At 33.6% G+C, this 124298-nt stretch overlaps 16 protein-coding genes and 1 long non-coding RNA gene across 32 annotated transcripts; 8 read left to right on the top strand and 9 right to left on the bottom strand.

The window, feature by feature from the left end:
• The first annotated feature begins 15448 nt into the window (after positions 1 to 15448).
• On the top strand, positions 15449 to 18802 carry LOC112702184 (UDP-glycosyltransferase 92A1). Of its 2 annotated transcripts, XM_025753118.2 has the most exons (3): positions 15449 to 15537; positions 16340 to 17172; positions 18000 to 18802. In XM_025753118.2, exons 2-3 carry the CDS (start codon positions 16383 to 16385, stop codon positions 18674 to 18676), a joined length of 1467 nt encoding a protein of 488 aa, XP_025608903.1. In that variant the 5' UTR covers positions 15449 to 15537; positions 16340 to 16382; the 3' UTR covers positions 18677 to 18802. The 2 variants fall into 2 exon arrangements, with proteins under 2 accessions (XP_025608903.1, XP_072055111.1); XM_072199010.1 differs by lacking the exon at positions 15449 to 15537 and having other exon boundaries at positions 15690 to 17172.
• An 807-nt stretch (positions 18803 to 19609) lies between these two features.
• LOC112702183 (UDP-glycosyltransferase 92A1) lies at positions 19610 to 21506 on the top strand. The gene is made up of 2 exons (XM_025753117.3): positions 19610 to 20361; positions 20465 to 21506. Exons 1-2 carry the CDS (start codon positions 19775 to 19777, stop codon positions 21372 to 21374), a joined length of 1497 nt encoding a protein of 498 aa, XP_025608902.1. The 5' UTR covers positions 19610 to 19774; the 3' UTR covers positions 21375 to 21506.
• Positions 21507 to 21579: 73 nt separating this feature from the next.
• On the bottom strand, positions 21580 to 26830 carry LOC112702182 (protein FAR1-RELATED SEQUENCE 3). Its single transcript, XM_025753116.3, has 6 exons — positions 26475 to 26830; positions 23349 to 25940; positions 23148 to 23237; positions 22873 to 23022; positions 22132 to 22248; positions 21580 to 21966 (listed from the first exon to the last, which is right to left on the bottom strand). The coding sequence occupies exons 2-6, from the start codon at positions 25704 to 25706 to the stop codon at positions 21916 to 21918; spliced, it is 2766 nt and encodes a 921-aa protein (XP_025608901.1). The 5' UTR covers positions 25707 to 25940; positions 26475 to 26830; the 3' UTR covers positions 21580 to 21915.
• An 8833-nt stretch (positions 26831 to 35663) lies between these two features.
• Positions 35664 to 36970, bottom strand: LOC112702181 (uncharacterized). Its single transcript, XM_025753115.3, has one exon. It carries the CDS (start codon positions 36824 to 36826, stop codon positions 35708 to 35710), a length of 1119 nt encoding a protein of 372 aa, XP_025608900.1. The 5' UTR covers positions 36827 to 36970; the 3' UTR covers positions 35664 to 35707.
• A 5626-nt stretch (positions 36971 to 42596) lies between these two features.
• LOC140174263 (protein MAIN-LIKE 2-like) lies at positions 42597 to 43145 on the bottom strand. The gene is made up of 2 exons (XM_072198654.1): positions 42990 to 43145; positions 42597 to 42929 (listed from the first exon to the last, which is right to left on the bottom strand). The coding sequence occupies exons 1-2, from the start codon at positions 43143 to 43145 to the stop codon at positions 42597 to 42599; spliced, it is 489 nt and encodes a 162-aa protein (XP_072054755.1).
• Positions 43146 to 45248: 2103 nt separating this feature from the next.
• Positions 45249 to 47966, top strand: LOC112702175 (F-box/WD-40 repeat-containing protein At5g21040). Its single transcript, XM_025753110.3, has 2 exons — positions 45249 to 45514; positions 45680 to 47966. The coding sequence occupies exon 2, from the start codon at positions 45912 to 45914 to the stop codon at positions 47625 to 47627; it is 1716 nt and encodes a 571-aa protein (XP_025608895.1). The 5' UTR covers positions 45249 to 45514; positions 45680 to 45911; the 3' UTR covers positions 47628 to 47966.
• A 496-nt stretch (positions 47967 to 48462) lies between these two features.
• LOC112702180 (GDSL esterase/lipase 7) lies at positions 48463 to 50836 on the top strand. Its single transcript, XM_025753114.3, has 3 exons — positions 48463 to 48873; positions 48959 to 49576; positions 50426 to 50836. Exons 1-3 carry the CDS (start codon positions 48600 to 48602, stop codon positions 50656 to 50658), a joined length of 1125 nt encoding a protein of 374 aa, XP_025608899.1. The 5' UTR covers positions 48463 to 48599; the 3' UTR covers positions 50659 to 50836.
• LOC112702176 (geranylgeranyl diphosphate reductase, chloroplastic) lies at positions 50818 to 52586 on the top strand. Its single transcript, XM_025753111.3, has one exon. It carries the CDS (start codon positions 51140 to 51142, stop codon positions 52499 to 52501), a length of 1362 nt encoding a protein of 453 aa, XP_025608896.1. The 5' UTR covers positions 50818 to 51139; the 3' UTR covers positions 52502 to 52586.
• A 31-nt stretch (positions 52587 to 52617) lies between these two features.
• On the bottom strand, positions 52618 to 64880 carry LOC112702177 (alcohol dehydrogenase-like 7). Its single transcript, XM_025753112.3, has 11 exons — positions 64768 to 64880; positions 55418 to 55498; positions 55191 to 55327; positions 55037 to 55083; positions 54160 to 54485; positions 53838 to 53920; positions 53660 to 53735; positions 53474 to 53538; positions 53287 to 53382; positions 53051 to 53215; positions 52618 to 52960 (listed from the first exon to the last, which is right to left on the bottom strand). Exons 1-11 carry the CDS (start codon positions 64784 to 64786, stop codon positions 52844 to 52846), a joined length of 1212 nt encoding a protein of 403 aa, XP_025608897.2. The 5' UTR covers positions 64787 to 64880; the 3' UTR covers positions 52618 to 52843.
• LOC112702174 (uncharacterized) lies at positions 56614 to 63433 on the top strand. 10 transcript variants are annotated; one of them, XM_072199930.1, is made up of 12 exons: positions 56869 to 56902; positions 57355 to 57460; positions 58399 to 58936; positions 59546 to 59647; positions 59761 to 59801; positions 59997 to 60042; positions 60203 to 60278; positions 60510 to 60873; positions 61383 to 61632; positions 61932 to 62174; positions 62250 to 62369; positions 62695 to 63433. In XM_072199930.1, exons 6-12 carry the CDS (start codon positions 60036 to 60038, stop codon positions 63138 to 63140), a joined length of 1506 nt encoding a protein of 501 aa, XP_072056031.1. In that variant the 5' UTR covers positions 56869 to 56902; positions 57355 to 57460; positions 58399 to 58936; positions 59546 to 59647; positions 59761 to 59801; positions 59997 to 60035; the 3' UTR covers positions 63141 to 63433. The 10 variants fall into 10 exon arrangements, with proteins under 10 accessions (XP_025608892.1, XP_072056032.1, XP_072056034.1 ...); XM_025753107.2 differs by lacking the exon at positions 57355 to 57460 and having other exon boundaries at positions 56614 to 56902; positions 60515 to 60873; XM_072199931.1 differs by lacking the exon at positions 57355 to 57460 and having other exon boundaries at positions 56614 to 56902.
• Positions 57089 to 70944, bottom strand: LOC112702179 (alcohol dehydrogenase-like 7). Of its 5 annotated transcripts, none has more exons than XR_011864260.1 (10): positions 70703 to 70866; positions 70464 to 70600; positions 70330 to 70376; positions 69529 to 69854; positions 68790 to 68872; positions 68561 to 68636; positions 68364 to 68422; positions 68000 to 68095; positions 67561 to 67737; positions 57089 to 57486 (listed from the first exon to the last, which is right to left on the bottom strand). XR_011864260.1 is itself a non-coding variant. In XM_072199937.1 (10 exons), exons 1-10 carry the CDS (start codon positions 70752 to 70754, stop codon positions 57481 to 57483), a joined length of 1047 nt encoding a protein of 348 aa, XP_072056038.1. In that variant the 5' UTR covers positions 70755 to 70866; the 3' UTR covers positions 57089 to 57480. The 5 variants fall into 5 exon arrangements, 3 of the variants coding, with proteins under 3 accessions (XP_072056038.1, XP_072056037.1, XP_025608898.1); XM_072199937.1 differs by having other exon boundaries at positions 67561 to 67725; XM_072199936.1 differs by lacking the exon at positions 57089 to 57486 and adding an exon at positions 64791 to 64885 and having other exon boundaries at positions 67561 to 67725.
• Positions 70945 to 83023: 12079 nt separating this feature from the next.
• Positions 83024 to 83983, bottom strand: LOC112701031 (uncharacterized). Its single transcript, XM_025751834.2, has one exon. The coding sequence runs from the start codon at positions 83981 to 83983 to the stop codon at positions 83024 to 83026; it is 960 nt and encodes a 319-aa protein (XP_025607619.2).
• Positions 83984 to 93444: 9461 nt separating this feature from the next.
• LOC140174262 (uncharacterized) lies at positions 93445 to 94332 on the top strand. Its single transcript, XM_072198653.1, has 3 exons — positions 93445 to 93553; positions 93673 to 93911; positions 93997 to 94332. The coding sequence occupies exons 1-3, from the start codon at positions 93445 to 93447 to the stop codon at positions 94330 to 94332; spliced, it is 684 nt and encodes a 227-aa protein (XP_072054754.1).
• Positions 94333 to 95784: 1452 nt separating this feature from the next.
• Positions 95785 to 96383, bottom strand: LOC140174545 (uncharacterized). Its single transcript, XR_011864259.1, has 2 exons — positions 96248 to 96383; positions 95785 to 96139 (listed from the first exon to the last, which is right to left on the bottom strand). It is a non-coding gene; the product is annotated as an uncharacterized lncRNA (long non-coding RNA).
• A 1002-nt stretch (positions 96384 to 97385) lies between these two features.
• On the bottom strand, positions 97386 to 100402 carry LOC112702173 (uncharacterized). The gene is made up of 3 exons (XM_025753100.3): positions 100006 to 100402; positions 98398 to 98725; positions 97386 to 97785 (listed from the first exon to the last, which is right to left on the bottom strand). Exons 1-3 carry the CDS (start codon positions 100151 to 100153, stop codon positions 97572 to 97574), a joined length of 690 nt encoding a protein of 229 aa, XP_025608885.1. The 5' UTR covers positions 100154 to 100402; the 3' UTR covers positions 97386 to 97571.
• A 15079-nt stretch (positions 100403 to 115481) lies between these two features.
• On the top strand, positions 115482 to 120857 carry LOC112702172 (uncharacterized). 2 transcript variants are annotated; one of them, XM_025753099.3, is made up of 7 exons: positions 115495 to 115685; positions 115949 to 116036; positions 116328 to 117489; positions 117756 to 117827; positions 118139 to 118353; positions 118563 to 118786; positions 119425 to 120857. In XM_025753099.3, exons 3-7 carry the CDS (start codon positions 116358 to 116360, stop codon positions 120173 to 120175), a joined length of 2394 nt encoding a protein of 797 aa, XP_025608884.1. In that variant the 5' UTR covers positions 115495 to 115685; positions 115949 to 116036; positions 116328 to 116357; the 3' UTR covers positions 120176 to 120857. The 2 variants fall into 2 exon arrangements, with proteins under 2 accessions (XP_025608883.1, XP_025608884.1); XM_025753098.3 differs by lacking the exon at positions 115949 to 116036 and having other exon boundaries at positions 115482 to 115685.
• A 1916-nt stretch (positions 120858 to 122773) lies between these two features.
• On the bottom strand, positions 122774 to 124006 carry LOC112702171 (NDR1/HIN1-like protein 13). The gene has a single exon (XM_025753097.2). The coding sequence runs from the start codon at positions 123948 to 123950 to the stop codon at positions 122916 to 122918; it is 1035 nt and encodes a 344-aa protein (XP_025608882.1). The 5' UTR covers positions 123951 to 124006; the 3' UTR covers positions 122774 to 122915.
• Positions 124007 to 124298: the final 292 nt, after the last annotated feature.

The raw sequence follows: 124298 nt of genomic DNA, 5'->3' as shown, positions 1-124298 counted from the left end.
TACGGATTTTGACTTGAGCGTCGAAGTCCCTTTTGCAGGTGGTCCCTCCCCCCCCCCCCCCCCCCTCATCGCTCCAACAACCTGGGAGGCCGTAAAGCTCCATTCCTCATTCTCCAACACTAGCCCGGGAGACCCACTTACACACCAGTGACCCAGGTCCAGGTCCCCTCCAACTACCACACACTCATAGCACCTCCGACCTGTTTAGGAACTGACGTCCCAAACATTGGCGCCGTTTGTGGTGACCCCCTGGCCTGAATGGATTTTTTGTTGGGTCCAGTAGAAGGAGAGGATGGAGGCAAGCCACATGTAGAGGAAATGGCTCACCTAACCAGTAGGGTGTGGCCTCCTTAGCTTTTTCCCGCAAACGCACAAGATCCCCCCCCCCCCCCCGCAGTGGGATGAGCTTCCTTCTCGTTCCCAGGAAAGGCGTCCCTTTGGAGGAATGGGGAGCGACAGCACGAGAATAATGCAGGAGCTGCGCCACAGGGTGCAAAACCTTGAGAGGGAGCTGGCAACCAGGGAGCGCTACCAGCCCGGTACGAGTCAACCTCATTCTCGGTCTCCTCAGAGGAGAGGGAAAACTCAAGGAAGAAGCCCCCGGAGAAACCGCTCCAAACGTACACCGACCTCCTGATCCCCCCCCCGACACGCCTGGAGATAGAGGACCAGGGGAAAAGCAGAGAAGTACCGTGGAGACGGCAAGACCCCATAATCTACATTCGACCCCAACGAGACATGTCGAGGAGGAAAACCGAGAAGATAGCAAGGAGAGACCAAGAAGGTGACGACACCCAGTAATCATGGGGGCAACCCCTTTTCATCACTCCATTCTCGAGGTCCGGCTGCCGAAACATTTCGACAAGCCAACGGACATGAGATACGACGGAACCCAGGACCCCAGGAACATCTAACGGCCTTTGAGGCCAGGATGAACTTGGAAGGTGTGGACGATAAGGTGAGATGTCACGCCTTCCCTGTTACCATGGCGGGACCGGTAATCCGCTGGTTCAATGCCCTCCCTCAAGGCTCCGTGACGACTTTTGCGGACATAACTCGCGCTTTTCTAGCTCAGTTCACTACGTCCATTGCTAAAGCCAAACACCCGATCAACTTGCTAGGGGTGACACAAAGAAGCGAGGAATCGACTAGGAAGTATCTGGACACGTTCAATGACGAATGCATAGAGATTGACGGCCTGACGAATGGGCTGTTGAATTAAGACTTCAGGAAACACCTCACCACCAAACCGCTGTGGACATTGCAAGAAATTCAGAAAGTGGCGAGAGAGTACATCAACGACGAGGAGGTCAGCCAAGTGGTGGCAGCCAATAAGCGGCAGCCCGCCTATCATCCTACTCGTCAACCCGGGGGCGGGGAAAGGCCTAAGGAGCACTCTAAGGACGGAGGGCTAATTAAACCCTTCAAGCCGTTCCCCCGGTTAGGAAAGTTTATTAACTACATCCCTCTAACGGCTCTAATCGTTGAGGTGTACCAACAGATAGCCGACAAAGGCATCTTGTCGAAGCCTCGCCAGTTCAAAGACAGAACCGAAGGAAACAAGAACCTCTACTGTGACTACCACAAGGGTTTCGGCCATAATACCCAAGATTGCTTCGACTTGAAGGACGCTCTGGAACAGGCGATCCGTGAAGGCAAGCTAGCGGAGCTCTCGCAGTTCATAAGAGAATCCAGAAGGCGAGAGCACGACCGATTTGACGACGACAGAAGCCATGCCATGAAACCAAGACAAGAGCCCAAAGAGGACAACGACCTCGGTCTCACCATCGTGAATGTCGTAATCGGAAGGGACGCCACACGAGATCCAAGTCGACAACAAGAAAAGACACTAAGGTCCTGGCCGTGTCATCAGCTAGTCATGGCCCCACCCCCAAGAAAGTCCCAATGATATTGTTCAGACCGGAGGATCAGTGGTTCCACGACGTACCGGAGAACCCTCCCATGGTAATCATAGCAAGAGTGGAAACTGGTCTGGTCAAGCGAATTCTCGTTGACACTGGAGCCGACTCAAACATCATGTTCCGAAATGTGTTTGATGCTCTGGGCCTCCGAGAAGCCGACTTAAAAAATCACCAGCACGGGGTGGTTGGCTTAGGGGATAATTTTATCAAGCCTGATGGAATAATCTCCCTTCCGGTCTCCATAGGGGGAGGTCAAGGAAAGAGGTCACTAATGACGGAGTTTTTTGTTCTGAGGGACTCCACGGCTTACAACCTTATCTTGGGGAGGAAAACAATCAACGAGTTTAGGGCGGTAATATATACCAAGCTGCTGATAATGAAGTTTGTAGCCGACAATGGGTCGGTGGGATCCATTAGGGGAGATCTGGAAACAGCGGTCGCGTGCGACAATGCCAGCCTCTCCCTAAGGAAGAAGTCGAAGGAGGCATTTGGGGTTTTCCTAGCCGATATGGACGCTAGGATTAACGACAAACCAAGACTAGAGCCTAAAAGAGACCTAGAAAAGTTTAGGGTCGGCGACTCGGAAGACAAGTTCACCTTTGTGAACAGAAACCTCCCCCACAACATGAAAGAATCTTTGATAGAGATGATTCGAGAAAACAGTGACTTGTTTGCCTGGACACCAGTCGACATGTCGGGGATCGACCCTCAGTTCATGTCGCATCACCTGGCCGTAAAGGCGGATACCAATCCCGTGGCCCAAAGACGAAGGAAGATGTCCTAGGAGAGAGCCAATGAGGTGGCCAAGCAGACGGCCAACTTGTTGGAAGCAGGATTCATCTGGGAACTATACTACTCGACCAGGCTGTCAAACGTAGTCCTAGTCAAAAAGGCCAATAGAAAATGGAAGATGTGTGTAGACTACTCGAACCTCAACAAGGCATTCCCCAAGGACTCTTTCCTCCTCCTCAACATTGATGCTTTAGTAGGCGCAGCCGCGGTATATCGCTTTCTAAGTTTCATGGACGCGTACTCTGGCTACAACCAGATTCCGATGCACCGGCCTGACGAAGAGAAAATGGCGTTTATAATGCTAGGTGGCACCTACTGCTACAGGGTAATGCCGTTCGGATTAAAGAATGCGGGAGCAACTTATCAAATGCTGATGAGCAAAGTCTTCGGCAAACTTATCGGGAAGTCGGTATACGTGTACGTGGACGACATCCTGGTAAAGACCAACCAATTGAAAGACCTAGTTGGTGGCCTAAAGACCGTGTTCACGTCCCTCCGACAACACAACATGAGGCTTAATCCCCTCAAGTGTGCCTTTGCCATGGAGGCCAGAAAGTTCCTAGGTTTCCTGATAACCCAGAGGGGAGTTGAAGTCAACCCTGAGAAGTGTGAAGCAATTGTGTGAATGACGAGCCCATAATCCATTAAGGAGGTGTAGAGGCTGGCCGGAAGGCTCACGGCCCTATCCCACTTCCTCGGCGCGTCGGCGGCCAAAGCCCTTCCATTTTTTAACTTGATGAAAAAAGGAATAGCTTTTGAGTGGACCCTAACATGTGAAGAGGCGTTCAACCACTTCAAGAGCATACTCTCGGCACCCCCAAGCCAAGGACGGTGAGACGCTGTATCTGTACTTGGCAGTAACCGATGAAGCCTTCGCAGCCGTTTTGGTGCGAGAGGAGGGGAAAACCCAACAACCGGTCTACTTTGTTAGCAAAGCATTGCAGGGGGCAGGATTAAGATATAGTAAACTGAAAAAGCTAGTGTATGCACTCTTAACTTCATCCCGAAGGTTGCGACAATACTTCCAAGGTCATCGTGTGATCGTCGAACGGGTCAAGTGATACGCCAGGTCTTGCAAAAATCTGACCTCGTGGGACGGATGATGACCTGGGCAATTGAGCTATCTCAATATGACCTACAATATGAGCCCAGACATGCAATCAAAGCTCAAGCCATGGCCGATTTCCTGGTGGAAGTAACTGGAGGCCCTCACAAGATCCCAAACACGTGATGGAAACTCCATGTGGACGGAGCTTCCAACCAAACGTTTGGGGGAGCAGGGATAATCCTAGAAAGCCCGACCGGAATGGTATACGAGTAGTCCATTAAGTTCGAGTTCCCGGTGTCTAATAACCAAGCAGAGTATGAAGCCCTTATTGGTGGCTTGCTCTTAGCAAAGGAAGTTGGGGCAACAAGGGTGGAAGTGTGCAGCGACTCCCAGCCATGTCCACTGCAATACATACAACAACTCGTTAGCTCGTTTAAAAAAAAAAAGAAGAAGGAAAGGGCAACGCTACAACCAGCCGACCACTCACCTATATAACTCCTATCCATCTCCCAGTCACCCATTAAAAGATGAAGGTTAATGTTATTTTTGTTAAAAATAGCCAGCAACACGTCAACGATGTTCTTATCCCGCTGAGTCAGGCCTTTGTATGTTACCTTCGTGAAAGCATTGGACCCGGCCCCAAAGCTCCAGTAGGTCGGAATCCGCCGCTCCCCTCCAAGGTTAACCAGAAAGGATGTTGGCCCTCGGCAGGTCGGACCTTAAAAAACTTATCCCTGAAACCATGAAATGAAACCATAAAAACACCTCCACAGAGGCCAGCAAGTCTAGGTACTCACAAACCATCTCAAAACACCGGATGGCGACCCAACTGTTCGGGTGTAGCTGCGACGGAGCCACATCGCACCGATTAAGAAATACCATTTGAAAAGGGAAGAAGGGGATGCGAACACCCAGGACGGTAAACATTGCCTTGTACATCTAAATCTAGTCGGCAACCCGGGGGGTGTTTAGGTTAAGCTGGCATATATGTTCGTGGTCCGCGGGAACGAACACCTCGTAACGTCCTTCCTCGGGACCTCCCCTGCACAGTTGGTTGCGAAGACGGAACTCTGTGAGCTCCTCTAGGGTTATTTGGGAAGGTGTATCCTTCACATCTGAGGTGACCCACGCGTATCTGTCAACACGGGGCCTCGGAAGGGGAAGTTGCGCCATACCTACAGTCAAGGCACCACTCAAAGTCAGACTACAAGGTCGGGAAGCCGGAAAAACTGGAACTAAGACCAAATACCACAGGGGACTAACACTATATGCCGTAGTTACTCTATCTACAATTAAACGAAGGCTAAGTACCAAAAATCTAGATGGTAACCCCCTCTAAAGCCTAACTAGCAGTAACAAGACTCAGACAACACACATGCATAACTTAGAAACCACAAAAATGCAAAGAGATGGCAACAGTAGCAGTAACGAAGGCAAGATACTTACCAGGAAGATTGCTATCAAAGGGAGATTGGAAAGAACTACGGGATTATAGTTGTAATTGAATTAGAAATGGATCAAGGCAGTAAAACCCAGAAAGCTCGAAGAGAAATAGAAGAAGTAGCACAGGAATGATTTAAAAATGAGCAAAGCAAACGCGAAAGCAAGGGAGAAAAGCTAGAAAGAAAGAATAACTGCCATAGAGAAGCACGAAGGTCAGGGGTAAAATGGACTTTTTCCCAAGTTTTCAAATCAGTAATAATGGCATTTAATAACAGACGCGAAGAACGAGGCGACGAATGACATTCCCCGAAATGGTGAAACTCATTCACGCGTAGGGGTCATGCCCTTATTATGAGCAATCGACCCAGTGACGATACGACCGAAGATGACCAGAATGCACCAACAACGGCGCTCACGACCATAGCTGGCGCGTTGGGGGCACTGTTCCAGCCTGACCCAGCTGGCACAATGCCCCGCCTCTGACGGCCGACCCGACAGGAGTGTGACACTCGAACCGGGAGAAAAACCCGGACATCGCCTCTCTTCCAGCGAGGTACGTGACAGTTGGGAAAGAAAGTTTTCTGGAAGGCAGGCTACTCCTGTGGGACCCGCCCTAGGTATAGAGTATATAAGGGGAGGGTCCTACCCCTCCCCCAAAGTACATAACCATACCCTCACCTTTACTGCCACCTTGTACGGATTCTGACTTGAGCGTCGGAGTCCCTTTTGCAGGTAATTCCCCCCTCATTGCTCCAACAACCCAGGAGGCCATGAAACTTCATTCCTCACTCTCCAACACCAGCGTGGGAGACCCACTTACACACCAACGACCCAGGTCTAAGTCCCCTCTAACCACCACACATTCATATCACTTCCGACCTGTTAAGAAACTGACGTCCTGAACAATATATATTATATTAAATAATTTAATTAAATATATTAAATTATCTAATTATTTTAATTATGATTTTTACTTAAATATATTTTCATATGAATAGTAATCAGTTTGCAATCATGTATATATTTTTCTCAATTTTTTTTTGTCAGAAGAATGTTATATGCACTGCTTTTATGTATGCTTTTTAATTTTGGTATAAAAGATAAGAGTTTAATTTTTGATGTATTCATAGTATAAAACGTTTTATACAGTTGTGTAATTATATTTATTTTTTTTGGATGATTATTCATGCCGTAAATATGAAATATAATTATTTTTGCTGATATGACATTACGTAATTAGATGCACATGTATCAAAATTAAATTCTAAAAAGTAATTGATAAGAAGTGAGAAGAGATAAAATAATTTATTTTTAAATTTAATTTTGATATATAAAGTAACGAGGAGGAATGCTAGGGTCAGCAAGTTTTGTGATTTATAACCATCAATTAGTCATTATTAATATTTTTAATGGTGTGAGATTACTCATTTTTCTTTTGTTGGTTAAGTGCTGGCCAAATTTTAATGGTGTGAGATTTTAATTTTACACGTACATCCAATCAATCACATAACGATAAAAATAAGAAAAAATTCCACTCCTTCCTCTCAGAGGTGCTAAAATGACACTTCCCTCTATTTGTAAAATATACATTCTCTCCCTTTATAATTTTTAAAAAACCTCATTTTTAAATCCAATTTAAATTTTCTGTGTTAACTAATTTTAACTTTATTCATTTAAAAAGAAATAAATTATTTTTTACAAAAATACTCTTTTAACAAAAATTTTATTTTTTTTGTCATTAAATTTTTTTTATCAAAATATTTTTTAATAAATTATTTTTTATTGATTAAATTGTATTTTTATCAAAATATTTTTAAAAAATTTAATAATTAAATTCTTTTTCTAAGATACTTTTCAATACTTTTTTAATTATTAAATTGTAATTTTTATCAAAATTTTTGTTAACAATTATTTTTATATTTTATTATTAATTTTTTGATATCATATATATTATTTTAATATTAAATAAAAAAAATTTACCACTGTTAATATTAATATGTATAATTTGTTATGTAATTTGAACCCAACAAAATACTATAGTATAGGATATGCAACTACGAATTGTTATTTCTAATGCCCAAGCATGCATATTATAAGATAGAATAAGATTATATTTTCAAAGACTTAATAATAATACATGATCTGAAAGTTTTTAATGTAATTAAATAATTACTAAACTTTGTAATTTTCATTTTTCTAAGGAAAATTTTACAAAGTTATAAATTTATTCAATAATTATAATGATATCCATATAAAATGCGTATTTTTTAAATGAACATTTTTATTAACTAGTGATTTGATTTTTAATTTTAGCGTAGTTTGTAATTACAAATTCGTGAGTACCATTGTTCAGATTTTACAGGCAATTTTTGTCAATTGTATAGATCTCCAAACAAATTTTGGTAACTTATATCATATGCATTCATCTTAATGTTTCTGTTAAGTAATTTTTTATTCAAATTTTTTTTAATATGTAACATAATTGGTCTAATAATTAACTCACTAAATGATCATTTAAAATGACAAATATAATTATAATTATGTGTAAGAGGTTCAGAAAAAAACAAACAATTATTTGTATGGTCATGATAGTTGATGTTTATAAGGACATTACATGCATTCATATTTATTATGTAACTTGTATCAGATGGAATACTATACTCTAAGATATGTAACTATGAATCGTTATTTCCAATGCACAAGCATGCATATTATAAGATAAAATACAGATTATATTTCCAAAGACTTAATAATAATAATGCATTATGTGAAAGTTTTTAATGTAATTAAATAACTAAGTAAAGTTTTATAATTTTTATTTTTTTAAGAGAAATTTTATAAAATTATAAATTTATTCAGTAATTATAATAATATTCACATAAAGTACGTATTTTTTAAATGAGCATTTTTACTAATTAATGATTGAGTTTTTAAATATAGCATAGTTTACTATTATTTTTGCAGCTACGACAAATTCATGAGTATCATTGTCTAGATTCTACAGGCAATTTTTGTCAGTTGTATAAATCTCAAAACAAATTTTATTAGGTTATATCACATGCATTCATCTTATTATTTTTTTAAAGTAATTTTTTATTCAAAATTTTTTTAATATGTAACATAATTAGTCTAATATTTAGCTCACTAAATAATTATTTAAAATAACAAATATAATTATAATTACGTGTGAATTAAAATTAATTCTTTTATCTTTTATAGTAAAAAAAGTGTAAAAGAGGTTTAGAAAAAAAGACAAATAATTATTTTTTTGGCCATGATAATTGATGTTTATATGTGCATTACATGCATTCATATTTGTTATGTAACTTGTATCAAAGCGAATACTAAATACTCTACGAATCGTTATTTCCAATGCACAAGCATGCACATTATAAGATAGAATACATATTATATTTTCAAAGACTTAATAATAATGTATTGTGTGAAAATTTTTAATGTAATCAAATAATTAAGTTTTATAATTTTTATTTTTTTAAGAAAAATTTTATAAAGTTATAAATTTATTCAGTAATTACAATGATATACAAATAAAGTGCGTATTTTTTAAATGAACATTCTTATTGATTAATGATTGATTTTTTAATTGTAGCATAGTTTATAACTATTTTTGTAGCTACGACAAATTTATGAGTACTATCGTCCAGATTCTACTGACAATTTTTGTCAGTTAGTTATATAAATTTCCAAACAAACTTTGGTAGCTTATATCACATGCATTCAATTTATTGTTTTTGTTAAGTAATTTTTTATTCAGAATTTTTTTGAATATGTAACATAATTGATTTAATATTTAGCTCACTAAATGATCATTTAAAATTAAATGACAAATATAATTATAATTATGTGTGAATTAAAATTAATTTTTTTATTTTTTATAGTAAAAAAAGTTTAAAAGAGGTTTAGAAAAAAAAACAATTATTTTTTGTCTATGATAGTTGATGTTTATATGTGCATTACATGCATTTATATTTGTTATGTAACTTGTATCTAAGAGAGTACTATAGTTTAAGATATGCAACTACGAATTTATTATTTTCAATGCACAGGTATGTATATTATAAGATGAAATACAGATTATATTTCTAAAGATTTAATAATAATGTAGTGTGGAAAAGTTTTTAATGTAATCAAATAACTAAGCTTTGTAATTTTTATTTTTTTAAGAGAAATTTTACAAAGTTATAAATTTATTCAGTAATTATAATAATATTCACGTAAAGTGGGTATCTTTTAAATGAACATTTTTACTGATTAGTGATTGAATTTTTAATTATAGCGTAATTTACAATTATTTTTCCAGTTATAACATGATTCATGAGTACCATTGTCTAGATTCTACAGTCAATTTTGGTCGGTTGTATAAATTTCCAAATAAATTTTAGTAGCTTGTATAAATCTCCAAACAAATTTTAGTAGTTTATATCACATGCATTCATCTTATTATTTTTGTTAAGTAATTTTTTATTCAGAATTTTTTTTTAATACGTAACATAATTAGTCTAATATTTAACTCACTAAATAATTATTTAAAATGACAAATATAATTATAATTACGTGTGAATTAAAATTAATTTTTTTATCTTTTATAATAAAAAAGTATAAAAGAGGTTCAGAAGAAAAGACAAACAATTATTTGTTTGGTCATGATAGTTGATGTTTATAAGGACATTACATGCATTCATATTTATTATGTAACTTATATCAGATGGAATACTATACTCTAAGATATGCAACTATCAATCGTTATTTTCAATGCACAAGTATGCATATTATAAGATGAAATATAGATTATATTTCCAAAGACTTAATAATAATAATGCATTATGTGAAAGTTTTTAATGTAATCAAATAACTAAGTTTTATAATTTTTATTTTTTTAAGAGAAATTTTATAAAATTATAAATTTATTCCGTAATTATAATAATATTCACATAAAATACGTATTTTTTAAATGAGCATTTTTACTGATTAATGATTGAGTTTTTAATTATAGCATAATTTACAATTATTTTTGCAGCTACGACAAATTCATGAGTATTATTGTCTAGATTCTACAGGCAATTTTTGTCAGTTATATAAATTTCCAAACAAATTTTATTAGCTTATATCACATGCATTCATCTTATTATTTTTGTTAAGTAATTTTTTATTCATAATTTTTTTAATATGTAACATAATTAGTCTAATATTTAGCTCACTAAATGATCATTTAAAATAACAAATATAATTATAATTACGTATGAATTAAAATTAATTCTTTTATCTTTTATAGTAAAAAAAGTGTAAAAGAGGTTTAGAAAAAAAGACAAATAATTATTTTTTTGGCCATGATAATTGATGTTTATATGTGCATTACATGTATTCATATTTGTTATGTAACTTGTATCAAACCGAATACTAAATACTCTAAGATATGCCACTACGAATCGTTATTTCCAATGCACAAACATGCACGTTATAAAATAGAATACAAATTATATTTTCAAAAACTTAATAATAATGTATCGTGTGAAAGTTTTTAATGTAATCAAATAATTAAGTTTTATAATTTTTATTTTTTTAAAAAAAATTTATAAAGTTATAAATTTATTCAGTAATTACAATGATATACACATAAAATGCGTATTTTTTAAATGAACATTCTTATTGATTAATGATTGAGTTTTTAATTGTAGCATAGTTTATAACTATTTTTGTAGCTACCACAAATTTATGAGTACTATCGTACAGATTCTACTGGCAATTTTTGTCAGTTAGTTATATAAATTTCCAAATAAATTTTGGTAGCTTATATCACATGCATTCAATTTATCGTTTTTGTTAAGTAATTTTTTATTCAGAATTTTTTTGAATATGTAACATAATTGATTTAATATTTAGCTCACTAAATGATCATTTAAAATTAAATGACAAATATAATTATAATTATGTGTGAATTAAAATTAATTTTTTTATTTTTTATAGTAAAAAAAAAGTTTAAAAGAGGTTTAGAAAAAAAAAAACAATTATTTTTTGTCTATGGTAGTTGATGTTTATATGTGCATTACATGCATTTATATTTGTTATATAACTTGTATCTAAGAGAGTATTATAGTTTAAGATATGCAACTACGAATTTATTATTTTCAATGCACAGGTATGTATATTATAAGATGAAATACAAATTATATTTCTAAAGATTTAATAATAATGTAGTGTGGAAAAGTTTTTAATGTAATCAAATAACTAAGCTTTGTAATTTTTATTTTTTTAAGAGAAATTTTACAAAGTTATAAATTTATTCAGTAATTATAATAATATCCACGTAAAGTGCGTATCTTTTAAATGAACATTTTTACTGATTAGTGATTGAATTTTTAATTATAGCGTAATTTACAATTATTTTTCCAGTTACAATATGATTCATGAGTACCATTGTCTAGATTCTACCGTCAATTTTTGTCGGTTGTATAAATCTCCAAATAAATTTTAGTAGCTTGTATAAATCTCCAAACAAATTTTAGTAGTTTATATTACATGCATTCATCTTATTATTTTTGTTAAGTAATTTTTTATTCAGAATTTTTTTTAATATGTAACATAATTAGTCTAATATTTAGCTCACTAAATAATTATTTAAAATGACAAATATAATTATAATTACGTGTGAATTAAAATTAATTTTTTTATCTTTTATAATAAAAAAAAATACAAAAGAGGTTCAGAAGAAAAGACAAACAATTATTTGTTTGGTCATGATAGTTGATGTTTATAAGGACATTACATGCATTCATATTTATTATATAATTTGTATCGGATGGAATACTATACTCTAAGATATGCAACTATGAATCGTTATTTTCAATGCACAAGCATGCATATTATAAGATGAAATACAGATTATATTTCCAAAGACTTAATAATAATAATGCATTATGTGAAAGTTTTTAATGTAATCAAATAACTAAGTTTTATAATTATTTTTAAGAGAAATTTTACAAAGTTATAAATTTATTCAATAATTGTAATGATATTCACATAAAGTACATATTTTTTAAATGAGCATTTTTATTGATTAATGATTGAGTATTTAATTATAGTATAGTTTATAATTATTTTTGTAGCTACGACAAATTCATGAGTACCATTGTCCAGATTATATAGTCAATTTTTAGCAGTTGTATAAATTTTTAAATAAATTTTGGTAGTTTATATCACATGCATTCATTTTATTGTTTTTGTTAAGTAATTTGTTATTCAAAATTTTTTTTAATATGTAACATAATTGATCTAACAAATATAATTATAACTATGTGTGAATTAAAATTAATTTTTTTATCTTTTATAGTAAAAAAAAAGTGTAAAAGAGGTTAAAAAAAAGAAAACAAACAACTTCTTTTTGTCCATAGTAGTTGATGTTTACATGTACATTGCATGCATTTATATTTATTATGTAACTTGTATTTAAGAGAGTACTGTAGTCTAAGATATACAACTACGAATTCGTTATTTTTAAGCACAAGCATGTATATTATAAAATGAAATACATATTATATTTCTAAAGAGTTAATAATGATGTAATGTGAGAAGGTTTTTAATATAATTAAATAACTAAGCTTTGTAATTTTTATTTTTCTAAGAAAAATTTTACAAAATTATAAATTTATTCAGTAATTATAATAATATCCACGTAAAGTGCGTATTTTTTAAATGAGCATTTTTATTGATTAGTGATTGAATTTTTAATTATAGCGTAATTTATAATTATTTTTGCAGTTATTACAAATTCATGAGTACCATAAATCTACATATAATTTTTGTCTGTTGTATAAATCTTGTACCTAGCGGAGTACTATAATCTAAGATATGCAACTACGAATTATTATTTTTAATGGACAAGCAAGCATTACTAGCCTACTAGGGACGGATCTAGAGGGGCGAGTCGTCCCCTCTCCCAATATTTTAAGAAATTATATTTATATATGGGATATGTGTTTAAAAAATATTATGTAATTTAATAGTTTTATATGTATTATTTTTTATTATGTGATAGATTTATGTCTTAATTATTTAATTTACTAATATTTTTTACTTAACTAATTTAGTATCATGCTCTCAAATTTTTATACTTTTCAAATTAGTTTTTATATAATAATCTCTATATTTATTTTTAAAAAATATTTATTTTTTATATTAATATATTTAGTATTTATATTATTATATTAATAATGACTTACGTAACTATATTTTGGTAATCACATTATATACTTTAGATATTATTTTCTTGTAAAAAATACTCATTTTTCTTCTAAATTTACGTTATTAAAAAAATTATAAAGATATCTTATATCTTGTATTTTATAAGGGTACTGTGTGCCGTGTCTTTCAAATAATTACAAATTTATAATTTATTTTTAAATTTTTTAAAATTTTTAAAAGAATTAAATTTAATTAATAAACTATGTGATCATTTTTAACTAAACATATTATAAATTATTAGTATTTTATAATTTTATAATATATTATTGATATTGTTATATTTTTTTTATGTAATTATCATATTAAAAATAAAATTGTAAAAAAATTATAATTATATATATATATATATATATATTTTTATGAATCTCTTAAAAAACTAACTCTAATAATTATGTGTTAATTATTTTTATGGAATGAAAAAAATTATCTAACATTCAGTTCGCTCCATATTAAAATTTTTGGAACCATCATGCATATTAAAAGATGGAATACAGATTATATTTCGAAGGACTTAATAATAATGCATTGTCCGAAAGTTTTTTAACGTAATCAAATAACTAAGTTTTGTAATTTTTATTTTTCTAAGAGAAATTTTACAAAATTATAAATTTATTCAATAATTGTAATTATATCCACATAAAATGCTTATTTTTTAAATGAGCATTTTTACTGATTAGTGATTGGATTTTTAATTCTAGCGTAATTTATAATTATTTTTGCAGTTACGACAAATTCATGAATACTATCGTCCAGAATTTACATACAATTTTTGTCAGTTATATAAATCTCCAAGCAAATTTTAGTAGTCTATATCATATGCATTTATCTTACTATTTCTGTTAAGTAACTTTTTATTCAGAATTTTTTTTATTATGTAACATAATTCGTCTAATATTTAACTCAGTAAATAGTTATCCAAAATAAAAAATATAATTATAATTGTGTGCGAATTAAAATTAATTTTTTTATCTTTTATAGTAAAATGAAAAGTGTAAAAGAGGTTTAAAAAAAAACACAAACAATTATTTTTTAGGTCATGCTAGTTGATGTTTATATGTGCATTACATGCATTTATATTTGTCATGTAACTGGTATATTAGTCTAAGATATGCAATTACGAATGGTTATTTCCAATGCACAAGCATACATATTACAAGATGAAATACAGATTATATTTTCAAAGACTTAATAATAAAGTATTGTCTGAAAGTTTTTAATGTAATCAAATAATTAAACTTTGTAATTTTTATTTTTTTAAGAGAAATTTTATAAAATTATAAATTTATTCATTAATTGTAATGATATTCACATAATAAAATGCTTATCTTTGAAATGAGTATTTTTACTAATTAGTGATTGAGTTTTTAATTTGAGTGTAATTTACAAATTATAATTATTTTTGTAGTTAAGACAAATTCATGAGTATTATCACCCAAATTCTACATGCAATTTTTGTCAGTTGTATAAATTTCTAAATAAATTTTGATAGCTTATATCACATGCATTCATTTTATTATTTCTGTTAAATAACTTTTTACTCAAATTTTTTTTAACATGTAATATAATTGCTCTAATATTTAATTCACTAATTTATTTAAATAAAATATCGAATATGTCTAGGTAACATATCATCATGATAGTAGGAGTACTTGTCATGCAAAGTATATTGTCTATTTTAAAAAATTTTTAGATCAGTAATTTTTAAAAATTTTGGTAAGTATTTAGATAGCATAAATATCAAATTATATTCATAAACAAATTTTATTAATTTATGTGTACAAATTTTAATAAATGTGAGTATAAATTATATTAATTTATATATGTAAATTCTAAAGAATATTAGCACAAATTATAGATTTTTTGTGTGCAAATTTTTTATAAATATTAGTATAAATTATTACTAATAAAATATTAATCTAAAAACTAAAATAATAATATTTGTCGCCTACGTCAAATTTCTGATGCCTATTTATTCCCTAACTTAGAGAGCGATAAGGGCAACCAAGCTATCACACCCTTAAAACTCCAATGGCAGTGTATTCAAAGAAAGATGGCAATGAAAATGTCCACATTGTAAGGCTAACTTTCTTAGTACAAGGTCATCTCATCCCATTCCTAGCATTAGCAAAACAAATCCAACAAACAACTTTCAAAATTATCATTGCCCCACTCCCTTAAACATTCAACACATCAATGGGGAGAGTTATTTTCAAGGCACAAGCATGCATATTACAAAATAGAATACCAATTATATTTCTAAAGACTTAATAATAATGCAATTTTTTGAAAGTTTTTAATGAATCAAATAACTAAGTTTTATAATTTTTATTTCTAAGAGAAATTTTATAACGTTATAAATTTATTCAGTAATTATAATGATATCCCGTAAAGTGCGTATTTCTGAAATGAGCATTCTTATTGATTAGTGATTGAGTTTTAATTCTAGCGTAGTTTGCAATTATCTTTTGTAGTTACGACAAATTCATGAATATCATCACTCAGATTTTATATGCAATTTTTGTCAGTTGTATAAATCTTCACGTAAATATCATCGTTCTTCACGTAAATATCATCGTTCAGATTCTACCTACAATTTTTGTCAGTTGTATAAATCTTCACGTAAATATCATCGCCTCAGATTCTACCTGCAATTTTTGTCAGTTGTATGAAGGCAAATTTTGGTAGCTTATATCACATGCATTCATCTGTTTCTGTTAAGTAATTTTTTACTCAGAATCTTTTTTTTTAACATGTAACATAGTTGTTCTAATATTTTTTGTTGTGTGCAAATTTCTTGCAAATGTTAGTGTAAATATTGCTAGTAAAATACTAATCTAGAATAATAATACTGATGCCTATTTATTCCCTAACTTAGAGAGCAATAAGAGCAACCAAGCTATCACATCCTTGAAACTCCAATGGCAGAGTATTCAAAGAAAGATGGCAATGAAAATGTTCACATTGTAATGCTACCTTTCTTAGCACAAGGTCATCTCATCCCATTCCTAGCATTAGCAAAACAAATCCAACAAACAACTTCTTTCAAAATCACCATTGTCACCACTCCCTCAAACATTCAACACATCAAACATTATTATTATGATCATAACCATATCCACCTTGCTGAGCTACCTTTCAATCCTACAGAACATGGTCTACCACCAAATTCAGACAACACTAAGAATCTCTCTTCTTTAGATGCAATGCTCAAACTAACCATGGCATCTTTGAGCCTTGAGGACCCCTTTCGCTCTTTGATTTCGAAAATCAAAGAAGAAGAGGGCCACTCTCTTCTCTGCATAATATCTGATGTGTTTGTTGGTTGGGCTAACAATGTTGCAAAGAGTTTTGGAATCAAGAACATAACATTCACAACTTGTGGTGCTTATGGAACTCTGGCTTATATATCTATCTGGTCCAATCTTCCCCACATAAACTCTGATTCAGACGAGTTTTCGATTCCGGGGTTCCCTCAGAACTACAAGTTCCACCGCTCTCACATGCATAGAACCTTGAGAGAAACTGATGGAAGTTGTGATTGGTCAAAATTCATCCTTTCCCAGGTTCAACTGTCCATGAAATCTGATGGGTGGATTTGTAACACTGCTGAGGAGATTGAGAATTTGGGTTTGGAACTTCTCAGAAAGTATTTCATTAATCTTCCTGTATGGAGTGTTGGTCCTCTTCTTCAACCACTTGCACTTCAAGGTATAGTTCAAAACAATTTGCACCTTATATATACAAGGAGTGTAAAATATAATTAAAAAAAAAAAAAAAACTGATGTGAAGATGATTAGAGATGTCTTCACATGAAGATGTAAGTTCAATGAGACACATTATATTGCAGTCCACCAAAATGTCAAATAATTATAACTTCTTGCATCTAAATTGCTATGTTATTGGTTTTGGGCGAGTTTTTACATTGGTTTTTGAAAAAAAAAATCTATTTTTTTAATAAATAAAAACTATTTCACATTTCAATAGTTTTTAAAAAAAATTAAATATTAAAAACGTCTTTTATTTTTATTTTTTTTAAATTAAAGTATTGTTAGTTTTTTTAAAAAATATTTTTTTTAATTTAAGTATTTTCTAAAAGAATATATCCAAATATGTTTAAAATTGAATAAAAATATTTTTTTAACTCAAAAAAAGTCAATTTAAACTAATACTTAAATTTGGTTTGATAAAATTTTTATTTTTTAAAAGTAGTTTATAAAAATTATAAATTAAATTAAAATTAGTTTGTAATAAGCACAAACAAGTGTGTTTAGTAAAATAGTTTTTAATATTTAAAAATATTATAATAAATAAAAATTAAATTTAAATATTAATTAATATATGAGATTATATTAAATTTTTTTATTTTAATAAGTATAAACTAACTTTAAAATGCTCACTCTCCAGAGTTTTCAAGAATATTCTTAACTTTTAAAAGTTGCATCAACAAACACATGAGAAATGGGGGAGAAACAATCAGTTTGTTGTTTAGGGTTCTTGTTATTTATCGAATTCAATATTCGTATTTGTATGTGCAGGTAAAGAGCATGGCAAGGGTCTTGAACCCTGCATTGAGTGGTTAGATTTGAAGGATGAAAGATCTGTTCTTTACATATCTTTTGGATCACAGAACACAATCAGTGCTTCCCAAATGATGGCATTGGCTGAAGGGTTGGAACAAAGTGGGAGAAGTTTTATTTGGGTTATAAGGCCACCATTTGGTTTTGACATCAATGCAGAGTTCAATGGTGATGAATGGTTACCAAAAGGGTTTGAAGAGAGAATGAAGAACACTCAAAAGGGTTTGTTGGTGCATCAATGGGGACCCCAAATGGATATTCTTTCACATAAGTCAATAGCAGCATTTCTTAGTCACTGTGGGTGGAATTCAGTGTTGGAGAGTCTAAGTTATGGTGTTCCATTCATTGGGTGGCCATTGGCAGCAGAACAAGTTTACAATGCTAAGATGTTGGAGGAAGAATTGGGTGTTAGTGTTATGCTCACAGCAACAGTTGAAAGTGTGATTTCAGGGGAGGAAGTGAAGAATGTGATTGACATGGTTATGGATCAACAAAGTGGGAAGGGAAAAGAGATGAAGGTGAAGGCTGAAGAGATTGCAGTTCTTATGAGAGAAGCAACAACACAGAATGGTGAAGTTAAAGGCTCTTCAATCAGAGCAATAGATGATTTTGTGAAAGTCATCTTACAAAACTAAAACTTTGTTAAGATGTGATATCAAATGTTAATGTTTTTTTCCCCATTAATGTTGCTTGTTTTAATTAGAAGAGAAGTATGGCTTAATCATTTTCTAATAATGCATTAACTTCTCTCCTTGGATTCACTTGCCTTTGATTACTGCTGTTAGAATTCAGAAGAGAGGACTAAAAATTACTATGTATGTTTTCATTTAAAAATTAAAAAAATACTTTATATATTTTTGTCTATTGTCCCATACAATATATGGATACATATGCTAGTTAATTTAAAAAGAAAGAAGTATTAATATATTTAGAAAGAATCCATTCATAATAAATGTACTTTTTTTTTCTCCATATTGGATTTTGATATTGCCATTTTTAAGTTTAAAAGATAGCAATAAAAGTATTATTATATGAAAATGTTTTTATCAAACTTTCTTATTGTCAATTTTTATTATTTTTTTAATTCGAATAGGTCATCATCTATATGATTCTTTCTTAATGTAATAGTTAAAACATGACACAGAATATAAAAAAGTGTGTTCCTATAATGCCTAATTTAAAAATAAATAAATAAAAAATAATTTCTTAACATATACTTCTCTCTTGTATTTATTTCTAATTCTAAATACATTACATCAACAACTACTAAAAAAATACCTACCAAAAAAGAGAGATATCTTTGCATATATTTGCACCTGCATATTTCCTTCCTTTTTTAAGTTGTCTACATAGTTTCTTATGGTAGTAAATTATCATTTACAACTATAAAAAATTGTCAAATAAATTCAATTAATATAGATACCAAGTTAGGTTTATATCTTTAACTCTAATTGTCTTGAGTTAAGAATCATTGTTATTTCCAAATCAGTTGTCCCATGATAGTGAAAGTGATACTACATTCCACCAAAATTCTGGTCAAGTGAAGTATGAAATTATGAATATAACTTGTTTGCTTTCATTCATACCAAAAAATACAAAAATATACGTGGACTAATCTGATTCACATGTTTCTTTTTCTTTTGTACACTTTTTTCTTATAAGAAAGACTAAAAAGGAAGAATGAATGAAAGAAAGAGATTAGAAAGTTCTCTAATCATCCTCCTCCTTCTCCAATGGCACAAGATCCTTCAAAGAACAACAAACATGGCCACATAGTAATGATACCTTTCATGGCACATGGCCATCTAATTCCATTCCTAGCACTAGCAAAACACATTCTACAAAGAACTAACAATAACTTCACAATCACCATAGCCACTACTCCCCTTAACATTCAATACCTCAGATCAGCACTTTCCTCCTCCTCTTCTTCCACAACAATTCATGATCATCTTCAACTTTCTGAGCTACCCTTCAATGGAATCCAACATGGTCTACCACCAAACATAGAGAACACAGAGAAGCTTCCCTTAACTTCCATCATCAAGCTCTTCAATGCTTCTACAAGCCTTGATGACCCTCTTCGTTCTTTGATATTGAAGATCACTGAAGAAGAGGGTCACCCTCCACTTTGTGTAATCTCTGATGTGTTTCTTGGTTGGGTCACCAATGTTGCAAAAAGTTGTGGCACCAAGAACATTTCCTTCTCAACTTGTGGTGCTTATGGAACTTTGGCTTACATCTCTATCTGGACACATTTTCCTCACAGGAAAACAGATTCTGAAGAGTTTTGGACACCTGGGTTCCCTGAAAATTATAGGTTCAGATTTTGGAATATGAATTTTTACATATCTGGTTTTTAGTATATTATATTTTATTTTGTTCGATACTAAAATTTTCTGGATCCGTCGCTCCTGCTGCAGGTTCAAGCGCTCTCACATGCATAGGATGATAAGGCTAGCTGATGGGAATGATGATTGGTCCAAATTCTTCCCTCCACAGATTGCACTTTCTATGAAATCTGATGGGTGGATTTGCTACACAATTGAGGAGCTTGAGCCTTTTGCCTTGGATCTTCTGAGGAAGTATCTTAACCTTCCTGTTTGGAGTGTTTGTCCTCTTCAGATAAAGGATTCAAATTCGAAACGAGCAGGGAAAGTTTCTGGCATAGCTCTTGAAGAATGCATTGAGTGGCTGAATTCCAAGGATCAAAGTTCTGTTCTTTACATATCTTTTGGATCACAGAACACAATCAGTGCTTCCCAGATGATGGCGTTAGCTGAGGGGTTGGAAAAGAGTGGGAAGCCGTTTATTTGGGTTATCCGGCCACCTTTCGGGTATGACATGAATGGAGAGTTCGGTGCTCAATGGTTGCCAGAAGGGTTTGAAGAGAGGATGAAGGAGAGCAAGAGAGGCTTGTTGGTGCATAAATGGGGACCCCAATTGGAGATTCTATCACATAGTTCAACAGGAGCCTTTTTAAGCCATTGTGGGCAGAATTCAATGTTGGAGAGCCTAAGTTATGGGGTTCCAATAATTGGGTGGCCATTGGCAGCAGAACAAGCTTACAACGCTAAGATGTTAGAGGAAGAATTGGGCGTGGGTGTTATACTCACAGCAACAGTTGAAAGTGTTATTTCAGGGGAGGAAGTGAAGAATGTGATTGAAACAGTTATGGATCAAGGAGGGAAGGGAAAAGAGATGAAAGCGAAAGCGAAAGAGATTGCAGTGCTTATGAGAGAAGCAACAACAGAGAATGGAGAAGTGAAAGGTTCTTCACTGAGATCATTGGATGATTTTATAACAACTATTTTGTCATCCAAGTCTCTGTGAAATTTGAATTTGAACAGATTATTTACATGGAACATTTCTAGTTTTGCATTGCTGTATTCTTTTTGGGGCAGGAACATTATGATTATGGTCTTTGAGTGTGAATATTATTACTCTGAAATATTTACAAACAAATATTGTTGATTTGCCATTGGAGTTCGATGTCGCGTCTTTTCTAAAATTTTCATAAAAGATAACCACCACGAAATAATCTAAGAATAACTCCTAGTCATTATATTACTTTGTGAATATTGATGACTCAAAGTGATTTTGTGACCAGCCTGGGATATAGTTCCTAAAATGACACTAAAGCATTACTTATGCAGAATGGCATGACAAAAGGCTTCCTATATAAACAACGTGCTGCCTACGATATGATACATATACAAATATGTTAGACAAACTTACATAGAAAAAGAGACTAACTAAAACAAAAGAAACACTAGATTTTCTAAGCCATTGGGGTATCCATTGCCATTGTCACCAATCTGCCAGAAATAAGATTAACACACCCCACCTGGGCACAAAAATAAAAATCTATGCTTCACTTCTTCTGCCTTTTTGTTACAGAGATAGGATCTGACTGCACATAGCCCTGCCAAATTTCACCACATAAATGCATTAATATCCCCCTAGAGAACACACTCAATGGTGGCATAAAACTAGGGACACCTGAATCAACAGATTTTAACAGGATTCTTAAGCCTTTAGTAATTAGCTCTCTTGAAATTTGCACGATGACAACAGAGAGATAACTTACATCAGAAGAAAGTTGCTCACGGATATAGGACATTGATCGTTGCATAGCACCCAATGTGTCCCTGGAAACCTGAAACTTGACTTCAGACTCGCCAGAAATTGTGTCGGAGTCTTGAAGCTGAAACAATTTAAAGAATTTTAACAATCCAAACACCGATCAAAGGTATAGAGACAGAGAATCAAATCAAAGAAAAAAATTTATTAGAAACCAGACTGTCCATACAATTAAAACTAAAATAAAAAGAAACATCAAGTATTGCCCAAAAATGAAGAAATGTGATATTGTGGGAGGGTGGAGATATAGGTCATCAAGAGGACAAATAAAGGCACACTCTTCTGCCTAGTGCCAAAAATAAACAGGTCTCAAATGATTTCTACAAAAATTTCATGAATGAAATTATTGCACCACATAGAAGCTGGTTGTATCAAAATATGGCTTCAATTTTGCCAATTACAGTTAGTTTTGAGATACTAGGCCTGTCATGAAGAGTTTATTAGTTCCCTTCCCTTTTTATATCCAGAAAGAGTGAAAGACTAATTACAATTATCTTCCTTCACAAGCCTATCAATAACAAGTATTTCTCGTGAATTCAAATCAACAACAACATTTATATATCCCGAGTCCCGATTCCCCCCTACAAAAGAAGGAATAAAAGAAAACATAGCATGGTACAACAAAGTGGTGTGTTTTAAAAATATTCTTATGGAAAAACAAAACAGCAGTGATCATTAATCAACACACCTTCAGATTTATTACAGCAACCTTATTAGCTGGTGTAGAAAGTTGTTCACTGATGCCGGCCATAGACTTCAACATTGGTTCCAAAGAAACTCTAGAGAGCTGAAACTTAACCTCCGTTTCTGCTGATGGAACCTTGGTATAATCTTGTAACTGCAATTGAAATATGCAAGGAACTTGAGCTCCTAACCAGTTGTTATTTGTTAAAATGTGCAAGTTAAAAGCAAAGAATTATGCTACTGCCTCTTTCTCACTATTTTAGATTACTATGACCATACCTTCAGATTGATAACAGCTACTTTATTCCCCGGAGTTGAGCTTCTATTTTCCATTACCCATGTCATTGATTTCATACAGGGAAGAACAACCTACATGAATGAACCCAAAGACCAGTTCAACACCATCCAGTCCTATTCCAATCGCAGAAACACAGTAAATAAACAAACTAAACAAAACCAAAAAAGTTCTCATTCATTTACCATGTTTTCATCTTGACCATCATCTCGCTGGACAGATACTGGAGCCATTCTAGGGAAGTTTAGATCACCAAATGACTGTTGAACAGGTGCACCAGCATCATTAAGATTAAACCTCCTTGTTGTTTCATCATGCCGTGGCCACAAAAGAGGGGGTGTATCTGATCTTGAAGTCTGGTTTTTCTTGTCATCATGAGCATTGCTGATACTCCTACTACTAGCCGGTGCAACTTTTGCAAAATTTCGCTTTGCGGCAGCAACTTTCTTTCCTACATCTCTAAGAGCACCCATTGCAGCACTATAAGTTTCCACAGATATTGCCCCATCCTCCGCATATTTTATGGCTTCTCGACACAGAGTGCCATAACGAGATGTCATAGAATCCAGTCCATGTGATTCACTGGCATGTTCATCCAATCCAACATAACTTTTTGCATTCCTTGTCCACCGTTTCAAGATGTAATGGGATGGTAAAGTAAGTACATTAGTAACAGTGAAAACAGTTAGGACATGCCTACACAGAATGCCTGAATACTCAAACATTTGACAACTACACTCAGCCTTCAACTCGGAATGGTTTAATGTGACAATATATGCCTTTTGGTCATCCTCAAATTTAGCAACCCTGAATATGCTATTTGCCCCTTCTTCTTCAATTCTGTTTGCAGTATAAACAAAAGTTTCAACTAGTTCCTCTTGAAACTTTGAAAATACTTTTCGTGTATAAAGATTAGCAGTCTGTTTCTCCATTGGTGAAGGTGTCTTCAAAACAGGTTGGCTGCAAATTGTCTCAGAATCTAATTCTATTTCCCTTTCAAACCACATCTCCATAGCTTGTTCATACTGCCTAAAGAAAATTGGTAATGTTGTTTGCGGGTTAACAAAACCATCGAAAAAAGAGCTATCAAATCCATGATTAGGAGATATTGCAGCAAAAAATGAATCACGGAAATATGCTGGGACCCACTGAGCACGAGCATTGTACAATGACTGAAGCCATTCATTTCTTCCAAGTTCATACTTTTCCATAATAGAATTCCAAGATGAATCAAACTCTTCAATCGTTTCAGTCAGGTTAATACAATTATAAAGTTCACCCTGAAAATTTGGATGCATGTGACATACATGAGCCAACCTTTCCTGACCTTCTCTCAAGACATCCCACTTGTTTAGACAGTGCCGTGCATGGGGGAAAACTTGTGAAACTGCACTCTGAATGGCTCTATCTTGACCAGTAGTGATAGAAATGGGGTGGCGGTCATTCATTGCTGTCAGAAATGTCTTGAGAAGCCACACAAAAGAATCTTCAGAATCATCCAAAAGGAGTGCAGAACCAAATAAAATTGTCTGGCCATGATGGTTTACCCCGGTGAATGGTACAAATGGTACTTTGTATTGATACACTTTGAATGTTGTGTCCAGATTAATTGCATCACCAAAATGATTGTAAGCACTCCTTGATCTTGCATCTGCCCAAAACACATTAGACATATGGTTATCTTCATCAAGTTGTATAGCATAGAAGAAACCAGGGTTTTCCGCCTGCATTCTCTTAAAATACTCCAGCAGGTTCTGACAATCCCTCCCAAGTGTCTTCTTCTGAACAGGCTGTTTAACAGTATAATTCATTGATGAAGAATTTTTTATTTGGTGATTAGTCTTCGCAACAACTGCAGGAACTTGGTGATTAGACTTAGCAGCAACTGCAGGAACTTGGTGATTAGTCTTGGTAACAACTGCAGAAACTTGGTGATTAGTCTTAGCACCAACTGCAGGAAAATTCCTACTACCATGAATGTTCTCAGTGGAATTGCGATTCCCAGGAGCCCTATCCATAGATATATACATGACACCGCTGGGAACAAGCCCCACTCCTTGGTAAGTTTCAGGCATTGTTCTTCCAACGCTAGAAAAGTGCCTACGTGGCTGAAGACTGTGCACTTCACCGGAACTTGACGTGGAATGACTATGCTCCTTCACAAATTTTGTAACAAACCACTTATGTTGACCCTTTCGCTCTATCCTAATCATTGCATTACAAGTTTCATTAGGCTTTCTTTTTAAACCATCGCCACCACAAACAAATTCCCGATACGCATTTGCCCCATCAGGTTTCGAACGACTCTGAGGGCTAGCTTTGGGGTTGAAACCCAAACGTCGGGCATACTCGTTATAGAAATTCTTTGCAGCATCTTCAGATTCAAACCCCATACCAAGATGTGGCTCGGAAGCCCCATCCTCAACATGAGAACCAGAGTTTTCAGCATTATTAACTTCCCCATCACTAGGTTCAGCAGCTCCATCATCTGTAGCAGATAGATGGCCACTTCTTTCCCCCATGTTTAAGTACCACTTGAACATCCACCTTCAACAATTTATGCTGCAAAATTACTCAGCAACTATTTCGTGGGTAACACCATGCAGCAAGAACCAATGCCTTCAATCATATCAAACAGAAATACCATCTAAGTTGCCAAGGTTACAAGTAAATGCAAAACTACACAATGCAGCTCCTGAAGTTTTGGAAATTGATCTTCTTCAACCACCACCCTGGACTTCTTTAAACAAAATGCCGCTATCATGTCCTCTTCACAGCTGTTAAATCAATTCCACCTCCAATGTTCTCAATAATGAAATGAAGCTTAACAAAGGTAAAGAATAACACAAGCGAGCTTTTTGGAATTTTCTTTTGAAAATTAAGGAAACATGATAGATGTTACTAAAACATACCAAATGAAGCTAACAATTTGTGACAAACAAACTATTTATGATAAAGACAAAGTCTTGTTTAAAGTGTACGTTATCAATTCAAAACTGACAAAATTCACCAGAAATCTCATATATCAAAACTATGCTAACAAAACAAAAAGTTCATTTAAGTAGGGTGACATCATAGGTACATGACACAATTTAAATCCTCAATTTTAAAAAATAACAAAAAATTCTGATTCCAGGTCAAAACTACAAAAGTGTAAAATTTATAGTGAAATTCACATAAGGAACGGAAGGAAAGAAAAATCATCTATAGACAGTAGCTGTTGCAGAAATCATTACGGAAAATTAGGAACCCTAACTTACAGTAACAAAAGGCTAAGTATAGGTATGATAAATTAATTCGAAAAAAAAAACCTTTAAATTTCGGCGTTGAAGAACCTCAACTCGCGTCAACAACGAGATTGAGGGGACAAAAGAACCGTGTTAGGGTTTTCTGAAGCTCCGGGCGATTTCAGAGTAGGGAGAGAGAAGGAAGACGGTGTGTGAGAGAGAGAAAGAAGAGTGAGAGAGTGGATGTCGCGTGGGTTTCGGTTGCATATGACATAAGTACACACGCGCCTTGTCAACCGTTGGATTTGCATCGTACGGCTAGTGTTTGTTGAGAACGAACTCGGTTCGCTGTTATCAAAGTCGAAAGTTGATTTAATTTTCTGTGTTTCTGTTTGTAGTGCGCGGGATCTCTCACGTGCACGGCGCATGACTGTGGGCTCGCCATAGTGCACCACTACACTGGGAATATAATAGAAAAGTAAAAGTATTTCTTAATTATTTATTTTTAAATAAGATCACTCAAATTTTCACCTTTCCTCGTTTGAGATTACAATTTTGATGCAAGTAAACATTTTTTATACGGCATAGTTTTAGTTTTGATTATAAATTATAAATTATAAATAAATGCATAATAATTAAACTTCAAAATATAGAAAACCCACGATACACACAACGAGCTGCTACTATGTATGATTAAATCAAGGGATGCTATGGTGAAGTTGTCAATTTCATCTTTTTATAAAGACATTTTTTATTTTGTGGTTGATATTGATTTAAAAGCGTATTATTAAAAGTGTTGCTTAAAGAGAAAGTGTTATTCTTGATCGTTAACTTGGCTCTGATACCAATATTTCAATTTCGACTTTTCTTTTAATTCTTCTTTCGAAATTTCTATTATCTTTTCATCTTTTGCTTCGAATAAATTTATAATTTGTATAGATTCAATTAGTGGTGCTTTATTTAAAGGATTTTTATAAAAATAATTTGCAACTTCATAATCTAAAGTATTAACGATTTCTGTAATTTCTCTTATATTTGTTAAATAATTATTTATTACTAGTCCTTGATGTATATTTATAATTCTGATTTCATATTTATAGTTTTTTAACTCTGTTCTAATTTCTATCATAATTATAATATTCTTTTTTACATGGATTATTATAAAATCTTTTATCTGTTTATAATTTCTTAAATCTTCAAAAACTTCTTTTATTTCTACACTTTCTCTTATTTCTAATTATCTTTCTAGTTTTTCAATTTCATTCTCCTTTTTTTTTCTTTCAACAGTTTTAATTCTTTTAAATCGTAATATGATTTTTCAGACATTTATAAATTTCCTAGATTTAATTTTAACTTGTTTATATTTATTCTTATATCTATCCTTTTTATTATAAGGTCATCAATTTCGATCTGAAGATTATTTAATTCTCTTTTATACTCCTCTATTTTATTTTTTATTTTTTCGCTCTTTTCCTTTTTATTTTATTTTCTGGTTTTTCAATCTTTTTATGCCTCATAAATTAGGTAATCTTATTATAATTCCTAAAATAGTTTTGTTTATCATTATTTATTTTAGAATTTCTGCAAACTCTATCATTGATTCATCACTATTTTTTAGAGATTCTATTAATTTTTCTAACTCTTCAACTTCTCTTTTTAACTTGTTATAGATTATTTTTAGAGCTTTAAATGCTCTTTAATTTATTTCAGAAAACTGCAAATATTTCAAACGATTCTCTCTTTCAAAGAGCTCTTGTTTCTTATCTTGATAAGTTACATATATTTCTTCCTTATTTATTGTCATAATTTAGTATTTAGGGTTTCATTTAATTTTTCGACCTTTTTTGTTAATTCTTTTATTTCATAGTTTTCTTCTTTAATTTTTAATTTAGATAAACTTAAAGGATTATTGATTTTAGATTCTCTTATTTGAAAATTCGATGGAACCGATCTTTTGATCGTTCTTTTAACAATAGAACTGGTTTTCAATAGCTTTGTATTTTGGTATTTCTGTTTTTATAATTTTCTGAAATAATTCATCAACATAAATTCTTTCTCTATCTTTAAATATTATACTATGATGGCTATTTGTTAAAGCATAATTTATTGCATATGTAATTGAAAATGGTTCATCATCTTGTTCCATTAAACTTTTTCTATGAAATTTATAAGCTAAACTTATAGATCTACCAAGATTTTCAGTTGATAAAGGTATAGCATATCCAAGATGGGCATCAAATTTAACATTTACGTTTGCCAAATTTCCATGAACAATTCCAATTATTTGATCTATTGGGTCATCAGTAATTCTTTTGTCACAGATTGCTAAGCTTATTGGTGAATTAATTCTTTTCATATATGTAGATTTGATTAAAACTTGTATAGTACTAATATGAATCCATCCAATTTTAGATCTTTTCTGTTGATCCTTAATTTTCTCAATCTGTTTACTTAATTCTTCATCATTTATCAAAGCTATTTCAAGTTTTCCATTAGCAGATTTTATTTTTACAGGGGCTTCAAGTTGAATTTTTTCATAGTATATTATATTTTTTCTATTAAAAACTTCTTTTAAAAGACTTTGTTTATTAAAATTTTCATTTGATTTGAGATTTAGTTCTGTTTTTAGAACAGCCTGTTTTTCATTATCTAATAAAGCAGTTAATCTATAATAATCAGATTCTTTCGTTAATTCTAAGCTTTCTAAATAATTCATAACTAAGAGATTAGGACAAAGACGTACCTTTATGGAGAAAAACTTTCTTTATTTAGTATATTTTACATAAGGTGTTTTTATCTCCAGAGGAGAGATTGTAGATATTAACTCCAGAGGGGAGTTTAAAACTATTTTTTCCTAAGAAAATTCTTTTGTCAGACTACAGAATCGCCTCGACAGCTTCCTCCTTGCTTTCCTAGCATGTGAGTACTCTTAGCCTTCTACTTTCTGTTTTCTGATGCCTTCTACAATTGCCTAAGAAATCTATTTATAATGGTTGGGTCTGATGGACAATTCCTATCCTTACCCTTCTTAAGACGTCATTGCTTACGTCATTGTTTATTATCTTGCACCAGTTACATTGTTGGTGCTCTATGACCTAAGCGCTTACGTCATTATGCAATAATATTGAGGGATGCTTCAGATGCATTGTCCTCTTCTTTTATCATGTGGGTGGATGCACTGTCCTCTTCTTTCATCATGTGGGTGGATTTCATTTCATTATTGCTTCCTTCAGATATTTTCGAGACACATAGCTGGCACTTGTGGTCTTCTCTGTCTTTTATCAAATAGCAGAGATTCCTTTTTATCCCTTCAGGGAGCTTTTCTAAGAGTCCGGATAGATTATAGAATGCAGATTCAAATTCCACCAAGAGTCTCATCTCTCTTTCTTCAATTTCATTTCTTTTACTGGACACAAGCAGAGTATTTCTGCTTTTATAATTAATTTTTGTGTGAGATTCCCTTGTTATTTTTTGAGTTCTTTCAAAAATTCTTGCTAATGTGCTGGCTAGTCTTTCTTCATGACTGTAGATTGTTAAATCTTGAATTTGATCAATTGGTTGAAAGTTTTCTAGGAAGACGGACATGAATATTACTTGGTGTGCTGGAACTAAGCATTCTTCTTCTTCATTAAAAATAGGTTGACTATTTGTAAATTTTAGGGATATATCCCTTGGATTTACATTGTTAATCATATTTTTAAATCTCTTTACTGCATCAACGAATCCTGCAGGAAACTCACTAATAAGTTTTAGATCATTAAAAATTAAAATTGTATCAATTAATCCATACTGAAAAAATTGATAAGTGTCAGATGGGGAAGCCTCTAGAAAAATAACCAGCTTTGTTAGCTGTTCTTTGGCAATAGGATAGTATCACAAACTTGCCCTTTTTTCTTCAGTCCAATTCAGGACTATATTAAGGGTTTCTCTGAGATTTGATCTACAGACCCTTTTTTTTTCCCTGATTTCAGCCCTTGTAAGAATGTTTCTCATTATTCCCTCTGGACTTGAATCGGAGATTTATTTGCTCTTTTTAAGGTTTGTTCTGGATGAAGAGCTTCATATTCCCTGAAGGATTCCTTTGCCTCTTCTAGTGTTGAAAATCCTCCTTTATGAACTATCTTTGATTGATGTGTGAATGGTGCTATTTTTTCCCAGGCATCATATACTCCTTTCATGGGGCCATTATAAATCACATAATGTTTTTTGTCTTGTGTGGATTTTTTAATAATTTCAGCAATTGTTTTATTTTCTGAAATTTTTTCTTCACCTGGTTTGTCCACCATGCTTAGTTGGTTGAACTCTGATGGTTTTGCTTGTTGTGTTGATTTCATTGTTTCAATGGCCTTCTTGAGGGATTGGATCTGTGTCCTTATTTGCTGACAATGGTTGCATTCTTCGAGTTCTTGCTGATATTTTTGAATTTATTGATTTAATGCGTTGTACACGAAATCCATTCTCTTGTTAATGTATCTGCAATAATATTTTTGTCACCCTTAATATATTCAATTTTTATTGGATATTGTAACAAAAATAATTGTCATCTTACCAATCACCCATGATTATAATCAACTTTTAAATTGTATCGAATGAAACCTGTTAGGTAACTTGAATCTGTCTTTAATGTAAATTCTTTGGGTAGTAAGTCAATTTTCCATTTTTTAAGAGATTTAATTGCTGCTAGAGTTTCCTTTTCATGAGTAGTGTATCTCTGTTCTATTGGAGTAAAAATCCCTAAAATATACCTGCAAAGTAATTCCTTTGGGGAATATTTAGAATCTAGTGATTCTTTTTCTTGTTTCAAACTTTTTATAGCTTTCTTAGCTTTTAGACATCCTGACCAGGTTATGTCTGAAGCATCTGTTTCTACTATTAAGTAGTCATTTTCTACTGGAATATAAAGTTCCAGAAGCTTTTCACATAATACTTTGATTCTTTGAATTTGCATACTATATTTTTCTTTCCATTTCTATTCTTTTTTAGTACTTATTTTTGGAAATAAGTTTTTAGTGTATTCTGTTATATTCTTTAAAAAAATCCTTGATCAGAAATATAATTTATACACCCTAAAAAATTTTGTAATTGTTTTCTATCTTCTATTTTATTAGGGAATAAATTTACCTTTTCTAAAATATTTGGTTGAAGTTTTAGTTTTCCTTGAGTGGATAAAATTAACTCAAGAAATTCTATTTCTTGTCTTGCAATTTTTTCTTTCTTTTTGCTAAGAACTAATCCTTTTTCTTTACATCTTTCTAAAACTATTAATAATTTTTGAAGATGATCTTCTTTATCTTGTTTTGTAAAAATTAATATACCATCAATGTAAACTAAAATAAATTCATTTAACTCTTTTAGATTTTTTTCCATAAATCTTTGATAGATACATGGGGCTTGTTTTAATCCGAATGGTAAAACATTCCATTCATAGAGCAACACACTTGTTGATTCTTTTGTTGGGCAAGTAAAAGCAGTTAATTTCTTTGTTTATTCGTCTAAACGAAGTTGCCAATATCCTGATTTTACATCAAGAGATGAAAACCAAATTGCTCCTTTGATTTTTTCCAAAATAGAATCTTTTTTTGGAGGTTTATGAGCATCACCAACAGTTGCTTCATTCATTTTCTTATAATTAATTACCATTCTTCGTTTTCCCCTTTTAATTTCATTATTGTTTTCGACATAAAAGGCTGGAGCCGCATGAGGACTTTTGCTTAATCTTATAATTCCTTTTTCCAAAAGATCTTTACATTCTAATGAGAACTCTTCTCTATCTCTTGCGGAATAAGGAATTTTATTTGGAACATTTATTTCTTTTGTAGGATCTTTTAATTTAATGCTTACTAATTCTTTATTTGTATTTTTAACATCTAAAGGATTTTCAGGGCAAGTTTCATCCAAAAGTTCTTTTATTTTTATTTCAAGATTATTTTTTGGGATATTTATCTGAAAATATAAATTTAAATAACATGTTTCTAATATAGAAAATTTTTAAATTTTAAAATCTTATCTATGGTAGTAGTTGGTATCTTTATACGTTTTGATTTTTTATTTATTGAAGAATCGTGTGGAGCTTTTAAAACTATATATGTTAATTCTTGAATGAATGGATGATATAGTTTTAAGAAGTTGTTTCCTATGATAAAATCCATTCCAAAATCTAACATATATATGGATGGAACAATGAACCTATAATTTTGAATAAATATTTCAGTCATTTCTACTTTTTGGTCAATTTTATGTATTGATTTGTCAGCTATTCTAACTCTTAATGGTTTCTTTAATTTTTTCCAATCAAGTTTTATATTTGTACTGGCAAAGTATTGTGTTGCTCCAGTATCTATGAAAGCATTTATAAACTTTTCTGTTATTTTTATAGTAATAAATGTGGCATTATTGCTCAGTCTTTGAGTTTGTCTCTGAGACATATTCAAAAATATAGTCTAAATTATCATCTGATTCTTCTAATGGTTCCATGAAATAAGACTTAGCAATTTCTAATTGTTTGGTAAGATCTTTTTTATCCTTCTTTTTTGGACATTTATTTGCATAGTGTCCTTCTTCTTGGCAATACCAACACTTACAATTTTCTTTTTTTATTTGGGCAATAGTCATTTTTTTGTTTTTTGTTTTTATTGTTACTTCTTTTTCTAAAATACCTCTTTTTTCTTCAATTTTGATAGTATTTTCTTTTTCTAAATTGATATTTTCTTTTTCTTTGAAAATTTTTATTAAGACCATATTTTTGAGGTATTTCTTCGTTATCCTGACAGCAAATTATAATTATATTTTCAAATTTTTTTTGAGTTGCTTCTTGCATACAACGTTCTTTTATTTCCTCTCTTATTGCAGAGGTTGTTCCCCCCAAAATTATTTTCAATTGTTCCTCTATTTATTTCTCTTATAAATCTTCCCATTATAAATTCATTAGCAGGGTATGGAAATTTTGTTATATACATACTAAGATAATGGTTTTTATCTTCTTCTTTTAGTTTATAATAATGTATTCTATATTCACATATGTAAGATTCCACATTACATAAATCATATATTTGAATATTAGCTAAATGGTTTTTCGCTTCTTGATATTCTTTATTATAGACTTCTTGTCTATGATCTATAATATTTTTTCCAAAAAATTCTTTATATAGAATCATCATTATATGTAATATCTTATTGTAAACTGTTGTTTTTGTTGTTAATTCTTCTATTATTTAGTTTTCTATTGATGTCATATAATCTCTTACAGTTCCTTTAGTATAAAACCCTATATAATTCCAGATATCTCCTCCAGACAATTCACTAAGTTTTGGATTAGTAAAAGCTTCTAATAAGAAGGAATTCAACCAGTTCTCGAAAATTTCTTTTTCATTCTTTTTACAGTCTAAATCGAGCATTCTTTCTCCTTCCGTTTCCTGGATTTTAGGAACGTATTTGATGGTATTTTTGTATATTTTGAATTTTTATTTATAAATCCCTTTTTAAAAGCATAATTTTCAAAACCTGTTTCCCATTTAAATTGAGATTGATTATCCTTAGATGTTCCAGCTTCATTTTTTACTTGTATTGGAATTGCTGGATCTTCATCACTTGAATAATCTAGGATGTGTTCTTCATTTTCTATATTTTCAGAATTTACTAATTCTTCTTCTATTTGAAATTCTTGTTCCATAATATTATTTTCTTGAGCCATTTTTAATTGTTTAAAAAGCATTGTAACTTCTTCTAATTTTTCTTCAATATTCATAATTTCAATGGTGGTTTTACTTTTAGTTTTATTATGTTGGCTATATTTTGAATTTTTTCTTCTTTGTGATTCTCTTTCTGAAAATATTTATTTAATATTTGTTTAATTTCGTTTATATTAGGTTCCTCTTTTTCCTTATTTCTTTGAAAATTTATGGATACTAATATTTCTTCAAGCATATCTACTATAGAATTTAATTGTAGGTTAAACGTATGATAGAGATGTGGGGAATCATTTTCATGGTAGCATTTTTTAGAAATTTCATGTGAAATATAAGTTTTTTTCAGGTTTTTGAAGTCCTTCGAAAAAACTTATAGTAAAATAAAGATTTTGAGAAAAATCATTTTGTATTGATTTTAAGAATTTGGTATCATTATAATTAACATTAGTTAAAATCATTAGTTTTTGATCTATTAATTTTGATAATTTAATTATTTCTTCTCTTAAATCTTCTAATTTACTTTTTTCCATTAGGTGACGCTTTTCTCATAAAATGCTATGATTTTAAGTGTTATGTAGTTAAAAGTGTGGCTTTAAAATGTATGGTTTAGGTTTTGCCACGTGACGTTTTAGAAAAAGTTGCTTTGGAATCTTTATTTGAGTTGGTGCCTTTAAATCAAATATATATTGCCACAATAATAAAATTTGTTAATCTCAAACCTTTAAAAAAATGAAAAAAAATTAAAGTGTCGAATACAAAATTTTTTATTGCAACGGAAAACAATAAATTATAAAATAAAAAAAATTCACATATTGGTTTCACATAAATTTAATAGTTAAAACTATTAAATAATAATTTAACCAATTATAACAAAATATCTAATAATTTTAAACTGTTGATTTATATTAAAATAATTGTGAGTGAGTTTTGTTTCGAAATTAAAGGGATAATAACTCCCTTCTGTAATCACTGGGAGGATTATCAACAAATGGAATCAAGAATTAACTTTGAAACTCTCCTCAGTCCTTCCCTACATGTGTGTTGAACTCTAACATTCCAACAGCATAAACAACATAACTCTATTGATAACTTTGTGTACAATATTTTCAAGTTTTGTTGTCTCTAGTCTAATTCGTCTTATTTGAGTTCTCTCACGTATAATAATCTTTACCATTTACGTATTACTTTAGTTTCCAGCATTACAATTAAGCATCGATCATCTATCCTTGAACCCGATGGTTACAAGGGAGTGAATTGTTTCCGGTGAAAAAAAATTGGATGCTATTCGATGTATAATTTAATTTTTTATTTTTTTTATTTAATTTTGATCACATTTAAAGAATTAAAAATAAAAGATAACATTTTATTTTCTCAAGTGTTTTTTTTTCCTAGAGAGGATCTATTTCCTGGTTACAAGGCACGTTGAGGTAATACAAAATTTTGTGTGTTCATTGATCTCGAGTTAAGTTATTCAAACCAATAAATTGTACTGTTTACCAGCTATAACTACAATTTTTCACATGAAACTAGTTAACCTCTTCCTGCTTCAAAAAGAACAGATAAAACAAATTTGATTAGAAGATATTGCTAAGCCAAAAATAATATGTTAAAAATTCATATAAAAAAAACAATCTAAAGGGTAATAATATCAGTTACAGGTAACTCAGTTGGATCAAAGTCATCATCAAGAGTCTTAGAAAGCCTCAACAAGCTCCTCATGGCCAATATAGCCATGGGGTTCACATCATGCATGGACCGTGCAAACAAGCACCGGCAAGCCTCATTCGCCGCCGCAAACACCGCCTCATTTTTATTACTCCCCGGTCCCATCAAACAATGCGCCAGAATCCTCACCACAGGCTGCATCAGCTCCCACGGCATCGGTATCCTCCCTTCTGCCGCCGCCGTCTCTTCCACCGCCTTTCCACCACCTTTACCTTTACCCTTACCTTTCTCTTTCTCTTTCTCTTTCTTTTTCACGTCGATTTTGATTTCTGTTATTCCTTCTTCCTCGAAATGTTTATACATGCTACCGTCTTGTCCCGCCCAAATCTTACAAAACTCGCAGAAATCCACCTTCGACTCTGTCGGCATGGAAGATATCTTGCTGTAGAAGAGTTCTAACGCTACGCCGACGATTCTTGCTCTTCTCGTTGACCTAACAGTTCCGTGAGGCTCGAGCGTTGGGGAAACAACGGCGATGTTGAGATCCGTGGCGGAGTTTTTCGAAGGCGGTGGAGTTTTTGACTCGTGGTAGAGGCTAGGGTGGGAGAGATCAGGGAGCGTGGCGGTTACGGGCTGTCCGGCGCGTGAGGTTGTTTCGTGCGCGTAGAATGCTAACAGAACGGCTTCAAAACCGGCTTGAGGCTTTCGGTTATGGATTCGAGAGAGGTAGAGACCGGTGATGAGAGGGAGGAAGCGGAGGACGAGGAGTTGGAGGTCGGGGACGGAGGATTGGAAGGTATCGTATAGCCAGCGGCAGAGGTTGTTGTCGCCGGTGCCGGAGTTTGGGCGGCGGAGGAGGGCGGAGATGGGAGGGTAGAGGGCGGAGGGGTCGTGTGAGGAGAGCGGGGATGAGAGGATTGAAGAGAGGGATTGCATTGCGGATTTGATCTTGTCTTGGTGGGCGGGGTTGGTGGTGGCGGTGTTTGCTGGTGCGGTGGTGGGAGCGGTGGCAGGTGCGGTGGTGGGGGAGGTTTCCTCTTCTTCCGACGAGGAGGAGGAGGACGAGGAGGACGAGGACGACGTCATGTTTTTGTTGTAACTGTTTTAGTTGTGACGTGTGAGAGGGGACAGAAGAGAATGAAATGGCAGAAGATTTGTTTGAGAAAGAAAGAAAGAGAGAGAGAGAGGCGTAATCGAGGGAGAAAAAATAGGATCTTATTCTTATAACTGTTCTTGTGGATTATGATGATAACAATACCATGTGATCATGTTTTGTGCAACTCTAATTAACTAGATGAAATTCTCTTATAATTTCAAAATAATTATACGTAACTAGATTCTACTATGATTATGATATAGTAATTATAGTGATTATTTTAAAATAAACCATACATGAGTAAATTTTAGTATGATTATATTATAATAATTTAAAGCATAATTTTTATATTTTAGTAATATTTTATAATAATATTTAATAAAAAAATATTTTTTAATTTTAGTAATATTTTTTTATAATTAATGTAATCTCTAAAAAATTATTTGTTTTTTAAATTAATTTTTAAAATATTTTTTAATCAAATTCATTCTTTCAAAATTTTAAACTAATCATGCTAGGTTTTTAGTTACTTTCTTTGTTAATATAGTGTAAAAATTTATTAATGTACTATATTAAGTAATATCTCAATACACAATTAAAATTTTTAATTGATTATTAATATAAAAGGTTATGCTAGCCTACTAAGTAATTAATTGACTTTTTTGAATAATATAAATAACTATCAATTAAATAAAAATATATTATATCTTTAAATTATTTAACTAAATTTTAATATTAGAATAATTATCTGCACACTTTATTTACATTGTTTACTTATATTTTCCTTAATATAAAAATTATGTAGAGAATGACAGTAGATATTGGCGATGATAGTAACAAAAATAGTGATATTTTGTCTTTTTTAATAATTCTTTGACCGTGTCGAATTAATGTTATATTTGAGTAAATTATGTAAGTTTTAAATAAAGACAATAGTAGAAAGGATAAAATATCCGATAGAATTAATAGTTAAAAACCATAATGTCATTTTTTTTAATGAGAAATCGAATGAGAGTTAGCAAAATGATAAAGGGACGGTTGGGAAATGTTTCAAAATTAAAAAAGATGCTGCTGTGCATGCACGTTTCATATCAACACCTTATTCACGTTTTCCGGATAAAATAAAATATAGTAAGTCTAGAATAACTACAAGATGAATTCATAAATTTTAGGGTAAAATGTATATTTAAACTAAGATGAAATTAAAATTATACAATTCACTCAAAATAAAAAATGTTATATGAATTTTTTAATTGAACGTTTTTATGTAAATTGAATGAGGCATGTTGGAACTATACAATCCAACACTAATTTGAATAAGAGCAATTTAAATTATAGAAAAAATATAAATCGAATATGACAAATTTGATTTATACATGAACAAAATCTTGTATTAAATTGTAGGGGTGACCTCATATTAAATCAGATCGGATATGGCCAAAATTTTTATCAAAATCGTACTAAAATTATCGGATCAGATTTGATCCAATATCCGCAATTTTTAAACTTAGATTCGATCCGATCTGATCCGCACATTTATGGATCGGATCGGATATCGGATATCGAATATATCCACAAAATACAAAACTATTTTTATTATAAAATATCAATAAAATTAATTTTTTCTATTTTTTTAAAATATGTTTATTATTAAAATAATATTAAACATACTTTTCTTAAATAATAAATTAAAATAATACAACATATATGATAATTATTAGTTGAAATAAAACATATAAAGAATATTTACTTATTTATTTCCTTATTTTTGCGGATATGCAGATTGGATATGCAGATATCTACACAAAATTCGTAATCCAATCCTATTAGTGTGCGGATTGGATCGGATCCATATCCGCAATTTTCGTATCGGATTCGGATAAACACCGCGAATGTGCGGATCGGATCCGATCCATTAACACCCATATTGAATCGAATAAGATTGATTTGAATTATGCATGCACGTGAACACCTCACTAATTCGGATGACACCAATTCGAATAACACATCGTAATTTCCTTATATAATTCGAACTTGACTGATTCGAATTACCATGAACATATAAATCAAAGAAGGTAAATTCGATTTACTGTGACGCCAACATATATAAACATGATGTGAATGTAAATTCCTGCCATTAGAGTGAAAGACAATGGCTAATGAGGATAGTTTTCTAGTGTTGGTGCACTATAGAAGGTTGATTAAGAAAAAAAATACGCTCTGAAATTAAGTTTACTAAAAAGGATCCTCTCAGTGTTTTTCTAAAATCTACAACGAGCTTTGCTGAGTTCTTGAATTCTATAATCCAAAAACTGGGGTTGCAAGGCGTGAAACGGTTGAGAAGCTATTATATCGAATTCCGACTACAATTTTGCGAGATGATGTAAAATACGATTCGTTTGTCATATGCAGTGATGAGGATTTTGAGGTTTTGTTCCATTGTCGTCGATAGTTTCCCAAGGTCAGGACCCCTAAGCTTTTGGCAAAGCTTGTCGATGTGGTCTCTAGTTTAGGAGGTTCAAACCAGAATTCTCCAGCTCCAGCAATGCCAGCCTGTTCTAGTTAGAGGTCTGTTGGTGCCCCGTCATCTGTGCCTGTGATTGCACCTGAGGCAATGGTGATTGTCTCCCCGTCCATCGCAACTGACATACACCACAGTGGTGATAGAGGAGTTGGTATTACTGATGCAGCACCGGTTTCATTAGACGGTGGCACACCGGATGGTATAGATGATTTACTGCGGGATGATGATGACAATGATGACGTGGATCCGAACATCATTGCCGATGATAACGGTGGTGACATAGTAGCGAGTAATCCAGCTGGGGCTGGCGGAGCGTCTAGCTCAGGGACCCAACAGTACCCCCTGTATTTTTCAACTTTGGATTGGGATGCCATGAGACAGCAAAGGGTTCCCAGCAAATCTGTTGGATTTGGTGTCAGAGATACACAGAGTACTAGAAGTCTAGCGGAGTTTCAGGTTGGTCAGCAGTTTAAGGATAAAGAGGAGGCCGTGTTAAGCGTGAAGAACTATAGCATTCGACACGGGGTTCAGTATAAAGTAGTAAAGTCCGATTATCGCAAGTACTTTGGAAAGTGTAAGGAATTTGGCAACGGTGCACATGGTTGATTCAAATCAGTCTCCGCTACCGTAAAGGTATTTGGGAGATAAAACAATACAATGGACGTCATACTTATCTTGCCACCTCGATATCGAGTGACCACATGAGTCTTTGATTATCATGTGATCTCGGCATTCATACTGCCAATGGTTAGAGCTGATGCAGCCGTGTGTATCAAGGTACTGCCGAATGTGACAAAAGCACATTCCGATTTTAGACCGACTTACAAGAGAGTTTGGTTGGTTAAGTAGAAGGTCGTGGCACAGATTTACAGAGATTAGAACGTGTCATATAATGAGTTGCCGCAATGGGTCCTAGGTGTACAAATGACGATGCCTAGTACTGTTGTAGTATTGAGGACGAGTCTTGTGCGAGTGGGTGGGCAAGTGGATCAGGAGCAGGCCTATTGTCACCGAAATTTTTGGACATTCCCACTATGTATTGAGGCCTTCCGGCATCGCAAGCCATTGGTCAGTATTGACGGGACCCACCTATATAGAAAATATGATGGTACATTGCTCGTTGCGATTGCCCAGGACAGAAACTCTAACGTTCTGCCCGTTGCATTCGCACTTGTGGAGGGTGAGAATGCTAAGTCATGGTCGGTTTTTTCCATCCCACCTTCGCCAGCACGTGACTCCGCAATCGGGTGTTCTAGTGATATCAGATCGGCACAACGGTATCAAGGCAGCACTTAAGGCTCCCGACGGAGGTTGGCTACTACCTGCTGCATACAGTGCATTCTGTATTCGACATGTGGTCGCAAATTTTGCCCTGACTTTTAAGGGCAAGGATGCGCATAGTCTTCTGGTGAACGCGACATATGTCAAGATTGAGGTTGAATTTGATTACTGGTTTGATATCCTACGAAATGAAAACTCTGCCATGTATGACTAGGCTAACAGGATTGAGTATTCGATGTGGACTCAGCATCGGAATAAGGGTAGGAGATTCGGACATATGACGACGAATACCTCCGAGTGTGTGAATTCAATATTAAAGGGAGTGAGGAACCTTCCAATTTGTTCACTGGTGAAATCCATGTACGGGAGGTTGGCCGAGCTATTTGTTCGCAAGGGGAAAGAGGCTGAGGCCTAGTTGGAAACCGGACACCAGTTTAGTCGGCATCTAATGAAGTCTATAAAGGCTAATCTGAAGAAGTCACGATGTTTCATAGTGACTTTGTATGATAGGGATAATTCTAAGTTCACTGTTGCCGAGACCACGCCTACTAGGTCGTTCTCACTTGGTAGTTACTGAGTATCACTCGGGGATCAGACATGTGATTGCGGATATTTTCAGGCACTTCATTATCCATGTTGTCATGCCTTAGCTTGTTGTGCGTATTCATGTATGACTTGGTAGCCCTGTGTGCAAAGGTGTATCGCCATAGCTCGGTTTTCAGCATGTATTGGATGGGGAAGTGTAATCCTCCAAAGTCCGTATCAAGACCTTCACTGGTTAGCAGGTTTGATAGAAGCTGACCTAGACTAACCCATGTATGACTCTCATCTATAGCCTGGTCATCACTGGAGACACCGACAAAGTAATCACCGAATGGCCCTCCGCCATCTCCCCCGCCGCCCTCCTCCAAATCATCACCCACACTAGAACCATACCAGTCTCCACCATGGGATACTCTACCACCGTCACCGTGCGCACCTCTTCCAAACCACTCCCCATCTCACCATCACCTTCGCCATAATGCCCGCCATCATGCCCACCATCAACCCCATCATGATCCCCACCATCACCATCCTCGTCAAGACTGTCATCATCATCATGTCCACCTCTCCCCTATCTCCAGCACTAACTCGACGACCACCCCTCCCAGTCTGTCCAGCACGACCCGTACCTCATCCACCACCTCTACCCCTGTCCTCACCTCCCGCCGTCGCATGCTCGAGGCACCGCCACTCACGCTGGTTCCTACGTGTCTCAACATGAGCTCTTCGCTCAACTCGACACCTATTTGGAACATTATCCACCCGATCCTTGTCAGGAACTCGACATGGACCTCGCTGAGTCACCTCGACCGGAATAAGAATGGCCCTGTGGTAAACGAGGAAGAGATTAGGTGTTAGGTGATAGGAATCTCCTGCCATGCTGGCTCCACCAATCCAGAAACTCATGCGACGGACTTGGGTATGGCTCAACATCAAACTGAATCCCATAATCTATCTGGTTGTCTCAATGGAGGTGCCAAAACTGCAAGCTGTGTGGGAACCATCGATCACCGCCTTTACCATCCTTTGACATGAAGAAGTCGATATCTATTGATGCTTGGGGTCAAGGTTGTACTCCACCAAACTGTGGTAGCACCCGATCTAAACTACATCATGAGAGCTATACGACATCTAAATGAACTGTGAATAGAAATAGTTATGACACGTCATCGTTAAATATATAGTTTTGCCAATTCAAGAGAGATTTTAACTATATAGAGTGGTTGAAATACTCACATTTTCAGCCTGTAAGATATCTATCCTGAGCCTCCAACTCGCAACTCGAGGTCCTTCTCGCTCGCCGTAGGGTTATGACCTGACCATCTGCAACCCAAACCCAAGTTATCACTAAATGAAGCTAACAACAAATAATTGTGACAAATAATGCATTTGAATAGAATAACACCTCGAGGCTAAAGGCCAACCGAACGTATCATGTCTAGTGGGTCTAATTCAGGGAACTGCCAGAAGATCCATGACTGAAGCAGCTGTAATTGTCCAGCTAACTTCACAACGTGCCTGTTCCCCACGCGGAACATGCACCGGTATAACCATGAGAGAGAAACTGATCCCCAATTGTACCCATCCATGTCCTCAAGTCTGCCTACGTATGGCAGCCATCTAATGTAAATGCGAGTACTGGACTTGTTGACAAATAGCTGAGTCCCCAACATCATCATGATATAGGCCCAGGCATACCTCCTAACAGTGGCCTCATCGGCACCATCAGGAAGCTCTCTGAATGTCTACTGAAACCAATTGCATTTCATTGCGAACTTGTCTATGCAGTTCGCAGGAGGCGATACATCCAGCAACTCCTTGAACGACGCCCATGCTGGACAACCACCCTCGATGTATGTCTCAAAATCTGTCAGGCAACCACTGATATAATGTCCATTGATCGGTAGCCGTAACTGGTACGCCACGTCTTGCAGTGTAATCGCGCACTCCCCGAACGGCATATGAAACGTATGCGTCTCTGGACGCTATCGCTCCACGAATGCACTAACTAGCGGTTCATCCAACCTAAATCAAGCTCGTTCAACCTTACAAGATGGTATAAACCGGCCATCTGCAAGTACGGAACGATCCTCTCGTCCAAGCGCATACCCTGCTGTCGTCGCATGCTCGTGTTACATCAGTGGGGCTGCATAAAAAATGTATCAAATTGTGTTTGATCTCGGAACAATACAACATTATTAACTAATACATATATCCAAAGAATACAACTTGTACGCAACCAAATAATGTTACGCGTTCAAATATGTTATATATGCATCAAATTGGGTCTAATAAAAAATAGTATAACATTAACAAAAAAATTGACTTTAACGACTGAGTTTAATGTTAATAAAAAAAATCTGACTCTAAATAAGTTGCACCCCCATTATCCTTACTACTCATATTCTTTTACTTATTTGTAATCACTATCCAAATTAAAATTTGCTTCGTCGAACCTCTAAAAACTAATAGATCATTAATACAACAACTCTATCTAACTTAACAATTCTAAATAATGACTAGCGTTATAAGAAAAAAAAGTAACACAAGAATTCCTATTTTAGAAAAAAATGTGCGCACTAACCTCTTCATTTATAACACCAGTTATATGAGCAAATCCATCCAAACGATAAAGCTGGTTTGGGTTATTTTCCATCAGTGGAATATCCGAATGTTGAACACGGAGTTTTAGGATAGAATTTTTTCTGGAATTTGGTGGGGCAGGGGTTTGAAATTATAGTTCGAATGAGCTCAAGTCGAACTATATTTATAGGATAGACATTGGTAATTTGAATGAGTCCAATTCAAATGACCTTGGGCTGCTTCTTGGTGGTAATTCGAATCAATCCACGTCGAAATTAGTTACTATGGACAAATCGAAACAACTTGTTTTAAATTACAATGTGCGCAAAACTGCTTGTAATTTGAATTGGTGTCATTCGAATTAGTGGGGATGTTCACGTGCATGCATAATTCAAATCAATGTGATTCGATTTAATACAAGATTTCGTCCATGTATAAATCAAATTGGTCAGATTCGATTTGTATTTTCTTTGATAATTCGAACTGCCTTGATTTGAATTGGTGTTGATTATATAATTTAAATGAGTCTCATTTGATTTATATAAAAACGTCCGGTTGAGAGATCCACGTAACATTTTTTATTTTGGGTGAATGGTATAATTTTGGTTTTATTTTAGTTTAAATATGTATTTTATCTTAAATTTTAAAAAATAATTTTTTCGAAAGAATTTATGATAAATTTATAAGTTATAAATTACCGAAAAAAATCAAATAAGAAATTGAAATCTTAGATTTATAGTATTTTTTTGTGTGTCTACTTATTAGTATTTAGAAAATTATAATACTTGACATAATTTATTTTTCTGATTTTTTATCTTCTTTCTTTATGACTTATAAATATATCGTCACAATTTTAGGAAAACTTACTCCCTATTATTTATAGTATTGCTAAAAAAATAATGAATAGACCACAAAAATTATCCTTCAATTAATTATTGAAAAAATACTCGTCAAATTATTTAACCATAAAATACTATTAAAATATTTTAAAATACATAAAATATTATTAAAATATTATATATATATTTTAAATTATTTTTGATTATTAATAAAAATAAAAAATATTATTTAATATAAAATTATTAAATTTTAACGATAAAAGTTTTTGTTTTTTTAATCAGATTTTTTTAGTAACTAAAAAAAATTTGATTAGAAAAACAAAAAAATCGTCAAACTTACAAAAATTATCGTCAAAATCCAATAATTAAATTCTTCGAAGAATGTATATTTTATAGTTAGATATTTGAGGAAGTTTAAAATATTTGTATTGTTAATAAATTTAAAAAGTATTTTCATTAATAATTTAATTATTTAGGGCATTTGTAGTAAAATAATTAAGAAGAATACTAGTGAACAATAATTATTTTAAACATCATAAATAACTACCAATTAAATATAAGTATATTATACCTTAATTTGATACTATTTATTAAATTTATTTTTTTAAACCTATTAATTTACATTATTCACACATTATTCAAGAATGTTATTAGTTATCTATACTTTTTCAATAATTAATTATGAAAACAAGAAGGATAGAAGCGTGAATTCGCGGATTGATTAGTGTTCTCTTCAAAGTTCACGGTGACCACCGAACACTGAGGGTGAAATTTGGGGATCTGATTACTTCATCGTTCTAACTTGTAACCCTAACCACATAACGCCTCTTAGCTTCATTCAATTCACACCTTCACCTTTTTCTCTCTGCTTCTTCTCCGCTTCCACGCTTTTCTTTCTTCCCCTCAAGGTAATTCTTCTTTCCATTCTCAATCGGAATATCTTTTTGTTCAATTTCCCCATTTTGCATTTGTTTTTCGTGTGTGTGGGGTTCTTTTTCTATTTTCTGTTAGCTCGTCATCCTTGAATTTCTCTTAATTTCGTTTTTTAATATATATTTTTTATTCTTTTGCAGAAAATTGAGGATTTCTCTATCGTTTTATTTGGCTACCGATTCTTTCTAAGCTGATTTTTGGCCTTACCTTGGTTATCTTATTCGTAGGAAGCTTCAATTAGGGTTTCAGCTTCCCCCCCCAAATTCGAATTTTGTTGGCTTAGGTATTTGGATAATTTGTTAGAATTTGTGTGCCACTGGAGGGTTTGAATTTTCAACCCTATTGTTTTGGAGTATAGCATCCCATTCTTTTATGGCATTTAGGTGCCCAAGGAGTACTACTGAGGTTTCTGAAAAATTGGTAGATTTTGTAGCAAATCCAGGCATAGGCATAGTTGAACCAACTCTAGTTAGTCACAAACCCAATAGTGAAGGAATTTCAATCTCTGATATTGTTCCGAGTACAAAGGGTGAGTATAGGAAGGGTGACAGTTTGAAGGGAGCATCAAAGTTTAATTCCAAGAAAGGAATCAAAGCCTCTGGCAGTGGTTTGAATCAATCATCATTGACTGCTGAAGTGGTTTATGATTGCCGTCGGTCCATCACCGACCTTCCTCCGGCAATAATTTCCGAGATTCTGAATTGCCTTGACCCCAAAGACCTTGGCATTGTTTCGTGTGTCTCCACGATTCTCCATAGGCTTGCGTCCGAGCACCATGCTTGGAAGGAGTTCTATGCTGAAAGGTGGGAACTTCCAGCAGTTCCTGTGGCCCTGGAATTAGATGTTGCTGATGAGAAGTCATGGAAGGAGCTATTTGTGGAGAGGGAGTTTAGGAGTAAGACTTTCATGGGACGTTACACTATGGATGTATTGTATGGCCATACTGAAGCAGTTCGGACCGTTTTCCTGTTGGCCTCTGCAAAGCTTATATTTACCTCTGGGTATGACTCTGTTGTGAGGATGTGGGACATGGAGGACGGGTTATCAATCGCATCGTCACGGCCCCTTGGCTGCACCATTCGTGCTGTTGCAGCAGATAGAAGACTGCTGGTTGCTGGTGGTACTGATGGATTTATTCATTGTTGGAGGGCTGTGGAAGGACTACCCCATCTGTTTGACCTTAGAGGGTCTCAAGACCAGAATACTGAGGTTAGACTTTGGGGACATGAGGGTCCAGTGACATCACTTGCTTTAGATTTAACAAGGATTTACAGTGGTTCGTGGGACACGACTGTTCGAGTGTGGGACCGTCATTCAATGAAGTGCATTGAGGTGCTAAGGCACAGCGATTGGGTTTACGGACTTGTTCCTCATGATACTACAGTTGCCAGCATATCAGGTTCAGATGTGTACATTTGGGATACCAATAGTGGGAGTTTGTTGACTATCATTTTCAGTGCTCATGTTGGCAACACTTATGCTTTGGCAAGAAGCCATACAGGGGATTTCCTTTTCACTGGAGGTGAAGATGGTTCAATACACATGTATGAGATCATAGACGACGGCTGTGAGGCCAAAGCTTGGCAAGTTGCTGCTTGGATTCCTCACACAGGTCCTGTGTATTCACTTGCCTTTGAGTTTCCATGGCTTGTGTCAGCATCAAGTGATGGCAAGCTTGCTCTAATTGATGTGCGAAAGCTGCTGAGGACTAGCAGGCATGCTCTGAGGAAGAGGAGTTCAAAGGTGAAGTATTTTGATGCTGGTGCAATAGAGCCCCCACAGAGGATGTTGCATGGATTTAAGAGCAATCTCTTTGCTGTAGATATAGGAGCTGATCGGATTGTCTGTGGTGGGGAAGAGGGTGTTGTCAGGATCTGGGATTTCTCTCATGCTTTAGAAATTGAGCGTAGAGCCCGGGCACTTAGAGGGATGCGGTTAGAGCACCGGATGAGGCGGCGTAAGCTCCAAACGGAGCTGAGCAGCAGCAAAGGTGGCCGTAGTGATCAATGTTCAGTTGCGGCCAAGAAGAGTTCAGTGAATTGTATCTGGCCCAACAAACGTGGGTTAAGTGGAAAGGTGAAGGCATAGTTATGGTCCCTGTTGTTTGCTTCGATGCACAATTGTCTATTTCTGTTCTTACATAATTGATGTATACGGTATTTGGATTTAGTTTCTCTCTTATATTAGCATGATTTAATCAGGCATATTTTTAGTAATTGGATCAAAGAAGACTCCAGGTTTAGAAAGTAAAGTGTTGTTTATGTCCATTGCCTACTGAATTTTGATGTGAAATTCAGTGGAAACTTTATTCCCATAACTAGGGATTTGGGTGACAGGAGTCACAGGACCATGACTTATTAAGACAGTAGGTGAAAATGTCACTTAGTTAAACATTAATTTTCAATGATGGATTGATTAAAAGAAAAATTATCAATTAACTATGAACATTGCGCTGTATTACCCGAAACTCTGATTAACTTGACCCAACTCACGGAAATTTCATGAAAGGGGTAGGAATCTTCGAGCAAAGTAAAATTTAATACTATAATTATAATCGAAATCATATACAAATACAACATAATTTAACAATTAAACATCAATCTCTAGTTAATATAAGTGATTCAACACACACCCACCTTTAAGTTAATTCATATTTTCTTTCATTCCAAACTTCATGTACTATCAAAGTTCGTTAGTCTGGCTAGACATATATATCCATGTCTTAATCTTAAAACTTAGATGGATAAGGTTGTTGCCAGAAATTGGCCATTCTAATTTCTTCCTCTTGTTTTTACAATTTATTTACTTTTTTATTTCTTAGATAGGAAAAACAAATGAATGAAATAATAAATTTTTCTGACAATGAGGTTGTTGAGAAATGCTAAACACATGACCGTTCCCTTGTCTTCTCAAATGTAAACTGAAAAACAGAAATACACACTTTGTCCTGTTTTAAGTTCATCTACAACCAAATGGGAAAACTATTGAAGAGAAACCATTAAAATAGCTACACTTATTGGAATGATTTAGTAGCAAAATCAGTTTTATAGAGCCAAGGCTATGCATATCAATATGAAAATAAGAGGTTTTGATGTTCAACTTATTGTTATGCTAATGAGCATGTTAAGCTTAGTTTATTGTCAAAACAAAGAGGTAGTCAGTACCACTAACATTGATGGTGGTAGAATTGGTTCACATTCATATGCATTTTATGTGTTAGGTGATTCCTCAGTTGATTGTGGAGACAACACTCTCTTCTACCCTCTCCTTCATGGTCATTTCTCTTTGTATCCATGTAATGGCTCTGATTCCACACTTCTTCCTCAACTTCTTGGTATGATCTCTTTTCTCTTTACTCTTATCTTTCTGTGCTTGCTCTCAAATACATTAGGATTGTTGAACTGAAATTGTTGTTGTAGCTGAAAAGATTGGACTGAAATCAATGAGACCATTCTATGGTCAAAATGGATCTGTAGAGGAGATCTTTGGGGGTCTCAACTTTGGATCAACACAAGCTACAATCATGAACCAGGGAAGCCAAAGCCACCAATCACTCAACCAACAACTCCGGCAAGTTTCCGAGACCATGCAGCTGTTGCAGCTGCATCTGGCCACGGACATTGCTCTCCAATTCACAAGATCCTCCATCTTTGCTCTCTCATTCGGCAAAGACGATTACATTGATCTCTTCCTTCAGAACTCTACCAACCAAATATCCAACCACACTTTTGCCACCATTCTTGTGGATCAAATGACAAATGCAGTGAGGTACCTCTATGATGCAAATGCAAGGAAGATCATATGCTTCGGAATCCTTCCTTTGGGGTGCACTCCACGCGTGGCGTGGGAGATGAATCGCACGTCAGATTACAATGGAAGTGGTTGTGAGGAGCAAGTGAATGATTTGGTCATGGAATACAATAACTTGCTAGAGGAACATATGGCCAAGCTTAACACTGAACTCCCTGAAATTCATGTGGTGTTCTGTGATGTATACCATGGAATGATGGAGATTATCAACCAACCTTGGCTTTTTGGTATGTTAATTTCTCCCTTCTTAAACTTCAAGATTATAATAACAAAAAAAAATTGACCAAAATTATAGATGCTTTGGATTGTGTTTTATACATTTGTATTTTGTATAGTACATACAAGTATTTATTAAGAAATACTGATATGTTCTACGAATGAATGAAGTACGATCTATTTAAATACTCAAGGAGCATATAATAAGGTTTTTTAAAAAATATTTATAGACATTTCACGTTGTATTGTATATTGAATCGATTCATGTCTACACCACCATTTGGTGTGTTGCTACTCCAATTGGGAGTGGCATCTCATCTAATAATAATAAGAAGAATAAATGTCTTTTTCGGTCCCTTATTATTGACTCGAATGATATAGTGCCATTTACAATTCGAATCTTTAAACAGTTTCTAATTATTCAAGTAATTAGTCTAAACAGCTCTTATAAACATTGATTTTTCAAGAACTACTTAAGACTAATTATTTAAATGGTTAGAAATTAATCATGGATTTTTAAATTATGATATGATATTTTGTCATTTAAAAAAAGGAGAATGCTAGGGGGACAATGATTTTATTGAACAATATGAACAACCACCAATCAAATAAAAACACACTACACCTCCAAATTAATCTTCTAAATTTTAATATTAAAATAACCATCCGTACACTAATAAAATGAACATCCACATTGTTTAATATTTTCATTGTTCACCTATACTTTTCCTTAAAAAAATTATCACCGAAAAGAATATTTAACATAACTCAGTCTGGAGATAATATCCAAAATGAATAGCCAACACCTTTTTCAATTGTGAAACATGAAAGTGAACATGATTTGGTTTGTGAATGTACAGGTTTTGTAGACACAAAGACGGCATGTTGTGGACTAGGCTTGAATGGTGCAATGATAGGATGCATGTCCATGGACATAGCATGCAACGAACCTTCAAAACACCTATGGTGGGATCTATTGAACCCTACACAAGCAGTAAACTCAATCCTAGCTGATGCAGCGTGGTCTGGCTCACTAATCTCAAATCTTTGCCATCCTATCACCATCCATGAATTGGTCAACATCAAAGTGTAGAAGAAACAACCACCACCATTTTTCTTGATTGATCATATCTTTTTACCCTATATGTTAGCTTTGAAGATGTTACAAAACACAAGTTCTTAAGTCTAGCTTACTCCATTTGCTTTTAGTATTTAATACACCATAAAGAACGGTTGTTAAGTGTGATCTTATAAGTATAATTATGATTTACTAAAATGGGTATTTGATTCTGACATCATTTGTCTTTATGCTATGTAATAAATTCAAGTCATGCATAGTTCTGACTCTGACACCATTTGTCTGTGTCAACATTCAAGTCATGTACATCGAAGTTCAAAAAAGATGCCCAACGTTACTTTAAAAATGTAAAATATTTTTATGTTGCTTACTAACTCTCTCATCTAGTTTCAAGATCTAGAGCTCAGATTTATAACAAAATAAACCCTAAATACTTGCATTTTTTCAAAAAAAAAAAAAAAAAACAAACCCCAATTCTCATTCTCCATCTTCATCAATGGCGGCAAAAATTCCAACTTTTTCACCATTTTCACTGAACACAAAAACCAAAAGCTCAAAATCCAAATTGCATGTTAACAAACTCACCATCATAGCCTCCAAATCTACTCACCCGTCCATCGCCGGCAGGAAGCTCCGCGCGGCGGTGATCGGTGGCGGCCCAGCCGGATCCTCCGCCGCGGAGGCCCTGGCAGCTGGAGGCGTCGAGACATTTCTCTTCGAGCGCAACCCGCCGTCCGCGGCCAAACCCTGCGGCGGCGCAATCCCTCTCTGCATGCTCGACGAGTTCTCCATCCCTCTCCACCTGGTCGACCGCCACGTCACACGCATGCGCATCTTCTCTCCTTCCAACATCGCCGTCGATTTCGGCAAAACCCTAAAATCCAACGAGTTCATCGCCATGCTCCGCCGCGAGGTCCTCGACTCTTTCCTCCGTTCACGCGCCGCATCCGCCGGTGCCACCGTCATCTCCGCCCTCGTCACGGCCGTCGACCTACCTCCATCGCCGACCGCTCCCTACACCATACACTACACCGTACAGAACACCTACCGGCGGAGGCTTGCCGTCGACGTCGTGATCGGCGCCGACGGAGCAAACAGCCGCGTCGCAAAATCAATCGGCGCCGGGGACTACACCTGCGCAATCGCGTTCCAGGAGAGGATCAGATTGCCGGACGAGAAAATGGCGCATTATGAAAATCTCGCCGAGATGTACGTAGGCAACGACGTATCTCCCGATTTCTACGGTTGGGTGTTTCCCAAATGTGACCACGTGGCAGTGGGCACTGGTACTGTGCGCTCGAAGCAGGGTATTAAGTTGCTCCAGAGAGGGATCAGGGATAGAGTCCGTGACAAGATCAACGGTGGAAAATTGATCAAGGTAGAGGCGCACCCTATTCCAGAGCACCCACGTCCAGTGAGAGTCAGAGGACGCGTGGCACTCGTTGGTGACGCAGCAGGCTACGTCACCAAGTGTTCCGGCGAAGGAATATACTTCGCCGCGAAATCGGGCCGAGTTTGCGGAAACGCCGTGGTTAAGGCATCAGAGGGGGGTCTTAAAATGATCGACGAACATGATCTAAGAAGGGAGTATCTGAAAATTTGGGATGGGGAATATACTAGTATGTTCCGGTTTTTGGATCTGTTGCAGAGGGTTTTCTACGGTAGTAACGCTGCTAAGGAGGCATTGGTGGAGCTTTGTGGGGATGAGTATGTTCAAAGAATGACTTTTGAGAGTTACTTGTATAAGAAGTTAGCTAAAGGGAGAGTTTTGGATGATGCTAAGATGGTTATGAACACTATTGGGAGTTTGGTGAAGTGTAACATTTTAGGGAGAAAAATGGAAGGTTTGATAATATAGATGATGATAACCATGTAACAACTTTGGTTTTGTTTCATGAATCTCTTTGTTAGTATTTTATCTATATCTTCTTGATTTTTGGGAATTATTATATGTTGAAAAGGAATAGTATGACATAACTTTAGAAAGTCTAAGAGACCAGCATTTTTATTAAAATTTGATTCGCACTTAACCATCAAAAGAAAAATGAGTAATCTTATACCATTAAATATCATCTCACACCATTAAAAATACTGATGATGGCTAATTGATGGCTACTCATCACAAATTCTGCTATCCCTACCACTTCTCTAATTTTACTTCAATCAAATACAAGAATCAAAGGCACACAAAAGAATGAAGTCATTTGTCCATCCAAACTACACATCTCAGACACTCTCCTTTCATCAGTAAATCAAAAGCTTTGTTGATGTCTTTGAATTTCAACTCATGAGTGACAAATTCATCCAACTTTAGTTCCTGTTAATAATTTTGCCATCAGTAATAGAGGAACAAAAAGAGGTCTAAACCCTAAACAATTACCATAGAATTTGCATAATGTTAAGGTACCTTGTCCATGTAACGTTTAAGGAGAACAGGGACATGAGATTTGGGTTTGAGTCCTCCAAATAAGCATCCAATTAGGCTCTTCCCATTGAAGAGGATCTCTCTAGTGTTAAGACTCAACTTGGATTCTGGCTTGTCCACTCCTAAAACAATTGTTTTTCCCCAACCCTGAATCCAGAAAACAACTAATGATTTCATCAACTATGGTTAGAGAGAGAAAGAGAGAGAGAGAGAGAGACCTTTCTACAAGAAGCATATGCTTCATGAACTGATGATATTAAACCAACACATTCAAAGCAGTAATCTGCTCCACCACCAGTCATATCTATAATTATCTGCTTCAAAACCACACAGTCATAACTATAATCAATCTCATTCTTATGTCCTTTAAGTTAAAACAAAGGTCATTGGAGCTTTATAGAGTACCTGGCTTAGAGATTTGTCTCCACATTCTCCAGCATTAACAAAATCAGTAACTCCAAACTTTTTTGCTGTGTGTATATGAACAACAATTTCATAATGTAAGCATCATAATGGTAAGTAACATAAAGAAGAAGCATACCTAGAATTTGATGAGTCTATGTTATGTTATTAAACAGAAAGTGAAATTACCAATTTCAAATTTTTCTGGCTTAACATCCACACCAATAATCCTAGTTGCTCCACAAAATCTAGCTCCTTCAGCAACCTTTCAAAACCAACCAATTTCAATGATCATGTTGTACATAAAACCCCTCAAAAACATAGAAATCATACAGATTGAAATTTATATTATATTAAAAGTTCATACTGCTAATCCAATGCTTCCCAACCCAAAAATAGCAACAGTTGAACCTGGCTCTACATTTGCTAATCTCCAAGCAGCACCTAGCCCTAAAGATAAAAATTTAATCAACATATTGAATTTGATGAATATTGTTGACTTATGAATAAGATATTAAGAGTAATCTTGTATTTATTCATGACCATATTAAACTAATCTTATAGAGTATCTTATTTTTTGCTTATACATAATATGGTTGATAAATTTAACATATCAAACTCGTCTGTGAAAAATACTCGAATCGAACAAAACAAACTCTAATGTTTATGCTTCGCGATAGAAAAATTACCAGCTGAGATACCACAACTAAGGAGGCATGCCTTGTTTGGAGGAACAAGTGGATCAATCTTGGTTAGATTGGCAATGTCAATGACAGTGTACTCAGTAAAACTTGAAACAGAAAGGAAATGGTGTATGATGTTTCCATTGAGATCAGTGAATCTGCTACTATCATATCGTGGCATCCATGGAGATACTTTGAATGGGAATTTTGAACACAAGTTGCTCTTTTCTGATTTGCAATCCACACACTCTCCACAATCTGGTAAGAAAATTGTCATAACTACATCTCCTTTTGCAATTTCAGTTACATTCTCTCCTATGCTTTCCACAACCCTGCATTACATAAAGAACACAAATAGTATGAATTTAATTTTGATGTATTGACATCGTCTAATTATAATTTTTTTTTTTTTTCAATGTGAAATTGGTTATTTTTTAGTTGCCTATGATATCCTCAACCCGACAAGCCAATGATTAATTCGTCACGTACCGTGCATGCAGCAGAATTCGAACTTTGGACACTAGCGGACAAATGAGCTGACCATTCGACCAACTCAAATTAATTAAATGTAGTTATTTTTACTGATATAATATATACGCGTACAATTGAGAAATAATCTATATATAGTAAATAGTGAAATTCATTTTAGATAATAAATTAAATCAAATTAAATTCATAAAAGAAAAAACAGAGAATATATATCTATTTGATTTGTGTTTTTATTTTTATTTTTATTTTTAATATTTTTTTAAATTATAAAAAATGCAAGCAGGACATAAGAATAGAAAATAGAATTTTACCAAAAAAAACTTTAAATAAAAACAAAAACAGAAAATAAATAAATAAATAAAAGAAACCGACCATATTTGGCAAATTCTCTTACCCAATTGCCTCATGACCCAGAATTCTTGGCCAAATTGAAGCAGGGTCCTTCAAAACACACAAAAAGACATGTTTAAAAACATGAATACACATTGATAATGAAATCATTAATTTGAAATGAAAGAAGAAAATGACGATAATTTGTAAGCAATAACCTTAGTGTTCCAAAAAGTGAGATCAACGTGACAAAGAGTGGTGCATATAACTTTAATCCTTGCTTCACGAGCCATTGGTGGTGCCACAATGATCTTTTCAATGCTCAATGCCTCACCTTGTTTGCGACTAACCGCAGCTACATACATTATCACATGGCTTCCAATTAAAACTAACATATCAACTTCAAATTAGAACTTCCATTTTCATGGAATTATGGAACACGCACCTTTACATCTTATGGGTTGAGCTTCACTTGTTCTTGCTACTTTGTTTTCCATGGTGATCCAATAACTGAGTCTCTTCAATTCTGTGTGTTAGTTATGTACAAAGGGTGTCGGTTGCTGAGCTTATAATAAGTCTTAGAGTAAATATGTGTCAAATGATAATGTTACGTTACAATAATGTGTGTGGTCCATATTATTTGGGAATGGAGCCTAAGCTTTGAAGTTTTACCTTCAATTTTGTAAGGCAATCATACCATAAAAAAAATATGCATCTAGCAAAAACATTATTAATGTGACAAGAAGAATCTTAATACATAAAGAAGAGAGCGATGCAGATTTAGGAATTAGAAAATCTTTTTAATATAAAGTAATGTTAGAAGTTTTGGACGATATAGTACATTATTGAAATGAGAAGCAGCAGCTTAATTTTGGTGATTGATAATAAACATTTTTGGTGTCAATTTTCTGAAGTCTTTCTCTTTTAGATAGGGTTTAGGGCTTGTTTGGGTGAGCTTCTAAGAAAAGATTTTTTTTCGAGTTATCTTTTTTTAAAAGATCTTATAGAGAAGTAAAAGTAATTTTATGTTTGGATATCTCATGTAAAAAGGTCTTTTTATCTATCAATTATGTTTGGGTATAACAATATAAAAGTACTTTTTTGTTTATTTATTACATGAAAAACATCTTTTTTTTAAGGAAAAAAGATCTTTTAAAAAAAGATGTAAATTACAGCTTCTCAGAAAAGATCTTTTTTTTATTTTACTAGTGCTTTTACTTTTACTACTAGAAATTTGCCAAACACGTTAAAAAATAAAAAAAGATCTTTTTTCAATGAAAAAAGATCTTTTTTTAACAAAATAATGGCACCCAAACATACACTTAATAATTTTGTTAGTTTCTATAATTTGATAAACTTTCAATTAAATTTTTATATTATTTTTTTTGGTTAACTCTTTCATAATATAAATAATATTAGAGTTAATTGAATATTTTTTTCGTAAATCGAAAATATTTATAACTGAATATTCGAACTAGTTTGTCGAACCGATCTAACCGGAAACCGGTAATAAAAGCAGTCCGATTCGCTACTAATCTTTCATAAAAAATCGTTGAATCGGCTGGGAACCGGGCGGTTGGACTACCGGCCTATTCTTGATAAACGGTGCCGTTTTAAATAAAAACCCAACGTTCAGCCTTCACTCACTCACCCTCCTTCCCCCAAAACCCCCCTCCCATCACTATCCCTCTCAACTCTGAAGCAAAGTTCAAAATCACCCAACCAAAACCCTAGGTTCTCCCTGCAACGGTTCTGTCGCAGTGCCGCTGCCGTCCGTGCTGTCGGCCCCTCCGCGTCCTCTCTTGTAGCTCGGCGTCCTCCTTACCCCGTCTCCGTCCTCCCTGGCTTCTCTGTTCGAGGTTGGAGCAGCTCGCCGCCGTGTCGCCGCTTCCCGTCGTCTCGCCGGTCGCCGTCCGTGTCTCCGTCGAAGGTTAGTGGCACTGCTTTCACTTCTTCGGTTCTTCTCTTCCTTTTGTGCTCTGTTTGCTGATTTTTGAATGTGAAATAGTGAATGGATTACTGGAAAATCAAATAATTGATTTTGTGCTGCTGCTCATTTTTTAATTCCTGAAATTTTTGTTGAAATTTTCTGCTGCTAAAAATGGAAATCAAATCATTATTGAAATTTTTGTTTAGCTTTATTAATTTGAGGTTTAGTGATTAGGGATTACTTGTTGCTGTTTTGTAATGTTTGTTGCTGAATGCTAAAAATGGAAATCAAATCAAAGCTGTTTGTTGCTGAATGTTGTTGGTAGTATTAATTTTGTGCTGCTATTAATTTTCTGGCTGTGCTGCTGCTGTGAGTTCTGGATTCTGGTGTGCTGTTGTGTGTTTTGTGGCTCTGGTTGATCATCTTTCTCAATTGTCAATGTTCTTTATCAGAACTGAGAAGGAAAATGGCAATCTGAACCAGCAAAAGGATTTCCACAGTGTCAGCGCCTGCCCACACTTGCAGGAACAAGAAAACTAACTCTTTTTCTGCCCTCTGGTGCCTCTTCATCTTTCCTTCTATTTCTGCACTTGTTCATTGTATAATAAGTCAACTCTTTGGATTACTGGCGTAATTGAATTGGAGATTCAAGAGACACAGTTGATTTCTTAATACTGAAAATTCACCCTTAGTTTTGATCTAATTGTTTTGTTTAGTAGGAACTAATAGAATCTCTTCATGGCTTTATCATTGTTGTTTTCCAAGTTATACTAGTATCTTGTAAGAGAATTAAAGCTAGCTAGTCTTGCCTTCCGTTTTGCACAAATAGGAATATGTAAATACAGCCATTTTATCAAAACTATAGTCACAATTAGGAAGTTTAATTTAATAGTATATGATGCAAATACGCCTATGGTACAGATATTTGAGTAGAAACGAAGTATTTGTACATTATAGCTTGCATATGTTGCGGAATAGGATAATAACAATTAAGAGTATTGAGTATTGAAATACTTGTTATCTCTCTTTGAAATGTTACTTTCTGTATTTACTGTTTTAATATAGCTTTGCATTCTCTCAGGTTGGAACAGTGGTTATAGTGTTGTTTATTGGCTTTCTTCCAATATATCATGGAATTATCTGATATCTTCACAATTTGTACTATTTGAATTGGCATTTCTTTCGATAGTCACTCACAAGCTGCTTCTATATTCTAGGATGTTTATTTATAATTTATTTATTATTTTATTCTGAAATGGTTTTTCTGGTTGAACCACTGTTAGACCGGTTGGACCAGTAAACCAATGACCAGAGCGGTTCGATGATCGATCTGGTTCTCAGAACCTTGCTTTTTATAGATAAAATTTACAGCAATAATGCATACGTAGCGGAAGGGATTTTCAACATAGTTGTTTGATGCATTGATTTTATATTTATTTCCTTTGAATTAACTAACAGGTACTTAATTAACTTTCGAAATTTTCATATCTGATCAGATGGTGGTAAGACTTTGGAACTTCCAGCTGTCATAACATTTCAAAGCACATGTAAATGAGACCAGTTCAGCTACAGGAAAGCAAACAAAGGCGTAGGAATAAGGATATATTGACACGCATCTCAAATGTGGGGCCAAATAACCGGATGTTAAGATATTAACATAGGATAGGATACTGTGCTTCTCTAATTTCTGTTGAGAACAAGAACATTAGGCTAGAAACTAATTGAGTCGGTTGGCCCAACTTGTGGTTTTTAAGCTTAGCCCATTCTTAATAGATGATTTCTCTCACTCTACAAAAAAAAAGTCCCGACCAAAAAGAAAAAGAAGTAAAAGGACAACCTTGGTCTCACATCCCCACCCCCTACCATCTCTTACCTTCCCCGCCTCTCCGTCGTGCTTCACTGCCGCACCGTCCTCCACCACCGCCGTCGCATAATTGGCTGCAGCTGCAGTAGGAAGTAAAGATGAAAGAACTTGTAACTATCCAAGTCGGCGATTTTGCCAATTACGTTGGCTCTCACTTTTGGAACTTTCAGGTTTCACATCCTACTTGGCCCATTCCCTATGCTAATATCATTTTCTATTTAATATACTTTAATGCTGATTTATGATTTTTAATGTTTTTTTTTTCTAGTTAAGCGAGTGTTTCTGCATTTATTGCTGTTATTGAAAATAGTGAAATTTTGTTAAGTGAGAATCTTCCTGCTATAACGATTATTCAGAAGCTTCGGTTCAACATGTAGTTAGTAAAATACTTCGTTTGAGTACATTATGTGATCAGAGTTACTGTGTCTTCCTTTTCAGTGTGTAGTCAATGGAGTTGTTATTACTACTTTTTCTTGTTGTTAGCAATACAACATTTTTGTTACTTTTATGGAGATCATTGCATGTCTAAAGTTTTCAGAGAGCATTTAAACCCCCCACCACCAACAAAAAAACACCAAAATACCACCATCACAGAAAAAAAAAAAAAGATGCCTTTCATTTTCCTGTTAGAGCTGTTTGCCTCAAATATTTTGCTAGCAACTAACTGTTCTAAACCTTTCATTTTCTCACAGTTGAGGTTTCTATTTTTCTGGTTATCTTGGAAAGAATTTATATTGAGGTTTAATTGTCTAATCATGCATATTTGTGTCAATTGTAAGGATGAGCTTCTTGGGCTGGCTGGAGACCCTAATGCTGATTCATTCTTCAAGAATCATGATCTTAACATGGATGTGCTTTATCGTACTGGTGTGACGCAACAGGTGCAATTTCTTGAGATTGAACTAGCATTGTAGCCTTCTTTTAAGAAAATTTTGTATGGTAAAAACTATGTTGGTAGATGATTTAATGAGAGCTTAACATCTTGTATTTGCAGTCATCCAATTGGTCTGCTGCTATCTATTTGCCTCACTACATGTACCTATTCTCATGACACGAATACAAATAAGTATTAGTTAATTCAGTTGGGTTATGATTAACTAATAGATTAGTGTCTAGTTGGCATATTTTAGCTGTGGGAAAGGAAAATGGCAATGGGATGATATGAATATGTGGATTAAAGTCATTTGAGTTTCAACTCGTACTCACGCCATGCTACTTCAATATCTGCAGGGCATTCTTACATACACTCCTCGCCTACTTTCAATAAACATGAGAGGTACTTGATGTTGTCATGATGATATCTATTGGTGAAAATTTTTTTAGCATAATATTAATTCTTTATGCTTTTATTATTCTTCCTGGTTCAAAAATGAAACATCATTGTCTCCCCCATTTCCCACTTCATATATTTTTACACTTTGTCTTAACTTTTTCAGGTTCACTTGGATCTTTGAGCTCACATGGTACATTATATAAGGAGGTTACCTCCTTTCCATCAGATGTTGTTACTTGGTGAGACCTTTCAGTCTATGCCTGTTTGAGAAAACTCAAGGTTTTATAAGGTTGAATAAAAATAAAAAATGGAAATTTTCTACAAATATCTAGCTGGAGCCTTTTGGTGCTCTATTGACTTACTGCTTGCTTGTTCTATTGGACATGAAACCTACTTCATCAGTTATATTTATCATAAATCTTTAGTTTAAATTTTGTTTATGCGCTGAGTGTCCATAGACCAATGTGCAGGACAGGTAAGATTTCCACCCAGGCCTGTGAACCTCATAAGAAAAATTTGTTCCTACAAAGACTGTATGAGGAAGAGGAAAATTTGATTGTGACTAATGACACTAGTGGTTCAAGCAATGGTTCTCAAAGTGAGTATCAGGATAAGGATATAGTTGAAAGTCTAGAAAATGGTGTAGAGTTTTGGACGGACTACTCAAAAGTACATTATCATCCCCAGAGTCTCTATGAATTAAATGGGGTTTGGATGGATGCTGAGGACTTCAACAATTACGGAATTGGAAAGGATTCCTTTTCTTGGGATTTGCAAGGGGAAGAAATTAGTGACAGGCTACGATTTTTTGTTGAAGAGTGTGATCATATACAGGTATACTATCACTTCTTTTGTGTCTTGTAGTTGTTGGTTTTAGGAGATATTTCTCTTATATCTTTAATCTTTTTAGTGAAGCAATATCTTTTGGTATCTACTACGTTACCATTCAATTTACTTTTCATTTTTTTAAATTTCCTTTCCATATATATGGGCCCACTGCCTATTATGGCTTGTATTTAGGAAAAGATTATATTTAAGGATCAAAGCTACTAATTTCAAGGCTTATTCTTCTACCCAATATTGTAGGAACTTGAAAAGAAATTGTTACCAAAAGTAGTAATGGCTATATAGAAAATATTAGTGCAATGGTTTTTGGTTATCCCATTTTTCGTGTTTCTCTGTAAATTTTGGTTTCGGATTTTTCAATCAATGGTTATTATTGGTATGATGACTCAAAGCATAGTGTTTTGAATTTTGATCTAACCATAATCTTCCTCTTTTAGGTTCTGGGAGAACAATCATTTTAGTTTGATTTGTCTTAAACGAGTTTAAAATGTTGGCAGGGCTTTCAATTTGTAGTTGACGACTCTGGAGGATTCTCTGCTGTGGCCGAAGAGTTTCTAGAGAATATTGTAGATGAATATACAAATACTCCTGTTTTGCTGTATGCTGTCCAAGGCCATCGTGCATGCACAAGTCTTCAGAGCAAGAAGCGTACAGTCTTGGAGGATCTTCACGATGCTGTATCATTTTCAAGACTCTCATCCTACTCTAAACTTATTGTCCCTCTTGGTATGCCCTCCTTGAGTAAAGGTAATATTCTCTTTAATGAATTTATCACGTTTGACAACTCACTAGTCAACATGCTTTTTTGGTAATTGGCAGAAAGGCCTGATGTTTAACATTCTGATAGTTTACCGATTTAACTGGTTAGCTGTCTCCACAGCCCTGAATTTTATATAAGCTGTTTTAATGTTTATACAATTTGCCTCACCAATAGTGTCGATATTGGCTTGCAGAAACACGGCCAATACCATTATTCACTTCTTCTGAACCTTTTTCAAAATCTTATTCAGCGTCGAGTGTTTTTTTTTTTTCATATAATTACGCAGGTAAAGTTTCCAAATTCCTCCACATTGAAGATGAGAAACATTACCACTCAAGTGCAGTTTATGCTGCTGCACTACACTCCATTAGTCTTCCTTTTAGAATGGACCCAATTGGCCCTACTACACCTGCATCTTCTGTCTCTGGAGCTGTTGATCTTCATGGAGTCATACAAATGTTATCAGGACAAGGGAGGCAGAATATGGTGTCAATTCTAGATGTTGCCATACCAGCGCCTGCCCTATTTGGTACATGTGATGTGAATTAATTTTTATTCAATCTTGATAGACCTTTATTTCATTGTTCTTATTCTTGTAATTCAGGGGGACAGAACGAACAATCTTTATTAGAAAATTTGCATCCATTGACCCCTCAAATAGCAGAGGATGTTGAAGACATGCAGGGAGTTGAATGCTTGACAGTCCATGGAGCTTATGCATCAGGTATTGTTTCTAAAGGTTACTTCTCTTCCTCCTCTTCCTTCTCTCACCTTTCATCCTCTCTATTCTGTTCTTTTTTCCCCTCCTGTCTGTGTCTTTCAAAACAATATTGTCCGACTTAAATTGGATGAAGTAAGCATAGTTGGTTTTCAGTATATTCTCTGCATCTCAGCTCAACTTCATCAATGAGCAAGACTTATTGTGAACATGATTGTGATGTTGGCTTCCTATTTCATTATTTGTTTTTCTCTTCTGTTGCTTCTCCCCAAGTTGTGTTCCCTATGCGGTTTATTTTTGCCTGAAATGCTTCACCACTTTGGTTCAATAGGTAGCCATCGTGCTTCGGTTTCCCAAGTAAAGGATGCAGTTGATGCTGCTTTTCAATGTGCTGAAACAAATCCAATGTTCTACCATTTATCTGTTGCTCTTTGTCCGCTTCCCATTCCATTGTCTTTTCCATCGATATTTGGAAACCAAGTTGGCCAGCATGGTGAGTTGATGGGCGGTCCGATAACTAATTCTTCATCAAAAGGATCCCTGGACGTCTATTCCATACCAATGGCTGCCAGATTACGCTCCAGTAATGCTATCCTACCATTTGTTGAGAGTAGATTGCGAAACCTTCACCAATTCGGAATTGATCGGGGAGCAGCTGGGGCACAATTACTTCGGGGTTGGGGTTTTGGAAGGGAAGATTTGGAAGAAATGGAAGAAATGTTGTCTAAAATGGTTGCAACATTGTGTCCTCCCCAACTGTCATCCGATTCGGACTAGAACACGTACGTTGTTCTTTTAGAGAAACCAAGTGAGGAAACATTTATAACTAAGGTCATTGCATTGGATAGTAATGATTAGAACTGTGCCTTTCTGGCTGTTTATAGCGCTATGCCTTTCGGTGATCAAACGTACATAGTTTTTACTGTCTTAATCTCTTTCTTTTACCTGTTTATTTGTGTCTTGGGGGGGTTTTCTCACATGTATCCCACGATCCCTCTGTCAAGGTAATCATGAATTGAGATCTTGCTGCGACTTCCGTTGCAAAATAATTTAACACGGATTATATTGCACTTGATTTGTGTTGTCTTTTAACCAAGGTTCTGAAAACCGGTTTGAATTGGTCGGTCGGAGTAGTCGAACCGAAAATCGACAAGGATAGTGGTTCAGCTTATAAGCATAATTGCCTGGTTAAAAAATTGCCTTTGGACTGTTGGACCAGCCGAGAACTGTTCGGTCAAACCAAACCAGAATCTGAATTCGGCCGGTTTTCAAATTTGAGGAGAAATGATGCTGTTTCATTTGTTAATATATATAAAAAAGGTAGCTCTAATTTGTTTACTCTGAGCTCAGCACTCAGCAGTAGCATCTCCTTCCTCTCGAGCTCCTCCTTTCCTCCCTCAGCAAAAGAAAATCCTATCATTTGCTTCGTCCAGCCACCACCGTGTCACTACTTCCGTCACAACAGCTCGAAGCTGCCATCCCCACTATGTTCGTCTCCGCCACTGCTCAAAGTTGCTGTCCCCATTGCAACTCGTCTTGCATCCGCCGTGCTCCACCCTCTTTTGTTCTATTTTCACCATGCTCCACCCTCCTCGGCTCCAGTTCTGCAGCAGTCCAAACCATCTCTTCTCCAATTCTGTCACGTCCAGCCTTCCATTGTGCTCCCTAATCTCTATGCTCTAGGAAGGTATTTTTTACTGTAATTGTTTTAATTGGTTTAGGTTGTTCTGCGATTTTTCTTCTTCAATTATTGTTGTCATTACTGTGGTTTAGAATTGTTGATGATGTTCTTGATTTTGTTATGCCATTATTGTTCTGTTATCATTATTTTTTTTTGTTTTTACAGTGATTTTCTTTGATTCTGTTATGATGTTGTTCTCTTGTTAATTATTGTTGTTCTTCAATTATTGTTGTCCTTGAGATTATTGGGTTGCTGTATTTTTGTCAAATTGTTCTTTTTTGCGAATTTTGATGATTTATGACAAATTTTGATGTTGGCATTTCATGTTTGGTCTTTTTTTATTTGACATTTGAGTTTGTATTCAGATAAGATGATAACATTGTGGTTAATGTAGTATTTTTAATTTGGATGATATTTTAAAGTTTATAATAGACTATATTAATATTTTAGTGTGTTTATTTATATTTTATTTATTATTTTATTATAAAACGATTATTCTGGTTGAATCACGGTTGAACTAATGAACCAGTAATTTAGTAGATAGAGCAGTTTGATGACTGATTCAATTTTCAAAACCTTGTTGGAAACACACAAGAGGACATTGTTTAAAAACATGAATACACATTGATAATGAAATCATTAATTTGAAATGAAAGAAGAAAATGATGGTAATTTGTAAACAATAATCTTAATCTTCCAAAAAAGTGAGAATGTGAGATCAACCTGACAAAGAGTGGTGCATATAACTCTAACCCTTGCTTCACAAGCCAATGAGCCATTGGTGGTGCCACAATGATCTCTTCAATGCTCAATGCCTCACCTTGTTTTCGACTAACCTCAGCTACATGCATTATTACATAGCTTCCAATCAAAATTAAAACACTAAAACTAACCTATCAACTTCAAATTGGAACTTCCATTTTCATGGAATTATGTAGCACCTTTAAATCTTATGGGTTGAGCCTCACTTATTCTTGTTATTTTGTGTTCCATGGTGATCCAATGAGTCTCTTCAATTCTGTGTTAATTACTTATAATAAGTCTTAGAATGTGTCAAATGGTAATGTTACGTTACAATAAGTGTGTGGTCTATATTATTTGGGAATATAGCCTAAGCTTTGGAGTTTTACCTAATTTTGTTAGGCAATGATAGCATATAAAAAAAATATGCATCTAGCAAAAAGATTATTAATGTGACAAGAAGAATCTAAATCCATAAAGAAGAGAGGGATGTAGATTTAGGAATTAGAAAATCTTTTTAATATAAAGTAACGTTAGAGAATGAAGCTTTGGATGATATGGTACATTACTCGAATGAGAAGTAGCTTAACTTTGGCGATTGGTAATAGACTTTTTAGGTGTTAATTTTCTGGAGTCTTTGCCTTTTAGATAATAATAACGAAAATCTGACTTTTTTTTTAATGAGAATGCCGTAAAAATGATTGAATTTTTGCCTTGTTTGTGGATGGTTAGGACGGTGTTTTTGTTTTTGTTTTATACTAGAGTGAGATCCGTTCAATGCGTAAAAAGGTAAATTATTTATACTATATAGTATATTTTAATAAATGTTATATTAAAAATCCTTTAGAGAACATATTATAAATAGATTTTGCATTAATTTCTTTTTAAAAAAGACAGGTTATTTATATTAGAGTTATACAAAATTGTATTTTTATTTTTTTTTATTTTTCAATTTGCATTAATGGCTACACTTTGTTTTTTTTTTACGATTTTTTTGTTTGTAAATAATTAAAAAAATAAATGAATGAGAATAAAAAACATATAAAAATGTTATATTAAATTTAAGAAAATTTTTACAATTAGTATAAGAGATTAAGAAATGAAGAGTAGTAAGAGTATTAATATGTATAAATTTTAGAATTTGAATATTTGTAACTAAAATTTTTTATAATAATTATTATTACGACACTTTTAATGTATGTTTATTGCATTTAATTAGTACTTGATGTTTCAATTGAATAATAATAGATAAGAGTTTTTTGTTTTAATTTTTTTAAAACATTTTACTAAATAGTAATTGGTTGATTTTCATTTTTTGTCAAGTCATTAAAATTGTAGATGTGGCATTATTAGCAAAAAAGAATAGCTTAAACTCATTATGAAAAAAATTAGTATCAACTTTTATATATTATAAATAGATCCGAGATTGTTTTATTTCTAATACATATATTTTTATAAGTGGTTTGATTTCGTTTGGTTGATACGTTATATCTAATATTATCATATATAGATATTTTACGAGATAATATTCAATTTGATTCTTAAACTTCCAATCGAGCCTCAGAAAGATGGAAATAAACTTGTTTAAGAATCACTTTATCAATGCATGGGTTATTTTATTATTGAACAAGTTACAAAGTTGGATATGTATTTTTTCCTTATCAACAGAAAATGAAAGCAAGAAAGCTAATAAGTGCGTAAAAAAGAATGAAGTAATTATTTATCCATCCAAATCACACATCGCAGACACTCCCCTTTAAGCAGCAAATCGAATGCTTTATTGATGTCCTTAAAGTCCACTTCATGTGTTATAAACTCATCCAAATTCAGTTCCTGAAAATTGATGTTTTATTATCACTTCTTATAACATATATAAATAAAGTTTAACTCTTCTGTAAATTCATATAATTTTATTAAATTTATAATTAAATTTTACCATTTGAAGTTTATATGGAGCATATATATATATTAGATAAAATTTTTAATTAGATTTGTAATAGTATTTTTTTTAGTTTAATTTTGATGCACTGACGGTGTAAAATATTTTACACCATGGTGTAATTATATCTGGTCTTTTAAATGACTATTTATGTAGTCAATGTAAAAGATCGTTATTTTTACTGAAGTGACATTATGTAATTAGATACACGTGTAAAATTATGTTACACTGTAAGTACATTAAAATTAAATTATTTTTTTCATAAATTATAAATTTACTTATAAATTTAGTGAAATTATAAAGTCTATCATGGTAATTAAAAGCAATAAGTAATTGTTACAACTATTTCCAGCATTTATATGAGGAGAAGGGGCAAAATTAATATCATATGTCTTAAAATAAAAGGCATCAAGTGTCTTATGACTTAAATAATATAAAGACTATCATCGTAATTAATATTTATTATTACTATTTCCAGCATTTATATGAGTAGAAGGGATTTGTCCTAAAATACAAGGCATCAAGTGTCATATGACTTAGATATTAGGGTAAAGTGATAAATAAACTTCTGAAAATTTATATTTTTTAACAGATTAATTTAAAAATATATATATCAATAAAATTTTTTATAATAATAAATATAGATAAATTAATTTAAATTAAAATCTTTTATCTTAATTATAAAGGTTAATTTAATAATAATATATCTATATTTACTATTCTAAAAAAAATAACTAATACTCTTTTTTTTTTCAAAAATTAATTTATCCAAAGCATAAATCTTCAAAATTTATCTGTCACCTTATTCTTTTAAAAGGAAGCAAATAATAATGTACCTTGTCCATGTAGCGCTTAAGGAGAATAGGGACATGAGATTTGGGTTTGAGTCCTCCAAACAAGGCTCCTATGAGACTCTTCCCATCACAAAGGACTTCACTAGAGCTCAGGCTCAAACAAGATCCTGGCTTGTCCACTCCTAAAACAACTGTTTTCCCCCAACCCTAAAATCAAAACTAAACATCAAATTAAATTTCTTTTAACCACTTCTCTCGAAATACATAAGCTGGTAGAATTTTCGATTTTTTTATTTTTTATTTATTTTTTCTATCATAGAAGCTCTAACAGTAATGTTATATTTTAAAATTACTTCTCTCAAAAACTTAAATTGTTCAAAAAAAATAATATGGAATTTCAATTTGGTTTAAAACAAATATACTTAAAAAAATAATAAATTAATCACATTTTGAGAGAGACAAAGATTAGAATATTAGATACCTTCCTACAAGAAGCATATGCTTCAAGGACCAATGATGCCCTTCCAACACATTCAAAGCAATAGTCTGCACCTCCACTAGTCATCTCTATAATAACCTGTTCCATAACCACATTAACTCTTATTAAAAAATGTTATTATAATAATAATATAATAAAAAATATTATTAGGGTTTAAGATTTAAGGTTGGCAAAACTGGGGTAGGTGGCTACTGAAGGTACAAGGAAATTTAAAAAAATAATAATTAATTATTGATTTTTTTTGTTAGTTCTTTAGTGGATTTATTTAACTGTGGTCTAATAATTAATTATTTTTTATATTCATTTTTTTTTAAATCTCAAAGAAAGTCAAATATAATGGCAAGACCTGGCTCACAGATTTGTCTCCTCCAGCTTGAATAAAGTCAGTGACTCCAAACTTTTTTCCTGAAAAAAACAAATTAATTAAACACATGAAACCAATTAATCTCTTAAAACATTATTATTATTATTATTATTTGACAAATTAAAACACTTGATGATGATGTTATAGAAATAGAAAGAGAAGATAGTTAGTTACATTACCAATTTCAAACTTATCTGGGTTGACATCTACACCTATAATCTTAGTTGCTCCACAAAGTCTAGCTCCTTCAGCAACCTTGTTTTTTTCCAAAACCAAAACAATTTCAGTGGATACAGAACTATACAATATATAATAATAATAATAATAATAATAATAATAATAATAATAATAATAATAATAATAATAATAATAACACAAAGATATGTTTAATTATCTAAGAAACCATACTGCTAATCCAATGCTTCCTAGTCCAAAAATAGCTACACTGGATCCTGGTTCCACTTTTGCTGCTTTCCAAGCAGCTCCTACCCCTAAAATTAAAAATTTTAATAACAAAAATATTGAATTAGATGAATTGATTATGAATGTTGTATATTTGATGGAACAAAGCTTTAATTTTGTCACCGACTAAAACAACATAGTACAAAATCATCTTTCACCATTTGAAACGAAAAGAGAAATAGACTAGTCTTTTTCGTACAAAATAGTTTTAAGTACGACAGATTTTTTTTTTTTGGAAAGTATATCTTTTTGTCTTTGAAATTTAACAAAAATTTTAAAATATCTTTAAATTTTATTTTGTTTCAATTTTATCTTAAAAGTTTTTTATTTGTATCAAATATGCCACGGACAGCTAAATTTTTAAAAAAATTAAGACCAATCCAACAAAAATGCATACAAATTATGTTTTATTTGCTTGTGTTGAAGGTTATTTTTATGAAATTGTTGTTGAATTGGTCCTAAAATTTTTGAAAAAATAGCGACCAGGATATATTTAATGCAAATCAAAAATTTTTGGGACAAAATTAAAACAAAATAAAATTTAAAAATATTTTTAAAATTTTTGCCATATTTTAAAAACAAAAAGTATACTTTATTTTTTTTGTTAGAACGAACATAATTAGATAAAGAATAAATTTATCGCCTTCAAATTCTAAAATGTTACTTTATCTTTCTCTTTAGTTACCGGTCGATACGCCGCAACTGAGGAGGCATGCTTTGTTTGGAGGAACAAGGGGATGAATCTTGGTTAGATTGGCAATGTCAACGACAGTGTACTCAGTAAAACTTGAAACAAAAAGGAAATGGTGTATGATGTGTCCATTGAGATCAGTGAATCTGCTACTATCATATCTTGGCATCCATGGAGATACTTTGAATGGGAATTTTGAACACAAGTTGCTCTTTTCTGATTTGCAATCCACACACTCTCCACAATCTGGCAAGAAAATTGGAACAACTATGTCTCCTTTGGTAACTTCAGTCACATCCTCTCCTACACTCTCCACAATCCTATATGATAAAAAAAATTGATTAGAAGTTAAATTTTGTCATATTTTCCGCACCTACTTTATCATTATTGGACGGAAACTCATGTGCAATTGTCTTCATATGAAGTTGATAGTTAAGAATTCGTTAGATAATTTGACATATTTGACTAAATTGAGATTTAACTGTTCTTAGTTATCAACTTCATACGAAAACAACTGTAGGCTCACAAGAAAAATTAGTTAAAACCAAAAATTCAGAATCCATCAAACAAAAACAAAAAGTCAATTGTACAAACAAGTTGAAACTTTTTATGAAGGGACCACTACAAATTTTCAGTGTACATAAATTAAAGCACTAACCACTAATGAAATGGAATGGAACATGACCATACAAACAGTATAGTATAGCAATCCCATTTTCATATATTAAAATTAATTAATTAATTTTGAATGAATAATCTATAATTTATAAATATATGGAGATTTCAGAAACTCACCCAATTGCCTCATGACCGAAAATTCTTGGCCAAATTGCAGGGGGGTCCTTCATCAAAGGATGAAATGAAAGACTCAAAATCTAAATAATTTAGAGAAATTAGAAAAGTAAATAGAAAAAGTGATTGCAATGAACCTTCATCTTCCAAAAAGTGACATCGCTGTAACAAAGAGAAGAGCATATAACTTTAATCCTTGCTTCACGTGCCATTGGAGGCGCCACAATAATCTCTTCAATGATTAATGGCTCCCCTGGTTCTCTTCCAACCGCCGCTATTCAAAGTTTCAAACACATGAAACATAGCAACCTTAAAAAATGGAAAAAAGAAAATAACTTGCATGTTCAGTTCAATTGTTCATGGCTGTCACACACACCTTTACATCTTATGGGTTGACCTTCAATTGTTCTTGCTGCTTTCTCTTCCATGGAGATTCGAAAACAACCAACCTCACTCCCTTCACTGTCTTATTAGTATCTCACGCTACAAATCAAACTCTTGCTTCCTCATTTATAATTGTGTGTGGTTATATATATAAGAAAAAAAAAAAAAACTAAAAAATATGTTATACAATTTTAAGGGGAAAATTGGACAAAATTATGTCAGTCACGAATCTACAAAATTTTGATGGCGTGGACAAAATATATACCTTATAATAATAAAATAATTTTTATAATAGTTTAATGTAGTAAAATCAAGTTTAATAATGTAATAGAATAAATAAATATTATTATTATTATATACAAATTAAAATATTTTTTAATACTAGTGGGGCTGCTTCAACAATAATATAACATCACATATGTATCCGCTAATAAAATGATATTTTTATATAAATAAATAGTAAAAATTTAAATGCAGTTGTATTTAATATTATTTATATAAAATTAATATTTAAAAATTAATAAATAATTTAATAAATTTAATTAAATTATTATTTAATAATTATTACGTATCAATTTTATATAAAGATAAATATATGTAAATTTTTATCTAAATAAATACTATACTTGTAAAAATTTCTTATTTTAAGAAGAAAAAAAGGGAAGGAAGAATTTTGAGTCAACTGACAATGAGAACATACTATGCATGTTGTAAAATGACGTAGAATATGGTAAGCCACTAAGTTTAAGACGAAACAAATATTGAATCGTTGATTCGTTGTTAATAAGGTTTTTTTTTTATTTTGTCTTGGTTGTGTTTTGTTTTTTGTTTTTCACACGGTATTCTCTAATTCGATAGATTAAAAACTAAATTCGTTACGATATTGAGCTTTATTTAAAAATTGTTGTAGATGAAATTTAAAATTCTAACACCTATTTAAGTGGATCAGTGATCATTAGACCAACTTAACTTGATTGTCTTAGTTGTTATAATAAGGTTAGATAATGACTTATGAACCCACCAGAAGGAAAACGACCTTTAAGCCTTATGGTAGGTGTTGGTCCATCACATTGCAACGTGAACTTCAAAATATCTGAAACAAAATATAGAAATCAACTTTTAGTTAATTAATATTAATTAGTGTTAGAATTTAAATTTAAAATTTAAAATTTATAATTTATAATTTAAAAATTAAAATAAATAAAATAATTTTTAAAAAGTCTACAATATTAGTTAAAAAATTAATTTTTTACTATTGCTCATTTATTTTATATAAACAAGTGTAATAATCCGTGCCATACACGTGATAAAACCGAAATTATAATTTTAAATTATTCTATTAAAACTAATTTGAATTGTAATAATTTAATTAATAAATAAATAATATGATGTGCATTGTTCGTGTCTTTTTTAAATATAGTATTAAATGTATTAACTCGAATGTAGTTACTAAATGTATAAAAATTATGTTTGAATTATGAATTTTCTAAATGAAATTATCCCATTTAAAATATTTAAATTATGATTTTAATCATAAATTACAATTATGATTTAAAAAATTCTTTTGATATAATATTATATTTTTTTTATTTTACTATTAATATGTTGATATTCCAAGTCTAAATTACAGTATTTTACTTAATTTTGACTGAAAAAAAAATAGTTACGTGTTTCTATCATTTAATTTATTTAATACACAATGTGCTAACACTAACGATGTTTTTTTAAAAAATATATTGATAAAAATAGATATAATATAATTACAAATATAACATAAATAAATAAAATATATAAATAAACGCGAAACCAATATGTTTACCAATGTCTTTGTTAAATTTTATAAATTAGAGAATAAATTATGTATTTGATTGCTTGGTGATCACATAGATGATCAAGTAATTGGATTGTAAATTAATCTCATAGTTTACATCTTATTTTTTTCTCATTTTTGAATGAAAGCGAGAATTAAGGGAGTAAGTAGTAATATATAAAGAAAAAAATTGCACCACAACACATAATTATAACCTAAAGAAATATTCATATTAAAATTTTACATACTACAACTCATAAAGATCAATCACAATGTACTGGTCACTTCTCTCTATTTTTGACCATGATATGAGTTTTTCTTTTCTAGTCAAGAATCTAATAATATCTAATTGAACAAAAAAATGAATTAAAAGTACCAAATTAAGGACAAATGAGTGAATAATATAAGAAATTATAACTTCGAACGTGTATAAAATAAAAAGAATTTACTAATTTATTTTATATTAAACGATAAAACTAACAATAGTATATTAATAAAAGGATATACCTTTAAAAAAAGTCACAATACAATTTTAAATATTTTCATAAATAAACTGTTAAAATTTTTGTTATCGATAAAATGATGCTATTATACAATTTTTTGGCAAAACTTAAAATCAAAAGGAAAATAATTTTGTGTGGGTTAATATAAATTAATTACGTACCAAATAAGTAGAATCGTTCATTTGTTTGTTTCAATATATCAGCATGAGCAAGCAAATTAAAATGATTATCCATAATTTTACGATCATCGACTAAATGTACTATACCTGACTCCATCTTAAAAGATATTTTGCACGTGTGTACAGACAGAAGATATATTCCGTTTGATTTTTCGATCTCAAAATTTGAGAAGACATAGACTTTCCTTTCTACCAATTCATTCTCAAATATTTTTGTCAAATAATTCTTGATTGAACAATGAATTTTATCGTATTACAAAACAAATTAAATATAAAAGCTATTAGCATTTACAAAACTATTAAAAAGAATTGTCTTTGACTTGATTGAACAATGAATTTTATCGTATTGCAAAACAAATTAAATATAAAATCTATTAGCATATACAAAGCTATTAAAAAGAATTATCTTTGACTTGTGAAACAGTGTACTTATAAAATTAACTTAAAATATGAACTACAAATATTTATAAAAATTTAATTTTGATACACTGACAGTGTAAAGTAGTTTTACACGTGTATCTAATTTCGTAATGACACATTAATAAAAATAAATACATTTCACATTGATCGCGTAAATGGTCATCCAAAAGAACGAACGTGATTGCACGACTATGTAAAACGCTTTACACTGTCAGTGCATCAAAATTAAACTCTATTTATAAATTGAACTTAGCATTACTTGAAAAAATTTAGTAAATAAATCAATTAATCTTATCATCTATTAGAACTATTTCTATGTAAATCGTCTTACTCTTGTCAAATTTGAATGTAACTTTTTATAGCCTTATAATTTTTTTCTTTATTTTTCATACTTTTTTTTCGTATAATCTACTATAGGTGATACTATTAACAGGATCGTAGTCAATAATCATTAGGTATGGAAAAAAATAGAATAAAGACTATGTGAAAATTATAAATTTTTTAAATAATAAACATAAAAGAAAATATACTGCTTATTATATATACTAATAATATGTCAATAATTTTAAAAATTTATTAATTATACTAATAGTTTAAAAATAATTTTACTATAGGTATAATAAATTTAGTTATTACTCTAAATAAATAAAATAAATAATATATTTGAAAACTAAAAAAAAAAAGATTAGCAGTAATCATGTTTAGAATGTTCCATATTTTTTTCATTTTTTTTCTTGCTATTCTTTCACTACAATGTTAGATAAATCAAGTTTATTTTATATAAAATTAATTTTTAAAAAGTCTACAATATTAGTTAAAAAATTAATTTTCTACCATTGCTCATTTATTTTATATAAATTAGTGTTAAATGATATAAATCAAGTTTTTATAAATTAAATGCGGATGATAATAATAAATTTTATTTTAAATGAGATGATAAATATGTTACATTAAAACTAAAGTATCATTTAAAAGTCATTCCAAATAAAATAATTCAATTCAATTCTATTAATATACTATTAAATTTTTTTTCCAGATACACTGTAAAAGTATATAGTATTGGATTTATTGACTGGACATCCCTATATAAAGTGAGGATTTCAAACTTTATTGCCTTATCACATATGACATATGTAAAAGAAAAGCTTTTAGGCTAATTTAGTCTCTGTCTTTTTCTGCCTAATGTCTACTAATGCTAATATGCTTAGTTGGAATAATTGAATTTCTCAAAATATTTGCTAAACATGTACGCTTAAAAACAAAAAGGGTCAATCTTTAAGACAGACATGCACAAACTGACCAATTGGCAATGTCTATAATAATATCAATTTGTAAAATTTAGAATTTTTTTTGTGGTTTTATAATTGAAACATATATATATATATATTTGGATAAGTTGTAATTAAGGTATAATATTATTTAATTTTATTAGTTAGGATAATGATAATTTCAAAATTATAAAACATAACATCGATTCATGATTTGGGCAACTATTTCTATGTTATTGATTTAAGAGGTTTTAATAGTAATGGTACGACATAGATTATTTATTTTTCCATGTGGGTATGGATTAGTGAATCTTCAATTATTCAAAATTGGACCAAATTTCTTAGCCCTTCACTAAAGTTTTTTTTTTTTTTTCTTCGAATAGTTGCACATGCATTGACAGATCACTTAGATTCGATGTATATAGTATTGACTGGACACGCTACAGGGAAAGTGAGGAATTTAAACCTTATTGCCTTATCACATGTGTGAAAGAAAAACTCTTAGGCTAATTTAGGGTATGGTTAATCTTAATTTGCATTTTTATTTTTAGTATTTTTAGTTTTTAATATTTTAAAGAAAATGTTTTTTTTTTCTCAACAAAAATTCTTAAAAAAAAAACACATACACACAAAAAAACCAAAGGCAGTCGATTTTTTCTGCCTAATGTCTACTAAAGCTTATACGCTTTGTTGGAATAATTGAATTTCTTAGAACATTTGCTGAAAAACACACATATAAACCAAAGGCAATCGATTTTTTCTAATTTATTTTTCTGTGTTATTTTAACCCTTTTTTCCTCTCCTTCTTCTCCTGTTGTATTTTGAATAATCTGTTTAGGTGTTGTTCGGTATCTCGAGTACTGGACGGTTCAGAGGGATCCTCAGATGGATAGGTAGGATGTAGCCTGGAACCAGGTCGCGAGAGTGAAGTTGGAGTAGCCGACTTCCCGAGCTCTTAACGTGGAGGGAGTGTCACCTGCAAAGACACTCCGACGCCCAAGTCAGTTGAGTGTGCAGACAAGAAAGAGATAAAGTGGTATATGACGTACCTTGGGGGAGGAGTAGGACCCTCCCCATATATACTGTGTCAGAAGTGGGTTCCACCAGGGCAGAACCCACCTTCCTCGAAGCTTCCTTATACAGCTGTAGTGAAGAGCTGTCCAAGACGCGTGTCCGGGTCATCATTTGGGCGCCTCACACCTGACCGTTCGGGTCGGGTGGTTCGTGGGTTGGGTCGGCCCAGGTTACATTTGGGCCAGGCCGTAACAGTGCCCCCAACGCGCTAGCAACAGTCGTGAGGATTGTTGGTGGCGTGTTATCTCTTCTCTCACGCGTTGTCGCCAGGTCGGCCATCCGTGGAGAGAACGTGCCTCTTGCGCGCGTGTCTGTTCGTTGCTGGGATGACCATTCGACGCCTCGTTCCTCGCGTAGAGCATTAAATGTTCATAATGGGTTAAAAATCCTGCGCGCAAAGACCGTTTTGCCCCTAGTCTTTTCGCATTTCTTGAGTGGCAGTTTTAAATAGTTCTGCATTTGTTTTCCTCTCGTATTCTCTTCTTCAACCGTCTCCATCTTCTTCTCCTTTGAGTTTTCCAGTGTGTATTTCTGTGTTCTTGGGCATTCGCTCCTCTTCCTCTTTCGGATTTTCGTAATTAATCCAGGTAAGCCTTCACCTCTTCGTTCTCTGTTTCGTGTTTATTTTATCTTTACCATTAGTTCTTCTGCATGCATGCTGTTTGTTTGGTTGTGTATGATGGATGGCCTTTAGTGTCGAATAGGTGCGTTATGGGGGATTACCATTCCAGGGTAGGCTTTTATTTGGATTTTGCTTTAGTCATGATTGATCTTGGTTATGAAATAGGCTAAATGTAGTTTCTGGGTTTTTCCGAACTCCCGCCCTCATAGACTAATTGGGTGGTACCCCTACTGTAGGTATGCCTCGCGTCGTCTCCCGTGCTTCTACCTCCGTCGCGGGTTACGACCCATATGCTTGGGTGGCTTCCGACTTGAGGGACTCCCCGAACCAGATGGGTGAGGAGGAGCTTACCGAGTTTCATCAGGCCGAGTACCTCTGCGGGGGTACTGACGAGGAGGCTAACTACGACGTCTTTGTCCCTGCCCCTCATGAGCGGCTGTACAAGCTCAATTTCCACGCCCCCCGGGTTGCTGACTGGATTTGGTTTTACAAATCCATGTTCACCCAAGTGGGGGTCCGTATCCCCTTCTCCGCCTTTCAAATGGGGATCCTTAGTCGGATCTCCGTGGTGCCGTCGCAGTTGCATCCAAACAGTTGGGCTTCAATCTGCTGTTTTGAGATGGTGTGTGAATACCTGGAGCTGCCGATGTCTGTCGACGTTTTCCTTTACTTTTTTAATATTACGAACCCTTCCAAGGAGGGGAAGACGAGGAAGGGGTTCATGTCCTTCCGATCTGCTCAGGGTCGGAGGATTTTTGGCTTGTTCGAGGACTCTTACCACGGGTTCAAGGATAAGTATTTTAAGGTGCGTCCAGTCAAAGGTCGCTATCCCTTTTGGTTGTGGTTGGAGGGAGAACGCCTCATCCCGACATATTGGAGTTTCGGGGAGGGGTCCAACACTTTTATTAAGGTGACCTATAAGTGGATGTCTGCCGTGGATAGAAAAATTGCTGATGTGTTGTGGGCCATTTTTGGGAGAAACCACGTGAACCCCCACCTTCTTATGGGTAGCCGGGAGGTCGCCTGGGATTATATTTGTGAGTCATTTTTGTCTTGTGTTTTTTGCATGGTTGCTTCTTTGGTTTGTTATGCTGATTAACGACTAACTTGTTCATTTCTGTTGTAGTGGGAATGTCTACTGAGGTGACAGGCCTTGAGAGCTTGCTCAAAACTTTCCTGGCAGAAAGTGATGGGGAAAAGGCCGACGAGCAACCGGTAGTCCCTCCCGGGGGCAAGAAGGATCAAGCGGCGCCCTCACCCCGTGACGTCGACATGTCGGATAAATTTGTTGACGCGGGGAGGCGGCTGGTACCAGGCATTCGTCTTCTGCTCAACAGGTCGAGGAGGACAACTTGAGGGTCATTCCTACCCCCAAAGAGGCAGAGATCACACTCCAGTCCCGAAGGGGCTCTCACCGTGATGGAGAGGAACTTTGATGCTGGGACCTTCATAGATTCTCAGTTGCTTCCCGGCACGGAGGAACACTTTCACGGTACCGACCTTGCGGGGCAGGCGCGATGGATGTATCGTACCCTCCTTCGCGGTGCGGCCATAGCTCGGAAGGTAGAGTTTGATTTGTCGGGTATGCAGTCGCTATGCCGGAAGCTCAAATCTGCTGTTACAGCCAACAACAAATTCAAAACTCAAGTTGAAACGCTCCGGGGGCAGCTGTCCGAGGCGACGGAGAAGCTTAAGACTGCTGAGGAGAAGGCTGCATCTGCCCAGGAAAAATTGAAGACTGCTGATGCTTCCGTATCCCGACTGACCGAGCGGGAGATGACTTTGGAAAGCCAGTTCAGCGCCGCGCAAGGTCGGGTGGTCGCTTTGGAGAAGGAGCGTGATGTGGCCGTCTTGTCGGCTAAGGCCACTCAAGCTGAGGCTGAGAGGCTGAAGATGAAGCATAAGGAGGTCAGAGAGCAGGGAAAGAGCGCGATCTTCATGACCGAGGATGCTCTCAAGACTCAGGTGAAGATCGTGGCTCCCGATTTTGACACGTCGACAATTGGGGTTTTCAAAACGATCAAGGACGGCAAGATTGTTGACATGCCCAGAAAGTGAACTCTTGTATCATGCTTTCGTTATAGATTTGTGGTTTTGTTATAGAACATGTGAAACTGATTGTGTTATACTTTGTTGGCCACTTGGTCGGCTTGCAATTATCGTCTTTATCAGCTTGTCTGGTTGCGTTTTCGTTTTGCTTTGTTACCGTTTTGTCGGTGTGTGCTTGTTGCTCGTTTACCGTTATGTTGGTATCTTTGGCGAAGCCATGTCGTGGCTTTGCTATTATCGCAGCCATTTGTTATGGCTTTAATTTGGTTGGCTCCCGGGGTAATCAGTCCTGGGGCCCCGTATTGTTGTCCCATTTACCATTCGTTATGAGGAACATGTTGTCGCGGGATGCATAGTTGGGGAAGAATAAAAAGAGAAATTTGTTAAGTAAATATTAATCGACAATTAAATAGGTCTGTAGCCATGGTAAGCGTTTAACAATAGTAAATCGTTGAGCTCGTCAAACCGACTAGCCGGCGTGTCTGAGCTAGGAATAAAATCTTCTCAAGTTACCTGCATTTCATGTTCTCGGGATTTCCTTTCCGTTGAGCTTCTCCAATTTGTAGGCGCCTTTTCCGAGCACTTCTTTTACCCTCTAGGGGCCTTCCCAGTTTGCCGCCAGTTTTCCTTCCCCTTTGGTCGGTAGCCCTATGTCGTTGCGTTGCAAAACGAGGTCATTTTTTCCAAACTCTCTTCTGAGCATTTTGGCGTTGTAGCACAGGGTCATTCTTTGCTTTAGTGCTACTTCTGTCAAGTGGGCCATCTCCCTGGCCTCGTCCACTAGGTCCTTCTCCACTGCTTCTTCTACTCCCTTCAGAAGTAACCGTGGGCTCGGCTCGCCAATTTCCACGGGTATCATTGCGTCCACCCCATACATCAAGCGGAAGGGGGTTTCTCTCGTGGAGGACTGCTCGGTTGTACGGTAAGACCAAAGGATCGAAGCGAGTTCGTCAGCCCATGCGCCTTTTTTGTTATCCAGCCGGTTCTTGAGGCCCAGCAAGATGACCTTATTTGCGGACTCGACTTGCCCATTTGTCTGAGGATGCTCTGCCGAAGAGAATTTCTGTTTTATACCCAGACCGGTGAGGAATTCTATGAACTTCTTGTCAGTAAATTGCGTCTCGTTGTCTGAGATGACGACCTCCGGGATGCCGAATCTAGTTATCACCTGCCACCATATGAATTTTCTATAGTTGGATGAGGATATGCTGGCTAGTGGTTTGGCTTCTATCCATTTAGTGTAGTAGTCGATGCCAACTATGAGATATTTGACTTGCCATGGGCCAACCGGGAAGGGTCCCAAGTGGTCGACTCCCCATTGTGCGAAAGGCTGGGAGCACGTCAGCAGACTTAGTTCGGAAGCCGGTGCTCTGTGGAGGTTAGCGTTCTCTTGACACTTGACGCATTTCCTTACGAATTCTTTAGAGTCTTCCATCATCGATGGCCAGTAGTATCCAGCTCGGATGAGCTTTCTCGCTAGGGCTTTGCCCCCGATATGGTGGCCACAACACCCCTCGTGGACTTTCCTGAGAACATAGTCTGTCTGGTCGGGATGCAGGCATTTCAATAGGGGTTGGTTGAGTCCCTTTTTAAACAGTTGTCCCTGTATGATTGTATACTTGGTTGCCTCCCTTCTCAATGCTTTGGCTGTCTTCTCGTCGTCAGGGAGTTTGTCGTTTTCCAGGAAATCCATGATGGGGTCCAACCAAGAGGGGCCTAACTTTGTAAAGTGGAGGGCAACCGCTGGTTCCTTTACCATGCCTTGGATGAGAGATCGGTTGCCGACTCCCAATTTCGTGCTTGATAGCTTAGATAGGAGGTCTGCCCGTGTGCTCTTTTCCCTTGGAACGTGTTAGATCGTGACCTCCTCAAACTGCTTGCTCAACTCTCTAGCCTTCTCCAAGTACTTTTGCAACAGCGAGTCTCTGGCTTGGTAGCTTCCATTTATTTGCGAGGTGACGACCTGTGAGTCGCTACACACCTCCAGCCTCGTTGCCCCGACTTCCTGAGCTAGGGTTAGGCCTCCCAGGAGGGCCTCGTACTCTGCTTGGTTGTTTGATACCAGAAACTCAAACATGATCGATTGTTCGTATATGACTCCGGAAGGGCTTTTCAAGATGATACCGGCTCCTCCGGACTTTTGGTTGGAGGCCCCGTCCACATGGAGCCTCCACTGCATGCCCGTTTCCTCAGTTGGGTCCCCCGTTACTTCTACCAAGAAGTTGGCCATTGCTTGTGCCTTAATCGCATGCCGGGGCTCATGCTGCAAGTCATACTGGGAGAGCTCAATGGCCCAAATCATCATTCTCCCCGCTAAATCGGGGTTTTGGAGTACTTGACGGATTCCCTGGTCCGTTCTCACGACGATTTGGTGGCCTTGGAAGTACGGCCTTAGTCTGCGAGAAGAGGTCAAGAGTGCCAGTGCCAGCTTCTCCAATTTGCTATACCATGGTTCTGCTCCTTGCAGCGCTCTACTCATAAAGTAAATCGGCTGCTGAGCCTTCCCTTCTTCCCGTACCAAGACCGCTGCAAGCGCCTCCTCTGTTATGGCCAGGTACAAGTAGAGTGGTTCTCTGACCTTGGGCTTCCCGAGTACCGGGGGTGCTGCCAGGATATCCTTAAAGTGATTGAACACCTCCTCGCACGCAAGGGTCCATTCAAACGCTATCCCTTTTCTCATCAGATTGAAAAAGGGCAGGGCTTTTGCTGCCGACGCTCTGAGGAAACGGGACAGCGCGGTGAATCTTCCTGCCAGCCTCTGGACGTCTTTGACTCAGCCCGGGCTCTTTATTTGGAGTATCGCCTGGCACTTTTCGAGGTTGGCTTCCACCCCCCTTTGGGTTATCATAAATCCCAGGAATTTTTCGGCCTCCATGGAAAAGGCACACTTGAGCGGGTTGAGCCTCATGCCGTGTTGTCGGAGGGACGCGAACACGTTCCCCAAGTCGCTCATGAGATCATCAGGCCAGGTGGTCTTCGCGAGGATGTCGTCTACATAGACTTTTACTGTCTTGCCTATGAGATCGCTGAATATCTTGTTCATCAGCCTCTGGTACGTGGCCTCCGCATTTTTCAAGCCAAATGGCATCACCTTGTAGCAATAGATTCTTTTCGGCGTTATAAACGCTATTTTATCCTCGTCAGGCCGGTGCATCGGTATCTGATTGTAACCGGAGTAGGCGTCCATAAAGCCCAGATATCGGTACCCTGCCGCTGCATCAACAAGCGCGTCGATGTTGAGGAGGGGGTAGCAGTCCTTGGGACATGCTTTGTTAAGATCGGAGTAGTCCACACACATCCTCCATCTCCCATTGTGCTTTTTTACCAGAACTACATTCGACAGCCAGGTCAAATAGTCTAGTTCTCGGATAAAACCTGCTTCTAGGAGGCTGGCCGTTTGCCTGGCCACCTCCTCTGCTCTTTCCTGTGACATCTTCCTTCTCCTCTGAGCCACTGGTCGGGATTCTGGCTTGACGGCCAGGTGGTGTGACATGAGTTGGGGTTCTATACATGGCATATCGGCTGGCGTCCAGGCAAACAAATTGCCATTGGCCCTGATCATTTATACCAAAGGCTTTTTCAATTCATGTGGGAGGTTTCGGTTTACGAACGTGAACTTCTCCTCCGTGTCCCCGACCCTAAACTTCTCCAGGTCCCCCTCTGGTTCAGGCCTGGGCTTGTCGCCGACCCTAACATCCAGGTTGGTGAGGAACACCCCCGATGCTTCTTTGGATTTTTTCCTCAAGAAGAGGCTGGCGTTGTCGCAAGCGACTGCCGTTTCCAAACCTCCTTTTATGGATCCTACAAAACCGTTATTAGTGACAAACTTCATCACTAGCAGCTTTGTACTGATCACTGCCCCAACATCATTAATGGTTTTCCTCCCTAGGATGATGTTGTAGGCTGTAGAGTCCCGCAGAACCACGAACTCAGCCATTATCGATCTTCGCCCCTGTCCTTGTCCCACGGAGACCGGCAGAGAGATTATCCCATCTGGCTTGATGAAGTGATCACCTAGACCTACGATACCGTGCTGGTGAGTCGTTAGGTCGTCATCCCGTAACCCTAGTGCATCGAACACGTTGCAGAACATAATATTTGAGTCTGCCCTCGTATTTATAAGGATCCGTTTGACAAGACCGGTTCCGACCCTGGCCGTGATGACCATGGGGGGATTTCCAGGACCTCGTCGAACCATTGGTGTTCCGGGCCGAAAGAGATGGATAGAAGCCTTTGGAGCTTCACGCAGATGAGGAGGAGACTGCCAGGACTTTGGCGTCTTTCTTGTGTGCCGATCTCGACCTTGGAGCCGTGTTTCTCGCGGTTACTACATTTACTACGGTAAGGCCGTAGTCGTCGTCCCCTGGCTCTTGTCGTCGCTTCACTGTTCAGGTCTTGTCTTCCCCATTATGATCGCGATTTCGTCTCCTCGGCTCCCTGATAAGGTGGGAGAATTCGGCTAGTTTTCCGTCCCTGATTGCTTGTTCTAGTGCGTCCTTCAGGTCAAAACAATCATGTGCCTTGTGTCCATAGCCCTTATGGTAATCACAGTAGAGACTCTTGTTCCCCCCGGTTCGGTCCTTCAAAGGACGGGGCTTTGACAAGATTCCCTTGTCAGCTATCTGCTGGTAAACTTCTATGATGGGGAGGGTGAGGGGAGTGTAATTGGTGAATTTTCTGACACGAGGAAACGGTCTGGGTGCCTTGCTCGGACCGCCGTCTCTGGCGTGCTCCTTCTGCCTTTCTCCATTACCATGCTGCCTAAGTTGATTGTAAGAGGGCTGTCGCTTGTTGGTAGCCACAACTTGACTGACTTCCTCATCCTTAACGTATTCCCAGGCTACAGTTTGGATCTCTTGTATCGTCCAGACCGGCTTTGTGGTGAGGTGCTTTCTGAAGTCCTTGTTAAGGAACCCGTTCGTAAGACAGAGACTAGCCACCGAATCGGTTAACCCCTCGATCTCCAAGCACTCGTCGTTGAAACGGTCTAGATACTTTCTGGTCGGCTCGCCGGTTTTCTGGGTGATGCCGAGCAGATTGATCAGGTGTTTTGCCTTCGCGATTTTGGTGGTGAATTGTGCTAGGAAGGCACGACTAATATCCGAGAAGCCAGCCACAGAGCCCTGCGGGAGGCTATTGAACCACCGTATCGCAAGCCCTGCCAGGGTGACTGGGAAGGCACGGCACCTTACTTCGTCTCCCACTCTCTCCAGGTTCATTCTGGCCTCAAAGGCCGTGAGGTGCTCCTGCGGGTCTTGGGTTCCGTCATACCTCATGTCCGTTAGTTTGTCAAAGTGTTTTGGCAACCGGACCTCGAGGATGGAACGATGGAATAGGGTGGCGCCCATAATCATGGGTCGCCGTGTTCCCCTAGATCTTTCTTCGCCGCTTTCGCGATCTCGCCTCGTGGTGCGTGCCCTCTTGCCTCTGGCATAGATGATTGTGTCATTTTGTCTCTTCGGGTGTTTCCGATCTTCCCGGCTACGTTTCGATTCTGATCTCGAGACGGAAGCACGCTGGGAGCGACTGCTTCGGTGGGAGGTCTTTCCCGACTTTCGGGAGACTGAAAATAGTCGGGGTCGGAAGTTTGCTGATGATGCTCCTGATCCGCTAATTAGCGCTCCAGGTTCTGCACCCTGTGGTGTAGTTCCTGCATTACCCTAGCGCTGTCGCTACCAGTTCCCCCGAAGGGGCGTCTTTCTTGGGCTCTCAACTGTGGCTCAGTACGTCGCGGAGGGGACCTCAGCTGCTCACGGGGAGAGGCGACGGAGGATGCCCCCTCGAGGCTCGCCGTGCGGCCATGGTCCCCTGGACCTTGCACGATCTCCATTTAGGTGGTCCCCACAGACGACGCCAATGTTTGGTATCTTGAGTATCGGACGGTTTGGAGGGATCCTCGGATGGATAGGTGGGGTGTAGCCTGGAACCGGGTCGCGAGGGTGGAGTTGGAGTAGCCGACTTCCCGAGCTCTTAACGTGGAGGGGGTGTCACCTGCAAAAACACTCCGACGCCCAAGTCAGTTGAGTGTGCAAGAGAGAAAGGGATAAAGTGGTATATGACGTACCTTGAGGAAGGGGTAGGACCCTCCCCATATATACTGTGTCAGAAGTGGGTCCCACCAGGGCAGAACCCACCTTCCTCGAAGCTTCCTTATACAGCTGTAGCGAAGAGCTGTCCAGGACGCGTGTCCGGGTCATCATTTGGGTGACTCACACCCGACCGTTCGGGTCGGGTGATTCGTGGATTGGGTCAGCCCAGGCTACATTTGGGCCAGGCCATAACAGGTGTGATTTTTAATGTGTATGGCTCATTAATTTAGTTAAGCATGTTGATTAGTGATTGCCATTTTTTTAATATTCTGATTAATCCCACCAGAATTATGTCATTCGAGTCCCTAATTAATTAAAATGCCACAAGAGCCAGAATCCTAAAGGATTGAACTATCCGCATTTATTTTGTACCAGCCTTCTTTCAGTGGAGTCCATCCAATCAGAATTAAGTGCGACACTTGTAAAGTCATTGAGCTTTTTTTTTAAAACGCAACTTATCTAAATACTTAGTATCTCTTGTATTAACATTCTTTTTTTATTTTGTCTTAGGTTTGAACCTATATTAATAAATTTTTTTATTTTTTTTACATTAAAAATATTGATCCTTTAGCATTCTTATTCTCAATTTAATTTTTCTATTAAATTAAAAATTGAAAATTTTATTTAACTAATATATATATTTTTATTTTGGTATTTATAATGTATGATGATAACTAAATCCCTTCGTAATTTTTAGAGTGATGACTAAGAAATTCTCTTCATATCTATTTCGTCTAATTAAATCAAGAATGAATAAGATATAATGTCAGTTTGGATTGAATTTTGAAAAAAATATTTAATTTTTTCATCTTATTAAAAAATCTTTTTTTCTAATAAACAAAAATTATTTTATATTTGGATAAACTTTTTAAAAAGAATTTTCAAGTATTAAAACCGTCATTTGCTTCTATTTTTTTAAAAGTATTGTTAACTTTAAAAAAAAGTAAATAATTTATTTTTTTAATAAAAGTACTTTTTTTAAATATGTATTCAAATAAATTTTAAATTGAATAAAAGTATTTTATTTTTTTTAAAAAATACTTTATTTTTTAATTCAAAAAGACCAATTCAAACTAACACGTAATAAATCCTTAATAAAAAAAATATCCTTTTTGTTTACATTTAGATATTGTTTAAACATACAACAACAACAATAACAACAACAACAACAAAGCCTTGTCCCACTAAGTGGGGTCGGCTACATGAACCAAACGACGTCATTGTGCTCTGTCATGTATCATGTCTACAGAGAGACCGTTTACATGTAGATCTTATTTGACCACCTCATGGATGGTCTTCTTAGGTCTTCCTGTGCCTTTCGCCCTTTGTCCATCTTCCATCTCATCCACCTTCCTGACTGAATGTTCTATCAGTCTTCTTCTCACATGTCCAAACCACCTGAGACGCGATTCAACCATCTTTTTCACAATGGGTGCTACTCCAACTCTCTCCCTTATATCTTCATTCCTTATTTTATCCAATCGCGTATGACCACTCATCCATCTCAACATCTTCATCTCTGCCACACTCAGCTTATGTTCATGCTCCCCTTTAGCCGCCCAACACTTCGTACCATACAGCATAGCCGGTCTTATAGCTGTGCGATAGAATTTACCTTTAAGTTTTAGAGGCACTTTTTTGTCGCATATAAAACTATATGCACTCCGAAATTTTGACCAACCTGCTTGGATCCTATGATTTACATCCTATTCAATCTCTCCATTATCCTGTATGATGCACCCAAGATACTTAAAACTTTTAACTTTTCGTAGGATGTTTTCTCCAATCTTCACTTCTATATTGGGGTTTTCCCTTCTCAGACTGAACTTACATTCCATATATTCCGTCTTACTACGGCTTATGCACAGACCATACACTTCTAAAGCTTCTCTCCATAACTCCAACTTCTTATTTAGGTCTTCTCTTGACTCTCCCATAAGGATGATATCATCGGCAAAAAGCATGCACCATGGCACAGGCTCTTGGATGTGCTCTGTGAGTACTTTCAAGACTAATGTAAAAAGGTATGGACTTAAGGATGATCCCTGGTGCAATCCTATACCAATAGGAAATTCCTCTGTCACACCACCTTGAGTCTTCACACTAGTTGTGGCCCCATCATATATGTCTTTAATTGCCCGAATATATGCGATCCTTACTCTCCTCTTTTCTAAAACCTTCCATAAGACCTCCCTTGGTACCCTATCATACGCTTTTTCCAAATCAATAAACACCATATGTAGATCTCTTTTATTACTACGATACATTTCCATCATCATTCTTAATAGGTATATCACTTCAATGGTAGATCTGCCTGGCATAAATCCAAATTTGGTTATCTGTTACTTGTGTCTCTTTTCTCAACCTCCGTTCTATCACCCTTTCCCATAACTTCATAGTATGACTCATAAGCTTAATCCCTCTATAGTTTCCGTAACTTTGTATATCCCCTTTATTCTTGTAGATAGGTACCAAGGTGCTCTTTCTCCACTCATCAGGCATTTTCTTTGACCTTAAAATCCCATTAAAAAGCTTGGTTAACCAGTTGATGCCTTTTTCTCCAAGACCCTTCCAAACCTCAATTGGGATATTATCATGACCTACTGCCCTGCCATTTTTCATCTGCTTTAGAGCCTCTTTTATCTCGAAGTCTCGAATCCTTCGATAGTAGTCGAAGTTTTGATCTTCTTCCCTTGTGCATAATCGACCAAGGCTCGGAAGAGTCTTCTGTCCCTCATTAAATAACTCGTAGAAGTAGCTCTTCCACCTTTCATTAATCTTCTCCTCTTGAGCCAACACCTCTCCATCCTTATCCTTTATGCACTTAACCTGATCCAAATCTCTCGTTCTTCTTTTCCGGCTCTTTGCGATTCTATATATACATTTTTCTCCTTCTTTCGTGCCCAAAGACTGGTAGAGACCCTCATATGCTCTTGTTCTTGCTTCACTTACATCCACTTTTGTCTCTTTCTTAGCCGCCTTATATTTTTCCCAGTTATCTGCATTGCGGCATAAAGACCACTCTTTAAAGCATTCCCTTTTTATCTTTATCTTTTCTTGTATACTCGCATTCTACCACTAGGACTCCTTGTCTCTTGGTCCTATTCCTTTAGATTCATCAAAACTTTCTTTTGCTGTTCTTCTAATAACTTCTGCCATCTCCCTCCACATCTCTTCCGCGCTTCCATTCCCATCCCATTTTGCCTCTTCTCCTACCCGTCTTAGGAAGCTTCTTTGTTCTTCACCTTTCATCCGCCATCACCTCGTCCTTGGGTTCTTCGTATGATGTCTTTTCTTCAACTTTTGCTCAACGCGAAAATCCATGACGAGCACCCTATGTTGTGTTATCAAACTCTCTCCCGGGATAATTTTACAGTTAACGCAAAATTTCCGATCGACTCTCCTCAACAAGAAGAAGTCGATTTGAGAGCTTGTCATGCCACTCTTATAGGTTATAAGATGTTCGTCTCTCTTTTTAAAACATGTATTTGCGATGAGAAGATCAAAGGTTAAGAAAAAGTCCAAAATAGTTTTACCATCGGCATTGATCACCCCGAAACCATGGCCTCCGTGAATACTCCCATATCCAGTCACTTCTCTCCCAACATGGCCATTTAAATCTCCTCCTAAGAAAATCTTATCTCCCAAAGGTATGCCTTGAACCAAACTCTCTAGATCCTCCCAAAACCTTATCTTGTGTTGTTCGTCCGAACCCACTTGCGGTGTATAGGCGCTAATCACATGGAAAGCACCTCCCTCCACCACAAGTTTGATAGAAATGATCCGATCTCCCAACCTCTTGACATCCACTACGTCCTTCTTCCACTGCTTATCCACAATTATTCCAACCCCCTTTCTATTCTTCACCTTTCCTGTATACCAAAGTTTGAAACCAGAAGTATCCAACTCTCTAACCTTTGCACCAACCCATTTCGTTTCTTGTAGGCACATAATATTAATCTTTCTCCTTGTCATGGTGTCCACCACCTCCATGGACTTTCCTGTTAGAGTGCCTATGTTCCATGTCCCAAATCTCAACCTTCTGTCGCTTCAACCTTTATCTTTTACTTTGTGAACTAGCTTATTTACCCTCGTCCGTTCACGAAAACGCGAGAATCCTTGTTCATTTAACACTACATCCGGACACCGATGCAGCGGCTCTTGCTTTGACAGCGTACTCGAGCCATACGGCCATTAAGCATTTATATCAAAACATTTCGTAAAGAATATTTATATCAAAATATTTTGAAATCAATTATTAATTAATTAAGTAGAACAGGCCATTAAACATCTAGGTTGACACTACTTTTATTTTTAAAAAAAATATTTTAAATTCAATTAATTAATAACTTTTTTTTATTTGCATATTATTAAAATAATAATATTTTTTAATTCAATTCACTTGTTATAAATAATAATAGTAGAAAATAAGTGATTTTAACTTTTTTTTTATTAATTATAAACACATATATATACATCTTTTAATATAAAATTATATTAAATTTTTTTATTTTAAAAAGTATAATTTACTATTCTAATAAATTAAAATACATAATTTTCTATTCCAATAATAAATATACACTAAAAATACTTAAAAAATATTTTATCTATATTTAATTATAAAAACATTATTAATATAATATGTTTATATATATCTAAATTTGTTTTCTAATTCTATTATTCTTAATATTTTTTTCTCTATTCACACTTTTCAACTTTTTTCTTAAACCTTCTTTATTTCATATTCTACTTCTTTTTCCTTCTTCAAATATATATTAACCAAGGTAATTAACTACCACACTCTTACGTCAGTGAAGAAATTCAGCTTGTAACCTTTTTTTATGTTTTAGCCATTTGACCTTTACTAAGTACTGGACACAATTAAATATGAAAATATCACAACTAAAACTTTAACCACAATATTAAAATATGAAATCCAACTTTATCCGTATATGAATATCACACATCAGATTAAGTTTTTAGTCTAAAACGGTGTATTAAAGTGCAATTATATTTGTATACACTAAATTAGTCATAAAATCAATTTATTATATAAAGATTTAATTTGATAAAATTTGTTAAAACATACTCAATAATCAAATAATTCATTAGGTGAAAATAATTCATTAGATGGATAATTTGGAAAAAAGTAAATGTGATTCTTAATATATTTTAAAATTATTTTTACAAAATTACATAGAAATAAATTTAATATATATAAATAAGATCAAAATTTAAATAAAAATATCTCATTTTTTATGTAGAATTTGTTTTTAAAGACTAAAATTAAAAGATTGAAATTTAGTATTATATTTAATAGTAAGAGTTTGAAATTAAAATTTTAGTACCAATATATAAAATTTCAATTACTTTAATATTTTTAGAAAATAAAAATACAGAAAATTAAAACTTTTTAAAAAATTTAAAATTTTAATGACATTTTTCTAAAAAAATATTCTTATTTATTTTTTTAAATTCTAAATTTATTTTTTAATTTTTATATTTATTTTAAATTAAATATAATATTCGATCTCTTAATTTTAATTCCTCTTTTAAAAGCCGTCTTAATATTTGGTATTAAGAACATGTGAAGAACTTTTTTCTAATTTATTTTTTCCGTATTTTTTTTTTACCTTACTTCCCTCTCCTTCTTCTCCTGTTACACTTTGAATAATCTATTTAATTGTGGTTTTTAATGTGTACGGTTCATTAATTTGGTTGGCCATGTTGTTGACTAGTAATCATCACTTCTTCAATGTTCATCGTGAATCTCACCAGAATTATGTCATTCTGATTAAACCGCCACAAGAGCCAAAATCCCTATCTTAAAGAACTGAACCATCCACGTTTATTTTGCACCAACGTTTAGGGCCGTCAAAATGGGCTAAACCCATCGGACCAACCCGTTTACCCATTTAAATGGGCGGGCTTTGGCTCTAAAATTAAGCCCGTTTAAATTTCGGGCTAAACGGGCTGAGTTCGATTAGCCCGAAAAAAAAAAACGGGTTAAACGGACTAGCCCGCGAGCTAAACGGGTGGCTTGTTTTTTTAACATTTTTTTCAAAAAAGTAGCACTTTTAGCCAATATTTCTCCCGATCTAACCCGAAAATCCAACCCATCAACTAAAAAATATTTTTTTAAAAAGATTTTTTACTTAAAAATGGTATTTTTTGTCAAAATATTTTTCAAAAAATAAAATTAAATGATAAACAGATTGGCCCGTTTAACCCATCAGGCTGACCATAAACGGTATAGGCCAGTCTATTTAACCCACAAGTTTAACGGGGCGGACCTAAATGGGCCGGGCTAGCCGATTTGACAACCCTACCAACGTTCTTTCAGCAGAATCCACCTAACCAGAATTGAATGCGACACTTGTAAAGTTATTAAGCTCTTTTTCTTAAAATGCAGCTTATCTAAATACTTAGTATCTCTTGTATTAACACTTTTTTTTCTTAGGTTTGAACCTATATTAATGAATTTTTTTATACATTAAAAATATTGATCCTTTAGCATTCTTATTCTCAATCTAATTTTTCTATTAAATTAAAAATAAAAAATTTTATTTAACTAATATATATTATTTATTTTGGTATTTATAGTGCACAATGATAACTAAATCCCTTTGTAATTTTTTGAGTGATGACTAAGAAATTCTCTTCATACCTATTTTATCTAAATAAATCAAGAATGAACAAGATATAGGGTTAGTTTGGATTGACTTTTGAAAAAAATATTTAATTTTTTTATCTTTTTAAAAAAGATATTTTTTTAACAGACAAAAATTATTTTACATTTGAATAAACTTTTTAAAATAAATTTTTTAAGTATTAAAAACGTCTTTTTTTTTAAAGCAAGGTATTGTTAGCTTTAAAAAAAATATTTTTTTAATAAAAATGCTTTTTTAGGGTTAAGTACTATTTTGGTCCTTAACGTAGAGGCTAAAAATTTGTTTCGTTCCCAAGTTTTTTTTGCAAACAAAATCGTCCCCAAAGTTCATGGTTATTTTAAAATGGTCCTCTCGCACCAAAAATAAATTTTAATGACAAGTTTGCCTCTTGCGGTTTGTGTCCCTTGATTTCATTCCCGCAAATTCGATTGCTGCTCCTCAAGTAACTCTTAATGTTCCTTAAAACATTTGAAAGCTGAAATGTTGGTGTGAAACCCTCAAATACGTTGGTGCAAAGAGAGTCTACAGAAGGGGTTGTCGTGATTTGGCTAGTTTAGGGTTCACAATCGGTGGGGTGTGACATTAGTCACTGATCTTCATCGCTGCTCCAACTGATTGTCCAAGTACGGTTACTTTCCATCCCTCCAGCAATCATGTCAACTTTTTACAGCATCTTGGGGGTTTGCACTTGAGCACAATGTTGCTCTGTTTGAGCATTTTGGGGTTTAATCCAGGCTTCCGAGTCTGTTGCTATAGCTAGGGTTTGTATATATTTGTTTCTTTGTTTCATTCTCTGTTTTAGTAATGTATTCTGTTGAATAACAGGGTTGACTGAGCAGAAGATGGTGTACATAAACATGAGGGTTCATTATGGCAGTGCATTCGGATATGAAGACGGGGTATTTAAGTACTTGAAGGGTCAAAGTACAATTATCGAAGACATTGACAGCGATCATTGGTTTGTGTTTGAGGCCTATGAAGAGTTAAGGCAGTTAGGGTATTTGCAAGCCAACATTGAAGCCTTGTGGTGTAAAGATCCAAGCTTGGATGACTCAAAGACTAACTTGAAGATGCTAAAGGGTGATGCAGACGCAATCAAAATGTGCAACATTGCTGAGTTAAGAGGCTTGGTAGAGTTGTTTGTGGTCCATGATGTTGGTGATGCAAAGCCGTTTCTGGAAGTGGGTTACATTGACGTTGGGAGAGTAGCTGAAAATGGGACAGATGCTGGGATTGAGTTGGTTGTTTTCGAAGGGCACGGGACTGAGGTAGCTGAGGGAAGTGGGGAACCTAATAAGGGAACCGAGGGTGGAGGAGAGTTTCGAGTGGATGGAAATGGAACCAGTGATGAAGACAGTGAAGACCCCAAGTATTTGCTATCCGATGGGGGGGACAATACATGTGACATTCACATCACTGATAGTGAGGAGGAGTATGAGTACGATAGTGGATTTGATGAGGATAATTTTGTGCCTAAGGAAGATACTGCTGTCAAGGGAAAGGGGGTTGGGATAAGTCAGTTTAGTGATAAGGATAGGGTAGATAGTGACGAGTTGGAGGTAGACCATATGATTGGTGGAGATGATGGAGAGGATGATGATGTCGAGGATGATGCTGATGATACATCGGATCGTAGGGGTCAAAAGTTTCCCGTTCATAAACCTTTGAAGGACATAAGCAGCTATAGATGGGAGGTAGAAACACTTTATGCATCTAGACAAGAATTTAAGGACATTGTGTTGGCTTTATGCAGTTCATACAGCTAGGAGCATTAAGTTTAAGAAGTGTGACTTGGTGAGAGTTAGAGTTGTTTGTCAGAAGGATTACCCTTTCTGGCTCTATGCACACAGGGTTGGGGATGAATCCACGTGGCAGTTAAGAAGCATGAACCTGCAACACACCTGCATGCAAACACACAGGGTTGTAATTCTGCACATTAAGTGGCTTGAAGCTCAATTTAAGAAGAATGTAGAGTCAAATCCTAAAATAAAAATAAAAGAGTTGGTGGCAAAAGCACACAAGAAATAGAATGTAACTGTGACCAAGTCCATGGCAGCCAAAACAAAGCAAAAGGCACAAAGTCAGATTCAGGGTGCATTTAGGGAGCAGTATAAAAGGATTAATCATTACTATGCTGAGCTTCTAAGGGCAAATCCAGGTTCATCGGTCATCCTGAAAGTGATCCGGAGCCCAGATTTTGCCTAGGAGGTCCAGAACCCAGAGTTGATGAATTATTATATATTCTAAAGACTGTATATCTGCTTCAATGCATGCAAGAAGAGCTTCCAACATTGCAGACCCTTTATCAGCTTGGATGGGTGCTTCTTGAAGACTACTCAGGGTGGCTAGTTATTGACTGCAATAGGAAGAGACCCAATGACCAGATCCTTTCGATTGCTTATGTGGTGGTTGAAGTTGAGACAAAGGACTCCTGGGTTTGGTTTTTGAGACATCTATCTGACGATTTGGGTGCTAAGAAAATTAGAAGGTGCACATTCATGTCGGATGAGCAGAAGGTGAACATTAATTTGATCATCATTTTGGGCATTATGAATTATTGTGAACACTATACTAACTTGCAAACTCACCTTTCTACTGCAGAGCTTGTTACTAGCTTTTGAAGAAGTTATTCCAGGGGTTGACAACCGATGCTGCATGAGGCATCTGTATAACAATTTCAGGAAGAAATTCCCTAGATTGGAGCTGAAGAATCAAATGTGGAGATGTGCAAAGTCAACGCACTGGAAAGATTGGGAGAAGGAGATGAAGTCACTGAGGCTCAAGAATGAGGGTGCATATCGGCACTTGAACAGCATTCCACCTAGGTTCTGGTCTCATTCTCGCTTTTCATTTTATTCAAAATGTGACTCCCTTGTTAACAACATGAGTGAGAGTTTTAATGCTCTCATAGTTGAGGCTAGAAAAAACCAATTGTGACTATGTTAGAGGACATTAGGTCTATGTAATGACAAGATGGGCTGCCAATAGAGATAGGATTCAAATGTACCAGGGTAACATCATGCCAATAATTAGGAAAAAAGTAGAGAAAAGGGCTAAGTATGCTTGGAACTGGAGGCTATATTGGTCAGCTGCTAGTAAGTATGAGGTGATGTGTGGGTTAGACAAGTTTGTTGTCAATCTATCTGCTGGTGAGTGTTCGTGCAGGAGGTGGCAGATGAGCGGGCTACCTGTCCTCATGCCATCAGCTACATCAACTTCAAGGGGTTGGACTTGGAGTCGTTTGTGGATGACCATTACAAAAAGGATACTTACTTGAGGTGCTACCAGGAAGTCATACATCCTCTGAATGGGCCATATCTGTGGGAGAGAAGTCAGTATGATGATGTCATGCCACCACCATATAGGAAGCCAAGTCACCGGCCAGTGAAGAAGAGGAAGTGAGGACCTGAAAATGAGGATAACAAAAGCCAAACCCACCTCTCCCATAGGGGTCAAATACAAAGATACTCTAATTGTGGTGGTGTAGGCACAAGAAATCAGGTTGCAAAAAGGGTAAGAAGAAGGTATGTGGCTTACTGTTTTAGGGTTCAGTTTGGTAGTATACATTGTTATATATTAAATTGTGACATGAATGTTTCCAATTTTTAATTTTTTTCACAGGTCCAACCTGCATGCCAATAAGTTGGCAAGGGTCCTAAGAGAGGTATGAAAGTTTCAAACTCACAACCCCCTGGCCAAACAGTTCAAAGAGGGAAACTTAGCATGACTTCATGCTCTCAGCCCAACCCTGCAACAACTCAGCCCAACCCTACAACAACACAGCCCAAGAAACCAGCAACCAGGCTTAAGAAGTCAACAGCTAAGCCCACTAATCATTCAACTCAACCCAAGACCCAAGCCAAAAAATCACGGCCTGCACCAGCTCAGTCCAACCCTAAAGCTCCTTCAACTCAGCCATTGCCTAAGAAGAGCAGTGCAACAAAATCCTCCACTAGCAAGAAGGACTCATATAGTCAACCAACTGAGAGAAAGAGGCGTTTTTTGTTATCTAGACTGGTGCACCTCATATCCCACTGCAAAAACTGAAGGTAATGGCAAAATTGCCTCCTAGTGCATGGGACAACCTTTAGATGTCATTAGTTATAATTTGACTATTATGGCTGTTTCACTAGGCCTCAAACAATGTTATTTTGTTAATTTGTTCTATGTGGCTAAGTGGTTTCAACTTTGTTTATGAACACTGTTGGTCTGTGTTTTTTTTTTTAAGTGACATCTTTAATTCTTTAATTGGCCTTTTTGGCTTATGGATTGTGTTATGCATGACTTGAATTGTCAGTGTTTAAGTTTCATTGGTCTGTATTTTATGTCATTACCAGCTGCACATATATCTACTTTAGAGTATTGCAACACAGATCCTTTGCTTTATACTTGGAAACCAACACAACACTGTCATTCATACATTCAAACATGTTCACAAAAGATACAACACAAAAGATCATTGTAACATGAAATATTTTCCTATCAAATATCCAAAAGAACATAATAAAATCCTAAAATTCATGTTCTAATCATCTACAATTTAATTGCATTCCATATGCTTGCCTTGTGTGGATTATGCAGCAACAAATACAAAAACCCAATCCACCCGACAACCCCCTAACGTAGCTACAATCCTCAACTTCCATTCGACATGCTTCAACCTTGTCTTCAAGGTTGTAATTTTCTTCCTGCTTCTTGCAATTTCAGAATCCTGTTGCGCTCCTCCAGCTTCCGGGTCTGCCCACTGAAAAAAATTACAGGTATCCTGGACCTATCACAACCCAGAATTCCTAAGATGAAAGAAACTCATATGAAGAAACTTAATCTCACAAAATAAAGGCCAACAAAATACCTCATAGTAGATACAACCCTAAAATCGTCGGCCTGGATTGTCCTTCTTCGTTCAAGTTCGCAGAATTAGCCTCTCCCCATGCCCACATACCAACTCCTTTGCAGGTGATCGAATTCGACACGATCTGGAATTCTGGGAAGCCATCGACGCAGCGTTTCCGACCCCTTCCTCTGCTTCGTTGAACCCTAGCGCAGCTTCCTTCCTTTGAGTCTTGCCAAGAAGACGATCCTCTACTCCTTCTTCCACAATGTTCACTATTATTATTATTATTATTATTATTATTATTATTATTATTATTATTATTATCCGATTAACAATAACGGATAGTAACGAACTCACGATCCTCTACTCCTTCCACAACATTCACTATTATTATTATTATTATTATTATTATTATTATTATTATTATTCGACTAACAAACAGTAATGGATAGTAGCGAATTCAGGGGTATAATTATCCGGTGGACAATTTTAAAATAAACATGAATTTTGGAAATAATTTTATTTGTAAAAAAAAATTGGAGACGAAACAAATTTTTAACCTCTACGTTAGAGACCAAAATTGTACTTAACCTTTTAAATTCAAAATGATCAATCTCCAAGACAGACATGCGCAAACTGACAAATTGCTAATTTCTATAATATATTAAGGATATTATTTCAAACATCAAAAGTTTCCTCTAACACGCATTTGATATTTTATATAGTTCTAGTAGCTCTCATCAAACAGGTCAACTTCTATGAAAATATAATAATTAATTTATAATCCCTCTTGATAAGAAAGGCATAATCTCTATCCAAACGCCAAAGTGATAAGCACGTACATGCAAGATTATTTTAAGTTATTTTAAAAGGAAAACCATTAAGATTAGAACAAGAACATATTGAGGCTTACTTAATAAACATAGAAGTATTATTTAGTTTTGACTAAATGACATTTGCATTACACAAGTAATCATGGATAATGACAATGTTTATCTTGTTCACATTTTAAAATTAAATAAATAAAAGAAAGAAAACTTTTTTTTCGGAGGTTCAAAATATTATGCACATACTTAAAGATTTTAAAATAGACAAAAAGGATTTCAGAAGAGAGAATCGACAAAAACATTGTAAGAAGAACAATTACATCAATATCTAAACTAAAGTAGTGATTTTAATCTTCATTAACTTCATATTGTAAATTCAGTGTACACACTCACCTCAACTACACCACAATGATCAATGCTATTAATACCAACAACATTTTCTTTTATACAAAAAAGCTCACACATGAATTCACATCTCACATTTGATATATGTATGTGTATATAATATATATATCTCACAATGAAATCATCTTCCTGTGAATATGAGTGTGTTCTCCAGCCATACCTACTTCTCCATGGTCATGATGATGAAAAAAGAGCGTCAAGATGCCAACTAAGCACAACACTGAACCGACAAGAAGTTTGTCATAGCGCTCGACCCAGTGAAACTTCAGCTGACTAGCCCCGTAGAATGACAACGCTACTAGCGATGTCATCACAGATATTGTGCTGTAACATGCACCATGTCTCAAGCTTAGTGATGGTAACAAGTTTCCAAACTACTAAATCTTTACATAAAGAAGCAGGCTAGAAACTAAAAAATTCAGGGCTTCAAAGAATATACATCTTCAGTACACAATAACATGCAAAGCTCCAAATGCAAAACAATAATCAGGATTCTTAAATTCAAGGGAAAATCATATTTGACTTTCCTTGAGGTTTGGTGTATACTTTACAAAATACAAGGGTAGCGGGTTTATTAAAAATACAGACTGAGTCAGGTTGAATTTCACCAAATTTTAAAGGAGTGTAATTTTCCCTAAATTTCATTATTCTATCAAACAACTTGAAAACCCCGAGCCTCCCTAAACAAATGTAGCCTGTTTGAAGGGAAAAGTATAAATGGAACAGGTTGACTTTAATGCAAGTCAATGTGAGGCGGATGACCAACATCAGAATTTCTAATCATGAATCCACGATAACCAGCGGCACAGTTTCACAATAAACATGTGACTTTATACACTTGCAGGAAAAGCCAACAGCAATACACACAGAGAAAAGCAGAGTAGCACATTTGAAAGAAGAAGCACAGAAAAAATTTGTGTTGCAATTGACTGATACCTGAATAGCAGCACTATGATGGCAAGTATCATCATGGAAGACGAGTTTCCAACGGCAAGAAATACCGGAAGCGTAGTAGCACAAGGAGACAATGCAGGAACAAGGATAAGTCCTGCTACGGCCATTTTCTCCATGGGTTGGTTGTGTGAATGACTATGGCCACCCTTTCCACTTAAAAACAAAATAACATAACCACCACCAAGAACTACAAGTAGCATTGATGCAAGCTTATGCACTGTTTCTTCACCAGCAATGGTGTTTGCCATCGTGATTGCTGTTATGCCAAGCAGTGAAGTGGATATTACATGCAAAATTGCTCCAAGCGCAGCTGCATGGAGAAAATGGATTAAGTACAAAATGTAATGCCGAGAATGATGCAGATAATGATGGCATAATAAAACAACTCGATATATTATCTTCTGATGATATCGTATCAACAAACACAACAAACAAGTAAAAAAAAAAATACACCAATCAAACACGATATCACCCCATGTTATTGCTAATTTGATTAGTGGAGGGAAAAAAGTTACATATATAACAATGTTATCATCCATCAACAAAAGCTTCAGTGTACTCTCACATGTTGGACCATTCTCCTTAACCATCTTTGCAAAGCTGAGATTTCAAACTTAAGATTTTAGCATGCAAGGTTGCGCATCAATTAGTTTTGTAGAATACAGTTCATAGAATTGCATACATACACCAAAAAAAGTGCATACTATTTGATTTCATTAGTCTGCGACTGAGAACCCTTTCCTATGAAAAACTATAGATCGAAGATAATTTTGACACGCCAAGCACCAAATCAACTATTAAGCTAAGAGTAAGACTAAGATCCAATAGATTATTATGATGGGAGGTTAATGACTACCAACAAGGTGCAACGATTCATGACACACTCCACGAGCAAACTTTTCTCTTTTCCCTCTTTCTGGGGAATAATTCTAACTCAAATCCTTACACATAATCATATCATTGAATAAAAAAAACAACAGAAAGAAAGAAAGAAAACATTGAGTAGCAGATGGGCAAGTTATGAGCATAAGCATTCAGCTAGCAGCACTTAAAGCATTACAAATTGGGAACCAAAATTTAAAAAAAAAAGGTATATGAAATGTTGAGAACTCATAATCCCATTTTTCGTATTTCAATAATCTATTATACAGAAACCCAATCATGAATCATCACAGAGAAATTTTCTCATTCTTGATACCTCTATCCATTTATAGCATCCACATCAACAGATCAATGCTTCGTAAAACTAGAACAAAGCTACAAAATCCTTAATCCCTAAACCCTAAAATTGAAACATGACCTACGCTCTAAGCACCACAAAACTAATCAAAACCTAGAAAATCCAAAATATTAATAACAATAACAAAGATAAGTAAACAACAACAATAATAACTTCTTCAACTTCACAATGGCAGCATCTGACGCAACCTCATTCACACAAAGTTCAAATGCAAGTAACTAAATAGCTACCAGAAACGGAATCTTTCTCTCATTGGATACAACAGAAAGGTGAAACTAAATTTCATTTCCGAAAACACGGATCTAAGTAAGAAAGAATCAAATCGAAGAAAAAAAAAAGGAGGAACTCACTAACTAGGAGAGTTCGAGAGAGATTCCATTTCTGAACACGACCAACAATGGAGAATGGAAGCCAGTGAGTTGGAATGAACGAATGCAGAATCGAGACCGTTGCTATTCCCCCAATCGTGGATAGATCTTCGGCGCTGAAAGCATCCATTGCCAAAGCAGCTAAAAAAATATGCAAAAAGAAAAAAAAATTAAAAAGGTGAGATTATGGTTAGATTAGATCTGTGAGTGGAAACCCTGCAAATGGAGAATCGAATTAGAAGATTGAAAAGGGAAATTGAATTGCCATAGTTTTGGAGAAAATAGAGTAAGCGGTAACAGCAGTTGCTGAGGGAAAAAAATATTGGCAAAAATGGGAAAAAAAGCAAATAAATAAATATTATTATTTTCTTAAAAAAAACGTTGTAGATTCATTAAATGTAAGTTTAATTACTATGATTATAATTTTATCAAAATTGTAAGAGTATTTTAGAATCAAACATTTAATATTTTAGTCTTTAAAAAAAATTAATACATCAATTTTAAAGTTTTATTTCGGTAGATAAATTAGTCTCAATTTATTTTTCGGCAGAGTAATTACCCAGTTCCAAAGATTTTAAAAACGGAAATTTTAGTCCCTACAAAAACTAATGTACAAATCAATTCCCAACGTTTTTCTTTGCTGAACATAATAGTCTTTCGTCCAAAAATAAAATAAAATAAAATAATAATTATTATTAATTGCACAATAATATTATACTATATTTTTTGTATTTTTAGACATAAATAATAATAAATTTATTCATTAAATTCTTTTATATATATCACTCAATAATAATAATAATAATAATAATAATAATAATAATAATAATAATAATAATAATAAGTTATTAAAAATTATTTTACAAGAAATTCAAAGTTAAAATTATTTGATATTTTTGAATTTAATATAATCAAAATATGTCCGTAAAAAAATATATATGTTTGTATTAAAATATGGCTCATCCTTAAACGCTCTTGCACACTTTGTAAATTCATTAAATTTGAACTCTTTATTTATTATATTTTATTTGAATGGTCTAGATTTAAAAAGGCAACCTGTTAATCAGGTTAATCATTTTTTACAAGTTTTAGATTTTTTTTGTAAATCTCAGATATTGGACTGAAATTCAAAATAAAAAAATAGTATATAAATATTAAAAACAACATGTCTGTACAAAAAAAAAAGTTATTGAACTTTAGAATTAAAATAAATAATACATAAAAAATAAGTTGAAAATTCATATACTAAATCCAAAAAAAAGATATATTAGAATCTTAAAAAAAATAATAATAATAATATATTATGTATATAATATTAAAATTTAAATAAATTTTATTTTGTGTGAAATAAAATTATAATATTAAATATAAACACAATGATAAAAAAATTTGTGTTATATATATATATATATATATATATATATATATATATATATAATTTTATTTTGTGTGAAACAAAATTAAAACATTAAATATAAAGACAATGATAAAAAAATTTTGTATTATATATATATATATATATATATATATATATATATATATATATATATAATTTTATTTTGTGTGAAACAAAATTAAAACATTAAATATGAATAAAATGATAAAAAATTTTGTATTATATAAATTTAATTAAAAAGAACATATATACAACATAAAAAACAAACAAACATATAATAATTTTATTTTGTGCGAAACAAAAATTTATATAAAAAATATTTATATAATTTTTTATTAACAATTTTTTTATTGAAATATATTATTTTATTATATTTATAATATATTATTTTGGATAATTATATTATTTTAGTTAATATATATTATTTAAAAAAATATTTAAAATTTATTATTTTGTATTAAGAATATTATTAAAAATATATTATTAGTTTTTTTTAAAATAATATTTTTTTATTTGGTTCAAACACTATGACAATAAAAAAATTTTACGTAACTGCATCTACTCAATAAATATTATATTCATTTATTTCTATATTGCATGTAAAATAAATAATTAATGTTTAAAAAAAAGTTAATAAAAGAAAAAAGTATTTTTTTTTTTTACCAACTCTTATATGAAAATTATGTCATTTGAACTACAACTCGTTGATAAAAAAATAAATATTCTTAATTATATATTAAATAGAATAGTTATTTATTAGGCTCATTCTTATACAAATAATTTTTTTTTAATTTTATATCTGTAATATTTTATACCAGTTAACTTTAAAATTTAATTATTTTTTGAATAAATTAATAAAAAATACAAATAATTGTTTAAATATAATTGTATTTTAATTTTTTATTTTATTACGTACAATTTGAGGATAATTTGAAATAAAAGATAATGAACTTGTTGTAATTGTCATCTATTTTGTGCTTTGACTATGTCGTCATTTAAGAATCATGGCGTCTTTATGGAGACCGGGGTTCTTCTACAGAATCGATTTTGCGTTTGGAATTAGCCAACCAGCAGCAGCGACAGACATGCGTCTTCCTTTTCTATGGTAGCAATTTTTCGGACTTTAAAGGTCATTTATGGTAGAGGTAGAATGTGGTGGGTTCAATTAAAATCTGTGACTAGTCAGAACAATAATGAAAGCACCTGCCAACAAATAAAACAGTGAAAATGCTTGAAGACATCACATCAATAATAACAGAGTAATAGAAGAATTCAATCAAATTTTTCTGAGTATTTTTGTGGTGTAAAGGTCGTTCGTGTGTCAAATGAGGGAATTAGTAATTTTTGTTAGTGCGGTTTATTTGTTCAATCCATGACAAAAAAAATAATAATAATAAATAAATTTAATTTACCTGATAACTTTTAATAATATATTAATTTTTAAAGAGTGTTGCACTCCCTACTTTACCTGGAGTGCACTAACTTTTGCCTTAAAATATATATATTAAAAGAAAATATTTTAATTTAGATTTATATTAAATACATATTTTTTTTAAAACAAACATATTTTTTAAAATAGTATATCTTTTGATTATATTAAATACAAAAATATCAAATAATTTTAATCTTAAATTTTTTGTAAAATAATCTCTAATATTTTTATTTATTATTATTATTATTATTATTATTATTATTATTATTATTATTATTATTATTATTATTATTACGTAATAATATTGTACCATAATTTTTTGTTCTTTTTAGATAAAAATAATGATAAATTTATTCATTATATATATATATATATATATATATAATAACAATAATAATATATTGTACCATATTTTTTAATTATATTAAATATAAAAATATCAAATAGTTTTAATTTTAAATTTCTTATAGAATTATCTCTAATAATTTTTTATTATTATTATTATTATTATTATTATTATTATTATTGAGTGACTATATATATTTAATAAATAAATTTATCATTATTTTTGTCTAAAAATGTAAAAAAATTATTATTATTATTATTATTATTATTATTATTATTATTATTGAGTGACTATATATATATATATATATATATATATATATATATATATATATATATATATATATATAAAAGAATCTAATAAATAAATTTATCATTATTTTTGTCTAAAAATGTAAAAAAAATATAATACAGTATTAATGTAGAATTAATAATAATAATAATAATAATAATAATAATAATAATTTTATTTTTGGACGGATGACTGTTACGTCTAATAGATATTTTTGATCTGGGTAATTAATATTAGACATTTTTTATATGGGTAATTAATGTAACATTAATGTAGATATTTTTGTGCTGTTGTTGGGCCAACCGTGGAGAGTTCTCGACCACCGGGAGAGTTCGATGAAAAATCAAGTGAGAGAACATAGGATAAAAAGACATCACATCCAACTCAAAACCTTAAGATGTGAAGTTAATGGGTCTCTCATCTTATAATCTCATCACTCTTCCTTGTTTTCTTTTATGTGGGACTAACTTCAACACTCCTCACACTTACAACATTAACAGCTGTTTCTTCTTCTTCATCTTCTTCTTATTTTATTTACTCATAATTTTTTTTGTTTCACTCTTTTAAAAGGAATAAAACTAAAAAAAGAGAAGATAAATCAATCTTATAAAATTACTAGAAAAAAATGATGAAAAGAAAAAAATGCAGTAATAACAACAACAATAAAAAATAGCAATGAGAGAAAATACGAAAAAAAGAAGGAACAAAAACCAAGAGAAAGAATTCGAAAAAAAAAAGTTTTGTTAATTAATGGCTGAGAGTTAAAACATATATTCATACTCTGACTATTAAAATTGACTTTTATTGAACTTAAACTAACTTAATTAAACTTAATTATTAAAAAAATTTAAACGTATTAAAAACTTTTTTTTTTAATTAACATTTCAAGTTTAAATATGAGAATTTTTTTGACAATACTATCTGATCTCTAACTTTTTATGAAACTTCAGCTTAGTAAATTACTAATTTTGGTTAATTGAGTTTTTAATACTATAGAATATAATGTCGTTGATTGAATTTTGACATATTAATTTAGTAAAAAAGTTTTACACGTACTTATAAAAAAAATAATATAATATAATATAATATAAATTATTCAGATACTTCTTTATTTTATAAACGCCATTTAAACAAAAGAAATCTATAAGTATATTTCATAATCATGCAAAAGAATATTTTTTTTAAAAAAATTTTTATTCAAATTTCTGAATATTCTCAGGCATGGAAAGTTTATTATTTTATTATTTGGTTAGACATAATACTATTTATAAGGTTATATATAATATAATTTTAGAGTAACGGAATTCTATAAGTATAATTAGTATTCCGTTTTCATATTTACATAAAATGTGTAACAACATAAAAAATGTCTTATTGATAATATACATATCTAGTTAGTATGAATAAGTTGTTTTCCTTTTAAACTGATATCTTTCATTATAAATCAGAGGTAAGAGTATACCTCCTTTTTCATATAATGAATGAACCAGCTCCTTCTTAATCTCCCCTTAAGATTTTTTTTAGGAAGTATAAGTAGTTAATGAAATATTTGTACAATATGTATAATAGAAGTTTAGGGATGTCTAATTCAATACTAGAAATATAATTATTAGTATTATTTTTTTTCATTAGCTTAAATTTTGGAATGAGTGATATCATGACATGATATCAGAATTTTAGATTCGAAAGGTCAAGAGTTCGATCTTTCGTGAATCCCAAAATCAACTTAAGCTTTTAAAATGAGTAATTTTATGACATAAGATGTTTATTATCCCTAGTACTTAAATAATTATTCTAAATGAGTGGTTTTATAACTTTTTTTTTTCCCTTCTAAGACTGTAATTTTTTTCCCCACATTAATAATGAATTATCCTTTTGGTTCTAATGGCTCATTTTCTCAAAGAACAATGAAGATCTCTACGAAGGTTTCTATTACAAGTTTACAACTCTTTTTTCTATGTCTATCAATCTCATGGGCGAGCCAATATAGAATCTATCAGTATATTTTTAATGGAATAGTTTTAAAGTATCATTTTTTATACTTTTAAAAAATAAATTGATTTAGAATTAAAATTTTTATTAGAATTAATTTATGAAATAAAACCGATATCATATTAGAGATATGGTATTATTTTGATAAAAAATAATAAAATTTTGCCATTTATATAATTATATTGATAAAATAATTTAAAATTGTATAAAATTTTAATTAAACTAATACTAAGTATTGGAGGAATAAATTTTACATTTAATTTCAAATTATTATTTATGACATATGAGCCTATAAATATTATTGTAGAACCCAAAATAAAATGAAATTAGAACTAACATTGGAGATGCTCTCAAACTCAAGGCTAATAATATGCACAAACTGTAAAGTTTTCTTAGTCCAAACTCCAAACAACTTTGTAGGGGTGAACCGGATCGGATATGGCCAAAAGTTCGATCCGACAGGCACTAAAATTATCGGATTAGATCTAATATCTGTAGTTTTTAAACTTGGATCCAATCTACACATATGTGGATTGGGTATCAGATATATATACAAAACACAAAAATATTTTTTAAAATTTATTTTTATTAAAAAAATATCAATAAAATTTATTTTTTCTATTCTTTAAAATATGTTTACTCTTAAAATAATATTAAACATACTTTTTTAAATAATAAATTAAAATAATACAACATATATGATAATTGTTAGTTGAAATAAAGCATAAAAAAATGTTAACTTATTTATTTCTTAATTTTTGTGGATATCTACACAAAATCTGCAATCCGATCCTATTAGTACGTGGGCCGGATCCGACCCGATCCGATAGCCTTGTGGATCAGATCCATATTTGTAATTTTCGAATCGAATTCGAATAAACAACACGAATATGCGGATTGAATCCGATTCATGAACACCCCTACAACTTTGTGCATGGTACGTGACTCATATAAATGAATATATATGTAATTATGTATTCAAGTTGTGTATTATGATATAATACACGAGCTTTATAGATAAATTACAAATGACTATTATAAATACTAATCTTCAAGAATCAATCACTATTAATTTACTATCCCAACTACTAATTACTTAATATTCTCCTATATTACTCCTCAAACTCAAGCTGCTAAAATCTATTAAAAACACCAACAAAATAAGAAAAATAATACAAAAATTACTGGAACAAAGTACAAATAGAACTGCCAGAACAAAAATAAGATAAATTGTCAAAGAAGGATGTAGAGAAAATTGCCTGAAAAAAAAACATAGATGAAACTTTTAGAACGGGACAAACTGCCAAAGTAGAACGCATACAGAGTCAGAAAGAGGCGAATTGCCGGAATGGTGGCTAATTGCCGAAAAGGTGGCAAATAGCTAGAAAAGATGAGAATTGTTGAAAAGGTGGCGAACTACCAAAAAGATGGCAAATTGCTGGATAGGAGGCGAACTGCCAGAAAGCATAATGCAAACATAAATTGCTTGAAAAGTATTTGATTTCTCCATGAGAATTGGTAAATAGGCCACAAACATGTAAACAACAAGTTTCGAGCAAAAATCGTGAAAATATAGATAAAACAAAAAAAAGAAGACACTAAAAAAATTTAGGAAGAATCCTACACAGAGATGCCACATGAGCAGCCATGTCAAATGCCATAGCATGGCAGTAACACGTGGTAGCATGAGATATGCTCAAGAAACCACGTCATTAGCCGAGTTAGCATGGTCAAAGGCGCGAGTCAAATAGGAGCTGGGTCAGATCGATGCGCAGGTCAAAACCGAGTCGGGCATAGGTGAGGGTTGCCAAACGAGTTGGACTAATGGGTAGAAGATATGCATCGTTGATTTGGAAGCAGATACAATGGTGGAGATGACGCAAAACCATAGCCATTGATCTTTGAAAGAAATCAACACTTGGAGATCGAACTTGGAAATTTGATGATGAGTGATGGAGGTAATGGACTTCTAGTAGCCTGTGGCAACATGTGCAACGGCAAACGGCGATAGGGTTGAGTTTGTTTTGGACTCATAGCAATGAGACAAGTACAATAGTATGGTCATTTGTGCAAGAAGACGTGGAAAATATGATCGAAAATGGGAAAAATCAACACGAGTTGTAGGTTGAGTAAGAAGCTGGAGGCAAAACGACGATGACAACTTTAGGTAGCACATGGTAGTGTGTCAGGCAGTAGCTGAGGGTGAAGTTTGACTCGTTCAACTTGAAACGATACAATGTAGACGATGGTATAGTCAGTGATGGAAACCAGCATAAAAAAAAGTGACTGAAAAAATGAAAAAGAACTACCAAGTTGAATGATGAATAGAAAGATGGACGTTTGACTGTGACAACAATTACAGGAGGTGCGTGAGGGCACATTTGATAGCTAGTGACGGTGGCATTTGGCTCATTAGACTCGAAAAGACGAGACCAAGAGAATGGTCTTATCAGTGAGGTGAAAAAATATCAAAGCAGTAGAAAGAAAACAAATATTTTAGTCTTACGCTTTCAACTTCTACCATAACCAAATACCTTTTCATTCAACAATAAACAAACTACAACAACATTTATTTCTATGTTTTTAAAGAATAATGCATAGAGAGAGAGGAGGAGCCAAAATCGTACCGTTGCGAGAAAGAGATTGACTCAAAGGGTAGTGGTGGAAAGAAAGCAGATGACATGGAAGACGGTACAATGCCGGTGATGGAGATATGTCAGACAAACATGAAAGAGGAGGGCAAAGACAAAACAGAGAAAGGAGATGAACACATTGGCTAATAAATAAGGGTAAATAAATGAAAGAGACATGTATTAAGAAAATGAATTGGTGAGATAAGATTATTTGATGTCGAGGAGACAGAGGCGGTGGTAGTGGCAGGTGGAGGTGATGGCAACAATGTCAATGCCAATATGTGGGGAGAAAGATGTGTTGATGGTGGCGGTGGAGATTGGAAGTGGGTCTAAAAAAAATGTTTAAAAAAGAGAAGAAAAGTATTTGAAAATAATGATGATGATGAATAGTATTTTGAAGGGTAAAGTAAAAAAAAATATATTAACTATATGTTGACTATAAAAAATCTAATAGTAAAAATAGACTTAAAATTGATAAAAAAAATTAGGAAACAAAATTAAAAGTTAAAAAAAAATAAATATTGGATATATTTTTAAAATTTTTTAAAAATATTTGGAATAAAATCTATAGTTTACCAAAAACTAAAAAGTTAAATAATTATTTTATGAAAACAAAAAAGTTATTTAAAATATCATAGAATTATATAAGAAGGGAAGCAAAAAGGATACTCCTTTAATTTGACTTTTACTTTGCTTAAATTTTTCTTGATTTGTTAACTTGATAGCAAGAAACATGCTGATTGAGGTCATTTTCTGATTTTCCAGATGAGCATTCATTGCATTGAAGATATGATGTACAACTTTATTTCCAGCTATGAAAAGGTTTTAGCAATCATAAAAGTAAATCTGTACTGAAAAGAAAAAAAAAAGTAGTATATTCGCACACATACATTGAGCTTACTGCAAAAAGACGATGGATTAAAAGTGATAAATAAGAGAAAAATATAATTTGGTTTTAAATTTTAATTAAAGATATGTAGTTTTTAAAAGTTTAATTATATTTTCACTTAAAATTTTTAATTAGATCCAAATTTTTTTTCCGATTTAGTTCTGTATTAAATTTTGTAATTAATTTTTTAATGTGACAAAAATGTTAAAATTAATAGAATATTTGTTTGAAGTGAAAAGAACTCAACACAATAAAGTGAAAAAAGAACAAAGGAGTAACAACTTACAAATTCTAAAGTAGTGTAAAATAACACTTAGTCATCTTCGGCATTGCCATTAACAATTAAATGATTTACCATCCAACTACTCGTCAAAATTTATAAAAGATCTGTTAATAATTTACACCACACTTGAACCTGATTGTTCAAGATTTTTTTTTCTAACCAAATTGTCCAAATGACAGCATAAAAACCAATTAACTACCTTTTCTTCTCCACCTTTGCCGTTGGTAAATCCGTCCAACTTTCAAAGTGTTGTCTGAGAATACATGGAATAATCCACATCTTTCCAAGAGCGAATAACCAAACACATCCAATGAACAAGTGAAAATCAGTTTCAACGAATTTATTACATAATACACACATATGATCATCTTGGTCAATAACACCTAATCTACATAGTCTTTTTGTATTCACCATGCCAACCAATACAAATCACGTAAACAACTCAACGCTTGGTGGGACAAATCCTCTTCAAATTATATTAGTAAAACTATAATTTGTTATATTCTTCGCCAAATTAACAAAATATTTTGTTAAACAAAACGAATATATCTAACACTTGACTGAATATTCTTTATAGTTTAATAGAATATTCTATTAATTTTAATATTTTTATTACGATAGAGATTTAATTACAAAATTTGATATGGTATAGGAATTTAATTAAAAAATATAAAAATTTAATTAAAAATTCGATAAAATTATAAAAATCGACGGAATAATTAATTTTTTTTAAAAGTTATTTCTAGAGGATGGATTTATATTATTGTGTATTATTAAGTCGTAGGTATTCATACTCTGCTGAACTATGTTCTAAATCTTGAAGAGAAAAATATTTTATTTTCTGTGTAATAACATAATAAATTGTTAGGTTGGATTGCATGTTACTTAAAATAAAGAACATTATATCAAACTTTTCGTTAGTAGAAGACAAATATGCTTCCCTGTAGCTACTTTTGCTTAAATTAGGTTTAATTTTAATTAAGTAACGTTTACATATTAATGAAAAACAATTATCAACAATTTAGTTATCAAGTGATAGATTTTTTTTTCAATAATTTTAAGTTTTAGTCTAGTATAAAAAACGTGTGACAGTTAGTACAATTATAACTTTAAATATAAATTAATCAAATATTTAATAATAATGAAATTCGAATAACCATAAAAATAAGTAAAAAAAAAAAGTTGTTATAAAAAAATATAATGTCATCAACAATAAAAGGGATAACAGAAGGCATTGATGGCAGTCACTTTCATGAAATTCCAAAGGTATGTTCTCTAAGATAATAATAATTTAGATGCTGACTCAAAAGCTTTTGGACAATGTGAATGTCTAGTATAAAGAATAGTAATTAAAGTACTAATAATTTATAAAAAAAATATTAATTTATCTTCAAATATTTTTGCCTGATAAATGTATTTAAATATTATTTTTATTTATGAAAAAAAGTAATGGTTTATTCATTTTTAATATATATATATATATATTTAGTTAATTTAATTATGAATACATTTATTTAAATTTTATTTTTTTATGGATAAAGATAGCATTTTACTCGGCGTATAAAAATATCATATTTTCTCTCTCTTTATTAGTTAAAGGCTTCATGCTGAGCTGATGTATGCAGAGATTAATCATTCTCGAAATTGGGTTTAGACATTAAAAAAACAAGTTAATTCAACAATTCACTAACATAGCTAGGTTTAACTGACATCTACCAACTTCAACTTATTTTTTTATATATTCATCTCCGGAAATGTGACTTTACAATGTTGGTTATTATTCATTTAGTAACATTATTTTACGCTAAAAGCAATGTTATTTTAATATTTTCATGAAAATAGTATGGTAAGCTTGGATTAAGGGCTTGACTAAAAAGGTAACCAAAGCCAAAAGCCTAATGAGTTCATTAATTAATGTTGACATGAACCAATTTAAATTGAACGAGTTCACTCATCTATTTAAATAAGTGTCGAGAATTTGAATTTAAATTTATATATAGTACTTTATTAGTGAATAACAGACTTTTAAATATTTAGATCTGCTATTAAATTAATCTTTGATCTTTCGAACTAAAAAATACCGTAAAAAAAATTTAATATTGACATGTGAATATGTGATGTGTCCCCAGCAAAGTCCATTAAAGGTGGCGTCCACTACTCCATTCTTTGGCACCTTTTTTTCATTCTCCTTTTTGAGTTCCTTTTTTGTTTTTGTAATTTTCTCCCTCGTCAGTTCATGCATAAATTATTTGTTCCTTTTAACTAAAACCAAAATGAGAAACAAAACAAAAATAAACGAGGTACTAAAATGAACTAAAAGATTACGATTTAGTATCATATTTAGTGATTTAGGTATTAAAATTTTATTTTTATCTTTAAAATTTTAGTATTTTAGTATTTTTAAAAAATAAAAATACATGAGACTAAAATTTTTAGAGACAAAAATTAAAATTTTAATAATATTTTATATCTAAAATATTTTTATTTTAATTTATTAATTCTAATTTTATTTTTTTGTACAAATTAAATTAAAACTTTATTTTTATTTTAATTTCTGTTTCTAAATATAATGCTAAAACTTATTTCAATTTTTATCTCTCAATTTTTATCTCTTTTCCAAATACTCCCTAACACGGAAAATATAAATTCTTATGAGAAAGATATAAAAATATAGGATACTCTACTATATAGATTAAGATTATATAGAAAATATAAATTACTACATATCTTTTCTTGTATGTGATGAAAGAGAAATTAAAAATATTAAAACCCATATTTTAATCATTAATAAAATAATAAAAATTAATTATAAAAATAATTTATATTCTTTATATACAATTTCAATTTGTATAACAGAGTACGCCTTAAATATATCCTCTGCAAATGAATTAGTCAATCTTTATACGGACTTCACTTTAACAATCCAATTCTAATCCATAACTTCATGAATAATTCTATTTACTGGATCATTGTTTGTATTAGTGTCACGAACCCTACTTCTTAAGTTGCAATGTAAGCATTTCTGCATTTAGATTATCCATTTTATGAATTCCTTCTTGAAATTCACTTTTTCTAAGATAAGACAAGCTCTATCCACAAAAAAAAAAAAAAACTTAAAACGCAAAATAGAAATATATGAGAGGATCCCCATATAGGTCTTCATCCAATTTCTATTAGTATCTTGAATAATATACTAAAAAAAACATCAATGGAGTAATCAAATCTAAGGATATCCAACTCGACCCAACAATTAAATAAGGTTGCTAACAACATTCAATCATATCTGACCAATTCATACCTTATATATATGTCGAACTAAAATTTTTTTATTTATATAAAAAATTATTAATCATTAAGTCAAAATTTTTAACTAAAAGTTTAATACTTTTATTTATATAAAAAATAAATCTGTTTATTAATATAAAAATACTAAATCATAGTTCCAAAATTTCATCACATTATTAAATATTGTAATTTTTTTTATGATCGCTAACCAACATATTAAGAATAAGTATGACTAAGATTGACATGTCATAAAAATCTGCAGATAAAATATAATTGAATTTTAGTTAAAACTCAATTCGTAAAAACAAATTAAAATTAAATCTAAATCCTACTTTATTCTTCTCATTGCAATCTTTGACAATGACACATTAGCATCATGATTTACCTTAACTAAATGAGTAGAAACACCAATCATTATTTAATAAAGAAAAAGGCACTATGATCGTATTTATAAATGAATGTTGAAGTAAAATTGGATTAATGTCAATCTAATTTGTGTTTAAATAGTATTTTATCAAATGTAATTTGAGATAATAAATGTGTATGGATAATATTAATTATAATCACATTGAAGATGTATATATAGTCACTAAAAATGGCATATTATATTTTTATGATATTACTTGTAATTCATATTTTTAAATTTAAATAAAAATCACATCAATCATTAAAATAATTAGATTACTATTATTTTATGATTAAACAGATTATTTAAATATTTATCAAATTATTATTTTTTACTTCAATGTGTTTAAGAATTAAAAATGTGAAATTAATTCAGTTGATAAATAATATGACTTCTTAGCTAATGATCTTGAATTCATACATTAATCTTTTAGAAGTAACAAATATTTTAAGCTATTTTATTTAACTATTTATTAATTTTGCATTTGATACAAAATAATTATTTTTAACAATAAAATAGATAGTTAAAATATTCATATTTTAGTTTACTATATCAACAAAATAAAACATCCCCACATAAAAGTAATATATATATATTCTTACTTTGACCTAATATGCGTTTGCACTATTTAACGTTTTTTTAATATATTTTTTAATTAAACAATGAAAAATAATTATTTTTTTTCAATTTTTTTATTTTCTTCTCAAACAAAAACATTTCTAGTGTATTTCAATCATATGATTGCATAAAAAAGAAAATTAGATAAACAACTTCAAAGAAAAATAAAATAAATCAAAATTAGAATTTGAGCATTATTAGTCTATTTCATTAAAAGAGAATCTGAAAATTTTGAAGTGGTCCTTTTTCCCTAAACCTTTTAAGCAACAATACAATTACACAAACCCACATGAATCTAGACACTTTTCTGGAAATTGCAAAGACAATTTTGCTAGGAAAAAAACTATAGAATATTACTTGATCCTTTAACAAGAGAAAAGTTAATACACATTTTTCTATTTAACAATTTTTAATTTCTAATCCAATGTCTCACCAACTTTCCCTTATGTGGGTTGAATAGTAAATAATTTATTTTTGGACAGATTAATGTCAGAAATTTTGATAATACATCCGAATAAGAGTAACAAAAATTAACTCAAGTGGGTCAAATAATTAACTCAATTGTCCGTTTAAATAAGTGTTAAATTTATTGTCTTCTTATACATACAGTAATTAATTAGTTAATAACAAACAAATTAATCTTTAATTAATTGAATGGAGAGATATGGTGAAAACAAAAATAACAATGATAAAAGAAATTCCAATGGGCCAAGCGCGTGATTGTCACGCTCCTCCTATTTGATGCGGACATCATTGGACTTATATGGAGGCTTGTGGGTCCATGGCCACCGCCATGTCTGTTTTCCTATGTATCTTCCTTTTTTTTCTTTTTATTATTGGTATTAAAAATGAGAAATTTATATTCATTTATCTATTATATATAGCAGGGAGATTGAACAAAAATTGATATAAAAAATTTGTTTTGAAAATATAATTTGTGATGTATATTTATAAAAATAGTTTTTTATTTATAAAATTTAAACACAATTTTTTAATTAAGATCGAATTTATAATTTTATAATTATATCTATTTAATAAACAAAATAATTAAGTGTTTATTAATTTTGTAATAATTTTTATCTGTCCATGACTATGTTAAAGCTACATATTACAGGGATTATTTGTGTCGAAGTTTTTGTAAAAAATAAAAAGTATTTTCTCAATTTAAAATTAATTATCTCATTTCATTTATATTTTTGTATATTATTTTTTAATTTAAGAAGTTATAAATTAATTTTATTTATTATATTCTTTATTATTTAATAAAAAAATAAATTTAAAAGATAAAAAGAATTAATAAAAAGAGAAAATAATATTAGATATTTTTATTTTTTTCTTTCAATTTCTTATATTTTTAATGAAATTTGATAATTGTTTAATATTATGTACAACTAAAAAAATAATTAATTTGAAATAAGGAAAATATATGATTAACTATATACCAAACTTTTAATAAGAAGTATTTAACACAATAAAGTTAAGTTAATAAGATATTAATAAAAAGAATATTTAAATTAATTTTAAAACATTTAAATTAAATATTCTCTTTTTTAATGTTGTTTTGTTTATACTTTATACTGAGAGAACATTAAGACAGGAATAATAAGACTTGAATTTGTGATTTTAATTAAATATAAAAAATTATGTTATTTAAGTTATAATTTATTAGTGAATTATTTTTTTATGGTATTTTTTAGTTTAATAGGCCAAAAATTAATATGCCGTGATACTAAATTTTATATAAGAGTTTATTACTGACTAATGAAATACTGCATTCACAAGAGGGAATTTGTTACCGAATTATTTAAAACTTTAACTTCTTACTGTTGGAATACAGTATTGAAATATTAATTAATTAATAATAGTACTATTTCAAGACTTAACAAAAATAAATTCCTCCGTTCTCTTTTGCATGAGGGGATGATGTGTTGAGATTCTCTCTCTTTCTCTCTCTCTCTCTCTTCACTGCACCGAAAAAATAAAAATCCTATTTTTGCTTCTTTTACTCGAAGAACCCCAATTTCTGTCGAATGATTCTCTTGCATGGGTCATTGCTGAAATCCAAGTTCTTAGCGTGCAGCAACACCCTCGGTAAAACTCATCAAATTCCCTAACTTTATCTTCATTCTCCTTTCTTTAGCTTTTTCGGTATCATCCTTCTTCCTTTTCTACTTCAACTGTTTTTGGGGCTTGATCCAACTTTCTCTTTTGATTTTGCAACTTGGGTTTTCTTCTACACACTTGAATTTTGCTTCCTCGATCTTAATTTTCATTGCTTTATAATCTTCTGACTTCAAGTACTGTGCTTTCATCTTGGGGTTGTGAAAAATTTTACATTGTCGTTTTGCTTTCAGTTTCAGCTTTCTTAACTGCTTCTATCTGTTGGGAGAGTGGATGTAACTGATTTTTGTTTCGTGGATTGGATTGGTGCTGTTTGATGTGGTGATGATTTCATGAACTTACTTTTCTTCAGATGCATTCTACCTGTTTGTCTTTTTTCCTGATGAAAATTGATAGGTGTTTATTAGTTATGACTGTGTTTATGTCCACCAGTTCCTCAAATATGATTTTATGAAAATTGATGTGTTAGAATCTGGTTTCTGTGATATAAACACACTTTGATCTGTACTTTTCTTGCGGTTATCATTGTTGCTAAGTTTTGTTTGTTATGTTACATTGCACATGTTAATTTATTGCTAAATCTAATATCTGTGATGCTGAATGAGTTTGCAGATAGAACTCCAGGTCTAGAATTAGGGGAAAATGGGGAACTCAAGCTCCAGAATGGAGGAGGATAAGGCATTGCAGCTATGCCGCGAAAGGAAGAAGTTTGTTAGGCAAGCCCTTGACGGGCGTTGCTTGCTAGCATCTGCGCATGTTGCATATATCCAGTCACTGAAAACCACAGGAACAGCCCTTAGAAAATTCATCGAACCTGACGGGCTAATTGACCCTTCATTGTATACTCCTACTACTAATGCAACACCAGAACCCCAACTGGCTTTGAGTGAGAGGCCCTTGTCTCATTTATCATTCTCTTCACCATCCGTGTCACAGCGCATTGATGCAGCCGAAGGCTTCTCGCCATCACCCTCACCTCCTAGTTCTTCCATTAAGTTCCAAGCAAATCATATGAAACATACAAGCGTTTATTCTAAAAAAGTTGAAGAGAAAGTGCCTGTACCTGTTATAGGGACATTAACATCTTCGGGTACTCCACAGAATGGTAGTACTCCTCGTTACAATGGAAGGTCTGAAAGTCCTGCATTCGAAGATTCTACTCTTCCAGATGGTGCTCCACAATGGGATTTCTTTGGCTTATTTAATCCTATTGACCATCAATTTTCCTTTCAAGATGGGAAGGGTTCTCACCACGTGCAAAATGGTGATGATATAACTCAGCTAAGGGAGGAGGAAGGAATTCCTGACTTGGAAGAAGACGAAGAGGGTGTTTCTTCGCATGACGAGGATGGTTCCCAAGCTTCTGAAGACGAGTTTGAAGATGAGCCTACATCAGAAAAGCTTGTCCAAAGATTTGAAAATCTTAATAGAGTTAACAATCATGTTCAAGAAAATGCTTTGCCTGCCACAACTAAGCCTTTGACTGGTGATGTGGCTTCTGAAGTTGAATTAGTTAATGGGGAGAAGGCAAATTCTCCTAATTTATCCCCATTAAAGGCAGTGCCACCTGCAGTAACTTCACATCCCCCTGAAACAAATAAGTCAACAGAGAAAGAAAATCATAGCCAGAATAAAGTCATCCCCAAAAATTTCTTTACAAGCATGAAAGAAATTGAGTCGCTCTTTATTGAAGCTTCTGCATCTGGTAAAGAGGTTCCAAGGATGCTTGAAGCAAATAAATTTCACTTTCGTCCAATGTTCCCCGCAAAAGAAAGTAATCTTTCTGCCTCTTCATTCTTTGTCTGTTTGTGTGTCACTTATCAGTTAGGAATATTCAGTAGTTATTCTTAGTCTTTTATGACATAAAATGATTCAGATCATGGTACATTCTTTACTAGAATCTTGTAACTTATAGGGTGAAAAACAAGTTTCTTATTTCTAGTTGGCTTTTGCAATATTATGGCTGTTACTACGTAATTCATTACGGCATGAATCATGAATTCTTTTGAAGTTTAAATCAGATATTCTTGATTGTAACAGATAGTTCTGTGGCATCATCTTTCTTGAAAGCATGTTTGTCTTGCGGGGATGACCCTACTCAAGTTCCAGAAGGTAATTTCTTTGTCAATTTTTCCTGTTGATCTCTCATGTTTTCTAGACATGGCTAACCTTGTTGGATTGAATCAGTCTTCTTAGTCTTTCAAGGTTTTTCATGAGTACAAATTTGCCGCCTGTAGAACTAGGAGCAATACAAATTACATTATGACATCTAGTTATTGTTGGAAGTCTTCCATTGCAAATGATATTTAGAAAAGGAATATGCCACATCTAGTTTTTTGTAATTTAGATATTCATTCCTTTTTGTTTAAATCTGTGCATGAAATTTGATATCTAATTCCCCCCCTTTCCGAATATCTTCTCAGAACCTGCTCAAAACTCTGTTAAGTACTTAACTTGGCATAGAACTGCATCATCTCGATCTTCCTCATCCAGAAACCCTGTGGGAGCAAACTCAAGAGATGATACAGAGGCCTTTGCAAATAATCTCTTTGACACGTCTTGTATGATATCCGGTAGCCATGCATCAACTTTGGATAGGCTATATGCCTGGGAAAGAAAGCTCTATGATGAAGTGAAGGTAGCATATACTTGCTCATCAACAATTATGTTAGCATGTTGTATATTTCCTGTTATTCCACTTTGGTAATATAATATTTCGCAGAATACTTGTTTTGGATCTTTAGACTAACCCAGAAGTAGTTCTGTTGAAAACTAAGTACACTCCAGAGAGTAGTAACATCTCCACATTTGAGTTTCAATGACATTTTTTGCTGCTTCAAATTACAGGCTAGTGAGATTGTCAGGAAGGAATATGACACGAAGTGTAAAATCTTGAGGCACCTGGAATCAAAAGGAGAAAAGGCTCATACAATTGATAAAACACGAGCTGTTGTCAAGGATCTGCACTCAAGAATCAGAGTTGCGATTCACAGGATTGACTCTATATCAAAGAGGATTGAAGAATTAAGGGACAAAGAGCTTCAGCCACAACTTGAGGAGTTGATTGAAGGGTAAGATCTTCTAGGTTTATATATATTGATTAATAATTGTTTAAGAATATTTATAAAAAGTTCCAGTTATATTTTTCGTACATGTTGCCGATATATCATCTCCATTTGTTAAAAGGTTCACGTGGAAGGATATAAATTTATAACATAAAAATGCTCCCAAAGCTCAAAATTCAATTACCAATCTGTATGCCTTTTCTGGTTATGGTCATTCTATTTTAAAATTTCCATTGTTTGAAATTCTTATCCATTTTTTAGAGTTCAGACCCATCTTTACAGTTCTGGTGTGAGGACACTGCTTTCCTCCTCTCCTTTTTGTTCTGGCTTGTATACCTATCATTTTTTGCTCTTCAAATCCAGAAGTGTGTCTGATTTCGAATCCATTTGTGCTCTTCTAAACTTATATTTCTATGTTTAACTTTGCTAATAGATAATATAAGATTGCTGGATCTTATTTTCCTATTAAACCAATCATTAACAACCTTTTGAATGCCAGTTTAATGATTTTGGATCAATAAGAAACTTACTTATGTTTCCTTAGTCAATGAGAAGTCTAGTTTATGCATGCGCATTTACTTATTTTGAAAAAAAAAGAACTGTTTTTTTGTTTTGTATTTCATCTGTTTGTGCTTGAATGGCAGGTTAAGCAGGATGTGGGAAGTGATGTTTGAATGTCACAAGCTTCAGTTTCAGATCATTTCGGTATCGTATAACAATAGTCATGCTAAAATCGCCATGCATTCTGAATTACATAGGCAGATTACCAGCTATCTTGAAGATGAACTCCTCTTTCTATCATCAAGCTTGACCAAGTGGATTGGAGCTCAGAAATCATATCTGGAGGCTATATCCGGATGGCTCAACAAATGTGTTTCGTTTAAACAAAAGTCAACCAGGAAGAGAAGGAAGCCACAATCTGAGCTCCTGAGAGAACATGGCCCTCCAATATATGCCACTTGCATTGTCTGGTTGGAGAAGCTCAATGGGTTACCTGTAAAGGATGTTGTGGATTCTATTAAGAGCTTAGCAGCCGACACTGCCCGGTTCTTGCCACATAAAGAGAAGAACCATGGAAAAGGTGCAAATCATCCTCATATTAATGGCGAATCATCAGATAACTTATTGAGAGATGACATTTCAGAGGACTGGGCTTCAGGTTTCGATCGATTTCGGTTAAGCTTGATTAGATTTCTTGGGCAGCTTAGTAGTTTGTCGGGGGCTTCGGTTACAATGTATGCAGACCTTAGACAGGCCATTCACAAAGCTAAGATTATTTACCAAAGGAGGAGTTCGTTTTCTCAAAACGGTCACTCGAATTCTCAATCTCAAGATGTTCATTTGAACTCCGAATCTCAAGGTGATCAATCCAACTCTCAATCTCAAGTTGTTTAGTCAGAAAAGAAATAACCGAAGCAAATAAAGAAAGAACTGCAAGAAACATGGTGAATCTGTGTTGAGCACATGAATGATTTGCCATAGTTTTGTGTGAGGCATTTCATTTGTTCATGAAAGGATGAAATAAAGTCATTAAATTGATTTGCCATAGTTGTGTTTAGTATGAGGGGTTGATAGAATGCTTTTAAGAGATTGTGATTAGGTGGTTACACATTCTGTTTTTTCCTCCAGTTTTTGAGTTTAGGGTGGTAGTTATCTTTTCAGTATAGCCTTGTAAGTACTAGGTTCTGGTGGTGAACAAATCTATATATTTAAAAAAGTGGAACTTGTATAGTGCAATTTTGATGAACAAGGTGCTTGTAGTTGGGAACTCAAATCTTCTATCCCATTTTTCTGTGTGAATGATTTTGAAGATGTTGGGTTTGAGAATCTTAAAATAGAAGAAAAAAGGAGGTCTCATGATTTTACAGGTGTTAGATTTTCGTTGAAGGAACTAAGGAGACAGGAAAATGGGATAGAAGATTTCAGTTCCCTAATGAGACTTGTACCTTACTCATTGATTTTCTTTACTAATGTCATATTCTCAATCCCCCCAATTTATGTCATGTGCAAAAAGTAATTGTTACTTGTTAGTTCCTATAAATAAATTAAAAAAGAAGAAAAAAATTGTTTTTTATTCTATGGTCATCTTGAATACCTTATTCTTGGTATAAACCACTTCCTAGTTATCATACAAAATGCCTTTGTATTATAGATAGAGGTTCTTATACCCAAATAATTTTACCAAGTTTTCAATGCCTAGCAAGTAAATATTGTAAATATGTATTATTTGGGGTCACTTTGATAAAAAGATAACATTATGTTGGTGTTGTAAAAACTGATTAAATTATAGTATCTGTATTCTAACCCTATCATGAAAATTTGTTCAAAGTTCAAACACATTTGTCCCTCTCAAAGCAGCTTCTTTCTTCTTCCTTTTCCATTTTTTCTTTAAGAAAAACAGTTTTGTAGACTTCCAAAGCATACTACAACTAATTGGGCTACTATAATTAACCCTGATACTTCTAAATGAGCTACTCAAGGCTATTTGGCCCATTTCTGTTATAGAAATTTAAACTAATCGTCTCTCTTTCCTTTTTCTTTTTAAATTTATTTATTTTTTATCCTATTTCCTTAATACATTTTTTACCTCAGATAAAGAAAACGTGTTAAAATCAGATATTAAAATTCAAATCTGGTTTGGTACCGGTTATTTCTTGTGTTTATTATGTATAACAAATCAAACCTACATATATTGAAGAACCATGAACTCTTCCATGTATAAAGTTCAAAACTATCTTAGAATAATGCAAATGTACAAAAGAATCTATATGTTCTAAATTCTTTTTCTAAATAGCTTTACACAAGTTACTTAAATTCTAACCTGCTACAATGACACACACAAGGTGGAAACAGTAAAAGGGTTAATACTAAAGATATTAGATAGAATAATTTTGTTATTCCTAAAATTGATAATATTATTTACTTTTTGTATAATTTTTTAAATTATTCTTCATCTTTGTTATTTTATTTTTAAAAATAGCATACAATAAAAGAATGACATCATCAATTAGAGAATGTCAAAATCATTCTCCTAAACGAAGTTTGTGTGTGTGTATATATAATGTGTATAGTAAATTAGTCACACTAATTATTCGGTGCATTGAAAGAGGGTGTTCATTAAATGCAAGAGCTTGCTTCTAAATACACTCTTCTTTTGTTTTCTTGTTCAGTTGATTGAATTGGCAAAGAGAAAGAAATTTTTCCATTCATCCAATTTGACTAGGTTATGTTTATTTGCATAGGTACCGTAAATATTTTACTTTTCCCTTAATTAAGTATCACCATTTTAGCATTCATTCTTGTATTGAAAAGATAGTAACAACTTTGATCCAACATATCTCTGAACATAGAATATTTGTTTTATGGAAATAAGCTATAAATTACTTGTTAATTATATAAAATAACAAATGATTATATAGATATATATTGTGCCTAATTGCTTAACTATCGTACCAAAATAGGAAGAAACAAAAAGAAAAGAAGAAAATCTTATTCGTTAGATTAATACACCACATGTGTTATAACTTGTGCTCCCAAAATTTGGTACTTAAATTTTATAACTTGTGCTCCCAAAATTTGGTACTTAAATTTTATAACCATGAAAAGTATATCTTTCCTTTCTACACCAATTTAGTTATCATAAACTGTTAAATATGTCTGTTAACTACACGTAAGTATCCAATAACTAGATTGACAAAAAAAGCATCAATTCAAGATTATAATAACTTCAAACTGATTATCAAAATAAAAAGAGTAAATACACAATCTGGTTTTTGACAATTATCTCAAAAAAATTACGAGATTCTTAACAAAAAAGAAAAAAATACTCAATCTAACTCCTAATTTTTATTTTTATGAGACTAATTAGCTTCTGTGTAAAAAAAAAACAAAGACTAATCAGTTCTATAAAAATAAAATTCAAGGTCGGATTGGATATTTTTTTTATTAAGGGCTTCGTGGCCTTTCGAAATAATTGTCGGTGTCATTTTAGGATTTTTCTCAAATACGAAACTTAATAATTAAATTGACAATTATTTTTAAACAGACAAAAGAATGAATCAGAATAACAATATCCCCTAAAATTGTTTCATCCTATCTCTATAACAAAACAGATCCAACCGCTCTTTTTTTTTTTTCATATTTTAAATAACCAAAGATCCAGCTTGTAATTACATTTTTTAGAAAGAATCTTCGACTGCACCGTTAGCTGGTCTACTGTTACATCACAGTCAATCTTAACGGTGATCTTCCACGACTCAACGGAACCAACTTTTATCTTCACCGGCGCAACTAACTTAACGTTCAACGGCACCTGCCGTTTGGTCTGCGCATCCACCAACGCCTTCTCATCCTCGCTCTTCAGCTTGATACCGTTACCCTTCAACGGCGTCATAAACACCGTGATGTTTTTTGGCGGCTGGTAAAACGCCGGCAACGCTCCGTCACAGAGCTTCACGCCTTTAAAGAATATTTCAGCCGAGCTATCCGTTTCGTAACGGATTCCAATCCTGTCGTTAGGGTTATCAGCCTTGACGGTAATGTTGAACTCTGGCGAGATCACCGCCGTGGTGAGGTTCATTGCTTTGATTCCGATGTGGTCGATGGAGTAGTGCGGAGACTTCGGCTTGAAAACTAAGTAGAGTACGCCGGCGGCGATTCCAATGAGCAAGGCGATGATGAAGAGGACTCCGATGAACCAGGAGAAGCAGCAGCAGAAGCTGCAGCGGCGACGACCGCCACCGCCGTAGCTCCGTTTACTTTTTTTGTCGGTGTATTTGGCGAAGCGGCGAGCATTCTCCGGCGGAGGAACACGGTAGATCTGGTCCTTCGGAATCTTGATGACGTAGGTTCCCGGAGGCGGAACGGGTTTCCCATCCGGCGGAAGACTAGGCTTCGGTGCGACGGCGGCGTCGGAGGAGTCGATTTGAGAGACGGTCGGCGACGGTGAGTCGTGCGGGTGAACTCGGTCGGCCATTGAGGTGAGTGAGGGACGAGTCCCGAGTGAAAGGTGGAGGAGGTTATGTGTCTCTGCGAAATGCAAATGAAATGAGAATTGAAATTGAAATGGAAATGCGAAATGCGAAATGCTAACGGAAGAGTGAGCAATGCTGGTGTCTAACTGATGAATAAGAAGAGTAGAGTTTCCGTGTGAGCCTGTAAAGGGTAGCATTTAACTGTACACGCCTTTAGGGTATATTCGCAATTTTAAGTAGTAAATTTGTTTTTGTTTTATTTTTTTCCAAATTAAGACCTCAACTTATAAAACACCTTATAAAATAAAATATAAAATATAAGGTGATCAAATTCAAACTTACCCAAATTAAATCACCATTTCATTCATCTAATCTAATCCAAATCTCATTCATCTAATCTAATCCAAATGGAAAATAATTAAAATCGTAATAATTTAAATTTAATTAAATTATACTTTTGGTGAACTACATTGACTGAATCGGATTTTAAATTTATTTTTAAAAATTAAAATCAACGCAATCTAATTCAAATGGTACAATATAAT

Source organism: Arachis hypogaea, chromosome 7 (assembly GCF_003086295.3).
Source record: "Arachis hypogaea cultivar Tifrunner chromosome 7, arahy.Tifrunner.gnm2.J5K5, whole genome shotgun sequence".
NCBI classification, from domain to species: Eukaryota; Viridiplantae; Streptophyta; class Magnoliopsida; order Fabales; family Fabaceae; genus Arachis; species Arachis hypogaea.
The sequence above is the reverse complement of the archived record's forward strand: the minus strand, read 5'-3'. Positions and strand labels throughout refer to the sequence as shown.

Bases quoted from the DNA above. Each gene is read 5' to 3' on its own strand.
- LOC112702184 (XM_025753118.2), top strand. From the start codon at position 16,383: ATGGCAGAGTATTCAAAGAAAGATGGCAATGAAAATGTTCACATTGTA. The intron at 17,173-17,999 runs GTATAGTTCAAA...TTGTATGTGCAG, and splicing joins TCAACCACTTGCACTTCAAG to GTAAAGAGCATGGCAAGGGT.
- LOC112702183 (XM_025753117.3), top strand. From the start codon at position 19,775: ATGGCACAAGATCCTTCAAAGAACAACAAACATGGCCACATAGTAATG. The intron at 20,362-20,464 runs GTTCAGATTTTG...CTCCTGCTGCAG, and splicing joins GGGTTCCCTGAAAATTATAG to GTTCAAGCGCTCTCACATGC.
- LOC112702182 (XM_025753116.3), bottom strand. From the start codon at position 25,706: ATGTTCAAGTGGTACTTAAACATGGGGGAAAGAAGTGGCCATCTATCT. The intron at 23,238-23,348 runs GTAAATGAATGA...TCATTCATGTAG, and splicing joins ATGGTCAAGATGAAAACATG to GTTGTTCTTCCCTGTATGAA. The intron at 21,967-22,131 runs GTAAGTTATCTC...GAAATTTGGCAG, and splicing joins GTGAGCAACTTTCTTCTGAT to GGCTATGTGCAGTCAGATCC.
- LOC112702181 (XM_025753115.3), bottom strand. From the start codon at position 36,826: ATGACGTCGTCCTCGTCCTCCTCGTCCTCCTCCTCCTCGTCGGAAGAA.
- LOC140174263 (XM_072198654.1), bottom strand. From the start codon at position 43,145: ATGCCGTTCGGGGAGTGCGCGATTACACTGCAAGACGTGGCGTACCAG. The intron at 42,930-42,989 runs GTATCGCCTCCT...TGGTTTCAGTAG, and splicing joins CGTTCAAGGAGTTGCTGGAT to ACATTCAGAGAGCTTCCTGA.
- LOC112702175 (XM_025753110.3), top strand. From the start codon at position 45,912: ATGGCATTTAGGTGCCCAAGGAGTACTACTGAGGTTTCTGAAAAATTG.
- LOC112702180 (XM_025753114.3), top strand. From the start codon at position 48,600: ATGCATATCAATATGAAAATAAGAGGTTTTGATGTTCAACTTATTGTT. The intron at 48,874-48,958 runs GTATGATCTCTT...TTGTTGTTGTAG, and splicing joins ACTTCTTCCTCAACTTCTTG to CTGAAAAGATTGGACTGAAA. The intron at 49,577-50,425 runs GTATGTTAATTT...GTGAATGTACAG, and splicing joins CAACCAACCTTGGCTTTTTG to GTTTTGTAGACACAAAGACG.
- LOC112702176 (XM_025753111.3), top strand. From the start codon at position 51,140: ATGGCGGCAAAAATTCCAACTTTTTCACCATTTTCACTGAACACAAAA.
- LOC112702174 (XM_025753102.3), top strand. From the start codon at position 58,865: ATGAAAGAACTTGTAACTATCCAAGTCGGCGATTTTGCCAATTACGTT. The intron at 59,648-59,996 runs GTGCAATTTCTT...CAATATCTGCAG, and splicing joins GTACTGGTGTGACGCAACAG to GGCATTCTTACATACACTCC. The intron at 62,370-62,694 runs GTATTGTTTCTA...TTGGTTCAATAG, and splicing joins CCATGGAGCTTATGCATCAG to GTAGCCATCGTGCTTCGGTT.
- LOC112702177 (XM_025753112.3), bottom strand. The intron at 55,084-55,190 runs GTTATTGCTTAC...TGTGTTTTGAAG, and splicing joins TCACTTTTTGGAACACTAAG to GACCCTGCTTCAATTTGGCC. The intron at 52,961-53,050 runs GTACCTTAACAT...AATTATTAACAG, and splicing joins TTAAACGTTACATGGACAAG to GAACTAAAGTTGGATGAATT.
- LOC112702179 (XM_025753113.3), bottom strand. From the start codon at position 70,754: ATGGAAGAGAAAGCAGCAAGAACAATTGAAGGTCAACCCATAAGATGT. The intron at 69,855-70,329 runs GTGAGTTTCTGA...TTTATCATATAG, and splicing joins TTCGGTCATGAGGCAATTGG to GATTGTGGAGAGTGTAGGAG. The intron at 68,873-69,528 runs GTAACTAAAGAG...TTTTAATTTTAG, and splicing joins CAGTTGCGGCGTATCGACCG to GGGTAGGAGCTGCTTGGAAA.
- LOC112701031 (XM_025751834.2), bottom strand. From the start codon at position 83,983: ATGGGCGCCACCCTATTCCATCGTTCCATCCTCGAGGTCCGGTTGCCA.
- LOC140174262 (XM_072198653.1), top strand. From the start codon at position 93,445: ATGGCAGCCAAAACAAAGCAAAAGGCACAAAGTCAGATTCAGGGTGCA. The intron at 93,554-93,672 runs GTTCATCGGTCA...AATGCATGCAAG, and splicing joins GCTTCTAAGGGCAAATCCAG to AAGAGCTTCCAACATTGCAG. The intron at 93,912-93,996 runs GTGAACATTAAT...TTTCTACTGCAG, and splicing joins TCATGTCGGATGAGCAGAAG to AGCTTGTTACTAGCTTTTGA.
- LOC112702173 (XM_025753100.3), bottom strand. From the start codon at position 100,153: ATGGATGCTTTCAGCGCCGAAGATCTATCCACGATTGGGGGAATAGCA. The intron at 98,726-100,005 runs GTGAGTTCCTCC...TTCTCCATGCAG, and splicing joins CTCTCGAACTCTCCTAGTTA to CTGCGCTTGGAGCAATTTTG. The intron at 97,786-98,397 runs GTATCAGTCAAT...TGCATGTTACAG, and splicing joins ATCATAGTGCTGCTATTCAG to CACAATATCTGTGATGACAT.
- LOC112702172 (XM_025753098.3), top strand. From the start codon at position 116,358: ATGGGGAACTCAAGCTCCAGAATGGAGGAGGATAAGGCATTGCAGCTA. The intron at 117,828-118,138 runs GTAATTTCTTTG...ATATCTTCTCAG, and splicing joins CCCTACTCAAGTTCCAGAAG to AACCTGCTCAAAACTCTGTT. The intron at 118,354-118,562 runs GTAGCATATACT...TTCAAATTACAG, and splicing joins AGCTCTATGATGAAGTGAAG to GCTAGTGAGATTGTCAGGAA.
- LOC112702171 (XM_025753097.2), bottom strand. From the start codon at position 123,950: ATGCTACCCTTTACAGGCTCACACGGAAACTCTACTCTTCTTATTCAT.